We start from the raw sequence: 144179 nt of genomic DNA, 5'->3' as shown, positions 1-144179 counted from the left end.
CAGCATCTGTCATTTCCTGACTTGTTAATTTTAGCCATTCTGACTGGTGTGAGGTGGTATCTCATTGCAGTTTTGATTTGTATTTTCCTGATGCTGAGTGATGTGGAGCACTTTTTCATGTGTCTGTTGGCCGTCTGGATGTCTTCTTTGCAGAAATGTCTGTTCATATTCTCTGTCCATTTCTTGATTGGATTATTTGTTCTTTGGGTGTTGAGTTTGATCAATTCTTTATAGATTTTGGATACTAGCCCTTTATCTGATATGTCATTTGCAAATATCTTCTCCCATTCTGTCAGTTATCTTTTGGTTTTGTTGACTGTTTCCTTTGCTGTGTAAAAACTTTTGATCTTGATGAAGTCCCAATAGTTGATTTTTGCCCCTGCTTCCCTTGTCTTTGGTGATGTTTCTAGGAAGAACTTGCTACGGCTGAGGTTGAAGAGGTTGCTGCCTGTGTTCTCAAGGATTTTGATTGATTCCTGTCTCACATTGAGGTCTTTCATCCATTTTTAGTCTATTTTTGTGTGTGGTGTAAGGAAATGGTTCAGTTTCATTTTTTTGCATGTGGCTGTCCAATTTTCCCAACAGTATTTGTTGAAGAGACTGTCTTTTTTCCACTGGACATTCTTTCCTGCTTTGTTGAAGATTAGTTGACCATAGAGTTGAGGGTCCATTTCTGGGCTCTCTATTCTGTTCCATTGATCTATATGTTTTTGTGCCAGTTGTTATGCTTTTTTTCTAGTTGATTTTTATTGCATGATTTTTATTTCCATTTAGTGACTTGATACTTGGTTGAACATTCTTGTTTCTAAGAGCTTTTCTTGATCTTCACTTCTAAGGATAGAATTATTCCATCTGCAAATTATTAACAAAAAAAACCACCAAAAAACCCAAAACCTGTTCTCCTGATTCCACCCTGAGCACTCCTTTTATCACATGACACTGCATTTTTCCAGAGCCCTGCATTTTCCAGATGACTAAATGGCTCCTTTAAGTGCCAAAATATTTAGAAATATAACTGCCTGAGCTGAAAACTCTTTCTCAAATGAATTACAATGTGTAGCAAACAGCTGTGGTTTTGCCTGCACAACACATCATTTCCCCCATTTTTTAGAAGCTGCTCCTCTCTTTCTTTTGGGGAACAGTCCCTCCTGCAATCCGTGAGGTCCTGCCAAGACTGTCCATCACTCAATTTAATTCACCTGGCCCTAAAGAGGCCCTGCTTCCACCACAGGCTGACCCAACTGACTCGTCTAAGAATTGGTATCTTGAGAGAAGGAACACCTGGCATGAAGGCCATTGGAACAAAGTCATTGAGAAGGCAGGCCCTAAAGAGATGTTCATGAGTTTTTCCCTGGAGTTGTCCAGATTTCTATCCTTCCCAAAGCCTGTTTGTTAAAGTTCTCCTTTGGTTCCAGGAGCTACCCAATATCCTTCCTGTACATTCTCTTTGTTTGCTTAAGTTTGCTTCTATTACAAATGGTACAGGTATGGGTGCCCAAGAATCGGTTACAGACAATCATCCTGTTGTGGGTTGAATTGTGTCTCCCTACCCATGCCCACCAGAAAGAAAGAAAGAAAGAAAAAAAGAAGGAAAGACAGGAGGGACATCTTAACAACAGTGTCTCCAAACATGATCTTATTTGGAAATAGGGTCTCTACAGAGGCAATCAAGCTCAAAATAAGTTCAGAGGGTAGGTCCCAATCCAACATGGCTGGTGTCCCTAATAAGAGAAGATTGGAACACAGAGATAGGCACATGTAAAAGGAAGACAATATGGAGACACACAGGGAGCAGGCCATGTCAAGACAGAGAATTGGAGTGATGTATCTCTAAGGCAAAACAAACAAACAAACAAACAAAAACAACCTTCCTGGCAATGACCAGAAGCTAGGAAAGAGATATAAAGAATAGCTCCTTCCTAGCACCTTTAGAGGGAGTATGGCCCTGCTGACAGGGTTGACTTCAGAGTTCTGGCCTCCAGAATGTGAGACAATGTATTTCTCAAGTTTCTGGTACTTTGTTCTGGCAGACCTAGAAAACTAATACTGATCCTCAAGGAAATATAGACTATTTCAAATGATGTATGGCAGATTGCTAGGTGTTCACCAAAACCCTTCTCCCCTTTTTTGCCTACAAGTAGCCTTCTAGCCAGGCACATCACTGCCTCACTGGATCATCTTTGCCAGTTTTCCTTGTGGTCAGAGTTTCCTTGTATCTAACTTCTCCCCAGTGGGATGTAAGTGACAGTGATATGTGCCATTGCTGGGTCTGAGCTCTAAGATATCTACCAAGACTCCTTCACTCTTTTTTTTTTAAGATCTTATTTATTTATTTGAGAGGGAGAGAGCTTGTGCAAGCAGGAGCAGAGCAGGAGGAAAAGGGAGAGGGAAAGAATCTCAAGCAGACCCTGAACTGAGCCCAGAGCCTGACCTGGGGCTTCATCTCACAACCCTGAGATCATGACCTGAGCCAAAACCAGGAGTTGGATGCTAAACCAATTGAGCCACCCAGGCAGCCCAAGACACCTCCACTCTCGTGTCCTTTCTTGCCAATTAGAACCAAGATGCAAGGGGCGCCTGGGTGGCTCAGTGGGTTAAAGCCTCTGCCTTCAGCTCAGGTCATGATCCCAGGTTCCTGGGATTGAGCCCCACATTGGGCTCTCTGCTCAGTGGGGAGCCTGCTTTCCCCTTTTCTTTCTCTGCCTGCCTCTCTGCCTACCTGTGATCTCTCACTCTCTCTCTTCCAAATAAATAAATAAAATCTAAAAAAAAAAAAAAAAAAAAAAGAACCCAGATGCAAGGGCTTCATCTGTGCAGAAGAAAACCCTGCCAACATGGAAGAGTGCATGCCAAAGAGGGAAGACTCCCAGTTGCTCTGGACCACTCACTTCAAGGGGAAATAGGCCTGCTCTACTTTTTCTTTTTATTGGGAGCTTACCTTTAGCTCTGATGGATCCATGGTTATGGAGCTGAGCTGACATGCAACCCAGTGGGAATCCTGCTCGTATTCCAGAATGGGAACTAGTGGTAGCTCATGGAACAGTGACCAAGCAAATAATCTCTTTTGGTCTCTTGGGGATTTTTTTTTTTTTAAGTGTGTGAGTCCATTTATATAAAATATCCAGACCTTTTTCTCTTGGGACTTTTTACAAGCTGAAGCCAAACTCTCAGCAACCTAAAAGGGAGATGCATGATACTAAAACCGGCAGGGAGTCTGCTTCCAAAGGCATTAGGTATCTTCAACTGAGAGAATGACAAGCTCAAGTCTTAAGATGTATGCCACATGGCACAGACTGACATTCCGAGCATTTCTGCAGCCAAGTGAAAAATCTTTCATCAGAGCCATGGGCTTAAGACAGCTGGAAGCCAAACTCAGATTCTGGGAGTTGCTGAGTGTCAATGTCAGATGATCACGTGATTTTGCCAGGTTTCTTTCACGAAAAGATGCAGTTATCTGGAGGTCTCAGAGGACCCAGAGAATCCGAACCTACTAACTGTCTTCTGTCTCCAGTCTTTCCTATGTAGCCCTCTTCTCCTGGAGAAGGAAGCTAACACTTTCCCTCATGCCCGATGCCTGCCCATTGCTCAGCCAATAACTAAATCCATCTGGAGCAAGTGAATTGTTCTTACAGGAATATTTTACATTTATTTTTTATTTGGATTTGCTTTCCCAGTACTTTTTGGCTCTGCCATCACCATAGCCAATGGGCTTCTGGAAAGCTTTTCACCCAGTCATGGTATGACACTGCCTCTTATTAAGGAATTCACTTCACAGCAAAAGTGGGAATGGCCTAATGCCCACAGGATTCATTGTCTGCCTAATGGATCCTGCCCATGACCCAGGACAGCTGACCTTAAACAACACTAGGATGGCTCACAGGATCCACTGGGAGATAACTGCTTGCCCTCCTGTGGAAGTGATCCATGCTCCAAGTCCTTATCCCATATGTGATGCTGTTTCCCTGTGTCTCTCTCTTTCCAGGACACAGAGGGTGGGCAGGTACTGTTAACAGTTTCCCAGCAGCCTTTATCTAATGTAGTACAGCTGATACCTGGCTGCATGACCACCCAAAGTTAAGACATCTGTCAGCCTTTTTGATCACTTTCCCTCCCCACATCAAGCTCTCAACTGAATTGACTGGAGGTCTAATACACACTGAAGTTATGGGTTTGGGTTTTGGGTTACCTCCTCTTCTTCCCTCTTAGAAATAGTCAAAATAAAAAGCTTCTGCATAGTGAAGGAAACAGTTGACAAAACTCAAAGAATGAGAGAAGATATTTACAAATGACCTATCTGATAAAGGATTAGTAGCCATAATAGATAAAGAATTTATACATCTCAACACCAAAAAGCCTAAATAATCCAGTTAACAGATGGGCAGAAGACTTGAACAGACACTTCTCCAAGGAAGACATACAGATGGACAACAGACACATGAACAGATGCTCAGCAGCACTCAGCATCAGGGAAATGCAAATCAAAACCACAGTGAGATACCCCCTCACACCTGTCTGAATGGCTAAAATCAAAAACACAAGAAACAATGTCAGTAAGGATGTAGAGAAAAAGCGACCCTCTTGCACTGTGGGTGGGAATGAAAACTGGGGCAGCCACTGTGGAGAACAGTACGGAGGGTCCTCAAAAAAATAAAAATAGAACTCCTACAATCCAGTAATTGGACTATGGGTTATTTACCCAAAGAATACAAAATCACTAATTCCAAGGGATATATATGCACCCCTTATGTTTATTGCAGCATTATTTATAATAGCCAAACTATGGAAGCAGCCCAAGTGTCCATCAAGAGATGAATGGATAAAGAAGATTTTGTGTATATATACACACTGGAATATTATTTGGTCAGAAAAAGAATGAAATCTTGCCATTTGCAACAATATAAATGGAGCTAGAGAGTATAGTGCTAAGTGAAATAAGTCAGTCAGAGAAAGACAAATCCCATGATTTCACTCGTGTGTAATTTAAGAAACAAAAGAAAGAAAGGGGAAAGAAGAGAGAGGGAGAGACAACCCAAGAAAAAGACACTTAACTATAGAGAACAAACTGATGGTTGCCAGAGGGAAGGTGGATGGGCGGATCGGTGAACGAGGTGAAGGGGATTAAGAGTACACTGATCATGATGAGCACTAAGCAATGTATAGAATTGTTGAATCACCACATTGGACACCTGAAATTAATATAACACTGTATGTTAACTACATTGGAATTAAAACAAAAAACTTAATAACATTCTGAAAAATAATAAAAAAAATAAATAACCAAAAAAACCAGTGTCTCAGGTAGCCTACAGTTTCAAAGAACTTATCCTATCGGCATTCTCAGTTGAGGTATTTGCTTTTGGGCTGGCTTGGATCTTGGCTACCTTCACCTAGTTATTGTTTCAAGTGTAGTAGTCTATGGTAGATAATGTCAACCTAATACTCACAAATTATCTTGAGGATAGAAAAAAAGGCAAAAAAAAAAACCAAAACCAACAACCCCCCCCAAAAAAACCAAAGCTTCCTGCTCTCCTCCCAATGACTTTTTCCGTTGGAAGGAATGTTATTATGCTGTTGATCATGTTCTTTCCTTTCATAGGGTCCTGCAGCTTTGCAGAATAGTGTCATATTCTCACTTGCTCTTCTAAAAATCTGTGACCTAAAGGAAAGAGGACAGGCCTGAACGTCTGGCAGAGCTGGATGGAATCCCTGCTTTGCTGCTCAGTGGCTCTGAACTGCCAATTAATCATGTGTTAAAGGAGGGGTACAACAACGTTTACCCTTTGCTTTTTTTTTTTTTTAAAGATTTTATTTATTTATTTGACAGAGATCACAGGTAGGCAGAGAGGCAGGCAGAGAGAGAGGAGGAAGCAGACTCCCTGCTGAGCAGAGAGCCTGATGCGGGGCTCGATGCCAGGACCCTGGGATCACGACCTGAGCCAAAGGCAGAGGCTTTAACCCACTCAGCCACCCAGGCGCCCCTACCCTTTGCTTTTAACGCTGGGATTGTGATTACGCATGGTAAATGCTCATGAAATCTGGTGAGTGCTGCTGTGAAGTTTGCAGGGGATGGATTATGAGCCCTGATTTACAAGTGAGGAAAATGAAATTCATCAATGAGGACAAGAGTTGTCCAAGGTCATAGAGCTGGAGTAGGATCTCCAAAATCCAAATCCAGATCCAAATCCATTGCTTTTTCTATCACCTTAACCTACTGAATAATAGAATTTTCTTAGATTTTAATAATAATGACAGCATTGTTGGTGAAGCTAGCTTTCATTTATTTAACATTAAATGTGTCAGACACTAGACTAAGCTGTCCCTATGCATGAACCTATTTTACAGATGGAAGAGTCTGGGATTCAACAAGGTGAAGTAACTTGCCTAAAGACAAACACAAGGGCAGAATCTGCCTGGGTCTTAAAGGAAAACTTTGTTCTTTCTGACTCCAAAATTTATGCTCTTATTCCCCAAATTATAACTTCCTCAATAAATAAAATACCCTTGGAATGTGTTGCTAAGTGTGTAAGTTCAAAGGTATGATGCAAATGTTTTCATCTCATTAGGCAAGGTCTGTGTAAAGTCTGCTAAAGATTTAACTGGCTTTGGGATCAATTTACATGTCTTGATAAAGTCTTTTCTGTGTTATAGGAATGTCTGGCCTATCAGGTAACTACTTTCCCAGAAATTTGGAATTCAAAGTCCTGAGCTTGATTAGGATCTCACAAAAACTGTGAGGTGGCAAGCTACTTCAACTCTCTGGGCCTTCTTTTCTTCCTATTTAAAAAAGGGTAGGGGCACCTAGGTGGCCCAGCGGGTTAGGCCTCTGCCTTCGGCTCGGGTCACCGGGGTCCTGGGATCAAGCCCCACATCAGGCTCCCCGCTCTGTGGAGAGCCTGCCTCTCTGCCTGCTTGTGGTCTCTCTCTGTCAAATAAATTTAAAAAATTAAAAATTAAAAAAAATAAAAAATAAAAAAATAAAAATAAAAAAAGGTAAAGCAAACCGAGAATATTTTCTTGTGCCACAAAGCAAAGAAGTGCTAAAAGCTGTTGGGACCTATCACAGCACACAGGAGCTGCCTCCATGCAGTTCCCACTGGTCAAATCTGGGACAATTTGAACATCAAAATGAATAATGGTGATAAAGGATTGCTACACATTAAATAAAAAAGTAATCCACAAGTGCATAACAACACTCTAATTTAAAAAAAAAAAAGACAAAAGAAGCTCTCTCCATTTGAATGGAGAGAGTTCTACTATATAGAAGATTGTCAGCTAATAAGTGTAAAAGAAATTAGGAAATCATCATTTTGTAACCACCATAGTAATAATCGATCCAGGTAAGATCATGCATGGATGTGAAAAACCACTGGTGAAAAATTGTTGGGGAATGGAGGAGTAGTCACATAGTCTTAAAGTATCTCCCCAGAAATCACTTATTAATTCCAGAAAGAAAATGCACCTTTACAATGAAAACCATCTGGTGGACACCACATTAACCAAGTTGTGTAAGAAAAACTCAGCTGAGTCCCGTGTGTCTCCTTTATGACTCACACTGAACACTTCTCACATTTCTGGCCACCAAATGGCGGGGTGGGGGGTGGGGGAGTGGTTTCACACCAGAAATTCTCTGTAACACTGGTTGGGTATCCTACAATTTAACTAGGATGAACTTTTGTCTGGGATGTGAGAATTGGAATTCTCGAGCTAGGAATGCCTTGCCCAGGCTTCAGTCACACTGGCCTTCCTTTGGTTTCTCTAGGTAACTCTGGTCCACCTTATTAAGGCCACTCCAGAGTTTTCCTCAGCTCCAACCAGTTTACTTTCCTCATCTCTCAGGTCCCTTCCCCAGAGGCCTTTCCTGAACATCCCCAAGGCTCCTGCTGCATTCTAGGGTTCTTTTCTCCAAAGCTCTGCTTCCGCCATAAAGCATTCATTTTTGCAAAATTATCTGTTCCATGTCCAGTGTCACCGTTAGACTATAAACTCCAAGAGGACAGGAACTGCTTCTCTCACATCCACACTGGTTTTCCCGGCACCTGCACGGTGTCCAGCATGCACAGGGATGAAATAAACACTGTTGAATGAATGAATTGATGAGTCCAGGAAATCTCTGTCAGTTCTCAGAGAAGGAAATGGGAAGGGAACACACACATTTTTTTTTAATTGTCTAATAAGTGCCAGGCTCTGTGCCAGGTCATCCACATCCATCATCTTATTGATTCCTCAGACACACTTGGAGATGTGGTTATCACTAGCCCCATTTTACAAAGGAAGAGATAAGGGATGTCACGCATCCTGCCAATGGACTGGCAAATGCCAGCAGAGACAGGATTCAAATCTAGTGTGGTTTTTTGCAAAGATGCCCCCATAGCGCCCTTCATGCCCATACCCTTGTCTGACGCTTTTCCACAGATTTTTTTTTTAAACATTTTATTTATTTATCTGACAGACAGAGATCACAAGTAGGCAGAGAGGCAGGCAGAGAGAGAGGAAGGGAAGCAGGCTCCCTGCTGAGCAGAGAGCCCGATGTGGGACTCGATCCCAGGACCCTGGGATCACGACCCGAGCTGAAGGCAGCGGCTTAACCCACTGAGCCACCCAGGCGCCCTTTTTCACAGATTTTGACTGCATCACTGAAATCAGAAAGATCAAGAAGGCAGTCCTAACAACCATGACTACATTGAGGAAAAATGCCTTCGTGCAAGCCACATTCACAGGCATTATCTTTTTCATTTTTATAACTGGTCTAACAGTTAGTGAATGCCTAAGTGATTTCTGATATGCATTCTTTGTTTGTTTAAAAAAGTGGGATCTTGGGGCACCTGGGTGGCTCAGTGGGTTAAAGCCTCTGCGTGCAGCTCAGGTCATGATCTCAGGGTCCTGGGATCGATTCTCCCACATGGGCTCTCTGCTCAGCAGGAAGCCTGCTTCCCCCTCTCTCTGCCTGCCTCTCTGCCTACTTGTGATCTCTCTCTCTCTGTCAAATAAATAAATAAAATCTTTTTAAAAAAAGCGGGATCTTGTGTACATTCTCCTTTTGTCTTTTAAACTCATTTGTGGTGGTTTGTTGTTGAATTTGCCACATAGATATTTTAAAGCATTTAGTAGTCAAATTTGTTACACCTTTCTTTAGGATTTGTTTTTATAAATCATAGAACTAAAAAAAAATAAGCCATAGAACTAATTTATTCATATTTTTCTTATAGTGTACTTATAGATTTTACCTTTTTCTTAAAAGATTTTATTTACTTATTTGAGAGACAGAGTGCACACACGAGCCAGGGGGAGGGGCAGAGGGAGAAGGAGAAGCAGGGAGCTAGACTTGGGGTTCAGTCCCAGGACTCCGGGATCATGCTTGAGCCAAAGGCAGAGGCTTAACCAACTGAGCTACCCAGGCACCCCAACTTCTTTTTTTTCTACATTTAAGTGTTTGGTCCATTTGTGGTGAGGTAGGAATTCAGGTTTTCTGTTTTTTTTTTTTCCAAATGGCCTACCTAATTATATCATCTCCATTGACAGACTAACCCAAAGGACGTACTTCTGATGGGTCCCTGTAATTCCCGCTGGTATTCAGACGAAAACCAACACTGGTGTCAGGGAGGCTCATAAGAAAGGCTGTATTTATTTCTGAAAGAAATCAGAAATCCTGAGGAGAGTCCCAGGACCACTCCTGACTCACAGGATGGCCTTGGACAGGTCCTTTCCTCACTCTGAGTTCAAAACTGTATGCTGGGGGGTCAAAGAGAGAGAGAGTGCAAAGTGATCTCTGACACTGATCATTATCCATCTAAAAGAGTCCTGAAGAATTCTTGCCTTAAAAAGAAATGTCAATTAAAATAACACTAAGAAACTTTTTCCTCTTTTTTTTTTTTTTAACATCTATCAGACAGGCAAATACTGAAAAGATTGATGTACTTACTCATTGTTGGCAAAGATGTAGGAAAATACACTCTCCCAAGTTGGCTGCTAATGGGAGTGTAAATTGATTCCCCTTTTTGGAGGGCAATTTGGCCATAAAATGCACATATTCTTGAACCCAGCTATTCCACTTGGAGGAATTCTTAAAAGTAGAAAATGAGATAAAGATATTCACTGAAATATTCATCATTGAAAAACAACAACAACAACAACTGGAAACGACCCAAATGTCCATCAATCAGAAGTTGGATAAATGATAATATACTGTCATAGTTAAGGGTGTTAAAAAGAAAACTGCACGCCCAAAATAGTCAGTGATGCTAGGACATGTCACCAATCTGTGGCTTAGTACCTAACCTCATTGCGGTCTTGACCTCCCCCAGAGATAGTCCTAACTGGTCAGTCAAGAATCATGCCTGGGTGGCTCAGTGGTTTAAGCCTCTGCCTTTGGCTCAGGTCATGATCCCAGGGTCCTGGGATTGAGCCCCACATTGGGCTCTCTGCTCAGCAGGGAGCCTGCTTCCTCCTCTCTCTCTGCCTGCCTCTCTGCCTACTTGTAATCTGTCTGTCAAATAAATAAATAAATAAAATCTTAAAAAAAAAAAGAATTGTATGGTCAGCACCAATAAGGTAATCTGTCACATGGCCCCTCTCTATCCCCCAAAACAAGATGAAGTAATCCACTTAATAAGACCCTTTTGTCCTCAAAAGAAGCTGACCTCACCCAAAATAATCCTTTCCTCTGTTTATGACTTCCTTGCACTGCCTTTAACAACCTTTCCCTTTCTGTGGTTCTTTGGAGAGCCCTTCTACTTGCTAGATGTGAAGCTGCCCAATTCATGAATCAATTCATAAAGCTAATTCAATCTTTAAAATTTACTTGGTTGAACTTTTGTTCTTTTTTTTTTTCCCCAAGATTATTTATTTATTTATTTGACAGAGAGATCACAAGTAGGCAGAAAGGCAGGCAGAGAGATGGGGGGAGGCAGGCTCACCACTGGGCAGAGAGCCCGATGCGGGGCTCTATGTGGGACTCAATGCGAGGCTCAAACCTAGGACCCTGAGATTATGACCTGAGCCAAAGGCAGAGACTTTAACCCACTGAGCCACCTAGGCGCCCCTGAACTTTTGTTCTTTAACAGGGGTTTGAATTATGGCTTCCCCACTTCCTAGTTGTGTGACATTGTGACTTAATCTGTCTGTATCTGAGTTTTCTCATTAGTAAAAATAGAGTGACAATAGAGTCTACCTCATAGTCTTGTTGTGAGGGTTAAGTGAGGTAATACTATAAAGCACTTACAACAGTGTCTGGCACATAGTGAGCACCCCCAACATATGAGCTATTATAACCATAATATATGTTTAGGTGAAAATTTTGGAAGTTTTTTGAGTGTTGTTTCCATGACATGTTGGGTGTTATCTACCTGACTTTACAGAGGTCTGAATCTTTCATTGTCTTTAACCAGACTATTTCACAACCCTGTAAGTTACAGAAAAGTGATGGTAACACAAATTATTCTTGCCCGCAAAAACGCAAATTGATCTTGTCCTGTAAATGTACAGTTTAAGAGACAATTCCACATACCACTTTATTGCCCTAAAGACAATAAGTTTATTGTTGTTATTGTTACTATATGTAGATCTAGATTTTGATATATATCATTCTCCTTTGAACTGGTTTTAGTTTACTACTGGTTCTTTTATTAATTATTGAGTTAAATAAAATCTTTGACAAGTGTTCCTTTTATATTTGTATGAGTCAAAATATTGCCTTTTAAAAAATTGTAACAGTATTTTTAGTCTGATCCTCTCCTCATTATAAAGATACATGTCTTTTTATTTTTAGAGAAAGCCTGGAAGGATGAATACAAAAATGTTTATGAAGAATATCTCAGGGAGGGGGACACCTGGCCGGCTCAGTAGGTGGAGTGTACAACTCTTGAACTCAGGGTTGTGAGTTTGAGTCCCACGTTGGTTGTCGAGGTTATTTAAAAATAAAATCTTGGAAAAAAAAAAAAAAGAATGTCTCAGACAGGGGTAGGTAAATAATATTTCAGTTGACTCTGAGTCTCTTCTTTATACATTTCTATAATGTCCAAACATTTCTATATTGTCCAAACATTTTCATGCAGAACATCTGTTTTATAGCATGTTAAAAAAATTCTTCTTTTTAAAAGACAAAACAGAAAATTCTCCTGCTGGAACCAGTCATCTGGGAAGGGAGGAGAGTTATAAGAGGTCAAGTGAGAACAGCTTCCTCACTGTAGGAGTGGTTATTGAGGGGCGCCTGGGTGGCTCAGTGGGTTAAGCCTCTGCCTTCAGCTCAGGTCATGATCCCAGAGTCCTGGGATCGAGTCCCACACCGGGCTCTGCTCTTCCTCCTCTCTCTCTGCCTGCCTTCCTGCCTACTTGTGATCTCTGTCTGTCAAATAAATAAATAAATAAATCTTTTTTTTTTTAAAGATTTTATTTATTTATTTGACAGAGAGAGATCACAAGTAGACAGAGAGGCAGGCAGAGAGAGAGAGAGAGGGAAGCTGGCTCCCTGCTGAGCAGAGAGCCCGATGCGGGACTCGATCCCAAGACCCTGAGATCATGACCTGAGCCGAAGGCAGCGGCTTAACCCACTGAGCCACCCAGGCGTCCTAAATAAATAAATCTTTAAAAAAATAAAATAAAATAGGAGTAGTTGTTGAGGTAAGGAAACCCCTTGGCAAGTGGAGAGGCCAGCTTGGTCCCCAGCAGACCAGTTTTTTCTGAGATAGAATACTCGGGCCCCAAACCATCTGAAGTGGCAAAGTCTCAAAGTCTTCTTCGTGGCTGGCCTGCGGGTGGTCAAGTCTGAGGCTTGGACCTCACTGCTGGCTCTTTCAGGCTCTTTGATCTTGAGCTGGTCAATTAATTCAGTCGCAAGCCACAGCCAACAGAAAATCAGCCCTGGAAGAGACTCTGACCCCTTCTTAACACTGATAGGAAAACAAGCCTGGGGAGGGGAGGGAAACAGCAAAGGTCACAAAGCAAATTAGGGATCATTCTAGTACTAGGACCCCAGAATCCCAAGTCCTGGCCCAATGAGCTTCTACCTCACCAGATTGGACTGATGGTGAAGGGACTCCAATGTTAAGCCAAGAAGACTGGCCCATAAAGAGTGGGCATGTTGAACAGAACAAGCCAGCGCCAAGGTCACTGCAAGAGCTGGGCTTTAGGAGGAGTATTCATTTAGAATTGGGGTTGGGGGTGGGGTGGGGTGTTAGCATACCTCTCCCCATCTGGGGGCTGGGCCAGGCAAGGGAGGCTACTCTTGGGATCTAAGACTTTACAGACCTTTAATAAATTACCATTGCAAAGCTGCCTGCCATTTTAATTGCAGTCAAGGGGAAAATTGGCTGCACTTTTTTGTTTGAGGAAAAACAGTGTTAGGAGACTTTTGTTATGTGAAGAGAGATGGAGATCCCCCTTGAAATGGAGCCCTTTAGGATAATAAGGCAGCATAAAGGAAGGGCTAGGCTCCTGGTGGGTCTGGAGTATTGTGATGTCAAGGGGCTTTTCTTGGGGCTGGAGCTGGATTGGGGTGAGGGGCCTCTCCTCACGGTCCCTGCCAAGAACTGGGGAGAGAGGCGTCACCCCCCTGCCCGCCCCCCCACCTCTGGGACCAAGGAGGCCAGGCCAGGCAGTGGACTCTGGCATCCAATCTTAAGTTCCTCATTATTATGTGCAGTGTTCCCCAGCCTTGAGGCCCAAAATTACACAATTTTGCCATTTCACTGAATACTTACACTACTATTTACTTGGTATTTTTCTGTAAGTCTATTCACTTTTAATAACAAGGACATTTATATGGCAATGTGGATGGGAAATCAACATCATTTCCATAAAAATGAATAGAAGGAAAACAAAACAGTGTGATTAAATTCTAGCTAGATACTGTTGCCTGCTTTCTATTTGTTAAAAAGGGAGATTGGCACATGTTAGAGAAGTTTTACAAGGAAATCAGATACTATGAGACGCTTTCCTGAATTTAATCAGAGGGAATGGAAGATAATGGAAAATAGAGTAACTGCCTTACAATGTGGTTGTTATTTTTTTCAAAGATTTCCTTATTTATTTGAGAGAGAGAGAGAGAGAGAGAGAGAGAGAGTGTGTGTGTGTGTGTGTGTGTGTGTGTGTGTGTGTGTGTGTGGCACGCATGTACGCATGCATGTTGGGGGTGGAGGGGCAGAGAGAGAGGGAGAGAGAATTTCCAGCAGAGTCCTCACTGAGCACAGAGCCCAATGTGGAGATCACGTATGGTTCAGTTACTTAATGCCTTTGTGTAAAACAGCTTCAGTGAGGTGTGGTTCCTCCACTATACTAGCGCTACTTTAGAAAATGCTGTGGACAGGACCCTGCTCTCCCACCAACTAGCTGAGTGACCTTGGGAAATCTCCTCTACCTCTCTGAACCCCCAATTCCTCACCCGCAAAAGGGCTATGTTCGTAGAAATGAATCCAGAGGTTTCTTTAAGAGATAATAGTGATGATAATGATGAGGATGGTAAGGATGCTATCAGGGAGGCATTCATAAAACTCCTTAAGCTAGTGTTTGGTGTGTTTTGGGGAACTGAGTTAGTAGTCTGGGTCTCTGCTTGAGCAAAGAAGAGCAAAGAGAAGAGCTGCAGGCCGCTGGATCCGCAGAACCGAGCTACCCAGCAGGATGGATTTGTGGAAAATGGAAGTGCTCCCTGGGTTCTCAGAAATGTCAAGGAAATGAAACTGAATAAGGATATTGGACTTCTCGTGGTCATGCGGGATGGATGTTCGGACAGCACCAGCGGAGCACTAAGGCGAAGGATAACTGCTTAATGCCAACCAGTGAGGAGCTAAGTATTATGATTACTGTCCTCCATTTGACATACAAGGAAAATGAGACTCTATAACATTAGGCGACTGCCAGAAAATTCACAGCAGACCTATGCTCCAGGCCTTCATTCTTTTCAATATTTCAACAAATGTTCTGAACATGCTTAAGCCCTGGGTCAGGGCAGAGATGGGATAGATACACACATTAAAAAATAAAAGGAAGGGGCGCCTGGGTGGCTCAGTCGTCAAGCGTCTGCCTTCGGCTCAGCTTGGGATCCCGGGGTCCTGGGATCCAGCCCCATATCGGGCTCCCTATTTGGCAGAAAGCCTGCTTCTCCCTCTCCCACACCCCCTGCTTGTGTTTCCTCTTGTGCTCTCTCTCTCTCTCTCTGTCAAATAAATAAATAAATAAAATCTTTTTAAAAAATGAAGATTTGCAAAACAAAGCAGAAAATATGATCTTATTTATGTAAAATAAAAAACAGTGAAGCTATATCTTCATGAATATGCACCCACATATAAAGGCTTAGAAATAGATCTGGTAGGGACACCTGGGTTGCTCAGTCGGTTGAGCATCTGCCTTTGGCTTGGGTCATGATCCAGGGGTCCTGGGATCGAGCCCCACATCAGGCTCCTTGTTCAGTGGGAAGCCTGCTTCTCCCTCGGCCTGTCTCTCTCTCTCTCTCTCTCTCTCTGACAAGTAAATAAAATCTTCAAACAAAACAAAACAAATAGGAAATAGATCTGGTAGCAGTGTTAACCATTGGGTGGAGGCAGGTAGGGAAACAGGGAGTTTAGCTTTACCTGTATTGTTTGAGGTAGTAGTATTAGTAGTAATAATAATAATAATAATAATAAATTTCTATATTATTTGGGTTACTAAAAATTTTTTTTAAACGACAGTCATGGGCTGAATTGCATCCTAGCCCCAATCATATGTTGGAAGTCCTAACTTCAGTACCTCAGAATGTGACTGGTTTTGGAGATAAGGTGTTTAAGAGGTAATTAAGCTAAAATGAGGTTATTGGGAAGGGCTGTAATCCAACATGACTAGTGTTCTTATAGGCAGAGGAAATCTGGGACACAGACACACACAGGGAAGAACACGTGAAGACACAGGGAGAAAATGGGCATCTAGGAACCAAGGAAAGAGGCCTCAGAAGAAACCAACCCCCTCAAACCTTGACCTCGAACTTCCAGTCCCCAGAATTGTGAGAAATAAATCTCTGATGTTTAAGCCACCCAGTCTGTGATGTTTGTTATGGCCTATGCTAATGAAAAAAAATATTCAATGACCCCTGTTCACAATGGTAAGGCAGGTTTTATTCTGGACTATAGCGTTAGGTATAGGGGCTGTGATGGGAGTGGGAAAGAGAGATGGGCTCAACTCCAAGCATAGCATTGGCTATTAGGAATTTGTTGCCAGGGAGTAGCAGGGGCCAGGGGATGGAAAATTACTAAGAGGAAACATCAGGAATGGTGTGGGGGGTAGGTACTGGCTAAACTGACCTAAGAGGATTTTAACTGAAGACAGACCTGGTGTTTGGACATGACTTGATGCCTGGTGGAGAATAAGGAATCTGGCCAGACAGTGAGGGTGATCAGGTCTCAAGAGATGGGGGTTCTTGCTAAAATCATTAAGCAGGGTTCTTGCTAAAACTGGATTTTGTAAGGGAATGCACAGGTGGGTCTAGGAGAAGGTTCAAGAGGCTGACTAAAGTTTGCTCAAGCAAAGAATTTTTGTCACTGCTCCAGCAAACGAATACAACTACCAAGGTAAGTTCCTTGCTTCCAGGAGCTCCTAGCCTCGTGGTAGAAGCAGCTAATAGTACAACCCCACTATGATACCAGAAAACTGGGGAAGGTGCTACAAATGCAGAAGTAAGGTAGCACAGAACCCCAGGGTGGGAGGACACTACTAGGTCTGCTGGTTTCATGGAGGAAGTGGCTTTTAAGCTGGGCCTTGAATGATGAGTAGCAGAGAGAACCCAGGGGTGGGTTGTTGTGGGTGGGGAATGGGAAAGATGGGGACTGTTTCTGGAGGAAACACATAAGCGAAGACCTGGTAGGGAAGGTTTGTTCTGGGTCTGGTTAAGACAGGGGAGCTACACCTGAGCACAGGTTTTCCAAGAAGACCAGGGAGATGTGGCTGGAAGTATTCTCTGGAAGGTGCCATCGTTGGCTGTTGGCCTTCATGGAGGGAGTAATATCATCATATTTGCTTTGTAGGAAGACCACCCTGACAATCCATGAGCCAGGGATTGAAAAGTGATGGTTTGAGCACCTTCTGTGGAGCACTTTCAGTCAGGTCCACAGAAAAGTTTTGTTTGACTCAAACTGTTCTAACAGTCAACAGATTATAAATAGTTAATTTGAACAAGTCAATCAATAATTTATTAATATAATTTGAATGTATATATTTAAAATAATAAATATTACATTAATTGTATATGAATGAATGAAATAAAATCTCTTATAATCACATTAATATATTTATATGTAAATTACAGATGTCAATAAGTTGGAAGAGCTCATAAAATTTCAAATTTTTTGAAAATCTTTTAATAAATCGTGGGTTGAACCATGTTTGCACACAAGGTATGTTGCAGTCCTAACCTTTGGTTACCTGTGAATTTGACCTAATTTGGAAATACAGTCTTTGCAGATGCCATTAAGATGAGGTCATGCTGGAGCAGGAGAGGCCTTTAATCCAAAATGAACTGTGTCTTTATAAAAGAATAAGGGACATGGACACATCAGAGGGAGAATGCCATGTAGATGATGACAGAGGCAGAGATCGGAACGATGCAGCTTCAAGCCAAGGAAGAGGAAGGATTCATGGCCACCACCAGAAGCTGGAAGAGGCGAAGAAGGATTCAGCCCACTATCAGGGGGTGCAAGGCCCTGCCAACATCTTGATTTCAGATTCCTAATGCCCAGAACTGTGGGAGAACACATTTCTGCTGTTTTAAACTCCCCAGTGTGTGGTAGTTTGTGACAGTCACTGTAGGAAACATACAATAAGGAACCTGTGTGCTCTCCTAGCAACAGTTGGCCAGAATCCCCTCCAAGGTGTCATCACCCATTCCTCCTAAGGTGCAGAGTAGCAACGGCTCAGGAGAGAGAAGAGGAGGCCTCAACTGATGTACTAGCAATGGGGGGTGAAAAGGTTTGTTCTTAGAAATGGCCATTCTTAGGCACCTGGGTGGCTCAGTGGGTTAAAGCCTCTGCCTTCGGCTCAGGTCATGGTCTCAGGGTCCTGGGATCGAGCCCCACATTGGGCTTTCTGCTCAGTGGGGAGCCTGCTTCCTCCTCTCTCCCTGCCTGCCTCTCTGACTACTTGTAATCTCTGTCTATCAAATAAATAAATAAAATCTTAAAAAAAAAAAGAAATGGCCATTCTTTACTTTGTGGAAGGGGGTAAAGTAATATTTATTATTATTATATACAATAAATTCTCTTTTATATCATTACCATGAGTCAGGTCCTATGGTGAGGGCTTTTTTTAAAGATTTTATTTATTTGAGTGAGAGGGTGAGCATGAGCAGGTGGGGAGGGGCAGAGGGAGAGGGGGAGGGAGAAGCAGGCTCCCCACCAAGCAGGGAGTCCAGTGCAGGGTTCCATCCTAGGACCTTGGGATCATGACCTGAGCTGAAGGCAGACACTTAACCAGGCAGATACTTAACTGACTGAGCCCCCCAGGTGCCCTGCTGAGGGCTTTTATATGTTGTACCACTTAATCCTCCCCACAATATTATATAAAATCCCCACTCTACAGATGAGAACACAAGACTTGGAAAGGTTACACAGCTAGAACTAATATTGCCTACTAGGTGCCAGACCCTGAACTAAGCCTTTTATGTGGGAGCTCACTGAATCCTCACAACACCCTTGGAGGTAGGTACCATTAGTAACTCCAACTATTCCCCTCTCCCCTGTCGAGATGAGGAAAGTGAGGCACAATAGGTCAAGTAATTTGCCCCAGTTAGTCACCACTGCAGCTGGATGATGGCGACAGCACTCCGTGTTTCTCTCTGATCCACAGCTCTTGCTCTATAAGGGTGCAGACGTCCTGGTTGTCTTTCATTCATTTGCTCATTGATGAATGCTTTTACGTCTTACTCATATTTGAAGGGGGCAGCTGGGCGTAGCCTAGAGAGCACAGGCTCAAGTGCTCAGAGGCCTGGGTCCCGGTCTAGCCTGGGCTTCAGTTTCCCCATCTGTGAGATATGGAGATTCTACTGGTCAATCTTGAAGGTCCTTCTTGCACCAAGAGTCTGTATTTCTGTGATTCCCCAGCTTTGGGAAGAAGTTACCCATCATTAGTACAACGGCTGAGGATGCGAACTCATTTGCCAATGCCAATGTCTCAGCAAAATGGCAGAGCCTGGATATTAATCCAAGTGCACCTGACTCCAAAAGCCTTTCCACTTCCTCCTGGGTTCGGAAAAGAGAGGAACTAAAACAGAGAGAGGACATACTGCTGCCAAACCAGATCCATGTGAGCAACAGAACTGGGACCGATGGCCAAAGCCCAGGAGTTCTGATGGGGGAGCTGGCCTGGCGTGGGCCTGTTACACCCTCTTGTGGAGCTCGTCTGCAATGCTCTGGCCTGCCAGCTTTTTCCTTTTGATACCAGAATAGACGTAGGAATCCAGGAAGCAGGAAGTAGCCGTCCCAAGAGATCTGAGAACCAGTGACCCCAGCTATTCTCCTAAAACAAAGACTGAAGGCATCTGTCATTTAGTGAAGCCCAGCTGCCCTGTGTTCATTTATTGATGAAGCAGATTATTTGCTGTTTCTATTTTTACGTCTTGTACATACTTGTATCAGGTACAAACAGTAATCCAATAGAAATGGTACCTTTTGTCCTTAGCTCGGGGTGATGGGTGATTTAAACAGGGTGATTAAACCTATCAAACCCAGAATACATATGAAGGCAAGAAAGAATTCTTCCTTCATACACCCTTTTCTCTGCTTTCTCTCCAATATCTGGATGGGAAAAGAATGTTGGGCAAGACTGGAGAATGAGATAAAGACTTTTAAGCATAATCATTAAAATTATGTCTGTCTGCCCTCAACAGTTTCACATGCGTCACAGATATTGTGTTCTGGGGATTATTTTTTTTTATATAAAGATTTTATTTATTTATTTGACTGACAAAGATCACAAGTGGGCAGAGAGGCAGGCAGAGAGAGAGAGGGGGAAGCAGGCTCCCCCGATGTGGGGCTTGATCCCAGAGCCCTGGGATCATGACCTGAGCCGAAGGCGGAGGCTTTAACCACTGAGCCACCCAGGTGTCCCTGTTCTGGGGATTCTAAAATAAGTAAATCCTCACCTATGCTGAGGTGCAGTGAGGACGGGAATAGTGCCTCTCCCCCCAGTGAAGCCAGAGGCAGTGTCCAGAATCAGGCTTGAAGGCTGCAGGGATGTCCTCCAGGAGTGATCTGACACCCTGGCCACACAAGAAGGGCGAGAAAGAGGGGGGCACGTTATGGTGGAGAGGAACTTTAGATATATTTCTAACCTTCTCAACAATCCAATAAACTAGGGGCTACCATACCTATCATACAGATGAGGAAACTAAGGCCCAGAGAGATTAAGAAGCTTGCCTAAATCTGAAAGCTAATAGGCTGTGGAGTTGGGATCTGAATCTTGGCAAAGCGATAGATTAGCAATCCAGAGTCTGGTTTCTAGTCCCAGGTCTGAACATGCTTGCTGAGTGACTGTTGTGCAAGTCAGTTAACATCTCAGGTCTCTATTTTCTCCTCTGCGTAATGGAGGCTTGGCTAAAAAGGTGTCAATAGACCCCTCCTGGTCTGCCAATATAAGAGTCCGAGCAGAAAAACAGGAAGGGGGCCCCAAGGGGCTCCAATGGATGGGAGGAGAGAGCAGCTCAAGTCCAAGTGCAAGCTTTCCTCACTGTATTTAGTATTAGTCACTGAAGAGTGAATCACTGGTGAGTGAATGCCTTGTTAATTGTGATGTGGGATCACTCCTGAATGGATCTCACAGCTTCCTCAGTAAGAGGACACAGAACTTCTGGGACCTCAGATTCCCTTATGCAGCAGATTTTAAAGTTTTAAACAGAAGTACCATCCAGAAAAACCTTCCAAAAACTAACCGCTATGTGAGGTTTTTTGGGAGGAGGGGTTACTTAAAGAGGGGATTGTCAGGGGATAGAGCCTACCTCCTTGGACCTCAGAGTATGCCAGGGAGGCTCAAATAGGTGGGTTCCACCCTCCCTCCATCCCCTCCCAAAATATGTGTGTTTGGGGTGGTACAGCAGGTGTAGGAAAGGGAAGGCCCAACCCAGTTTGCCCTGGGCCCTACTCCAGTCAGTCTTTCAGACCAGCTGAGCCAGCAGCTGCCTGTTTCCCATTCTTCCCCTCTTCTTTCGCTCTCCCAATTATTTCTTATTATTCAGCAGAAACCCTTCTGATCTCCGTTGAATGCCATGAGAGCAGATAAAGGTTCTCCCAGTTTACATGGAGAAACTGTTCCAGGAGCTCTTCATTGGCCCTCAGACATCATACTGGCAGCTACAGTTTCCCGTGGGTTTATTCATTACCAAGCACTTGGCAAAGAGCTTTGCATGCTTTACCTCATTTTCTCTTCACAACTATCAGAGGAATTAGACACTCCTGTTTCCTCCTTTTGGAGGCAAGGAAATGAAGAATTAGAGACTTTACGGAACCTGTCCAAAGACACAGAGCTCCTCAGAGGCCAGGCTGGGGCTCGAATCCAATTACAGTGTTGGATAATTTCCGACCTGTCAGTGTGGGTCCTTCTTATGTTTTTTGACTATGTTATGGTTGCTTCCTCTGTTATTTCTAAGCCCTGCTCTGTGTTCACCGTGGATGGTAGAGGGGAACCCCTTCTTCTCCAGTCTGGGTTTCAATGGGGAAGGGTTTTTTCTAAGCACATTTCCTGCTTTCTCTCCCTGTTTCATGCATTCCTGCGTAGATGAGGAATTGTTCCCTTTGGTAAATCTGAGAACACCTGGTTGTGCTCAACTCAGCATTGTCATCCTTCTTATTGGGAGGGAGTTGTTCCTGGGGCTCTGCCCCCTGTCAGCTGTGGGAGCTGTCCTGGTCCTTGTAGCCGGGTTCTGGGATTCACGATTCATGGTTCCCTTCAGCTACCAGCCCTGAAAGCTTCTTCTCCAACCTGGTTTACTGTCATTAGTAAAGGTGATCTTTATTGGCTCCCCTCTGCTTTTTTTTTTTTTTTTTAAGAGTTTACTTATTTATTTGACAGACAGAGATCATAAGTAGGCAGAGAGGCAGGCTGGGTGCGGGGGGGGGGCAGGCTCCCTGCTGAGCAGAGAGCCCGATGTGGGGCTCGATCCTGGGATCGACCCTAGTATCCTGGGATCATGACCTGAGCCGAAGGCAGAGGCTTTAACCCACTGAGCCACTCAGGCACCCTTCCCCTCTGCTTTTGTTTAATGTCCCAACTTGTTCAGAATGCAGGCAAAGCAAATGGGATGCCATTTGCTCAGAGTCCCTCAGAGAGCCCAAAAGGGGCATCCTGGAGGCATTAAACTGATGGGAAAATTTCATGGTCTGCTGCTGGTTCCAATCCTTACCTTGGTTGACTTCAGAGTGTAACTCCAACTTCCCTAGGCTTCGAGCTCTCATGACTACCCCCTCTTAAGCAAAAGGTGGTGTGGCCAAAATGGCTAGTTGTTTCTCTGTATCTGTTTTTTTCGCCCTCTATTAATGATAAATTAATTCTAATTAATTCTCTCCAGCATCCCTTGTATGCTCGGGGTGGCCATGTGACTCATCAATGCAATTTGAGGAGAAGTGATGAGCACAACTTCTGGGTCATATATTAAAGGGAAGGCCCTTACTAATCACTTCTTTTCTTCCCTTCCGCTGGCTGGAATGGGACATGATGGTGGCAGCTGAAGGAAGTATTCTGATCCATGAGATAGAAACTATGATTTTTGGGTAGCAGTGCAACAACTAAGGAAGAGCTTAAAAACTGCTACCTTCAAGCTGCCATATCTGCCTTTCACTACCTCTCCAGACTTCTCTGTGAGAGAGCAGTATACCTCTAACTTGTGAAAGCCTCTGTCATCTGAACCCATATATCCTAACTAACACAAACAGGAACCCAAGAATTTGCTTCCCAATTTTGGGAAGGGGTGGAGGGATCTGGCACCTGATTCCCACATATGAGGGAATCAATGAACATGGGGGAGGATGGAAAGACTGGACATTTGTTGAATGCTTAGTGTATTCCAGATACCGTGCCTGACACTTTTCAGCCACACTTTCTCAGTCAATCTGAACGACAATTCCGTTGGGTTACATTTATCATTCCATTATGTAGTTGAGGCTCAGAGAAGTGAAGTAACTTGACTACGATCACACAGCTAATAAAATGTTTGCTAGAAATGGAGCTAAAGTCACTGCGGTTCTCAAAACCGTATTCTTTCATCTACGGCATGCCACTCACTCACCCACCAGATGTAGCACGACACAATGCAATCTCACCCCTGTTGGAGGACAACCCTCCGTGGGTCTCTTCCGTTTCTGCACATCTTGTGAGCAGGGGCACCGACTGTCCTTTGCCCCACCCACACTGTTTTTTTCGAAGGTGTTTGTTTAGCAAACAGCCTTCGAAGTTAGAGATAGTTTCCCTCCAGAGCAAAGGACAGAAATGCTTACTCTCCACTACAAAAGAGTTGGTTTCCTTAAGCCCAGAGTTCCTTTATTGTTGTGTGTTCAGACAGCAAGAATGGAGGCAAAAGCGTTGATGTTCATGCTGCACACAGTGCTGTGGAGAATACAGCCCCTTGTCTCTGACCCAGAAGTTTCATGTCTTCTGCTTCTATCCACGAAACTGCATTAGGTTAAATTTTTAGCTTGCAACTCAGGTAAAATCCCAGTTCTTTTTTTTTTTTTCTAAAGATTTTATTTATTTATTTGACAGACAGAGATGACTAGCAGGCAGAGAGGCAGGCAGAGAGAGAGGGGGGAAGCAGGCTCCCTGCTGAGCAGAGAGCCCGATGCGGGGCTCGATCCCAGCACCCTGGGATCATGACCTGAGCTGAAGGCAGAGGCTTTAACCCACTGAGCCACCCAGGTGCCCCAAAATCCCAGTTCTTGACAGTACCTGCCAAAATTTGTGGCATGGTGACAGTCACCATCACTTTGATACACTTGTGTCACATCACACATGCTTTTAACTTACGTTATTTCAACTAAATGTGAAGGTCAACAAAGCAACAAAGAAAATTTAAATACTACTCTGTATGTGATAAAAGAGCTGAATCTGTTAATTTCTTAGTAGATCTCAGTTTTCATGTAGACCTCACGGTGTGCTCATTTGGCCACAGTGAGTATGATTCCAAAGTTCAAAGATGCACACTTTTTTCATGTAACGTGGTCTCTAATTCCAAACCACCCACTTCTTCTGGCTGTCAGCCGAAGAGATGGCTATCAGATTGACACTAGAGGAAAACTAAGAGATGATCAGTCTCTAGTGTGGAACTTTCTTGAGAAATTTTAAGTACATTTTTCATCTTATATAATTTTGCTGTTGTTAACTTTAGAAGTCATGCCCTAATAAGCTGTAAAGCCAGAGGATTATATTTTGGGGGGACTGGTATAAGGTGGATGGGTATGTCAGAGGGGAGACAATTTAAACGGTCACAATATTTCTTCTACAACTAAGTAGAACACATACTGTATCCTTATATTTATGCATCATTCTTCTTTTGTATCATGGATTTGCATCTAATCCTTTCTTCTACCCAGAGACTAAAGAGTCTTATGCACTTGATTTTTACTTCTCTGTCAATCTGCTACATCTTGAAGTTCATCAATTGCTATTTTTGGGGGGGGTGATGCAGTAATATTTTTTGATTGCTAGTTTTTACTTAATTGAATTATGTATCACTGGAGAGTAACCAACTAAACTTAAAAATACATTAGGCTTTAAAATTAGGTAGCACATGTACACAGTAATAAAATTCAGAGTATAAATTGTGCTGGTTTTGCTGTATCTCCCATATTACCCAGGAATTGGAATACCAATATTTTAATATCTGGTTCTGAAATGGTGGCAACTCCAAAACCACTAGATAAAAAGGGGGTAAATGTACAGAGAGAGGAGGGAAAAATCTATCATCCAAGATATGACTATGAATGAAAAATCTAAAATAAATGAGCAAAATTAATGAATGAAATTAAGTCTTTAATACCAATAAGGAGATTAACTTTTGGTTTAAATAAACACCACAGATAGGTCTGAAAATAACTTCAAATTTTGAGCCTTTGGAAAAGGCTAAAGATAGGAAAACATCAATTTTTACAAAAGAAATTATAAATATATAAACAGGTAAAAATGTAACAAGAATGAGTAGATACGGCAAAGCATCAGTACCTGGAGTGATCTCTTTCATCTCCCTAGTAATGGATGACCTCTCATACATTTGCTTTATCTTCCAGCTGACTGCCAGTTAGTGTCATTTATGCCGCATCCCGAGGATGAACATCTCTTTGCTGCACTCCAATCTAGGACTGAGAAATCAAGGTATGTGTGGCTTGGTGTGGCAGTTTCAGGCCTTCCCCTTCTAGAGCCCTCCACCATGCCATCCAAAGCCCCCTGCCATGTGGTCTTTCTCGTGTTTTCCTTTGCCAAGGATACAATGGGGCAGAGCATATCAGTTAGTCCAATGCCCAAACAGATATGGGGGGGGTGTTGTCAGTCTCCTCTTTCTATAGGCACACCCAATCTTCATAAGTGATTCTCCTGCAGCCTTCTCCCTTGCCTCTAGGAAGTGATACAATCCCCCATGGAGAGAGAGGAAGGGACGAGTCTTTCTATGACATTGTTCTTTCCTGAAGCCTGACTTCCCTCTCAACTATCCATTCTTTCCACTGATCAGTGGTGATGGTTTGTCTGTGGGGAGAGGGGGTGGGAATGGTGGAGTGGAGGTAGAGGTTGGTGGAAGGGCTGGCTTCTCAAACAACGACTCCTCAAATGTTCTCCTGGAAGATAGCTAGTTCCAGTCACTGGCAGTGCGTTCCTTATGGACTTTTAGGGTTTCAGAGTTGGGCCTCAGCAGCAGTTTCAGGACAGTAGGAAAAATCCCCCTCAATGTCCATTTCCACAAATAGATATATCCTACCCCCCACCACCTTCTTTCATAGTTTAACAGATGTTGGCATACTATTTACTTTCCTTTTTCTTGTTGTTTTCACTTGAAGTATTTCTTAGAGATTGTTCCATACCAAAACACACTCACGTGCCTCGGTCTTTAATTGCTGCACATATCCTACAGTACGGATGTATTAAAATGTATTACAATAGCTCTCTAGTGATAGTTTGTGTCTAGTCTTCTACAAACAGTGCTGCACTCAATATTTTGTGTATCCATCTCTTTTCATGTAAGTAGTCTTAAAAAAAAGTTAACTAGAACCCTGATAGGCATCCAATGGACAGTTCTAATTATGCTGCAATTGGTCACACACAATCTCTCCTTCAAAAATTCTGTGACTTATTATAAGAAGTGACAATTTCTATAGTCTTCAGCTGTATTGCTTAGCATAAATAGACACATCTCATGCACAACAATGTTTCTCTTCAATGCTGCATTCCAGGGTAATGTCTTCCACATAGACTTAAGTAACAATCAGGGTTCTACACCTAAACTGCTACAAGTGGAAATAATTTGCATCTAATCCTTTAGATGAGAATGGTTTTTATGAATGCATACTCTGAAGTCACATGTGCCTGAATTCAAGTCCCAGCACTGCCAATTTTTATGTCTTTTATAAAGTCTTTGACCTATATGACATATTTTTCTTATTCATAAAATGGGGCAAATACAGCATTGACTTCATGGGGAATGATATAGAGATTAAATAAGAAAGTATTCATCATTCTTAGGCCAGTTCTTGTTTCACAGTAGGTGTTCAATAAGCATTAGCTAGGTTTCAATTCAGGTGACAACTGGCTATACAGAAACTTCCTAGCCAGACCTAAACTCACAGCTTTCTTCTTTACTTGGCATAGGCAAATTTCTTGATTTCAGAGATGTTAAATTATGACCATAAACAAACTATACTTATTGGAATTAAAGGATATAGGCATAGAAGTATAGACCTATAGGGCTGGAAGGGATTTCAATTTAACCTTATATTGGATTATTATGTAATAGCCATCCCCATGTATTAAAAACTTAGATGTCAAGCATTTTGTGTATATAATCTCACTTAACTTTCACAAGGACCCATGTGAGTTAGGTATCATTATCCTCATTTTGCAGAAAAGACTGTAGATCTGAGAAATCAAGTGACATGCCCAATGGTGAATCATTAGTAAGTTGAAGATCAAGGATTCACACCCAGTTCTTTCTGAAAATAAGAGATTTGTAAACTACCACACACTTTTCAAAGAAATCTCACTTACTTAAGGCAAAGCTAGCTTATGAAAGCTCTTCAGTGCCGAGGGAGAGAGAGCCTGAACTTCATTTTGGTGGACTGAGGGAGGGCAGTCCTATTCATCAGACACAACAAACACAGTCCCTGGGGCCCTGCAATACTTTTAGGGACCCACAAAAATGTTTTAAGTGCTTTTAAAGTCGGAAAAGAAAGATGAACTTCTGGGTTAAAGAAAATGTTTTGCTGTAGAACATTAATATATTCATCTCTATGCCAATTTAGTTGTAAAATATGAACTATATGTGTATCTATATAAATATTGGATATATATAATCTCCACAAACACAAGGCCAAAGTGTCAAGGTTCCACGAAAGTCAAAGCTGCCTTGTGCTGAGGTGCTCTTAACTTTCTGGGAAAATCCAACAGCAGACTGAGTTGGAAGAGCAGAGGACTGGTGGGAGGTGGTTAAATTGTGAAAAATGCCTTCACGATTTTTTTCCTCCCATCAAAGAGAGGTTATAAAGGACAGAAATGAAACACTGTAAGTGCCACGTTCTAGCTGCATGATCGTGGACCCGCGACTGGATCAACATAAGCCTCAGTTTCGCCATCGATAAAATGGGGATAAGCCCCTCCTGGGATTGTTGGACAGGGACAGCGAGCTTTGTTCACTGCTGTGTACGAATTGCTCAAAACATACCTGTTGAGTGAACGCAGTATATGTGTGCTTAGCATTGTGGCCAGTGTAGCACAAGCGTCCAGTAAGTAGTACTTGCTGGCATTAAAAATAGTAAAAAGTCCACAAAGTAACAAGCCCAACCCTTTGAGACCCAGTCGTACTTCAGCAGGCTCCACGCAAACCTGCGCAGTAACTTCCCTAGGCGACGAGAGCACGCGACTGCGCTTGCGCATAGGCGCTCTCCTCCGCCCCTACAGGCGCCACCGCCAGTGGGGCGGGCCTCGGCGGCCGCGCGACGAGTCCAGAGGGAAGGGCTGAGGAAGGGGCGTGGCCAGCGGGCCGGAGCCCGGCCACCCTCTTCCGGGCTCCGCCAGCTGCGCGCGCATTCTCCTCCCCCCGCTTCTTTTGTGGTCCGGCCCATTGCGAGGGTGACAGGAAACCCTGTGCAGGGAGCGCCGCCATCTTGGACCTGCCCGAGGAAGATCCTGAGGGAGCCGCAGGAGCAGTCGCCGCTGCCACCGCTACTACCGCCAGTGCGTCTGCACCTCCTAGGCCAGCCCGCTACCTGCCGTGGCCTCGGCCGACCGCCCCCGCCCTTCTCCCGCTGCGCCTGCACTCCTCTTCCTCGTCCTGACGCCCCCCTCCCGCCCGGAAAGCTGCCCAGCCACCAGCAACCCCCCAGGTAAGCCGGGCCCTCCGCAGTGTCCCTCCGGCCGAGACCTCCTCGTCCGGCTCTCCAGGGGCCGGCGTGCGGACGACGGCGAGCTGGGCGGCGGGCGGGTGGCGCCGCAGTGCAGGCCCTGCCAGGCCGCGGCGAGCCGCGGGTCGGCGGTGGGCGCCGCGGCGCCGGGCCTGACGGGACTCCCGTGCGGGGGCGGGGGGTGTCCCCGCGCTGCGTTCGCCCAGCGGAGAGCTACGGGGCGTGCGGGGAAGGGTGTGTTCTGCCTCGCTTTCCCCGCCTCCTCGGCCGGGCTGGGCGGACAGACACCTCCCGCAGGCCCCTCTCCTCACTGCCGTTCTGGCGGCTGCAGACCACCCCCGCGGTATTTATCCACGCGAGGCACGGCGCCTCGCAACCCACGAGCCCAGACGTGGCACTCCCCGTCCCGTAGGCCGCGTCTGCCCGGAGTACAAAAGGCAGCCCCTCGCTGCCTCGCCGGCATCTTGGAGGAGCTCCGGTGTCCTTGTCCCTGTGGGTAGACTGGGGACTTGGGCTGGCGAAAGGGTCCGTGCTGGCGTGGTTCTGCTTTGGGTGAGGCCCTGCGAGGCCTGTGACATCCTATAAGGCGTCGAGCTTAGGTAGCATGGAGAAGCAGTGAAGAAGACGGAAAGTTTTTCGGCATTTCTAGAATTTAAGGAAAGAAGGCAAAACAGGCGTTTGTTTTGATGGTTTGCACCTTGCCGTGAGCCAGGCGCAGATTTGGCTGTCCTCACCGCGGTGCTTCCTGCTAAGCCTAGCCCTTGGTGATAAGTCAAGTCACCTGCACTTTACAAGTGAGGAAACTGAGGCTTGAAGTTGCGATGTGACTGGCTAATGATGGTACGGACACGCTGGCCTCTCCCACACTGCCTCGTGTTTCTCTGCTGCACTCAAGTTAGGCTAGTGTCACAGGCGTGACCACTTAAACTGTACTTACAGCTTAATTCCTCTTTCCCTGTGTTTCCATGGGATGACAACTGACGACTCTTGTAACTCGAAGTCTGTAGTGTCAGCTGCTCCACTGCCAGTCCTCATTCTCCCAGCCCCAGAGGAGAGGTGGCAAGATTTTAATTTCCTATTGGAAGAAGAAACTGGGGTTCCCAGAAGGCAAGTGCTTTTCTGGTGGTCCCACAAAAGTGTTAGAGCCCACTTGAACCCTTGCAAAGTTTACTGTCACGATTGTCTTTTCTTACATGTGGTATTTGAACACAGACTTGACCCTGCAGAAATCTAGCTTCCATTCCCTCTTCCCCCAGCACTTTCCTAAATTTGTCTTCAGAGTTCTGCTTGGGTCCTTTTATTTGTTCATGCCTTAAGTCATGTGTGGTTAAGAGTTTTGGAGGGTTCCTACTCCAATACTGCCACTTTCTAGTTGAATGACCTTAAAGCAAGTTACTTAGCCTCTCCGAGTCGGTGTCCTTATCTATACAGGGAATAATTGTACCTACATTTTAGAATTGTTTTGAGGATTAAATGGGATTAAAAAACCCTTAGCACGTGCTTGGCATTTAGTTAGGTACCCCATTGTCTGTAACAGTGCCAGGCATGTAGTGAATGTTTAATTTTTGTTGAATAAAGAGGAGCATGGCTTCAGAGAGTTGGACAGTTAGACCTGGGCCTTAATCTTTTTTCCCTTGGTAGTGTATGACTGTGGATATCTCAAGTCTCTGAGTTGGTTTTCTTACCTGTAAAATGAGTTTTTACTATTAAAGATTGTTATAAAGTAGGTGGCATGTATTAGGCACTCAGTAAATGTTAGTTGTTGTAAAGATGGAAGACCCTTTTAGATTCTAATAACGTAAAAAATTCCTTGAAATTAAAGCTACATTTTAAAAAGTTTTTGCTTTTTATATTTCATGTTAAACTTTATTGTGGCATACTTTAACTGTGCAACAGAGTTTGGAGTGTTCTTAAAGCTAATCTTTATCAGTATTAAATATCTTTGCATAATCTTATTAAGATTTTGTACTGTTGGAGTAAACTTTTGGTTAAGGCAAATATGTTAAAAAAGAACTACTGAGAGATGTTTGTTTCTTTCTTTTAAAGCTTGAAACAGTTTTGTGTGGTTAAAAATAACAGGCATGGTTGGAGACAGCAGGGTACAAATAGAGGTATCAAAGATAGGGTACTTTTAAAACATTTTATGTTCTAGATAGTTTTAAACATATACAAAATAGAGTGGTATAATGAGGCTTCATATACTCATCAGCCAGTATCAACAGTGATTAGTCTTGTTCATCGATATACACCTTAACCCTTTCCACCAAATTATTTTTAAAGCAAATTTCAGACACGATACTTCATCAGGAAAATTTTTGATATTACTAACCTTTCAACTCTAGGAGTAAGTACAGGGTTGTGGTGTTTTGTTTTTTTCCTTTAAGTACTTTCATTCTGTGAACAGAGGTGAAGTATTGGAGTACTACTTTTTCATAGCATAACCATAACAGGGAAATTTTGTGTTTTTCTTAACATAGTAAGGAATCCAGTTCTTTTTCTTATATTAATTTATGTAAAAGTGTGACATTGAATGTCTTGTCAAAAGTGAGTTTTTTAAAGTGGGTGTCAGAAATGGATGGGTTATTTTCAGAGGTTGCATTACTGTTGAGGAAATTGACCATTCATTTAGATTAGATTAGATTATTAGAATAAGTAAAGTTTTGTGTCCACTTGACTGACAAATCAAGTAGCAATCCACATTAGAGAGCTTGTAAGCAAATCAAACTCTGTTCTTAAGTTTCATGAAGACAGGAATAATGTGTTTTTTTTATTATTATTATTTTTGGTCATTACTATATTGTCAAAGCCTAACCCAAGAATTTGTGCTTAGTAAATGCTCAACAAATATTTTTGTATTGGAATCGCGAGAGCAGTCTATCTTGATTCTGGTGTTTATAACAAAATGTCTTACATGTAACAAAAACCAAGCTTACTAATTTTAACAATGAAGATCAGATTTTAAATCACCTGGAATATTTTGTGGGTTGTTTTTGTCTTGTGTTGTCTTGAATAAGTTACGTAAAAATTACATGGAAATGTCATATGTCCTAAGGAGAAGAATAAAATAGCTGTAAAACAGTTGTGAAAGGATTAGTCAGACATAGTGCATAAGTTAACACAGTAAAAAGCCAAGCTCTAAAAGAAAAAGAAAAAATACTGTCAATTATTGGAGTGGTTTCTTTTTGGTTTGTTTTTGGGGCTTTATTTATTTATTTTTTGAGGCTGATCACATGATTAACTTCATATGATGTTCCCTGTTATTGTAAATGTGGAAGTAATGTTGAAAGTATTATAAATGGGAGTTTTTTGGATTATTTTTTATTCTTTTTTTTAAAGATTTATTTATTGTAGAGATCGTGCACAAATGCAAGATGGGGAAGGGCCACAGGGAGAGAATTCTCAAGCAGATTCCCTGTTGAGTGTGGAGCCCCACTCAGGGCTCGATCCCAAGACCCTGAGATAACCTGAGCCAAAATCCAGAGTGGACTGCTTAACTGACTGAGTCCCCCAGGCACTGCTTGTTTTTGTTTTTCTTAAATTTGTTTTGTATTAGAATTATATATAAAAATGCTTTAAAAATATTTAAGTTATTTTTTCTACTTTGACTACTTTAGAAAATTAGCAATGAATATAGTATATGCTTATCCTGTTAGTGCAGTGTTATAAAGAAAGTTAATAATTCCTTCCTATCCTTTTTCTGCTCACAGTCCATGTATTCATTTTTCACAGTTTGGTGTGTCTCCTTCCGTATTATCTGTATACAAGATTGAGAGAGAGACTGTGTATATGTGTGTGTGTGTATTTAAAAATGAGAGAAGCTATTGCATAAAATTCTGTCAACTTTTTTTTCACTTAAAATCATGGATATATTTTCAGGTTAATACATCTATATCTAAATGGTTTTGAACTAAATGCATTATTTCATCATACTAATAATAACCACCCAGATGCCCCTGTTTCTTCAGTTTTTACATGGACTTAGTGATAATAACTGCAGAGTTGTGAGAATTAAGTAAGAATTATATGTAGGGAAAAGTAGTGCTGATCATTTCAATTATTAGTATTGAAACCTCAATTTCTTCAGTCATTTCCCTGTTAGAGTATAGGTTGATTGTTTTCCAGTTTTTGGTTTTTGGTTTTTTGTGGGTTTTTGTTTTGTTTTTGTTTGTAAAAATGCTGTATTAGATCCACTTGGACCTATAACGTTATGGATTGAAGATTTTGTATCTGTGGGCTACTTCCTCATCAGAGGGTGATTTGGATTATCTTTAAGATTTGAAAATACATTGTTTACCTCCTAAAAATGTGGCAGTTCATAAGCAGATTGTATGAAAGTTCCTTAGCCTTCACCTCTGTCTGCACATTGCAAATCCAGTCATTTATATGTCTGTATCTGTTTAACTGTGTGGAGACCATTTAATTTTATTTTTGGGGCAACAGTGATTAGTATTTAATGTGCATTTAGTAACCATGTAGAGCTCTGTGTATGGGTCTGCAAATAGGTCCATCATTTTGTTCAGTGTAAAACACACTGCAGAGTTTTATGTAGTAGCACACCCCATTTTTAAATTTATTCCTAACCTCGATGATGGTGTGTTTCTTGTGCTCAAGAGTTAATGCTAATCTCGAAAAATCCTTTGTTAAGGCAATATTAGGCATAGTTAATATTTAAAAGGGCCACACAACAATCATCAGTGTTCAGTGTGCATTTAGTAATCATTTCTCTTGACAGCCAGGAAGTTTAGAGCTAAGTTTTACACATGCACATGTAAAACTATAACCCTAAATATTTAGTGTAATTATTCCCCATTTTCCTTCGATTTTGATTTTTTGGTCCTCTCGGTCCACATGTGTGTGTCTGTCATTCTACACATATATATATGCCTTTAATAAGCTACCTTAGATAGAGAAAATCATGTTCTTTGGAATTGGACCTGGGTTCAAGTTCCAGCTCTGCCATTTACTATTTTGTAACACAGGCCAAATTAGTTAATTTCTCCAAACCTCAATTTCTTCAGTTTTTTGGGGGGCTTTTTAAAAGATTTATTCATTCATTCATTCATTCATTCATTTATTCATTCAAGAGAGAACGAGTGGGAGAACCTAGCAGAGGGAGAAGCAGGCTCCCCACTGAGCAGGGAGCCCAGTGTGGGGTTTGATCCCAGGACCCTAGGATCATGACCTGAGCTGAAAGCAAATGCTTAACCGACTGAACCACCCAGGTGCCCCTGTTTCTTCAGTTTTTTACATGGACTTAATGATAATAACTCTGCAGAGTTGTGAGAATTAAGTAAGAATTGTATGTAGGGAAAAGTAGTGCTGATCAGCACATGGTTTACTCTCAACAAGTGTTACCTTCAAAAACTTTTTTTAAGTAGATATAATTTGAATTAGTGTAATTATTTATCCATATCTGTAAATCCTGATTACAGTATATCAACTGAATATAACTTTTTAATACTACTTAGAGTATTAAATTAGAACAAGGTGAGTGAACTGAGAAAGATTTGTGTCCCTAAGTACCATGAAAGGATTTCATGGTGCATCTCATAATTATGGGGGAGGCTGGATGGTATAGTGGATAAGAGGGATTCTTTGTAGCTAAAACAGTCTTAGGTCCATTATAGACTTGACCACTTAGCTGTATGACCTGGGCATGGTTACTTACCTGTTGAGTCTTCATCTGTAAAATGAGGATTATACTCACGGTTTTATAAGGCTGTAGTAGTAAGAATTAATTGAAATTGCATGTGAAGTGTTTATTAGTACATTGCCTGGAGTATATTAAGTGCCCAATAAATGGTAATTGTAACAATTGTTTGTTACTAGTTTACAGGTTGTTCATCTTGTATTTAACAAAGCTTACTGTCTGAAAGTGGTACTCATAAGGAAATCAGAGGCATTGAATCTTAGCTGCCTATGAATTTTATTCTCATGCTTTTGTAACACATGGAGAACACATATTAATCACACCAGCAGTTGTGCACAAGTTACAGAATATTATTAAGGTTTTTTAATTAGTGGAGATGGTAGTGTTAGAATGGACTCATGTTTTCAGAGTGTTTGAACTATACCAACGGTTTTTGCCCCTGTTCCCCACTTTTTGACTTTTGAGTAAAGCAGAAGCATCCTTAAGTAATAGTGGGCAAACTTTTTTCCCCTTCCAAAGCTAGTTAAACAGTACATTCTTCGCTTCAACAATGGTGTGTTTCATTCATGTTCAAGAAATGATGTTGAGAAATTCTTTTTTAGAACAATATTAAGCCTAGTTAATATTTAAAAGGGGCAACTTGAGGGGCACCTGTGTGGCTCAGTTGGTTAAGCGACTGCCTTCGGCTCGGGTCATGATCCTGGAATCCCAGGATCGAGTCCCGCATCAGGCTCCCTGCTCAACGAAGTCTGCTTCTCCCTCTAACTCTACCCCCTCTCATGTTCTGTCTCACTCTCTCTCATTCTCTCTCTCAAATAAACAGAATCTTTAAAAAAAAAAAATAAAATGGGCCACTTGAATATAGTTTTACTGCAAATACATAATTTTGAGTGAATGTAACCAATAAAGTCTGGGAGTATATTTAAACCTAGCTTGTATCTAAGCTTATAATAAGAGAGGGAGGACCTGTTGTGTTAGTGGCTACAGTGCTGGACACTTCTGCCTTCATTGTCTACTGAAATTAAGTTTGAGTAGCTTTCCTTTTTTTTTTTTTAAATTTAAAGATTGTATTTATTAGTTCGCAGGCACACGCACGAGAAGGGGGGAGGGGAGAGGGAGAAGCAGGTTCCCTGCTGAGCAAGGAGCCAGACCTGGGGCTCAGGGCTTGATCCCACAGACTCTGGGATCATGACCTGAGTGGAAGGCAGATGCTTAACCAATTGAGCCACCTAGGCATCCCAGTAGCTTTCTTTTTTAACTTTGCTTTTAGGGTTCATTTTTAAGAAACTTGAACCAGAAAATTGTGTGGTGAGGTGAAGACAGGGCACTGTATTTATTCTGTGAAAGTGATCATTCTCTTTTATTTGGGAATAGTTTATGCTAATTAATGCTTGGTAATTTAAAAAAACATTTTAAAATTAGTCATCTTGTAGATATTTAATGAATGCTGTGTGATAATTAGCAAGTACACAAATTAATACAACTGGAATTGGCTTTTAATTTCATGATTAGCCTTTAGAGCATTTCAGTGAGAAATTAGGGTTGTAGAGGCCTTGGTTTTATTATTATTATTATTATTTTTATTATTTTTGAAGATTTTATTTTAGAGAGAAAGAGCAAGATAGAGTGAGCACGGGTAAGGGGGAGGCACAAAGGGAGAGGGAGAAGCAGGCTCCCTACTGAGCAGAGAGCCTGATGTGGGTTTCCATCCTAGGACCCTGGAATCAGGACCTGAGCCAAAGCAGACATTTAACCAACTAAGCCACCAAGGTGCCCCGTGGTTTTGGTTTTAACATAATAAAATGGAAGGAAGCAAAGTGTATATAGCTACAACTTTGAGTAAGAAGAGAGAGAGGAATGGGAAAGTCAGAAGGGGAAGAGCATGACAGCAACAGTAATTTCAAGGTGACTAAACGATTACTTTTCCCCAAGTTTGAGTAGGAAAAGAGGAGCTTAAAAAAGGAGCTAAAAATTAATTACAGGGTTCTGGAAGAATGCAGTTGAAGAATTTAATAACTTTTAAATATTTTTTATTGTGAAAGATTATTCTTTTCCTTGTGTTTAGGATCTGGTTTAGAGATTGGTGAATAATCTACACCAATTTTAGCCTCAGGACCAAGTTTATTCTTAATAAGTTTTGAGTCCCCAGTGTCTGCAAAAAGGGAAACAAGTTATTATGATGTTCAGAATCCGTTAACTAGAAGAACTCCCTTCCTGAACGAACTGGTTAAGGAAGTTTTCAGTGATGTTGAAGACTGATTATCAAAGTGCTGCAACACTTCAAGCTGAAATGGGTAGCAGGGCGTCCACTTCAGTTAAATGTAATCCTTACAGTTAAGTGAGAAGACTGTATTGTGTGAACAACTTTCTTTTCCCTGATAACAATAATTCACTTATTTTAAATACATACTTTTTCTATAGGTTAAATTTTATTATATAGTAATTTTGTTAGTTTTAGAAAACAAATTTCCGCCATCATTATCATATCTGGCTTGTATAATGTGACAATTGCCCATAACAGTAAAAATCATATTTTAAAAATTGGAAACCAATTTTTTAAAAAAATGGGGTCAAATCTTTTGTGTGTGGGCATGTGCACATGCATAATTTTTATCTTTCCTTAAACTGAAAACTGGTTTGACTAGAATAAATGTTACTTGAAGTTACTACCATTAACTACATTTTACCTCTTGTTTCTCCAGCACCTAGCACAGTGTCTGACACATTCACGGCATTCATTTGAATAAATTGGAGAGTTTTTTTTTTTTTTAAGTTGTTAAAAGTAGAGAGAAATAAGAATTATTTAGGTTAAATATACCCGAGGGCAAAGAATAGGCTGGGATCTTTCTAAATATCTTCTAATATATAAACTTGCAGATTTGACAACCATAAGTAGTATTTTATGCCATTATTTCAGCTTTTAGAATAGTATATAGTAGGCATTTGATACATTGTTAATCTTCAGATCCTCTATTAGGTTGAACCTAATTGAAATCTCAAATAATTGACTTTTTAAAAAGTCAGTAAGAACAACAGTTTCATGTGGTTTTTTAATCTAATTCTGACAGTAATTTGGTTTGGAAATAGTTGGACTGGTCTTTTTTTGGATGTTGTGCTAACCATGATTTAAAGTGGAGTAAAAAAGTTACTTTTTATAACTTTTAAGAGTTTTATGTGTTTGTAAGTTAGTGGTTACTTTTTATAACATTCTGTTGTAAAATCAAAGAGTTCTGAACAAGTTGGCCATCAGTAATTTACTGGATCAGTTGACAGGAGTGGGGACTTCAAAGGAGGAAGACTTTATAATGATGTTTAACTCAAATTTATAAAGATTTCATTGTTTGAAATTTTTCATAGTAACTTTTCTTACTGGATATCCCTAAAGAGAAATAATGGAATGGTTTCTTGATATTTCTACGGATAACACATGAGAATGTTAATGTTCATCCAAGAGAATTTGTGCATTTGATCAGTTTGGAAAATGCAATTTTACTCTGGCTTATTGTAATCAACATTTTGTTTATAATCAGTATGCTGCATTTTATATATCTTTAAAAACTAGCAGTGACCAACTGGAGGACTTGTGTATATCCTTCTGAAGTAACACAGTTTTCTTTGTTTTTAGTGCCACCATGGCAACTGCACCATACAACTACTCTTACATCTTTAAATATATTATTATTGGTAAGTTTATTTAATTTATGCTCTTGCTCTACAAAGAAAGTTAATATACAAAATATTTATATACTAATACTTAACATACCATTCCAGAAAAGTGAGTGTTTTTTGTTGTTGTTGTTGTTTTTTAACTGCAAAATTAAAGCTCCTTTATTTTTGTGGTAATGATGTACTTTTTGTATTGTGGCCCTGGATACTTCTGTGGTACACTGGTGGGTACCTTTTGAAGTGATACTGATTGTTCTTGAGGACTGCCTGTAAGCTTGTTAATCCTGGAAGTGGTACTAATTTCCTTGGAGCACTGATAACTTTTCAAAAATATCATGAAAGCCCTTGGAGCCACCTGGATTCCAAAAATTGATAGAGAACATTGAGTCAGAGTAGTTGTGTAATATACATAAAATATAATACTGGTGGTTTTTCTGCTAAGTTTCAAGATGTTGCTCAAATTAAAAGATAAGATTGTTTACCCAGGTGTAGTTGTAAGAGTCCGGTTGGAAGTACACATACTTTTCAGTTAATTCTTCATATTAGAACAGTTTGATGTAATGGTGGGCTCAATACTTCCTTCACGAAGGGTTAAATGCCTATGTAGTACAGTTAGAGATAACATCTATTACGGATTTCATATAATGCACGTGCTTATCTTTTGTGGTTTTTTTTTTTTTTTTAAGATTTTATTTATTTGACAGACAGAGATCACAAGTAGGCAGAGAGGTAGGCAGAGAGAGAGAGAGAGAGAGAGGGAAGCAGGCTCCCTGCTGAGCAGAGAGCCTGATGTGGGGCTGATCCCAGGACCCTGAGATCATGACCTGAGGCAGAGGATTAACCCACTGAGCCACCCAGGCTATAAGAAATACAGGGAATATAAGAATATAAGAAGAGATAGATGGGATCTAGTCAATCAGACTTCCATAACTTACTATTTTTGCTTGTTACATGCTGCCCTGTTTGTTGTGTCCTTATGTCTTTTGCTTTTATGCATGGATTAAGGGGAAAAAACAATATAAAACTTTGAAACAGTTCAAAGTAAAAAATGCTTCTCTCACAACAGTTTCTTTGTTTAAAAAAACACTTCCCAGCTGATAGTTACTTGCTAACATAATTTATAATTTAATTCTGTCACTGCTGAAGATTGGGAATAATCATTTTGTACATCACAGTGAAAAGTGACATGTAGGATTTTTCAAACTCATCTTTTCAAGTGTCCCAGAAATTTGTGATGTGATGTAGTAGGGGGTATAGCAATCATTGCATATAATTATGAGTATAAAATTGAGAAATGTAATTGCCAATTGAAACTTTTCTTTCTTTTTAAACAGGAGATATGGGAGTAGGAAAATCTTGCTTACTTCATCAATTTACAGAAAAAAAATGTAAGTTCAAAATAAGGTTAAGCAATAAATAAATTTATACTCACTTTCCTACCTTTTAAAAAGTGTCATTTTCAGTACGCTCCATGCATTTGAATATGACTTTTCTGCATATATACATTTTTGTCTTTAGGGAGGGAGTTTTTTTTTAAATAGATGCATATAAAATGAAATACGCCTGCATGTATAGAGTGTTAATTTATATACCATATATAATTTGAGTTACTTGTTTAGGTTTTTTGGTGGTAGAAAATTTTTAAAAATTATAATGTCAAATTTAAATAATATTTTCTCTGACTCTCCATTTTGGAAATTTGCTGCATATAGCACTTGTTAGCTAAATAATAATAGATTGGAAATATTTAAATGAAATTCTTTTTATATCAAGACTGGTTGATTAATATTTGAAGTATAACTCTGTCTTAGGGGAGGAGACCATGTTATTTTATGTAACTGATAGGCCAAATAGAGTTGAAATTAATTTTATGGCTTTTTTTTTTTTTCCTTAATGTAAATTTTATGACATCTCCAACAGTCTGTGTATTCTTGTACCAGAGAATAATAGGTTTAGGTTTTCAATGGCCTAATTTTAAGGAAAGGACTAATAAACTTGTCCTGTTGGATTGGAATTATGTAACTTGCCAATATGTAATTATAAGTATATATTAAATGTGTTTTTCTTTGAGATACTGGTAATATTTTTCAGGAGAAAAATTTGACAACTCCTAAAGCCTTAAAGCCATTGATTGTTTTGTTATATGTAGTACTTGTCAGAAGCCTAAATAGCATAATGTTGGTGTTACGAAGAACTTACTAAAAATCTTTATTTTTAATTAGCAGATTCTTTTAGTCCAGGGGTCAGTAAACAATAGCGTGTGGGTAAAATCCGGTTACTGCCTGTTTTTGTAAATAAAGTTTTATTACAATACAACCATGTTCATTTTACTTAGAGTCTTTGGCTTCTTTTGTGCTTCAGCAGCAGAGTTGAGTAGTTGTGGTTTTGGCTACAAAACTTAAATATTTATTACTTGGTCCTTTACAGAAGTGTGCTGACCCCTGTTCTAGTGCAGTCAGATTCGACTTCTGTGTTTTTGCTAGTATTTTTTCAGTGCTAGCTTCGTCCACATACAGCCTACAAGCATTAATATGTTATTTAATAATCCAGTGGCTCTTCTCCCTGCTGGTCTTAATCTGAAGCTTTCTGGAAGTTAGAATATTATATTCCTTTTTTCTCTCTAACAGTTATGGCTGATTGTCCTCACACAATTGGTGTTGAATTTGGTACAAGAATAATTGAAGTTAGTGGCCAAAAAATCAAACTGCAGATTTGGGATACAGCAGGACAGGAGAGGTTTAGGGCTGTTACACGAAGCTACTACAGAGGAGCTGCGGGAGCACTTATGGTGTATGATATCACTAGGTAAGAGATTAATACTTTTCCAAACTTCATACTTGAAAAAAATCTGCTTTAGGCACTGTGGTTTGGTGTGTGTGTGTGTGTGTGTGTGTGTGTGTGTGTGTGTGTGTGTGTTTATTGATTTAGACATTCTTAGTTTGTGATTGTGTGATTATAAATGAGCTTATTTGGATCTTACGGTTATTTCTCTACACTGTTGTGTAAGACTTGATGTAACATGTTGATTTCCTTTTCTGAAAGTGAATATGACTGAAGAAAAGCTTTAGGAGATGCTGGTGGAGCTAATAGAAGAATACTATTCTGAAAAGCAGCATCAGTTCAATTATATGAGGTGAAATAATATTTTATACCAAACTTTGTTCTTTTCACTTCAGTAGAAAGCAAACAAGTCTTGAGGAGTTAACTCTATTTAGTCTCTGGTGTTAAAGTTGACACCTTTTCAAAATAAGGTCAGGGAAGGAATTAAGTAGTTTTGCTAATCCAACATGGTAGATTGTAAAAAGTTCTTATGCTTGCATCTGAAGATGTTTGAGGTATTTGTTCATTTACTTAAATTCTTTTTTGTTCTAAAATGAATTAAAATGGTTTATAGTACTTCATGCAGCAGGATTAAATTTATTTCAGCTTGGCTATTTTTAGAAACTGAAAGCACTTGATAAAAAGTAAAAAATCTGGACCGTAAATATTTGGCTTCAGAAAACAGGGAAAATTGTGCCACTTCATTAAACTATGCTAAGCTGGAAAATGAACTGGATCACCTTTCATATTAATGCAAAGTGCCAGCTGAAAGCAGTGTGCCTCTTGTCTTACTTTTTTGGGTGAGGTAGGGATGGGTGAGTAGGACCAAAGGGACTTTCAAGCATATTTCCTTTTGAGAAATGCTTTATACTGTTTTCTCTTGAAGAGTCATGATACAGTGCACATTAACATATTAGCATCCTGAGAAGTTCTGCAATAATGAAATTCTTTAAGTTAGTGTAGTGTTTCTTAAGCTTATTTTATTAACACACTTTGGGAAATGTGGACTTAGAATGAAACAGTGGCTGATTCTAATTACAGTGCTTGAAGTTCATTGAGTTCCAGAATTGGTTAATCTCACAGCAAAACAGAACAAAATAGCCTTAATGCTCTTCTGTATAGGCGGGCAACTGGTCACATGATAACTTGTAAATAATTTTGTGGGAAAATTATTAAAGACCTGGCCTTCTGTGTAGGACATCCTAATAAGGGATGCATTCCTGAAGACTGCATAATTCAAAAAACTCCATTGCTGATAAATTTAAATGTGGTGATGGTGTCTTTAAGAGTGTATCAGTCTAAAGTGTTGTAGTTTGTTTTGCTTTGTGCAAGTGTGCTTGTGTCCCCCCCCCATGTTTACTGATAACACAATTGACATATAAGATTGTGTAAGTTTAAGGTCCAGGGTGATGATTTGATACATGTGTATGGTTTGCTTTTAAACATAACCTTTTAAGCGTAGTAAATAATTCTGGTAAAAGTTGTGTCTCTTTGAATCTTCAGAAGTACTTCTGGTGGAAACACCGCAAATGTCCATTAACTAAGGAATAGATAAACAAATGGGTATATTCATACAGTGAAGTATAATTCGACCATTAAAAGGAAAGACTCTCTGATACATGCTATACAGTGGATGAATCTTGAAGACATTTTGCTAAGTGAAGGAAGCCACATGTTGTATGATTGCATTTATATGAAATAGCCAGAATAGGCCAATTCAGAGACAGAAAGTGGATTGCCATGGTGTGGAGATTGAGTGCTAATGGGTGCAGTGTTTCTTTTGGGGTTGATAAAAATGTTCTAGAATTAGATACGGGTGATCACTGCACAACTTTGGTATATATACCAAAAACCACTACCTTGTATACTCTAAAAGGATGAGCTTTATGGTAAATTCATTATATCCCAATAAAATTTTATTGAAAAAAAACTACTGCACACTTTAGACAGGTGCTTTATTAATATTTCATAGTGGCACTGATGTATCCATAACACTGATTTTTTTTCCTTTTTTTCTATTCTTCCTTCACATTTTAAAAACTTCAAAGTTCTACTTTAATAATACCTTTATTCCTGGCATTAACTGTAATTGTTACAGGATACTTCCTAAATTGACAACATAGCTTATCATGGCAGTTTGTTTGGCTCTGTCAGTTGTTTGATAAGTCATTTTACATGGCAAAGTTAGGGATATTTTTTACTTTTTATTTTTTAGCACTCTTGCCACTAATTAATGAATATTGGCATGCTGTTATAGTTAAATAGATTTGAAATTATGGTGAATTTTAAGTTAATAACAATTACCTAAGAAATTAGTAGCAGAGGTTATGGGCATATCTAAATAATAACAGTTTATATGGTCTTGATACTTAAAAAGGATGTATAGATTTTTCTGTTTACCAAAGTGGTGGCAGTTTGTAATTCATTCTTGCTGCCAGCTTTGACATTTTAAAATTTATCAAAATAAGTATTAATGTTTTGGGATTTGTACTACGTAAGTTTTTGTGCACAAAGTAGGATAAATCTGTTGTGTTAAAGCAAGGTATGCCAGTAACTACAAATTTGGAACAGTAAAATGATAAGACTTGTGCTTTTTAAAAATATTTGACCATTAGAAGATTTTACTTAGAAAATTTTAAAACATTGGGAAAATGTTGCTTTTATTTGACCCCCTTTTTTTTTTTAACGGTTAGGTGGTGATTTGTGTATAACATAATTTAGCACAGTAAAAAGAAAATCTTACAACTTCTTTTTAGTCTCTACTGGGAAAGGATTAAATGTTTGGAAAATCCAACTTTATATGGGTACTGGCAGCTGGAGTTCATGGAATATATTCACAAGACTAAATTTGAAACACTTTGAGGACACTATGTGCATAAAGAAAGAGTTCAAGGCCTGGCTCTGAAATGCATTTACATCTTTGTGAGCTTCTATTTTCTCACCTGTTAAATGAATAAGATGGATTAATGTTTTGTGAATGTATATAAATCAAACATTTTTAACTTTCAAAGTTTTATTTGACCCCTTTGGTAAAGTCTGATAAATACTAATATTCTGTGTACTGTATATAATATTACAAATTATTTGGATTTGCTCTCCCTCTTTGGGCCTATTTGGCTAGTGCAAATGAGCCTACGAGTTTCTAAACTCTTGCTTGGAGAAATAGGGCAGTCTGAATCTCAGAATGATTTTAGGTACTAGTAAATAAGAATACAAAGTTAGAATAAACTTATTTTGTTATCTGGGGGCTTGGATTTCCAGTCAAATACATTAAGTGCCATTTTAAAGCTGGTTTTTATGTTGTCATAGTTAACTTTCTCTTGAAAGAAAGGTGAGTTTTATATCAGTGTATAGTAGTGTGAACATCTTGGTTTCTAATACCAGACAGATGCAAATATGTTTGTCATTGAACATATTCGCTAGACATTTTGATATTATTTCTCCCATTTTGTGACTGAAAATATGGATGATTTTAAAATAATCCTAGTTTTTACTTCAGATTAGAAATTCTTAGTTCAGAATTGTTTCCATTAATTTTCTGTGTTTTTCCTTGCCCACTGTCTGTTTATGAATGTGCCTTTAAATGTAAACAGTTTACTTCTGTATGTAATTAGCAAAGTTGTTGGATACTGATTTATTTATTTAAAATAATAGGTTGGGCTAGACTTCTGGAAAGTGTGGGTTTACATTCCACAGTCAGTTTTTGTTGAAAGGGAATATTATAAATATTTATTTGAAATTTCTTTTTTAAAAAATTGAAATGGCAATTGTATGTGGAAGTCACAAATGTAAACTTTAATTTTTGCAGAAGAAGTACATATAATCATTTAAGCAGCTGGTTGACAGATGCAAGGAATCTCACCAATCCAAATACTGTAAGTTGAATAACATCTGTTATATAGAAAATGTAAGATCTATGCTAACCCCAGAAGGAGAGTGGTTTGCTAGTAATTTTTGTATATGAGTACCAAGAATGAGAGAGTATTTTTAAATTAATTGAGGAGAAGATAGCATTTTTTTTTTTTTTTCAGTACTAATTACCCCAGGTTTTACATCTTACATGTGGTGTTTGTTCATGTTTCTGGTTAAAAAAAAATGAAAGTTATGAATGGGGTGGTGTTCTCATGTCAGGTGGAAACAATGAAATCTGAAACAATCAGTTTAAAAGGGATCTGCATTTATTTCATTAAATGTTACTGTTGGAAGAAACTGGGCAAAGTATAAGCAATCTCTGTTATTTCTTAACAACTGCTTGTGTATCTACAATTATCTCAGTAAAATTTCAGTTAAAAACAGTTCTGCATGCTTTAAAAAATTAGTTTAAAAATTTTTTCTTTTTACAAAAACATCTCAACTATACTTTAATAAATTTAAAAAAATTAAAAAGTAACCATTATTGTGCTATATTTTCAAATTGAAAATTTAAAAAATTTGTTTTTAAATGAAAATAAAGGTTAGTTTCTTCACCAGACTGAGAAGATATTTATTGAGATTTTATTTATTTATTTTTTAAAGAGTTTATTTATTTGACAGACAGAGATCACAACTAGGCAGAGAGAGAGAGGGAAGCAGGCTCCCTGCTGAGCAGAGAGCCTGATGTGGGGCTCAATCCCAAGACCCTGGGAATTATGACCTGAGCTGAAGGCAGAGGCTTAACCCACTGAGCCACCCAGGTGCCCCAATTTATTGAGATTTTAAAGGCTAACCACCATGCTAGACTTTATAGTATGTAAAGATAAATGTGGTCCTTGGCCCACAAAATGTTACAGTCTAGTAAGGGGATAGCTGTGTGTATACAAATAACTATGCTGAAAAGCAGAGTGAAATATGAGGTAGAAATAGAGCAGCTGGTATGTGCATTGCTGGAAGTACCCAGGATAAGCAGTGCCATCTGGAGAAACCAGCTTTACAGAGAAAGGTATGTTTGCATTGGGACTGTAGAGGTGAGTAAGGTTTTAATAAATGCTTAAGGGGGCATTCCAGGAACAAGCAAGGGAAGGTACTTAGGTGTGACTGACTGACTGAGCTTCTTCAGAGCAAGGACTGTGTCTCACTTAGCTTTGTACTCCACCATCGAGCAGAGGTCTGATTCAATAAGTAGGTAATCAGTGGTAAGATTGGCTTTTATCAGGGAACAGCAATAAATTGTACTGAAAGTTAACATGATTTGCCTTTTGTTGTTTTTTTTAAGATTTATTTATTTTAGAGAGCATGAGCAGGGATGGGGGAGAGGGAGAGAGAATCCTCAAGCAGGCTCCCGGCTAAGTGTGGAGCCTGACTCTTGGGTTCTCTATCCCATGACCCCAAGATCATGACCTGAGCCGAAATCCAGATCCAGCCACTTAGCAGACCGAGCCAACCAGGTGCCCCAAAGTGGTTTGCCATTTATGCTAGGGACTGTGCCTGGAACTTTCATATCCATTATCACCTTAAACCCACTGTAGGTATATGTACAGACCTATAGATGAACATTCATAGTAGCTTTATTTACAATAGTCAAAAATTGGAAACAATCTAGATGGTCATCAGGAGGTGAATTGTTAAAACAATCTGGTACATTTGTACTATAAGATACTCCTCAGCTACAAAAATTGGAAACAACCCAGATGGTCATTAGGAGGTCAGTTGTTAAACAATCTGTGGTACATTCATACTGTAAAATACTCCTCAGCTACACAAAGAAATGAACTATTGATACATACAGCAATTTAGATGGATGTCAGGGGCATTACACTGAAAAAGTTAACCTCAAAAAATTACGTACTGTATGATTCCATTTATGAAACATTCTCAAAAAGACAAAATTGTGGAAGAGAACAGATGTTGCCAGAGGTTAGCAAATGGGGGTGAAGGATATGAGTGCTATGCATAGACTGTAAAGGGCACAAAGTAGTTCCTTTCTAGTGATGGAACAGTTCTGTATACTAATTGTGGTGACATAAATCTATATTTGCAGTAAATTTGCATAGAACTGGACATACACACACACACAAATGTGTACAACTGGTGAAATCTGACCAAGGACATAGATTGCACCAATGTCAGTTTTCTGGTTTTGAGTCTGTAAGATGCTACTATTAAGGAAGCTTAATGAAAGGTATATAGAAAAGCTCTATTCTGTAGTTATTTCAAGAAAAATGTTAAGAAGCAAACAAAACTCATTGTAGAAGGCCCTTAGAGGAGCATCATGACAAATTAGCCATGTCTTTCCTGCCTCATTTATGCTTCTTCAAATTTTACCAGATCTTCAAAAGAAAGTGTTAGGGAGGAAGATCTTTACCCTTCAAGATTCTTGTGGCTTGTCTAAGAAATTAATTGACAGAGTTGTTACAAGTTTCTGGAGATTGAGTCCACCCCTCTTCCTCATACTGAGAGGGAAACACCCTTAAAAATGGAGATTTTTCTTACAGATGTAAAGGTCTCTTAAAGGATAACTTCTGGGTTTTCAGAGCTTTACTTGTGTCTGCTGTTTCTTAAATATTCTTAAGATAAATATTCCAAAGAGGATATTTTGGGATGGCAAAATTTGCTCCCCTACAGAAGAAAATCCCTTAATGTCCAGCTCGAATGTTACGATTTCTGTAACGTTGCCTTCAGTTTCTATGTAGAAATTACATACTTTCCCATTTTGTTGGTGGTGTATTTTGTACCTCTGTCTAGTTAGCATGCCACTTTTATGTCTCCTTTCAGGCTGACGGGAAGCACAGCTTGGAAGTTCTTAAGGAATTGGGAAAGAAGGCAGTGTTTCCATTCAGCAAATGTCTAAAAATTTTTAAAATTATCTTTTAAAAACTGCTTTATTGAGATAATTAACATAATTTACCCATTTAAAGTGTGCAGTTCAGTGTTATTTTTTTGAATTTATTATTGAAGTATAGTTGACATACAAAACATTTGTTTTGAGTACCTGCCATCTAATGGCCCTGGACTAGGCCATTGTGATTTTACCAGCCTCGATTTAAAAAAACAAAACTGATTCCATTTTTCATGTGTTCTTACCTTATCCTTTAAAGGACTAGCAGACTTCATGTGAAAATGCCTTTCCCTCCTCATTGGGCCTTCGTCCTCACTGATTGGAGAATGCTCACGTTTGTTATACTGCTTAAGTGTTCTTGTTCAAGGTTTACATTCAGATTACAATGGTTCTTCAGCTCATTGGACATCATTTTTAAGGAGTAGGAGAGTTAGGGGCTACAGTTCCACATGAGAAAAAGTTAATGTTAGAAATCACTTTTGGTTTAAACCATCCATTCCTACAGTATCAGCATCTGGATTACCACATCTGTTGGGAAGGGAAAGGAGGGGGAATCACCAATTGGTATCAGATAAGCTTATATGTAGACAGAGACAGTTTATCCATAATGCCCCACCTGTAGTCCCCAGAAACCACCATAAAGATCAAAAAGCTCTATTTCCCTAAGGCTGCAAACTTTTTTCTTAGAACTTTGTAGAGCTGCCTTTAACTTTGGCCTAACTTCACTTATATAAATGATTCCAAAGTAGGTGTATGTATGTGTGATATTTTGCCTTGGATTTGAACTCGTTTGCATGTGTGTCCCCCCATCCCCTCCTCCCACCACCACTGTTCCCCATGGAACACAGACCTTTGTTTTCAGTTGCTACAAACTTAGTCCTTCTCTAGGGCTAGTGTAAAGACAGTGTTTGAAGGTCATAGTTTGGGTTTTCTCCCTTAGTTCTAATGTCCTTCTAAACCACTGACTCCCTGAGTGACCTTTGACAAGTCCCTTTGCCTAATTTGATCACTAATTTTCTTACCAGTAGCCTGAAGGAGTTGAACTGGTAGTTTAACTTTTTGAGGGTCCCAGAGACTCTCAAAAATCAGATGAAAACCATGAGCCTTTTCTTCCAGCGAAATGTTCTTGTTTATAGCATTCTGTGCTTAATTTCAGTGTATTCACAGATTTCCTGGAGCTTGTGCATTGACCTTTTAGTAATCTTACTCAGATAAATCATAACCTTTGGCCTAGACCAGGTGTTCCTCATGGGCTGTATTGTTTTTGAATGGCTTGCAAGCTAAGAATGGATTTTACATTTTTAAAAGGTTATTTAAAAGAAAAAGTTAAGAAGTATATGCAAAGAGACCATTTGAGCTCCACAGACGTGAAATAGATACTCTTTGCCCTATACAGAAAGTTTGTCAGCCCATGGCCTAGGTAATTGCTGACCTCCCTCCTAATAGTACTGATTTCGTGATTCTCCTCTCTATGTGCTAGATGATTGCTGGTGCTTGGTTTCCTTTTTAGGCCTATATGTTTTTTCCTATAAAAATTTTTGGATTTCAGAATTTTCATGGTTGATTTTAAATGGTTGCTTTTGTTTTAAGATGTCTTTCTTTTGGTCACAAATTAGGTAATAATTCTCATAGGAAATAAAGCAGATTTGGAGGCACAAAGAGATGTTACATATGAAGAAGCCAAACAGTTTGCTGAAGAAAATGGTGGGTTTAAGACTTTTAATGTCCTTTTGGGGGTCACACATGGGAGGGGTGGCATTTTGATACTGCAGACTATTTGACACTTTTAATGCCAACTGCTTAAATCTCAAGAATGAAGAAGTAAAGTATGATTCTGTTTGATATTCATATTGGGGGTAGTGCAAGTATTTAATGACAAATGTTAAGACTCCCCTCATCTCAAACCTAACATACTGTTTCATAAAATACTATGGTAGGAGTACTTATAGCTGATGGGAAACCCTAATTCAGATGTTATTGGAGAAAATGTCCTTTTGAGTTCATTTGAAATGTCTTAATTATAGTCTGAATTTTAATTTTTAGGCTTATTGTTCCTTGAAGCAAGTGCAAAAACGTAAGTATGACTAAAATTAATCATTTTCAGTTACATTCAAACTTCTCAAAGTAGAACCATACATGTCGAAAATGTATAATATATTTGCTTACATATAATAGTATGTGTATGTGTGATGTTTATTGTGGGAAGACAGTTAAGCAGGCATCCCTTTGCTTCCTGTTTCACATTTCAAAGATAGTTGTTTTTGCTACTTTACCTAAAAGATTGTACTGTGATTATTCCCCTGGTAAACCAGGTTAATAAATGAAATTGTGTTAGCATTCCAAAAGTGCTTGACTTTCACAATGGAGGTTGAATTTGGCATCTTGGACTCAAGCTTGGGTAATCTGTGCATTTAGTACTTTCGATTACAAAGCATGGCTTAAGGAAACAATGTCTAAGAATAATCAGAAACATAATTGATGTTTTCTAATCGTTATTCCATGTCCATTATCGAACCCCAGGACTTCAGAATTCTTCATTTATTAAGTCAGAAATTCCTTGCTGTGGTGAGAAGCTAGCCCCTTTTGGTTTAGCTTCATATTGTTAGCACTAAGAGAACTGAAGTGAGACCATGGTCGAGCACAAATATGTCACCATCACAAAATTAAAAAGTATAGTTGATGCTTAGCTAATCAGACCATACAAATCCTGGAATCTCACTTGTTTGGAATACCTTCTTGCTATTACAAAAATGGCCTATCTTCACTTTTCCTTATATATTAATATATGACATTTTAATGATTAGAACACATTCAGTTATCCAAATAGGGTTTGTAGAAACAGCGGTTAGTATCTTGTTTATATACTTTCCACAGAAACTATTTCCCCATGTTATCCTCTTAGCTCAGTCTTTTGGTAATCTTTTATTAGATGACAGTGGCTAAGTTGAAGACATCATGGCAGTTGACTAAAGGTTAGCAAAAGGTCAGTGTATAATGCCTTATCTTTTGTAGAAAGCTGTGATTCTCCAATAAAATTGCCAATTGCCTCTTAGGGGAGAGAATGTAGAAGATGCCTTCCTTGAGGCTGCCAAGAAAATCTATCAGAACATTCAGGACGGAAGCCTGGATCTGAATGCTGCTGAGTCTGGTGTCCAGCACAAACCTTCAGCCCCACAGGGAGGCCGGCTAACCAGTGAACCCCAACCCCAGAGAGAAGGCTGTGGCTGCTAGTGACCTCTTTGCCGTAGCTCCCATTTGACCTTTCACCTCTGTCTGTTGGAAGCAGTACTTTTTACTGCCTCATTGTCTTCTGTACATCTTACTGGGTTTAATTAAAAAAAAAAAAAAAAAAAAAAAAGGAAAAACAACTCTGTTGTAAAAACAGTTTAACACAATACTAAACTGCTAAACAACTAGATGTAATCAGGTTATCAAAAGGCAAGTAGAGTAATAAATCTCTCCTGCATGGTAAATCTAGACTTTTTTTTCCCCTTGATTGTCCTCGTGATAGATATGTCACCAGTACATGATTTAAACTGAGCACTGATGCTGAACTTAAATGATTTTTATCCTTCCTTTTTTTTTGGGCAAGGCTTTGTCTTACTGTATGGTTTAATTTGAGGATATCTTAAGCCTTTCTCCCCATCTTTAACTGTTCAAGTATGTCTGTTGTAACCAATAAGTTTATTGCTGTGAAATGACTTCTGATAAAGAATGGGTTCTATAACTGCTTTTGTTTTCGTTGGATAAATTTCCTGTTGCGTGGGTGGCATTTTTCTCGTGGAGGTTTGCTTCTGTCTTAGCCTTGCACAGGGAAAATATCCATTTATCTTTTCTCTTGTGCTTAATTAATAGCTTTATCTTTTTTTTTTTACACCATTTTATCCTTTTCTCTTTAGCAGAAAGTAAATATGTATAAAATTTGAAGGAACCGAACTAACAATACATTCTGTGTATATTATTTTAATGAAGAAAATAAATTGATTACTGGCATTGGAACAGTATAAAATACCAGTTTGTACAGTATGACCTATATGTGACCATGTTACTCCCTTCCATTTCACACAAGGAAATACACAACTGCAGTTCACAAGTAATACTGGCTCCACCCTCTGGTGCTGGCAGCATTTGGGGACATTATGCTGGAAAGAGCTCCTGTAGCGTGAGAGGATTAACACTAGCAGATTCTGTTCCATCTTTGCACTGTGGCTTACCTGCTGATTTTCTTAACTGTTCTTGTGCAATCGACAATGTGCTAACCTGCTTTTCTCTTTGTAAACATTTTGCATTACAGGCTGCATTTCTTGCCTTACTGTATAGAAAAAGAAAAAAGGCTGGGTTTATTATTGCACATTTTAAGCTTTTATACCTTTATCTTGGAATGGTGAGATTGTGTACCGGACAGTCAGAACCGCAGGTCTGCTGTTAAGGGATTTTAAATTGTGCATTTTTAACACTACAGTGAAGTAATTTAGGATACCCCTTGTGTTCTTAGTATGAGGGGCTATTTTATGTCATGTTGGCATAAGTTGTTTTGTAAAAGGGAAAGTGTTTCTATTGGTGTTTCAGTGTTTGTGCTGATACAAAGTAAGTTATTACTTTGCACTAGGTGGTTTGGCCACTGAAAGAATACTGTATTGCAAGGGAAACAATCTCTTTAGACAACAGACTTATGTTTTACCAAGTTCTTTACTTCTTTCGATTGATTTCTGATTCAGTTTATGGTCCAGATGGAGAATTGAAGCTATTTGAAGTAGGATAGGTAAACCTTACTATATTCTATAAAATCACTCAGCTCAACTGCTGTGTTTAAAATACACATTTTAAATCCCTCTTTACAGACACTAAAGTGAAAATAAAAAATACGGCTTTCTGGGTTGTAAACATGTAGTAGTACTGGAGTATTGTATAGTCAATGTTAAATAAAAGCCAAAACTGGAATGTGCAGAAAACAGGATTTGGTTAATTTGTGGACTCATCTTTATTTTTGTCTTTAACTTTTTAAAAAACAAGATTCCTTGAGTAGATTGGTACGTTCTGTTAAAGACTTACAGTGGCCCATTTTGCTTACCCTGTTGCTTCACAAGGGACTCGCCCAGGGACCATGACCTGCTGGTGTGTGTATATATTTACAAAAAAAACCACCCACCCATTGGGATATAAGGTAGCAATCACAGACTAAAGACTGCGGCTTGTTTAGGTGCAATACCCTGATTCCCCGAGTTAGTTACAGTGGGTCTTAATTGTTTTTGTGACAGGATTTATTCAGACTGCTGTACTCTTCATTTGATGTAACAAAATGCTATTAATCTAAATATTTGTAAATAAAGTACCTGTATCTAGATTAAATTAAAATGGTTTGCATTATTTTCTGAACTACAATAGGATTTCATATTTTTTTCAGGCAAACAATTATTTGGCAGAAGTTGCCAGTTTTTATTGGGAGAATTGTCCTTACTGTATAAAGAGAAGTCTACATATATAGCATATAACTCCACATCACTCAGTAATTGACTTAGTTTTGTCCTTGTATTTGGATCACCCTTGCAGTGTTTTCAGTCAGCCTTTTTCAGTGTGAGATCAGCACACTTGGTGCCTGATAGTGTTCTCCCTTGACTGTACTTGGGGCCAGATTCTGTTGTTTGCATGTGTAATCCCCTGTAATAAACTTGGGTGCTCAAAAATAGAGCAGCAAATTGTCCTATTGTAACATGCATGTGCCAGACACTGGGAAGTACACTTTGGAGAGAATGTGAAGTTCTTTTAATCTTTCATCAATGAGAGTTTACTACATGTGGGGTCACCTGCTTCTGTGGGTTACTTGTTAATCTTGCACCTGTGTGGAGGCCCTCTTGATTAGTAAATTGGTGCTCAGACATTCCAGTGCAATGTTCAAGTGTTTCATGGATAATAAAATGTTCGATGCAGTAAACTTGATTAAAAAACTTTTTTTTGGTGGTAATGTTTACATAATTCTAGATATAGTAAAGTTTCTTTGGAAAGAGGTCTTTTGGAACCAGGTGTTTGGTTTCACATATTAATTACTTCCCCTAATTCCAGACTATAGTTTTGAGAACTTTTTTGCTCACATATCCGTTTCAGGTGTGATCTTTCTATATAGATGTGTGGTTCAGGTCACTCCCCCTTACACAGAAGATCAAATGATTACCTTCCATTCCTGTCCACAGGGGAATAGGGTTCATGTGGCAGTTTAGAAAGAAGATATTTTACCCTCACTCAGCACATGGACAGAATGGGAAAAAGTGTCCCTGAGGGATTTCAATAATTGTGCAGAGGCCTGACTTTTCAGCATTTTGCTAAGGCCTGTGAAAATGAAATAAGAGAATGTTAAATACAAAAGATACACACCAAATCCAATTTTTATTTGGAAGTAGATACTTCTAGAACTGTGTGTTAAATTTTATGCCACTTCCATTGCCTTTATTGTAATTCTGTTTATCCCATATCTTAATTAATGGTCCAGGTCTGACCAAATTCTTGGGAATATAACCCTCCTTGGGTAGAGAGGGATGATTGCACCACACCATACTGTATGGTTATGGTTCATAAGCTGTCTGCGGGCCTAGAAAACAGGACTTGGGAGTATTTTAAAACCTGTAACATGTAGTTTCATACTTCCCCTTAGCCATGAGAAGAAGTCTACTGCCACATGGTCTTTTGCGACAGTTGCTATTGTTTTTAGAGAAATAATGTATTTGGAGATCTTGAAGCGGAGCCATTAATTACAGTAGTTCAAAGATTTAAAAGTCAAACACAATTTGATTTTACCACTGGGTCAGATTCTGCTAATTTTCCATCAAAGAATATTTTTGGTTGAGGAAAAGCACCTCAGGTATCGTAGTTTTATAAACGATATTTCCATGTGGTGTATGTTCATTGACAGGTACAACAAACTTCTATCTCTGGGCCAAAGATGGAGAGCCATTTGGAAATTGCTGTTCTCTTGGAACGAAGGTAAACGTTGGATGGCTTTACTGTAGATCTATGAAATGTAAAGTCAGATGACAGACTATTTTATCTTTTATTTTCATATGAAAATAGATTTTAAGCAAAATCCAAAAATAAAATTTGACACTATAAATGAAGGGCTTGAGTACATTCTTTTTCTTTGTAGCTATAGATTTTAACCAGTTTGTAGCCTCAAATTTACAATTACAATCACTGGTTTTACGGCAATACATTTCAAAGCTAAAAAAAAAAACCCCCCAGCCATCCAGGTTTAAACTGTATACAACTCTTCGCATATGTACATGTGATTTACAGAAACCCCAGCGTTCACAGCATGTGAGCTAAGCTACAGTGGAAGTGCAGTGTTGGAGTTCCCCGCATCTGGAGCAAAACCAAGCGGCCTTCCAGTTCACCGTGAGGTAGTAGAGAAGGGATTTCCTCTGAGATTTCCTCACCCGGCTGAGCAGTTCTTTTCCTGCAGAAACACAAAGAGGATGCCTTCTTGGAACAGTAAAAACAAGTCTTCAATGAACAGAACTAAGTGACAGCTCATGATGGCTAACAGGTAAAATACGTATTTGAGTATCTCTTTGGAAAAATACTTTGAGATGAACCACTGTACAAAATTATTCAAGAGTAAAATTAAGGGGCGCCTGGGTGGCTCAGTGAGTTAAAGCCTCTGCCTTCTGCTTGGGTCATGATCCCAGGGTCCTGGGATGGAGCCCCGCATCAGGCTGTCTGCTCAGCAGGGAGCCTGCTTCCTCCTCTCTCTTGTGCCTGCCTCTCTGCCTACTTGTGACCTCTGTCAAATAAATCTTAAAAAAAAAAAGTAAAAAATCTACTGGACTGTAAGATAAGCTAGAATTCAGGATGTTCCAACTGAAAGTGGTAGTTAAGAGAACTCTGTAACATGTACCCTGCAAGCAGGAAGCTGGGGATGGCGTCAGTGTCGGTAACTGTCTAGTAATTGTGACGGACCTTGTAGAACTTGGAAGGAGCTCTGAAAAGAAGGGAGATGAAAACACAGCTCAGAGGCCAGCCCCTAACTCCAACCTAGTTTAGGCTTTCATCTCTTAAACCTGGATTATGACCCCAGACTCCAAAAGAATTCTAGCAGTCCTCCCCCTACCTGCTGCGTCTCTAACTCCACCATTATTCTCCTGCATCCGGAGTGCCTGAACTCTTCGGGCTGTCACCCCAAGCTGATAACTAAACCTGGCACCCAAATCCCCAGGTCCTCATCTCCCACGACTCTGGGCTATCTCATCTCTAAACCCACCTTCTTTGCAATACTCAGTGCCTCCTGATACTATTAAGACCCGCCCTGAGGTTCATGATAGTTTTGGCCTTTGCCTGATTTGGTCCCACCATAGAAGGTTTTAAGGTAATCACATTCAAATCTTGGTTCTGCTGCTGCTGAGCTGTGTGCCTACACAAGAGGCAGCTCTTTCTCAATGTTCCTTGTGGCTCAGCTATATGCTATACTGCTCTGTGATAGTGACAGATGAGCCCCGAAGTCCTGGTTTCATCTTCTGCTGTGACATTTTTCATTTTACACAATTTCTTCATCTAGTAAAGGCATACTTCTACCTCCTAGGATACAAAGACTACCATATGTAAAGTGCTTATTAGTACACACAGACACTCAAAAATGGTAACTATTATCTATCTCTGGGTCACTACTGACTGATTCCATGAGTCTATTTCATGCTCCTCCTAAACGTTAACCTTCTCAGGGTCTCACACAGAAAGGCTCTGTGAACTTTAGGGGTTGTAGAGACCCTGTACTAAGAGGTCCGAGTTCAAACTTTTGCTGAGGAGAAATAGAAGGCACAGCCAGGCATCCTTTCCTGAGATGCAGGGAGATGGACAGACTAATCTAGGACTTATGCCAGCCGCACAGCCTAAATGCTCTACGGATGGAGTAGAGAACAAGGAAATCCAGCAATGGAGATCATCAGGAGAATTTCCCTATATCCCTGACGGCTCATCCAGCCTCCAATTTCAGGCCATTCCCTAAGCCATCACCTTGTCCTCCTCCTAGGTCTACCAACCAACCCATTTCAATTTTCCTAGGGACCAGTATTTGAAAGCAAATCTGTCTTAAGACAAGTTTTCCAGAGACCTGAAGGTGGCACCTGTGGCCTTCTGAGTCTCCACTATATAGATTAGGGACCCCAAAGCTTTCAGGGACTTCTCATGTTTACAACAGCACATACTCTTACCTGACTTGGTCCAGGTTGAGAGTCCTCGGCCAGGGAAGATTCCAACTGAGACAGACCAAGTGATGACGTGGAGTCTCTAGAAGTGCTGGTGACCAATTCCCCTAAAGCATCCACTTGTCTTCTCAAGCTGTGTAATGTGCCCTCTGTCTGCCGCTTCCCCTTAATTAACACTTCTGCTTGCTTGGACATACAGTGTCGGAGCTGGGCCTGAAAGCATTATGGTAAAATTTAGGGTTTTACCCAGAAGAAATGTACTCCACAGCTTCCTCATGCTTAACACTTGATGGGCCGATCTGATTATCATAAAGTAGGAATGGCTACTGAAAATGCCTTTGTCCTAAAAAAATATATATATAAATGTAGAAGGTGCTGGTGGCTTCTCTCTGTGCGTAGAACTTGTACCATGCTGTGCTGTCATTAACTGGGCCTTCTGCTCAGTTCTCTCCCTTACAACAATACTTCGGATTTCTGCATCCCTGGCCTCCCCATTAAATTATGATTCCTTCTCTCCCTTTCCTGCCCAGACTTAGCAGAAGACTGGTATCTTCAGTGCCTCTCACAGTGCATTCAGTCTTCAACCCCATGCTACTTTCTGGCTTGCCCCCCTGCTGTTTCTTTCAAAGGATTCTCTCCAAGTCTACAGCAGTTCTGTCCAACAGAACTTTCTATGATGATGAGAATGTTCTGTATCTGTGCTGTCTAATATAGCAGCCACGTGTGGCTATCAAGTCACTAAAACTGTGGCAACTGAAGGATTTTTAACCTAACAATTCATTTACATTTAAGTAGCCACATGTGGCTGGAGGCTTTTGGACGTCAAGGACCTCCACTCCCTGAACACAGTGCATGGCTCCCTCCTGGTTCATGCTGTGTATGGAGCCTTTCTCCAAACACATTCTGCCCTCTCATTCTATCTTCTCATTTTTCCAACTCCCACCTGTACTCTTAACCCCCAAATCTTTAGGTCAATGCTGATCGCTAAATCCTAGACTCTCTGAAAGCTGCCTATGGAGAGATCGGCCCTGGATGTCTCACAGGCCTCCAGACTCCACATGTTCTGAGCCAAACAACTTTCTGTCTGACACCCAAAGCCTATCTTTCCCCCAACCACTGGTCTATGAGCCTCTTATCACTGTATCTCTGTTTTCTGTCCCAGGTCCTTAGGTTCTGTCAGTTTTAGCTGAGGCAAAGAAGCATTACCCAGAACACTGGGCTTAACTCCACAATTCATGGTTTGAATGCTAACCCCTACCACTTACTGTGTGATGCCAACTTCTCTAAGCTTCTGCCACGTAATCTAGAAAGCTGCTCATGCCGTAACAGAGGGAATGGCAGCAGTATGTGGTGATAAGCAATTGCCCACTGTCCTCAACATGCCAACCATCTCATACTGTACTGTTTTAACAGGCAACCTTGAGTCGATCTTCGCGGTGACGCAGTCTCTCTCGGAGTGCTTCTCCACGCCAGTGTTCATCCTTTTTCGGAGGGAGAGGGAAACATCAGAGTCCCCAGACGTTGCTAGCCTTTCCCTCCTCCCGCCTTCCCCAAGTTCCGCATGTATTTTTCAGCTTATCTGGGGGGAGGTGGGAACAAACTATCTTCTAACAAAGCCCAGAGAGCAGCAGGATATATACTTACCATTATGTGAGTCTGGGAAAAATTCAATTTTTCTTCAAAAGGTGATGGTCTCTCACTCACAGTGAACGGGAAGTTCTCTTTCAAGCTTTCTAACCCTCCTTCTAGGTTTTCATTCCTTTCCAAAATAGCCTCCAGATCTGCTGGTAGTTCTGGGAGAAACTGGTTGAGATTCCTCAGGCTTGTTCTGATTTCATCTTTCACCTCAGATTTAAGTGTTCGCATTGCGTCACTGATTTCCATCTGTCTTCTCTCCACATCTTTTTGGGTTGTCATCTGAAGAGTGAGAGTCAGATACGAGTGGGTAACGTCTGGGACCTACTTGGAATTGAGCTGCTTGATGTGTCATGTACTTATGGAACTTTCCACGTAGGATTAGACTCTCCCAGTCTAAGTGTGAACTGCTCTGAGCCTGGTTACACCACAGGGTATCAGAGGCTTCTGCTGGGGTCATTTCTTCCTTCCCAGGCATTTGGGTCTTCTAGACTTGTTTCTGGCATAAAATCTAACATTTCAGCACAGCTCTTTGGAACATGATAAAATTTCATGCTGAAGAACTGCTATTTTTCTTTCAAAAACATAAGATGCTGAACTTAAAGGGGATTTTAAAAGTACATTTTGAACAAATGCTTTTCTCTTATAGAGGTGCATTTCTAAATTATAAGACTAGAAAAACAGATTTGATTTAAAGGACATTCTTATAATCAGCTTTCATAATTTCCAAAAGGAAATACTCCTATTAAAAGAGCTACTTAAGAAACAAAAACTGTGACCAGTGGGGAGTGAGCATGTCTACCAGGCCTTCTCTGCTCCGGGCGGCCAGCAGGGGCTCCTGAGCACACACCTGTTTCTTGAGCTCCATGTACTCATGTTGCATCTGGTTGAGCTCCTTCATCAGGCGTCTGGCCCGCTCGTGGTTGTCCTGGGCCACCTGTTCAATTGTCGCCATCTCCTTCTGCATGCAGCTGTTCTCCTGCTTTTGCTCCTAGTGCAGGAGGAAGGACAAGGCTGGGCTCTGGCACATGGAGCTGTGCGCTGCTGGCTTACACACTCACTAGCTCTGTAACTCCATTTCCCATTGGGGTTCTAGCTGTAACGTGGGGATAACACTACCGGCCTTTAGAGGCTGTGGTAGAGCTATAGTACATAGGTGGTCAGAGTCTGTTAGCCCAAAGTCTGAATCCTAGCTCTGCAACATTACCTTTGATAATATGTTCCTTTCCTTTCCTGAGCCTCCATTACTGCAACAGGAACAACAGCCATCCTCACAGAGTTACCCGGAGGATGAAAACCTAGACACCTCCATGTTATCTTTACAGTCATGCTGCTGATCACTAGTGGTAAGCGTGTCACCCTCTGGGAGACACCCATTTCCCACCCTCTGGGAAACACACACCCATTCACATCCATCAGCTCCTCCAGAGGGTGTTAGAAAATCCATTCCTGTGACAGACTCTACCATGGCCCATCTGCCTCCACCCAAAATAGACCACTGTGGACTTAGAGTACCCCTCCCCCCCCCCCCATTTTTTAAAAAAGACTTTTATTTATTTGACAGAGAAAAACAGTGAGAGAGGGAACACAAGCAGGGGGGAGTGGGAGAGGGAGAAGCAGGCCTCCCGCCAAGTAGGGAGCTCAGTGCCGGGCTCAGTCCCAGAACCCTGGGATCATGACCTGAGCTGAAGGCAGCCCCCTAACGACTGAGCCATTTGGACGCCCCTCACCTCCCCAAATTTTATCCTAAATAGATTTCAGGGATAAAAGCATGGCAGACTGAGCTCCTTGGTTTTAGGAAAATTAAAGCTAATCTGACTAAAAAGGGCAGGACGAGAAAAATCTGTGAGCAGTGACTGCAGATGGGCAAACATGTTAAGCCTTTCCCCCCCCCAGATTGCTGCCGCCCCTGTCAGTGGAGGCGTGAGCAGAGGCTCCTTGCTGAGAGTTGACACTGTCTGTTCGGCTCCTTGAGGGCTACAGCCCACTATCAGCTTCAAGATCACACTGTACATCAATACACAAAAAACAGCTGAGTTAGGAACTGGGCTGCCAGGTAGTTTGTTTTCTCCACACTGAAGCAGCGTTTTAGTCTAAAAATGTAAATGTGGTGCTTCCTCATGAGCTGCCAGGGCAGTGGGTACTCACCAGAAGGTTCTTCTCCAGCTGACTCCGCTGGATCTTCAGAGCTTCCTTCAGGCTGGCAACCTGCTTCTCGGCTTTCTTTCTTTCTGTCAAGAACTGGTTCCGTAAGAGGCTGAAGTCTGCCCTCATAGAGTCTGTCTCTTTCTGGAGAGCTTGCAGCTCACTTGACTTTTCCAGTAACTGCTGTTCCCGTTCTGAAAGCTGCCGTTCTGAAATGAGCATTTTTAGTAGTTTAGCCGGAGGCCCTGGTCTAGCTATGGGCAGGTAGGGACATGCCACCCACTTTAGGCATCACTGGATCTTCCGAATCCCCCCGACCCACATTAGAGGCCCAGGTAAATGCCCTAACGAAGGTGCCTCCTGACAAAACTGGGCCCTAGAGAGTTGGATTCCAAAGTGACAGACAGCTATTGTCTACCCTTTATCAGGGACCAGTGAGAACAAACAGCAATCCTGAGGGGCAGGAGACATGGAAATAGACGGCTGAAGTGCTTCTTATAAACCCGGGTTTTAATAAAGGAAGTGCACACATACTTTCCCTTCATGGGAGGCAGCGTGGTGGAAACAACACGGGACCTGGAGTGGCATGAGCCCTATTTTATACAGGAGGTGCCTACTTCCTGGTGTTCCATGGGAATCTTATATGCAAATGCATAGTGCACATTAAGTACTCAATAAATAATGCTTACAAAGAACAACGACAGTTAAAATAGATTTTTCTACCCACACTTTGGAGTAACACCCTGCCCAGATTTCACTTTCATATGTCAGGTGTGGTCAGACTCAGCACATATGTTAAGTTTCATTTTCACAACGAAATGGCTGGTCTAGGGCACCTGGGTGGCTCATTCGGTTAAGCGTCTGCCTTCAGGTCATGATCCCAGAGTCCTGGGGTCGAGTCCCGTATGGGGCTACCTGCTCAGCAGGGAGCCTGCTTCTCCTTCTGCTTGTGCTGTCTCTCTCTCAAATAAATAAAATCTTTAAAAGAAAAAAGAAAATAAAGAAGTGGCTGGTCTGGATGTAATCGAGAGTTGGGGAGGAAGGAGTAATAACCCTTTCACCAAGTTCACCAGAGAACATTTTCTGACCATTGTTAAACCCTGAAGCCTAAGAAAGAAAAAAATCACTTATTGTTGTGGGAACGATCATTTATCCTGGATTTCCATGTCATTGTCACTGATACATGGCTCAAGAGAGCGCAAACAGACCCAAAAGCAAATACCTGTATTTTGGCACCATTCACTACGACAAATTTGGACACAAGGAGAACTGTTGATAATCGTTTTTTGATTGGTGAGATGAAATGGGTCATCATTTCCAAAGCTCAAAACAGTGTACTTCATAGAAAGCCTTCAGAGTGCCTTCTGGAACTTCTTTGCCTTAACATCTCTCTGCCTTGAGGCACCATTCTTGAAGTAGGCAGTATGGTCAAATAAAAAGACCACACAGTCTCAGGATCAACTCCCATCTCCATAAAGACAAATGCCCTGTGTCTCTGAGCCTGTTGTCACCTCTCCTGGGGCTAGCAGGATCCAACGGGGCATCTCCTTGCCACTATGCACCTCCTGACCCCTTCTGGGCCATGGCCGGGCTCTGGGTCTCCTCTACACACCAGACAGTCAGTGCCGCCCCCCTCCCAAAGCGCCATGTTTGGGAACACATACTGGTCTGGGAGAGCGTTTTCTCCAGGGTCTCGCTGCTCCTCTCCTCTTCCTGCAAGGTCCTCACACGCTCCTCAGCCAAGAGCAGCTTTGAGAGCACCTGGTCCAGCTTGCCTTTCTGCTCGCCCAACTCCCTTTCCAGCTGCTGCTGCTGCTCCTTCAGAGCCACTTTACTGGCTTCTAACCTTTTTTCTTCACATTCTCGCTCTTTCTGGAGTCTCTGAAACATCTTAATAGAGAACAAAAAGTCATAATATAACAAATACACTGATCCCAGATGAGGGAACCTTCACAGACACTAGCCAGGTTCCAGCTCCAGAGAAAGTAGGAAACAGCCAGTGAGAGACAGTGAGTTCCCTTTATAGAGGTGATCGTGCTGGGACTGGAAAACTATTGGCCACCACGCGAGGAAAGGATTCACACAGCCAGTGGCATGGGGCCAGCAAGATTCTTTTTTTTTTTTTTTTTTTAAGATTTTATTTATTTATTTGACAGACAGAAATCACAAGTAGGCACAGAGAGAGGAGGAAGCAGGCTCCCCGCCGAGCAGAGAGCCCGATGCGGGGCTCGATCCCAGGACCCCGGGACCACGAGCCGAGCTGAAGGCAGAGGCCTCAACCCACTGAGCCACCCAGGTGCCCCCAGCAAGATTCTTTACAGGACTCGTATTCTGTGGTCTTAATGGTCCAAATATTAATACAGAGAGAGCAAAACGCTGGTGTAAAATCCTCCTGGTTACACAGGGCGGTTAAAGGGAACTAGTCCTATGGGCGATCCTTCACAGCTTCAGCCGGGAAAAGCTCACCCAAGTGACAAAGTGTTTTTTCTGTAAAATCATAAATGTGTAGTACCATTTCTTGCTGGGCTAGCTTAGCCTTGTTTTCTTCAATCTTGTTCCGAAGCTCTTGAAGCTGTTGCTGCTTTGTCTCCCCTTCTTTCCGGCATTCTTCAGTCTTCTTCATCCATTCACCGATATCCTTCTCGAGCCTGGTCTGTTCACTGAGCAATGAGTCCTTACGCTGGGTGGTGTGAAGCACGTCCTTTATGTGAAAGAACAAATGGAAACTACTAACAAAGCCACCTGCCCTAGGGCTGGCGAGTGCCCCTCCTGAGATCCAGCAAGTCTGACAAAATAAACATGAAAGTCCCACATCATTTATTCTCTCAACAAACTTATTTAAGGCACCCAGGACGCAATTTAATCATCAGCTTTCCTCTTTTTAGTGTCTAAGAAGATGACAGAAGATGTAACAACCTAAGAGACCCAGTTCTTCTGAACTTTAGCTGCTTCATCACTGAGGTCAGAATAAACAACACCCACCTCACAAGATTGCTAAGAAGATTAAGGAGAGCTGTGACTAAGCTTAATTCTCATTGAAAATGAACCTAAAGTCATGGTTTTGTTACTATTTGAAATATTTATGTGGGTTGAAAAGCTCAGAAAATAATTTCTTATTTATGCAACGAATCCAAATTAAATTTTTTTGAGAAATTTATTGTATTTTTTTTTTTTTTTAGAAAATTCTTGTATTTTTAACAACACAGAAAATACTCAGAGGCTACTGTGTAAGAATTTTTTAAAGATGGAATACTTCAAGTTTTATACATCTTAGAAACAGATTACTAAAGACGGAAGAAATCAGATGTCCAATCCAACCCCTAGTTTACATAGTGGAAACTGAGGCCCAGAACTTGCTTGAGGTTCTCTGAAACCGAAACTCTTGCTCTATTCTCATAGGATAACAATTATCTTTAAGACTATCCAACGTAGAAGGGTTAAGAATCAGCTTTACTGAACATCTGACAAGATGGAGGCCCAGGTACTCTGAAATTGGCAGTTACCCTGCTGCTCAGAGTAACCAAATCTGAGCCAGGCTGTGCAGGCCTTATCTGTGCCATGAGTAAGAGATGGTCCATCTGGTGCCTGAAGCCCCCAAAGGGGCTGGCTGAGGGTTTTAGGCTCTGGTCTAGCCACCATCTTCCTTATTATCTTTGAGTAAAACTTTGAAAATAAATGAGAAAATCACTGCTCTGCACCAAAAGTTTTGTGTATATATGTTTGTGTCTTAAAAATGGCCCTATGGGACCTGCTGGTATGAAAAGGAACCAACTTACTTGATTTGTCTTTTATTTTAACCAATTGTCTGCATACCTTCAGAATACTACTAGAAGATTACATTTGTTAAACTTACCTGTTTTGCTAGGTTCAAATGGTCTTGGACATCCGCTAGTTCCTTCTGTAGTGAGTTTACTGCTTCTCGTTTTTCTACAGTAATAACATTTACATAATATAAATATACTTGTATGCATTTCCCCAATTCCCATCAGCCCCCAAAAAAGTAGAGTGGAAGTGAATATAAACTCATTTCTGTTAAGTGTATGGCTATGCATTTACTTATCAAAAGGTCAAAAGAATGAGTTAATACGCACAACCTATATCTGGGCTTGGAGCTCAGGTTTTTTTAGATTTACATGTTCAAAACCTCATAATAAAAAAATGTATAGTTAATACCTAGTGTTGACAACGTGCATGGTTTAAAAATGAATACCTTCTACATTGCTGGGAGAAATGTAAATTTGGTACAATCTTAAAGGGAGATAATTTGGGAATAGATTTTATATGTGTGCTGGCTTTGTCACTTGCTAGCTCTATGACCTTGAGGAAATCACAGAAAACTAAGCTTACATTTTCTCATCTGTAAATGGGTGAAAGAGTTTCTATCATAAAAATGTTACAAGGATTAAATGAAATGCATATAAAACACTTGAATCATGTCTGAAACACAGTAAGTGCTTAACAAGTACAAGTACATTGTTAGCTAGACTTATTTTGTAATTTCTAATCATGGATGTTTAACAAAGTTTTGATAATAAAGGTATTATCTGCATCTTTCTTTTTTGTTTTAATACACACACACACACACACACACACACACACACACACACACACACACACCCCAAGGAAAAATCTGGAAGGATATTCACCACACTGTTAATAGGAATTACCTCTGAGGGGTGAGGTCAATAGTCGTTTTTATTTCATCTTTTTGCTTGTTTTTAAATTGTTCTTTAAGGAATATGAACTATTTTTTTTTTAAACAGCATTACTGAGATATAATTAACATACCAAGCATTTCACCCATTTTAAAGTGTGCAATTCACTGGCTTTAAGTATATTCACAGAGTCATGCAAACATCACTACAATCTAATTTTAGAACATTTCTGTCTCTTCTAAAATAAATCCCATGCCCATTAGCATGAATTATTTCTATAATAAGAAAAGGAAACAAAAGAAGAACCCTTGAGGTGGGACCAAGGGGCAAAGATGGTTTCCATCTCGAATGGACAAGTGTTGGACAGCCAGGGTCAGTCCCCATGGAGATGATCTTTGGTAACAGATTCCTTCTGAGGAATAGCGGAGTTCTGGTTTTGTTTTTCAAGACTGCTTCAGCAAGAGGTAAAAAAGAGAAGAGGCTATGGAAACCCCTCTGATTCCAGATATGCTGATGGAAGAGGGCCAGCAGGAAACCCTCCCAGAAGAATGGGCCTCGTCCTCCCCCAACAGCTGGTGGATGAGGAAGGTAAATGTCTGCTCTAAGAAGCAGACAACTGAACAGACACATTGATGGCAGAGGGCTGACCATGCTGGACTGACTGTGTACGCCTCAACAAGGACAGCTCTGTGTCCTCACAGATGAGCGAGGGTGTGCTGAGAGTTCCCCGCCCAGGGATCCGGCATGGCTGACATGCAGCTCCATAAATGCACATATGTGTGTCCCTATCTTCTCTGCATAGTTTGCAAAAGTATTAATATAGTTCTAGTAAGGAAATATTTTCAGATTACAAAACCTGACTTCTCCTCTTTGTATAATTAAACTCCAAATCTGGAAGAAAATAAAAGGTTGTATATTCGGAGAAAAAAGAAAAGAAAACCTAACCAAAGGAAGGACACCCTCCCCTCCCCACCCACCGCAGAGGGGCAGCTTCATACCTTGTAGCTGCTGCTGCACTGCTCCCAGGTCTTCATTCAGGGAGAGCTTCTCTCTGTTAAGTCGGTCTAGCTCCTGCTGCAGCTTTCTGACATCCAACTCCAACTTTTCTAAGTTTGCCTGCTCCATTCTGCTATCGTCTTCTGCAGCTGCTAAAACCCTACGGCACAAGCAGAGTAAGTGAGACTATCGAACATAAAACGTCCAACCACGCACAAGACACAGCCAAGGAACATTGTTATCCTTTCACTGGATGGTTATAGACTATGAATGATTATAAACCTTAACACTCTTCAACTCATTTCCAAAAGACATCTTATTTTCAGCTTTCTAAACAAGATTTTTTGGAAAAGTGACTCACTAAACTGATGTTTTATAAAAACCAGAATAACAACATGGACAACACTCAGAATTCCCCAAATCTGGCAATTAAAATAGATGGCTGATTTGCATCTATTCTGATGCAGTGAGAAAGCAGGAAACACAACTGTGCAATAGGATTTGTCCAAAAAACAGATGTACACGAGCCTGCTTTCTTACACGACCAGAGTCCTATAGTGTGGGCTGGTGTCTGTCTGGCTTCTGTCACTGAGCAGAGTCACTGTGAGGTTCACCCATGTTGCTGTGTGTGTCAGTACTGCATTCCCTTCTTCTCTCTCTCTCTCTCTCTTTTTTTTTTTTAGATTTTTATTTATTTATTTGAGAGAGAAAGAAAGAATGAGAGGGGAGAAGGTCAGAGGGAGAAGCAAACTCCCCATGGAGCTGGGAGCCCGATGTGGAACTCGATCCCAGGACTCCGGGATCATGACCTGAGCCAAAGGCAGTTGCTTAACCAACTGAGCCACCCAGGCGGCCCCCTGCATTCCCTTCTTATTGCCGAATAGTACCCCAGGATATGGATACACAGTCATCTGTCTAGCCATTCACCAGCTGATGGACATTTAGGTTGTTTCCAGGTTTAGGCTGTTATAAATAAAGCTGCTATGAACATTAAAGTACATCATTCTTTGTATGTACATACACTTTCACTTCTCATGAATAAATATCTAGGAGTAGAATGGTAGCTCTTCTGGCCAATATATGTAAGAGTTTTTCAGTAACTGCCAAATTATTCTCCAAAGTGGTCTAACATTTTTACACTTCCACCAATTGTGTATGAAAGTTCCATGTCATTTGGTATGATCAGTCTTTAATTTTAGCCTTTCTAATAGGTATGTAGTGTTATCTCATCGTGGTTTTAATTTGCATCTTCCTAATGGTTAATAATGAGGAACATCTTTTTATGTACTTATTTGCCATCCATTCATCTTCTTAAGTGAAATGTCTACTCAAATCTTTTGCCCATTTGAAAAACTGGATTGTTTGTTTTCTCATTATTGAGTTATGAGAGTTCTTTGTATATACATGCTCTGGGTACAAGCCCTTTATTGAAAATACATGGTTGCAAAGATTGTTCTCCCAGTCTGTGACATGTCTTTTCATTATCTTGACAGTGTCTTGAGGAGTAGTTTTGATTTTGATGACGTTCAATTTTACCAATTTATTCTTTTATGGACCATGCTTTGGGTGTCCTATCTAGGAAATTCTGCTAACCCAAGGTCACTAAGGTTTTTTTCCTACGTTTTCTCCTAGAAGTTTTATATACTTAGGTTTCACATTTATGTTTATGGTCCATTTTGAGGTAATTTTTATGAATATGCATGTGGGCTGAAGTTCATTTTTGGGGTTTCGAATGTCTCTTCTCTACTGAAAAAGATGCCTTTTCATCTTTGTCAAAACCATTTGTCCACACATCTGTGCACTTACTTTTGGACTTTCTATTCTGTTCCACTGATTGCTTTTTCTGTCTTTACACCAGTACCATAGTGTTTTGATCACCATGGCTGTATACTGAGTTTTGAAATCAGGCAGTGTTAGCCCTAAACTTTTGTTCTTCACAGTTGTTTTGGTGTCATAGCTAAAAAGTTTAGATCCTATTCCACGTCCAGCCTGTGCATTTCCACATGAATTTCAAAACCTGATTGTCAATTTCTATTTTGAAAGCCTGTTGGGATTTTGACTGGGATTGTTCTGAATCTATAGATCGGTTTGAGGAGAACTGAATCTTAACAATATTGCCTTTCCACCCACAAACAGGTATCTCTCCACTCAACTACATCTTCTAGCATTTGTTATTTTACCTAAAAAAATCCACAACAGGTTATTTTAAAATGTGCTTTGGAAAAAGAAAAGCCTAAAAGGAAATCTACCCAGAAATTCTGTTGGTGAGCTGTACTGTGATACTGAGTTCGTGTAGTACTTTTTTTTCTTTTCTCCATTTCCATTCCCTTTTTATAGTGTTTATTATGCTTTAGTCTTCAGGAAGGGATCTGGCAAACTTATTGGGTTTTGCTCTCACCGTTTAGTCTGTGCCAACTTCTTTTCCCAGCTATCCTGTTTTTCTTCGAGATCTTCCTTTTCTTTGCACAGAGACTCAATACACAACTGTAATGCTCGGGTCTCAGCAGTCATCCGCTCTACTTCCTGCCTGTCCCTCTCGAGGAGCTGCTTCTGCCACTCTATCTCCCCTTTCTGTCGCAGGGCTGTCTGTTGCAGATTCTCTAACTCCAGTCTCTCCTAAAACAGATAAAAGCGGACTCACACATGCTCAAAGAGAAAGACTGCAATTGGCTAAGGGTAAAACGGCTTTGTTTATTACCTCTAGCACTTCAACCCGAGTCTTCTCTAACTCAGACACCTTTTGGTCATGCTGTAGCTTCAAACCTTGCAGCTCATTGTTTTCAAGGTGCAACATGTCCAGAATATTCTTTAGTTCTAAGAGAAACAGAGCATGATCTGTGCTATTAAATGTAGTTGAAAACATTTACAAAATGAAACAGAAAATAATGCTGTTGATAAAAGAAACAATAGGTCATCAAAACATATATATTATGCTGAATTAATGGAGCTAATTGTGTTTTTTAGAAGATTTTATTTATCTGAAAGAGAGAAGGCAAAAGAGAGAGAGAGAGAGAGGCGTGTGCACAAATGGGGGTAGGAGCAGAGGGAGAAACAGACTCCTCATTGAGCAGGGAGTCTAGAAGCACAGCTTGATCTCAGGACCCTGAGACTATGACCTGAGCCAAAGTCAGAGGCTTATCCAACTGAGCCACTGAGGCACCCTAGAGCTAACTGTTTGAATGGAAAAAAAAAAAAAATTCTTTTAAATATTGCTAAACATTAACTTGTTAAATTTTGTTAAAAACATTTTAACAAAAACATTAACAAAGTTCTAGTTTCAAGAGCAATGACCTCATCTAAATGAATTTTAGTCAAAATAAATGGGTAAAATGTTAAAATACATAAGCTGAGATTTGAATAATAATTTTTTATCTTTTTTTTTTAAGATTTTATTTATTTATTTGACAGAAAAAGATCACAAGTAGGCAGAGAGGCAGGCAGAGAGAGAGAGGAAGGGAAGCAGGCTCCCTGCTGAGCAGAGAGCCTGATGCGGGCCTCGATCCCAGAATTGGGATCATGACCTGAGCTGAAGGCAGAGGCTTTAACCCACTGAGCCACCCAGGCGCCCCAACAATTTTTTATCTTTTAAAATACAGATTTTCAAAAAAATATATAGATTTTCAAGTATTAACTCTCTTTTCTGATTATATAGATATTTGCTCACTATGGAAAATTTCAAGAAAAAAAAGAAACAAACGAAACCCATTATTATCCCACCATCCAAAGATGATCACTACAGCAATAGCAATTTGATGTATTTCCTTCCCCAGGAGTGTGTGCACACACATGCGCATACCTTCCAAATAAACTGGAATTATGCTCTATATTCAGTTTTCTATCTATTCTTTCAGTCTTCCCATCAGCATTTTTTGCATGCCATTAAATGTTTAAAATGTGGCTTTTAGATTGGCCAAATTTCCAAATTTCAGTATAAATTTTGCTGCAAGTAACCAACTCAGGCAGCTTAATTTATGAAACAAGGAAATACAATATTGTATTGTATTTGTATTCAATATTGTATATTGAAACAAGTACATACAATATTGCTGCAAGGTATATAAATGCTTCCTTTCTCTCAGTAACTAGAAATGGGCTAAACGGTTCAATAGGCATGAATTTTCAAGTTTGAAACACTGGGGGATTGGTCCAGTTTTCTCTATCAAATAGAGATATGTTCTTCCTTCTCCACACCCTGGTCAGTAATTATAATGACTACTATGCTCTTAAATAAACTTTATCAGTAAACTTTTGAATGGCAGAAAATACTGTATTCCTTTTACAATACTGCTTTTCTTTGCTCATCTATAACAAAGCTGAACTTTAAAAGAAGTTTATTCCACCATTTGTATTTTTTCTATGATCTCGAATAGAGATATTTCCAAACTCCAACTTTATATGATTGCTTTCCTTTAAACTTACCAGTTTTATGTTTAGACATTTGTCCTAAAACTACCTGAAGATTTTCTTCCTCTTTTTCAATTTCCTGCTTTATGAATGCAAGTTGAGTTTTTTTTTCACTAATCTGGATATTCAGTTCTCCTTTCTGAAAACTGAGTTCTTCCAGAAGAGATTTTACTTCCTGTGTCAAAAAAAAAAAAAAAAAAGTCAACTCTGCTTTACAAAATTATGAATAGAAATTATACTGAAATCAATTTTTTTATTAACTATCTCATTTCACAAAAATTCTAATCTGGAAACAAGTTCAGTTTCGCCTTTTATGTCAAGAAGAGCACTGTATTCTATTTTACACCAACATATTTCTGTATAATAGTAAGAAAATCACACATTACCTTCATTTAAAATGCATAAGTAGTATTTACTCTGTGTAAGGCAATTTGTCATAGAAAGAAAAGGCTGACTCTGGTATGTCTCCTGCCCTCAGGAGTCTGAACACCTTGAGGAGATTTAGGCAAGGAGTACAAACACGATCCTGAAAGGCTAAGATGCACTAGGAAATGTGCAGAGTGCCCCCAAACTCAGGAGACAGAGAAACTCCTTCCAAGGTAAAGGAAAAGTCAGGGAAGTCTTCTTAGAGGCATATCAAGCTGAACCATGAAAAATGGGTAGGATCTGGACATTCACAAAAAGAAAATTCCTGGAGAAGAAATGGTATGAGAAAAGGCACAGTGGCAGAGGGAGCTACCCACACAGCCAGAGCCCAGATACGTAACACCACATCTAACTGATGCTACAGAAGGGTCAGGATTCAGGAATTTATATTTGCATTTGGAGGGGAAACCAATGAAAATATCTCAGAATAAATCTCCAACATCATCCTAGGACTCTTAAGAAAACCTAGTGAAAAACACACCCGAATGTGATTGCACTTCTCAGTTACTTCGGTTTCTCCCAGTCTCAGAGCTTCCTGGAGGTCAGCTTTGGCCTGGACCAGGCTATCCTGGAGGAGATGCAGCTCTTCCTTTTTATGCCCCACCTGCCTCTCCAAGATGGCCATCTCCTGCTGCTGACCCGACACCTGCATTAAAGAAAAGGGAAGAATGCAAAGCTTGTCAAAGGCCATGCAACCTTCAGTGCTTGCTATGATGGGGGAATATCCAGTCCAGCTAACGGTTGTAGGGGAAATTAGGAACTAGTCTAATTGTAATTATCCCAGCTACATGAGTCAGGAGGGCCAGGCCAGGGGTGCATGCACAAAATGCCTGATAAAGATCCTGAGCTCACCTACATAAAAGCACTCAAAGCACAGCAAAAATAACAATATAATAATAATGATTATCCCTCAGCTTATGGTTTTCAAAACACTTACGTGTCTATACCTTATTCCATTAACAACTACCTTGGCAATGGAAGTCAGGCAGGGATTTTAAAAACTCATTTTGTAAATTAAGAAAAATCATTTACAATTGTAAGGATAGTACACACGTATTTATATAAAAAGCAGAAAATGCAGACATGTGAAAGAAACAGAAGATATTCATAATGCCTCCTTATCAGATGACTGATTTGTACTTTGATATAGACTAAAAATACAAGCACAAGCGTTCATAAGCACATTTAGCATAAGTGATCTCAGGGTGCATCCTGTTTTGGGGCTTGCTTCCTTCACTCAATAATGCATTCTATTGATTTGGGATCCAAATGTGGACTGGACTCTACTCTTTTTTTTTTAAAGATTTTATTTATTTATTTGAAAGACAGAGATCACAAGCAGGCAGAGAGGCGGGCACAGAGAGAGGGGGAAGCAGGCTCCCCGCTGAGCAGAGAGCCCAATGCGGGGCTCCATCCCAGGACCCTGAGATCATGACCTGAACCGAAGGCAGAGGCTTAACCCACTGAGCCACCCAGGCGCCCCTGGACTCTACTCTTAATCACTAGGAGATACAGCCTCATTTGTGCTTTAAGTCTTCTTTTGTATTTTCCAGTCTTTTCTACAATCGAACATGCATTACTTTTTATAATCATACATTATGATGTAGGTTTCAAAGCAGCGTGAGCTGGTTTTTCAAGGCATCTGTTTCCCTACCTGCCTCCTCAGCTTTTCCAGCTCAGCCTTCTTGGCCTGCAGGAGGCTCTCGGACTCTTGAAGGACCTGCAGGTGGTGATCCTCACTGTGCTGCGCGGTCTCGATGTCCTTCTGCAGCTTCTGCAGCCTGCAAACACCGGCAGCAGCACTAGAGCGGCGCCGAAGGGAGGCTGGACCCCCAGCACCGTCTTCCGGCTCAAGCCCCGTGTGCCCAACAGGGGCTGTACTTACTCTCCCGTCAGGACCTCCTTCTTCTTGTTGAGACACTGGAAGTCTGAATCTTTTGCTGCTACAACTTCATTTATTTCTTTCAAGATTTCCTCCTGCTCCATTTTGTGCTGCTCCAAATCCTTTGTGTCAGCCTGGAGCAACCTAAAACACACTGCCTTATTCTCCAAGGCCCCTTAGACTTAACCAGCCGCAGTTACCATAAGGCGATTATTAGCCTGTCAGAACCAAACTTCTCATCTCGCTGAACAGCTGAGGGACCCCACCTACCTGAGCTGCTGGTCGGCTTTGACAAGGTTAACAGCGGTTTCCTGGGCTCTCTTTTCTAACTCCTCAGCATCTTTCTCAGTTTGCAATAAATTTTTCTTGGCATCGGCGAATTTCTCAACGGCATTTTTTGTCTAAAAAAGACGGTCATTGAAAGCAATTCAGTCACCATAATCTCTCACAGCTATTGTGGTATAAACTGGTACGACTCTTTCAGAAAACAAGGCAAGACAAAAAGACTGGTAAAGATGTTCATTCACGCTTCTCCAATTCTAAGAATTCAGGAGTCAAAACTACTGCACAAAAATACTCACTGTAGATTGGTATATGACCTGACAAATAATAGATTTAGTAAATGACAACACATCAACACAACAGAGTACTGTGTAGCCTTTAAAATGACAACATAGCAACAAATGTTGATATTATTATGTTGGCTGAAAAAAATTTTTTTAAAAGGTACACTACTCTAAGAGCAGCTATGTAAAATTATATCTGTGCCCACAAAGACAAAAGGGCTACCCAAAAGAGAAACAGTCCCTTGAGGGTAGGGAGGCTATGAATCCTTTTACTTAAAAATAATCTGTATAGGGATGCCTGGGTGGCTCAATTGGTTGAGTGTCTGCCATTGGCTCAGGTCATGATCCCAGGGTCCTGGGATTGAGCCCTGCTCGGTGGGGAGTCTGCTTCTCTCTCTGTCTGCCGTTCTCCCCCTGCTTGTGCTCACTCTCTCTCTTTGACAAATAAATAAAAATCTTAAAAAAAATAATAACCTGATTATTATTAGGCTATTTTTTTACTTAAAAATATTTCCCAATTAAGTGACAACAAACTGATTTTATCAATATTCCCTCCTCTTAGAGATTATTGCTGTACTGTATTATGCTAAATAAAACCTCACTGACTTAAAGATAATATAATTATGGCTGAGAAACACAAATACTAAATATTTTTATTGAAGTATTTAAAGATCTTCCTATACAAGATTTGGCAAAAACAGATTTTTTTTTTAAAAAATCAACTTGGTTTCCTTTTTCTGTCTAAAATAAGAGGCTTAAAACAATGTCACCAAAGGTCCAAAAATAGTATTTGGTTTGCACTTGGTTGAGCAGTGACTCACCTTCAGGCAGAAAGCTCCAGTTCTGCAGTTGCATTAAACTCATAGGCGTATGTTAAACTAGTCTACTAAATATCCCGTGTGGATGAAAAGGGTTGGCAAGCTCCTAAATAAACAGCTAGATATATATATTTTTTTCATTTAAAACCAATTAACATATAGTGCACTATTAGTCTCATCAGTTGCACACAGCCCCCTGCTCATCACATCACTGCCCTCCTTAATGCCCATCACCCAGTTTCCCCATCCCTGTCCCCCTCTCCCTTCCAGCAACCCTCAGTTTGTTTCCTAGAGCTAAGAGTCTCTTGTAGTTTGTCTCCCTCTTTGATTTCATCTTACTTGATTTTTACCCCCTTTGCCTTTGTTCACCTGTTTTGTTTCTTAAATTCCACATGAGTAAAATCATCTGATACTTGTCTTTTTCTGACTGACTTATTTCACTTAGGGTAATACCCTCTAGTTCTAACCACGTCATTGCAAATGGTTAAAAGACCTCATTTTTGATGGCTGAGTAATAGTCCATTGTATCAGACAGCACATCTTTCCCCATTCATAACAGCTAGATATTTCACTGTCCTTCCTTCCACGTCAGAGCTGTTCCTATCAGTTTCATCAGCAAAGCACTGGACAAAATGCACTACATGCTCCAGAAAGTCACATTTCTAAGTAGTTTTTGGTCTGTTTCTAGGTTAAGTTTTAACACACTTGGCATCTTTACAAAACACATCACCTTCTCCCACCCTCCTCCCCCTTAAGAAGCTGCCTCCCTGAGTCATTTTGGGAGGCTGAAGGGGAAAGAGCTCACCAGCCTCGGTTCACTTACTACCTGCCAGCTACCAATACTTTAACATTCTTTTATATACCAGTGGTAAATTCTTCTCTAGTCCTGCTCACAACCATGTTCTCTCACGATCATGTAACATGTGACAGAAGAAGGAACTGATCATCTGAAAAGACACCAGGATGTTTTTCCATTCTTATTAAAGCCATCACTCACAGAATTTCTTTAATAAATCCTTCATTACAGTTCCCAGGTATTAGATTTCTATTCATTTAAATCTGTCCATGTTGAAATAACAACATACAAATGGTAGTTCCTGAAATGTTCCATGTGGGTCTGGGACTTCTACACTCTGGAATTCTCCTCAGACTAAGAAAGGTCTCTTGGTGAAGCAGAACTTCAGCTGTGTGCCCCTGGGCTGGCTACCAGCCTCCCTGTGCCGCCTCGCTGAACTGAGCTAACCACCACCTTGCAGGATGCCAGGAAAGTTAAAGGAAGCGGTATTCATTAAACAGCCAGTGTGTGGCCGGGACAGAGCCCCAGTGACAGGGAGCTCCTTTCCCTCCTTGATTTCCCTCTGTGTTGTAGTCTCAAGAACACTACCTCAGACCAAAAAATACTTGACTCTGTAACGTCCACTTGGAGAACAAAGTAATAGTAGGAAGAAGTCTTCTGAGGTAACACTGCTATTTTAGAATATAAGACTGACCTATTTAATACACAGAGCTAGCAGAGCCCAAACAATTTTAAAAGACACACACAGGATAAGGAAGTAGGGTGTGTTAGGAACTCAATGACTTTAGCAGCTTTCAATATGCTACTTCATTTAGGGGTGCCTGGGTGGCTCAGTCAGTTAAGCTGCCTTTGGCTGAAGTCACAACCCCAGGATCCTGGGATCAAGCCCCACATCTGGCTCCCTGCTCAGTGGGGAATCTGCTTCTTTCTCCCGCTCGCTATTGCCCCCCCAACACTCTTGCTTCCTCTCTCCCCCTCGCTCTAAAATAAATAAAATCTTTTAAAAAACATGCTACTTCATTTAACCCTTACTGAACAGCTTTGGTATTCTTGGCCTGGCAGATGAGGAGAGCGAAGCCGGGGACTCAGGGGGCTGACGCAAACTCTCACAGCTTTAACTAGCAGAGCGCGGCCTGAAACCCAGCCGTCTGCCTCGGAGGAACTGTGTTCTGGTCTGTTTTCTTCCTAGTCCTTCATGTGGCCAACAGTAAGCTGCCTCGCCCCAAACCACAACAGAACATACTTTCTCTCTCGTGCACGAAAGTTCCATTTCAGCCTCCGCCAGCAGCCGGTCGGCTTCCCTGAGCTCTGCGCGGCGCTTCAGAAGGGTCCTCTCGAGGCACTCAATTTCATCGACAATATCTTCATGGTGTTTGAGTGACTTCTCTGTTTCCAGTTCATTCACAAGACTTTCAACATTTCCATCAATGAAGTCTCTAAAAAATCATATGCCCACACATTAAGACACTTTAAATGCAGACGACAGAGACCCTTGTAGCCTGATAAGAAGACGTATGATGATTTTCTAATTTCATATGAGAAGCAGTGGGAGAGACAGCTGCATTTGATTATGTTCAAGGCCTATGTTCACACTTTCATTCAACATGGTATGCTGTTGGGGGGTGCCTGGGCGGCCCAGTCGGGTAAGTGTCAGACACTTGATTTGGCTCTGGTTGTGATCTCAGGGTGGTGAGATCAAGCCCCGTGTCGGGCTTCGTACTCAACGTGGAGTCTCCTTGAGAGTCTCTCTCTCCCTCATCCTCCCTCATCCTCTGCCCCTCCCCCTGCCCTTGCATGCATTCACAATCTTTCTAAAATAAGTATCTTAAAAAAAAAACCCCATGGTATACTGTTGACAGTAAGTACACAATATGTATAAAGTATGATGTAGTTGTCTCATCTTTTTTGATTTGTCTTTATTTTGGTCAGCACTTGTCAAGACAATGTCGATATTTCTATTCTTCTGTGGTATAAAAATAAAACTATTATCATAATAGTCATCCATTCCCTTCAAACTGTCTGTCAAGTCACAGCTCATCAGCTGCCTCAAAGACGACCTAATTTTGTGATTTACTCTGTTCTGCTAGAGTAAAATTATAGTGACGGTATTTGACAAATCAGAAAGCAAGACACAGGACTCACTAACTCAAGGCTAACGTGTCAAAATTATTTGCAAATGGGAACCATGACAGAAAAACATGCAAATGAATTCATCAACATTAACAAATTCTTTCTCTTTAAATGAAGGCATACAGATGATCTTTACTGTCTTCTTTGGACATTTTTGTGTTATCCAAATTCTGTAAAATGATCATTTATTATACTTTTAAAACTAGGAAAAAGGGTAGTTATCCCACTGTCTTATTTCCTTCCTCAAAAAACCTCACAATAAAAACCCTCTCCCTATCACATCCTACACAAGTGACAGCATAATCACCTTTGAAACCTTCAAACATCTAGTCCCCATCTTCTCTTGGTGTGACCCTTGCTTTTCCCTGCCAGGTCTATTAGTCAGTCACGTGTGAGCTCCTAGAAGGCAGAGATCACAGCTCACTCACCTCTGTGACCTCCACAGATCTCTCCCCAACCTTGGTGCCTGGGCCATTCTGGCTTACACGACAGAAAACTGGGGAACAATCATAACTCCTGGACTACCGCAGAAGATGGGCTTCCACCGATCTGATGCACTCAGCAGATACCGCATCTGTTAACGGGCCCTGTGCCAGATGCCAGGGCACAAGAAGGGAAGCCCAGCCATTGCCCTCCTGGGCTCCTTACAACATGGCGTCAACAGTACTATACTCAACGTCGCCAGCCCCAAACTGCGGGAGTCAGAGATGAGAAAAGCTTTGTGTGAGAGATGGAATCCCTGACCTTCACCTGGAAAGACAGGGTGGGGTTAGGCGCAGGTAGAGAAAGCATTTTAGGCAAGGACATATGGGAGGCAGGAGAAGATGTGGTGTCTGGGGAACCCACAGAAAAGCAGACAGGGTGTGTGCGAGAGAAGGGTAAGAGAGACAGGCAGGGTTCAAATCTGGAGGGTGGGGTGCATTGTGCTGGGACTGCATCACATGGGAGAGTGGCATGCTCAGATCTTAGCTACGTCGAGGGTAGAATGGAGAGGCTTGACACAGAAGGCCAAGGTGGAAGCTATTACAACAACCAAGGATGACATGATTAAAGGCCAAGGCAGCAGTGATTAAAGAAGGGGACCAGCTTGACAGCTCTTTGTGTATATTTGTAGGACCTGGACACCATCTGGAGCTTTGGGAAAGTGCAGAAAGAGGAGCTGAGGACACCGGGCATGTTTTTAGCCAGAGTAAAACTCTGGGTGGGTGGATGGCCGTGCCATTCCCCAAGAGGGCCTACAGGAAGAGCTGATTGGGATTACTGGCCAAGAGAACTCAGACTTGCACTGCACCCCCTGGGAGTTGCCTCGAGGCTACTACTTTAATTGAAATTCCACTCTATTCCTCTCTTTCATTAGCCACATTTCAAGAGCTCAATAGACACATGTGGCTAGTGACCACTGTTCCAGACAGCATAGATCTGCAGCATTTCCACGATCACAGAAAGTTCTACCGGACAACACTGATTTAGGCTATCTTACTGAGCCAATATCACAGTCATCAGAATCATAAAAATAAAATGGCTAATAATTACTTTCGCTGTTGTTGTTGCTGGATGGTACTATGTAATTCTTCTACTTCATACTCTAAGTCTTTCTTCTCTTGCAAAAGACCATCAATATTACGGTGCAGTTCTTCCAGTTCTTTCTCCGAGTGCCGCTTAGATGCTCTCATGCACGGTTCCCGTTTCTCAGATTTTAAATGCTGCATTATGTCTTCTAATCTAGAAACTTCATTCTCCTGAACAAAGAAAAAAACGCAGTACTGAGAACATCACTTGATGTTTCTCTTCTTTCCTGACAAAAGCTGCAATTGACTGTGCTCAAGATGCTACCTATAACATGAAAATGGTGGTAGCTTCTAGGACTTCAGTGTGAGAAGAAACATTAAGTCAGGCCAATTTTCCACATATCACAGATGAAACTGATGAAGAGAGCTTTTCACTTCTCCATCGGCCCAACTATGGTTGATACACATTACCCAAGCACCTCTTATGCATAATCTCTATCTCCGAGGACAGCAAGTAGCAGAAGAGAGAGACACAGGTCTCTCCCTCCTCTGGACCCGGGGAGGGGAGCTGCCTGGAAGGCTGCCCAGAGGGAGAGGTGTTTTGCCTGGGTTTTGAAGAATAAAGGACATGGGGAAGACCTAAGCTGAAGAAAGAACACGCAAATGCACAGAGGTCCAGGAGGGCATGTGAGAAACTACAGGACAGCTGGGTACTGCTAGCGGGTAACAGGACCAGCTTAAGAGGGGATCGATCACATGCCAAGCCGACTGCACCGCTGTAAACACATAAACACATGTGCGCTGAGACTCTGTGGGGCTATGTGGGTGACTAATGTTTTAACCATGTGAGCACATGCAGGCCCCGGGCAACCAGCCTGACCCATTGTTTGTTCTGGTCCTTGTCTTCCTCTCAATCTCCTGGGAGGACAAGGAAAATCTAAAGAGCTCTAGGTTTCTTGAGTTTGAAGGAGGAGTTTGTAGTGCATTTTACTTCTTTAGAACCACAGAGTTAACAAAGTAAGCTAGTGATTAGCAAGTAATCTAGCCTTAGAATTACTAGTAATCTAGCCTAACAAAATGAAATACACTAAAAATTTATGCAGTTAGGTCAACTAGACTGACTACAAATGTTAAGAAATGTTATGCAGTCATTAAAATACTGCTTAAAAACATTTGTAAAACCATGGGGAGGGGTGCCTGGGTGGCTCGGTCCTTAAGCATCTGCCTTCGGCTCAGGTCATGATCCCAGGGTCCTGGGATGGAGCCCCACATTGGGCTCCCTACTCAGCGGGAAGCCTGCTTTTCCCTCTTCCACTCCTCCTGCTGTGTTCCCTCTCTTGCTAGGTCACTCTGTCAAATAAAATCTTTTAAAAACCATGGGGAAATGCCTGTAATGTTAAGTGGGAAAAACTGTACAAAAAGCTAAGAATTATGAAAAGAAAAAAATAATCATGAATCTCACCACCCAGAGATAATCCCCACCACAACCTTGCTGCTCATACGTGTGAATACACAAGCACATACATGTGGATGCGTGTCCATGCGCAGGGACATGTGTGTACAAGCACAGGCACTACTATGTGAATATACTTCCATGTACACATCAGTACTTGTCCTAGAAAATATAAAATAAGCTCTCCCAAAATGGTTAATTTCTGGACTGAAAGCATTTTTTGTTATAAGATGATTAAACAAAGCATTTGCAGACTGGCCTGGTATCCTAACTCTTGTCCAGAAGAGTATGTTAATAAGAGAATGCTTACTCCATTCTAAACACAAATCTTATGAACACACTTGGGACATAATCTGTTCATAAATAGGTCAAATCATTACATAAATACCCTTATTCAGTCTCCCGTGGAAGCACTGTGGACAGGGGGTCCTGTGTCTTTCCACTTACCAAGTTATGGTGTTCTGGGACATTGCAGTGCAGCACCCCCATGGGGATGAGAGGTACGGAGAAGTGGGGAGGTGGAGGCCCATACACGATGGGAGCCCCAGCAGGAGGTGGGCCATAAACAACAGTGCCGGGGTTGAGAGGCTGGCTACTGCTGGGCAAGGGAGGAGGGGGCGCATATAGGGCCGTGCCCTGCGGTACAGGCGAACCATCGGGAAACACAGTGTACATAATGTATCCGTGAGGAGGTACAAATGGGTGGTCCTCTCGGTCCTCTGGCTCGCTCTCTTCCTGGCTATCTCCTCCGCTGTCTGCATCTTGAAAGAAATAAATGGAAGAGTGTTTTACCCCCATGGCTTCTTAGGTAAATAAATTTAGCAGAGAACGGCAGCATTTAGGTCCAAATCCCCAAGATGTGAGAATGAAATTTTGCAAAAAAGGTCAAAGCGGTTTTGAAAAGTTGATCAAAACAGGGATTCATATATTTTCAGTGGCTGATAATTGCGTTTTTCTTATGTCTATCTGTTAATTTCCTTTTTTTGGGGGGGTCTTCATTCATTCATCAATTCAGCAACCATTCGGGTGCCTGCTTCAGGCTACAGAAGAGACCAACAGAGATGCAGAAAGGAGCAGTGAGACCCACAGCTCTCAGCACTTACCACGATCACGACGCACGGCCCTTTCTAAGCTGCTGACTCTCCTGGTTATCTCCCTGACAGGCAAGATCTACATTTATCACTGCTGACACACAGCCTAGCACACAGCAGGCACTCGATAAATAGCTCCTGAATAAACACATTCTCCGAAGGTGACATTCCCCTTTTACACTCAACAGTCTCAGAGGAGCGAAATACTCTGCCTAGGATCACGCAGCTAGCCCTGCAAGAGCGAGGACTGACTCCCAAGTCCGACTCTTCCTCTCGGAGCTTTAGAAGATGGACCTGTAACACTTCATTTTAGCCGAGCTAACCACCACCATGACACAAGGATGGCGGCACCTGCCATGGCCCAGGAGTGCAGGCGAGGCAGCGTGGAGGAAGGCTCCATAGAGGAGTGTTGTCTGCGGGCCTGAATCTTATAGAAGGTTGAGCAGGAATAGATTTAGGAGAGGAAGGAAGGACATTCTTTATTTTTTTTTTAAGATTTTATTTATTGGGGCGCCTGGGTGGCTCAGTGGGTTAAAGCCTCTGCCTTCAGCTCAGGTCATGATCCCAGGGTCCTGGGATCGAGCCCCACATCGGGCTTTCTGCTCGGCGGGGAGCCTGCTTCCCCCTCTCTCTCTGCCTGTCTCTCTGCCTACTTGTGATCTCTGTCAAATAAATAAATAAAATCTTTAAAAAAAAAAAAGATTTTATTTATTTATTTGACAGAGATCACAAGCACGCAGAGAGGCAGGCAGAGAGAGGGGAGGAAGCAGGCTCCCTGCTTAACAGAGAGCCCAATGCGGGGCTCAATCCCAGGACTCAGACATAATGACCCGAGCCTAAGGCAGAGGCTTACCCTACTGAGCCACCCAGGCGCCCCAAGGAAGGACCTTCTACTAAACAAGTTTAAAACAGGGAGGTGAGTGGCACACGGCATGCTGTGGGGATCTTAGGCAGCTGGGATGGCTGACTTTGGGACAGTAATGGGAAGTGAGACAAGAGGTCACTGGCCAAGGCCCAGCACAGAAGGCCATGCAGACTAAGCTAAGGAGTCTGGCTTGTGTCTTATGGATTTCAGGGAACAAATACAAGAGACATGCAACTTCCCTTCTGTGATTTAACTTACCCTTATTTGAAAACGATTTATGTAACCCACTCCTGATGGGAGAATACACCCAGTATCCCGAAACAGGTGGAGGCCCACTGTCCTCTTTTCCATCCTGCTGTCCATGACGTGCTTTTCCAACAGGAGTTGAGGCTGTACACTTTAGGCCGACACCAGAGTCCTTGGTGGCCTGGGAACTGTGGCTGGAAACCTAAAATAGATGATAGAAGAGCCCACTATTTATCAGAAATGAAAAGGCTGAGTTGGAGAAATGCCTAAGTCTAGAACAAAGTTGAGATGTGGCAAAGTTGAGAAAGAACTGGTTTCTTTTCATAGATTCTGATTCTCATTTTTCAGACAGAAGACAGACATGATTACCCAGTCAAGTCAGGTAAATGGCCTGAGTGTGGCCTCTCTTCGCCAGTACTCATCTTTCCTGGAGGCTTCTCCCCTTTTGCCTTGTTCTTGATGGCCCACCAACAAAGGCCAAGGAAACCAGTGAATTTTCAAGGCCATCTGGGATATCAGTCTCCTGCTGTCTTGACGTCCCACCAACAAAGGTCAAGGAAACCAGTGAATTTTAAAGGCCATCTGGGATATTAGTCTCCTGCTGTCCTGGGAGCCTGGCGTGGGCCAAGAGGCTCTACTCCGCCACCCTCCCTCCTTTCCAGTCATAAACAGGTCTGCTTCCCAAACCCTCGGCCAGCTCAGCCTTCCCACGTTACATCTAACCTACACAGCTTCCGCCTCCAACCATGGTTGTCAAGGCTGTCTGGATTCTGGTTAAGTCGACACAGCCCTGGGACCCTAGTATATCAGCCCCTCCCCCTGACTGTTGCCTGTCAGCTGATCCTAGCAGGGTGTCACCCAGCCCCTCTGCTCTGGATGTGGGCCACTTACCGTCCTCTCCTTACTTCTCACTTTCAAGCCCCAAACCTTGGCTTTTTGTCTCCTGAACATCCCTCGGTGCCATCTCTTCTCCTCCAGCTCCACTGCTCTAGCTCCGGCTTCTGTCCCTCATGGAATGAGTTCACATAGCACCCCTGCACCACCCTGCCCTGCCCCAAGTTCACCCACCGCAATTCGGGCTCCCACACTCAGCCCAATTACTCCTCCTAAACTACGTCTCTGATCACAGTACACACAGCCTCGGTCCCCAAGGTCTCCACAAGTCAGTGCAAGAGATTTTGAGGCCCTTTTCAAAAAGCATGAGCCCAATCTACTTTTCCAGACTCACCTTTCACTGTTCCCATCCAACCGTCCAGCCCCACAAGGCTACTCACCACAGCTAAACCAACTCTCCCCTCCACACCTTCCTCCCTCCTAAAAGCCCACCCCTTGAGGGCTAAGTGCTGATTTCATGACTGTGTGTGAAGCCTTCTTTCCTGAACTTCCCCACTGAGGGATCCCTAACACTTCTCTATACCAGAGCACACAGGTAAAGTCTGTTGTCACATGCATGCCCCTGTGGTAATCACACAGGTGTACCTGTCTCCCCACCAGTGCATGAACTCTTGGAGAGCAAGGGCTAGACCATTCCTCATAGCACACCCTCCCCACCCCACATAGCACCTGACCTAGATTTCAGTGAACACAGAATGAAACGTGGGCTAAAATCAAATGAAATCCAGGCACCCAGTTTTCTATCAGCCTCTGCACAATTTTATACCCATTTCCAACAGGGCGTCTGGGCTCGTCACCTTATCCCCTTGCAGTATCTTCTATCAGGCACCCACAACATGCTACCTGAGCAGGAATGGGCAATGGCAATACTCTTGAGAAGGCCCTATTTTCACCTCAAATATTAAGGATCCTTAAGAACCTCAATGCATTAGCTTAGACATATTATTCTTGACACCTTCTTCACAAATTGGGAGAAGAGAACATTGTCACATTTCCTACAAGAAAATTCAGTATACACTCCCAGCATCACAGACTTCCTACTTTTGATGATGATGGTGGTGGCATAAAGTACCAGTAGCCTCGTCTTTTGAAAGGATCTGTCATGCTGCTGATGTAATCATTCTGATGAGAAACCTCACGTCGAAGTTCGGCAATTTCTTCTAAAACATTTTCAAAGCTTCCTTTGTTATCTGCGAAGGAATGCCAGTCTGTGAAATTGGGCGTGAAATCATCTATTTCCCTCCTCTCTCAATGTACACGAGTGATGCCATGGTGGCCAATAACTTTGATCAGCAACTCAAAGCTGACTTTTCAGCCTGTCCCATGGTAGTTTAAGTTTTTGCTAACACGTAAAGAGGACAAATAAACCCCTCTGTTGTTCATTTATAAACTGAACCAGAGAAAGAAAACAGATCTGTAAACATTGTTTCTTTTGAAAATTCAAAAATCTCTTGTCTCACTGTAATCAAGTTTCTTAAAACTCCACTTACATAAAGTGTTTTTTAAATTCTTTGCTTTTATTCATTAAGCTAATTATTACAGCTCTGTAAAGCAAGCATGGAATTGATCTATCACAGTTAAAATAAATTTGCTATGGTGAAAAACAAACGGGATGATCTTTTTTTTAACGTGATTTGACTTGATTTTAGAACAACTACCGAAATCAAAGCCCAATACTTTACCAGCCCCGGTGAGGTCCAGTAAATTCCGCAGCCTTGCTATCTCTGTCCTTTGTCTCTCCATTGTCTCATTTAGTTTCTCCATCTCCACCACCTGTGAGTGCGCTCCTCCAGTGCCGACATCTACTTTCTCCATCTGATTTCGATACTATTAAAAATATCACATACACAAAGTTGTCCATGAATACTCTTTCCCAGATGCACTTATCCTTGCAACTCGAATTAATACTTCTAGAACTTTTACCCATGCTTTCCTCATGAGGATGCCATGTCACTCCTTGTATTGAAATCGCACTCTGCCTGGCACACTTCCAAATTCTCTGAGCAGTCACCTCTACTACTTTTGTCTTTTAGGAACCGACACAGGCCCATACGGAGATCTCAGAGTCCCAGCACTGACCTGCTCCTCTTTATCTGTGAGAAGGTTCTGCAGGAGTTCGATCTCTGCTTCCGCTTGGGTCAGATCCCTGGCTGCTTGCGCTGCCTTTCTGCTGAACCTCTCCGTCTCCTGCAGCTCCTACTGGGACAGAGGTAGGAGAAAGGCAGCACTGCTGTCATTCGCTGTCTTTTTCAAGTCTCCCCTCCTCTCAGATCAACTTCTTTGTTTTCGCCCAATTGCCAGCCTGGCTACCCCATGAGTGTGTGGCGCTGGGTCCCACCCTGTCCTGCACTGTTCCCATCACTTGGCAGCCTGCTCCACCCCTCCACGGGGCCAGGTGGGCGGGGGGCTGCATCAGAAAGAACCAGAGCTAACCTCTTCTTCACTAATCTCCAGTCTTCCATGACTGGGGTCTCTCTGGACTCCCATCATTAACTTGTCTCTCCTATGATCTATCATCTTCATCTCAGGAGCATCTGTACCCTTCAAACTGCTGGAGACAGCATTTCAGTCAGAAGGCAGAACAGCCCGAGAGGTCACTATTATCTGACTGCACAAGATGAAAAGTCTGGGGTTCAGAAGGATGACATGGCCAGCCTTTGAAACCTTGGTTCAGGTGTGTACGCACACCCATCTCCCTAGGCAGAGCTCTACACTCTGAGGTGGGGAGAGTATGTTTCATTTGATGGTTCCTGTCAGGGCTCAGGAAAGGGCAGGACCCAAGGCAGGGCTATGAGGAGAGAAATACAATCCTTAAGTCTGAAGGGAGACAGACAACTTTCCAGTGGTTTCTAAGATAACCAAAGTCTATAACAAAAGAGCAATAATACAAGTGGCTAGGTTTTGGGGCAGCAGTGCCTGTGGAAGCTTGTTCTGGACACGTGGACTCACCTCTGCTCGTTCCTGGTTAATTTTCATCACAGTTCCATGAAGGGACTTGAGCTGGTCTTTGGCGACGGTGAGCTCAGTCGTGGCTAACTTATCCGAGGTGGCCACGGCTTTCTTTAGTTTCTTCAATTCTCTGTCTAAACCAAGAAACCGTTCCTGAGACTTGGCATCTTCAAGTTTCTTCTAAAATAAAAGAAACATTAAACTCATGAACTCATTAGACTCATGAACAGTGAGTCATATGGCAGCAGTGAATGAAGACACAAGCTCCATGAGGGCAGGGACTCCGGTCACTACTACCCAGCCCACGCCTAGAATGATAATATCTGGCACAAAGGAGGTACTCCACAAATAGTCATTGATTGAATGAATAAATAAAATCAACTAAAAACTGTATGGTAAACTTAGAATTAAATCAGTCTTCTTAGTCAAGAACCATAAGCGATCACAGATTCATTTACTCATTGGAAAACCATTTCCCAGTACCATCACCAAGTGATGGACCAGACCCTTGTGATTGCTGAGTCAGACCCTGGGAGATGATGGTAAGTAAAGCAGACTGGGCTATTGCCCTGAAGGAGCTTATGAGAGACAGATAATAAACAAATGCTCAGACAAATATATAACAAAATGGTGGCTAGTAACTATTAAGGGACAGAACAGGGTACTTTTTGAGAGAACAGCAAGAGAGACGGAGATTGGTGGGGAGGGGGCAGTCAGAGAGAAGGGTGGAGGAACGTGGTCCAGGAGAGGTAATGGTATGTGGGAAGGCTAGGAGAACTTGGCATTTTTGAGGAACTGAAAGAAGGAGCCTGGTGAGAACAGGAGGGAGCAGATAGAGGTAAATCATGTCAGGCCTCATAGGCTTAAGAATTTAGGTATTTTTCATAAAAATAACAGAAGTTCCTGAGAGGAGGGAAATGGCCAGGTAGGAGACAGGGACTAACAAGAGTCAATGCCTGTTTCTGAAAGAGCACGGTGGTGGCTCTGTGGAGCAGGCTCATGGGTGGCAGCGGGAGATCAGTCAGGTAGCCGTACCAGTTGTTCAGAAGAGAGATGATGGCTAGACTGGGGTGGTGGTGGCATCAGAGAAGGAAAAAAGGAACCATATTCCAGATATATTTTGGGGGCAGATACAATAGGACTCGGGAACTGAAAGGTTCTTGGTCAAGTATGAAGCAAGTCACTCGCTGAGGCTGAGAGAAGGGAGAGTGACCAGATATGAAACGGTGGGGCACAGGAGAGTGAACTGACCAGAGAGAAGGGTAATGCCACCCATTTGAGGTTGATGACCAAGAGATTATAATGATACCGTATGCCTGGGTGGGTGACATTTTTCTGCAGAAATGCTCAGCATGGGTAGCAGCGCAAAGAAAGCATATCACTGCAGTTCTGTCGGGCAAGTGAGACAGGAAAAAAGGACAAGGGATTTGAGGATATTTGCAAAATTGGCTATAGTGGGGGGCCACGGAATTTAGGTCAGGCGATGATGAGGAAGGTGGACAGGAAAGCCTAACTTTCTGTTAGGTTCATGCCCTGGAGTTGTCTATGACGTTGAAAAATTGTCAGTGTGGGGTCAGTGGATAGAGTTACGAGCAGCATGGGATTTCAGAGGTGGTGGGCACAGTTTCTGAACTGGCCAAGGGGGAGGATGTGACGATGGGAGGAGATGGTTGAGGTGGGATGGAGAAGCAAAGAGAGGCCAGCGTGTCAGAAAGGAAGATGAAGAGTTAAAAAGTAATTTCCCATGGATGTGTCCAGTTAGGCAAGGGGTTTTAGAGGAGGCAAACTCAAGCCATCAGCACTCACGCTCCAAGGTCGCTCCTCACATGCCAGTTCGCTCGTTTTCATCAACCACGTCACCTGTTTCAGGCCCTTGACTTGACCACATGTATCCCGGCCTCCCCTGGGGTCCAGTCCGCCTCTGGGCCAGCAACCTGTGGACCAGGCCCTGCACAGAAGGCCTGCTCCTGGGGGGCAGGACCCAGGCGTGGGGACAGAGGTGTAACGCTTTCCTAGTCTTCCTACCTTTTTCTCTAACGCCCGGAGTTGGGCCAGAATTCTCTCCTTCTCTTCATCAGCTTCCTGAAGTTGGAGATCTGTAAGGCCTTGGATTTCCTCCATACTTTTTAGATTTTCTTGCAAATAGTGAATTTCATTCTCCAACTGCTGGATTCTTGCTTCGTGCTGCCTCTTATCAAAACTAATCTGTGAGGAAATTAAGTTTCAAAGAGGATTTTTAAGCAAAATAAAATCTTTTTAGAGAATCACATTTCATTTTACTAAAAGAGGGTAATGAAATGTTGTACTAATGAGTTACAGGGCATGGTTTTATCTTGAATGTTCTCTAGGATCCACTTTAATGGTTGCATCATTGTTAAAAGAATGACAGCCCCAAAATCAGATTCTGGCACGATACCACACCCCAGCAATGTAGTATTGTTTGCCTGCATGCTCAGCAACATTTCTTTCTCACCTGCTTCCAAAACAAGGAAAACACAGCCACAAAGAAGCCTGACTGATATCAGTAACCACATTCACAGCTGACTTTCAGTCACAGGCAGTTTGACTGGTTAAGAGTGAAAATATCAGTAAGTATACTGTATTTACTTGAGAAGGAAGCATTGCAATTTGTTGAAAAACAGGAGTACTGGCCAAACACTTCCCTCCAGCTGCCTCTCGCCTGCTCCTTACCCGTGCTTCCAGGGCCCTCTCGCAGGCGTGCCTGAACTCTTCTTGCCCGCTTGCCAGTTTCTCTTGCTGTAGGGCCATTTCTTCCTGGAGTTTTCTCTCTCTTACTTGTGCTTCCTGTCTTTCCCACTGGGAGTGTGCAAGGATTTCACTGAATTGTTTCTGCAAATCAGCAAGACTTTTCCCTAAGACATCTGAGGAAGTATGGATTCTGGTAAGGGGAAAGGAAAGATGGTGTGAATTTTATGACTCGTGTCAGATGCTGGGTGCAAACATGCTGGTAACAGTGCAGGAGGAGAGAGAGCTGTCTGGAAGCCTGGAACAGGATCGTCAGTCACAGCAACTCAGTGCCTCCTAAGTGTAAATCATTGTTTTAGCCAATGACCGCTGTCACTCTGAAATCACAGGCTCCTAGGGGGCCACCAATGCTTGCTCAAAGAATAAATGTCTGTTTCATGTATTTAAATGAGCCTTGCTTTTGATATTTATTTTCTACTTAAAATGCATAATGTGGCTCTACTTCCTGACCATATGCAATGAACTTTCAAGAAAGAGTTACTCTTAAAACTTCCTACTTTTTAAATTAAATAATACCAAAAAGTATGAAAGATTTAAAATGTAGAAAAAAAATCAGTGACAGGCAGTTTGAACGAAGCAATCTTGTGTCTCGATCACGGAAACAGGACACAGGAACACTTACAAAAGAATTCGGCCATTAACAGAACTTGGGAAGGTGAGTCTCTATGCACCTCTTGCTCCTCACTCAGCAACCTCAACACCTGGAGGTCCTGATTTTTCATTACCTCATTTCCCCAGCTCCTGACTTCAGTTTTTTCCTTAGCTCATCTACACGAGCGGCCACTTCTTCTGGACGAATCAAACCATCAACCACATGGTTCAGGTGACTCTGGAAATCTTTAAGTTGCTGTTTTAATAGGTCATTGTCATCCTAGGGTCAGTGGTGAAACGGGGAGGTAAAAGTTACCAAAACAAAATTTAAAATACACACATATATCCATACACAGACTATAGTACTTGTCATATGATAGTTCTATTCAGTTCTTTAAAAAATGCTTTCTATTTGGGCTGACAATATCTGAATCTACCGACCAATGTAGTCACAAAAGACAGAACCAGGCATTACAATGTTTCCTGATGTGATACAAAAATAACTACCTATGAACACTACCTATGAATGTCTTCTTGCTGAGAAGTAATTAACTTGAATGTAAATAAACCTCCATATGCAACATAAGGACATATGAATCAATACCAGAAAAGATGCAACCGGTAAGATCTAGTATATAGGAAACTATAAGGACAAAGACCTGGTTTTCTTTAAAATATTACAAAGGGGGAAAGAAGGAAGAAACCTAGAGACTAGAACAGACTGAAGAATCAAGTCAACCAAATGCAACGTGTGCACTTCATTTGGCTCCTGATGCTAAACAACACTTGTAAAAACTGAGAGAGAGGGACGCCTGGGTGGCTCAGTTGGTTAAGCAGCTGCCTTCGGCTCAGGTCGTGATCCCAGCGTCCTGGGATCGAGTCCCGCATCGGGCTCCTTGCTCGGCAGGGAGCCTGCTTCTCCCTCTGCCTCTACCTGCCATTCTGTCTGCCTGTGCTCGCTCTCTCTCCCTCTCTCTCAGAAAAAAAAAAAAACTTCAAAAAAAAAAAAAAAAAAAAAAGAAGTTTAAAAACTGAGAGAGAGAAGGGTCATGGGACTGGGTCCCGCGCTGGGCTCCACACTGAGTGTGGAACCTGCTTAAGATTCTCTCTCTCCCCCATCATCACACTCAGGCTCTCTCTCTCTCCCTGGAATGAAACAAGACCAAAGTGTATGGGACACCTGAGTGGCTCAGTTGGTTGGGCAACTGCCTTCAGCTCAGGTCATGATCCCAGTGTCCTGGGATCGAGTCCCACATTGGGTTCCTTGCTCGGCAGGGAGCCTGCTTCTCCCTCTGCCTCTGCCTGCCATTCTGTCTGCCTGTGCTCGCTTGCTCTCTCTCTCTCTGACAAATAAATAAATAAAATCTTAAAAAACCAAACTGTGTGAGATAATCTGAAAATCTGCATAGGATAAGGCATTTGATATTAGGGAATTACTATAATTTCAAGATATAATGTGGTATCAGTTCATGCTTTCTTAAAAAGCCTCTGTATAGTATTTACAGATAAAATAAGATTTTCAAATTTTATTTATTAGAGAGAGAGAGAGAGAGAGAGAGAGCGCATGAGTTGGGGTAGGGGCAGAGGAAGAGGGAGAAGCAGACTCCCCACTGTGCAGGGAGCCCAATGCAATGCAGAGCTCAATCCCAGGACCCCAGGATTATGACCTGAGCCACTCAGGCTCCCCAAGATTTTCAGATTTATTTCACAATAATTCAGTGTGTGAACAGGTGTAAGGCATGTGTTATGGCCAGCATTACAGAGGAGATAGGGCTGGCCGTGCGCTGATAACTGGTGAAGACAGGTAATACGTGTGTGAGGATACATTTTCGTATTCTACTTTTGTATGTCTTTGAAATGCTCATAATTCAAAGTTAAAAAAACAATACCAAAAAACACTTTGCCATGAGACTCTGTCTGCCAAGCAACTAAAAATGAAACGTCTAGTACTAAAACTTCTCTAATAGTTTATAATTCTCTGTGGGAATATTTGTTACATGCCAGCATATTTTTATTATTAACAAACACAAACATCCCCAGAATTAAATTCACACAACACCCCTTTCAAGTAAAAAGAAACTGTTAAAATCACCTAAAATTGTAAAGAAAAATAGTTCTGCACCCTAAGGTGCTGACTGTATTCTCCGGAATACCTACACTCCACCTGAGTGATTAATTTACTTCAAACTAGTGAAATACTCTTAACTATGGTGGAGAATTCAGAATTGCAATGAACAGGTTAACTGCCTCTCCCATTTGGAGCCTGTTATCTGTAAACTGTCCTGCCCACTGTCCTGAGGTGCCCAGATTTGTACTGCTGTCTAATCTTGGCCACAGGTGATCTGACCCAAGGCCAGACAATCCGCTGACTAGTCAGAAAACAAGTTCTCACGCTCTCCAAAAATTGGACCTAGATCCAGAACATCAAGTCCATAAGAGCAGGCCTTGTCAAGATATGTCAGCTCAGGGCTGGAGTCCACGGGGCACATTCAATGCCCGCAGAGATAAAGCAGGAGAAATGAGAGAGCCATGTAGCTCCTGAAAGACAGACTGACAGAGCAGCTCTGTCTTCTTTCTGGAGCTTGTGTCAGTAGGTTTTGGCTCATTGCAGCTGAATGATTTTCTGACAAAGATAAATGCAGAGTGAGTTTAACCTGAACTCTGTATCAGGAGGTTAGCAGGCTAAGGACCTAGTTCCAAATAAGGTAGTCTCACAGCATGGGCTAAGTGTTCTGGAAAGCTGACTTCAGTTCCTAACTTGGAGGAGAAGGCTCCAGAAATTTTAGTCCCTTCCTTAAGAGATGTATACTAAAGTATTTATGGGTGGAATAAAGATGTATGAGATTTTCTTTTGAGGTATTCCAGCAGAAAAAAAACATGTGGACTGACTGAACCAAGAATGGCAGCATGATGACTGGTCAAGCAGAGTAAACCAAAGGACATAAGACTATTCTGTTTTTGTGATGACTTGAAAATTTCCATAGTGTTCTACTGAACACCTGACACACAAGTCAAACAAGATACACCCTTTATGATATTCGCTTCAAATATTCAGCTGATAGCATTAAAAATTAAATTCTGGGTTATTACATTTCCTTAAACTTTGAGGAAAAAAATATTCAAGGCATTGAAAGGAGAGAATTTGGATGAGCTTATTAGTCTTTAGTTATCACAAACCAGCCCTGCATGGAAGCCTTCCCTAAAACCATAGCTGCTCTGCCCTTTTATTTCTGATGAAGTATGACACATGCCACCTCAGTCAGCCAAGTGGCCCTTGGCCTCACAGACTGAGACCTGAGTGTTGATCCAGGTACTTGTTTGCTCAGACATCTGTGCTCTCTGGGAGTTTAATTATCTGGAAAATCCTGTCCACCTGCTTCTCTGGCAGTTTGTTAGGCAGATTATGACACCGGCAGTAAAAATACTCCGCCAAAGCAAACCCCCATAGATGTAAAGTGACTGCATTTTATTTTAGAAAGACTTATTTCATTTTAGAGAGAAAGAGAGAGACACAGCATGCACGTGCCTGCGCACACACAAGCAGGGGAGAGGGGAAGCAGACTTCCCACTAAGCAGGGAGCCTGACGTGACCCGGGGCTTGATCCCATACCCCCAGGGCTCAATCCCATGACCCTGGGATCATGACCTGAGCCGAAACCAAGAGCTGGACACTCAACCAACTAAGCCCCTCAGGTGCCCCATGACTGCCTTTTTAATAGCATCCTTTCTGAGGAGAGGATTATGAAAACTGTTTACAGTTAAGAAGTTCTGCAACCCACTTTAGTTAAATTCCTGGATAATTACAAAGCTATTTCAGCGGAAGAAGAATGCATCAATCTGATCCTTTGAGCTCAGCCTGGTGACAAATCTGCTTCTCAGAGAAATGTCAGGTAATGCCTTCTCCTGTGAGTTTGCACAGTCCTCACTGTGTACTCCCGACTGGCTCCAACTCTTCACACCCCCAAAACAAGCCGAAGGACATGTGTGTCAATAATCTTACAGCGATGGGCTCACAAGGGACACAGTACCGTCCCACCCAGATCTTTCTTTTCTAATAATTCAAGTTGCTCACTACAGGTTGGAGCAGGTTAAGCGCCTGAGGGTGTCCTACGTAAGAATATATCCTGAACAGACATGTCTCTACCTGCAGCTGTTTGAGTTGTGTGCGGAGCTCACTATTTTCTTGGTCCTTTCCTTCTGAGAGCTGGGCTTTTCTGACTGCATTCTTGAGGGCTTGCTTTTCCTTCTCAAGTTCCTCTTGAAGGGCTGATTGTTCTAACTATCGCCATGGGAAGCAACAATATGAAAACATAAACATAAACACAAAACATAACACTTAAATCTCTAAAGGCATAAATATATTTATATACACACACAATCCCTTGATAGCTATGGTTTTATAATAATGCGGTTTTATGTTTATATGTTCAAATTTCAAAGCCCAAGTTAAATCTTTTCCATATGCCTTCTTCAGCCATTAATAAGAAAGAGTAGACAACAGAATCGGCTCAGCTCAGATATACCAAATAGAATCTCAGGGGTGGGCCCAAGTACCTACTGTATTTAGAAGTTCTGTGAGTGATTCAACAGTTACTGCTCTTCCTTCCCTTAGACCAATATTTCTCAAACTGTGGTCCTCACATATCTGTATCAAAATCACCTGGTGTGCTTGTTAGTCATGCAGACGCCCAGATTACATCTCAGTCTCAATGGACCAGAAGCTTGAGGGGAGGGGGCAGGGATCTGCATTTAATAAGCTTCCCCCTCCAAAAAACAATAATAAGTTTCCCAAGTGATTTCATACAGCTAAAGTAAACCAATTAGAGATCTGCAGATCAGAGAGACATCTATTATACTCCACACTCTCAATATATGACTTGAAGACCAGGTCTGGTAGTGTTCCTACCAAGAAGGGGAATATCCCTCTTAATACCAAGTAAATCTGTAAAAAGCCTAGGCTATTATAATATTTTTGTCAAGACTTATGAGGAAAAAAAAGGACGATGGAAATACAAAGGACAACAGATGTCAAGCTAGTAAAGGCTGGCTTGAAAATTTAAGAGAATTTAAAAAAAAAGAAAACTTAAGAGAATTTATTTGACATGAGATGCCATCTAGAAAATTTATTATTATTTAGAAATCTGTATTTCCTGTTACTTCGTTCCCCCCAACTTCCCATTTTTTTTTGTACTCTGATCTTGTCAACTCTAGTTTTGTAAAACTTGATATTCTTGAGAAATATAATCCTGACAATTGTCAGATGGTCATTTGATATCTCATAAGGGATACAAATTAACATAATTACTATAATAAGCATGACCTATTTTTATTTCCTTTTCTAATCACATGAATGCTATTTTACATACATTCCTGGGATTCAAACTATCTTATTTTATTTCACTTTCATCCAATAAGTGCACGTTGACCCCTTTTTGTGCCAGGCCCTCAGAGAACAGAAACAGGCGTACAGAGTCTGGGTAGTCACTGTGCCCTGAGTCTAGCGGGAGAGACGGGCAATCTAAGCTTATCTAAAATTTTTAGATTTAAAAATCTAAAATGCTTTGAGCCCAGGCTACAGGAATACTAAAGTCGGATCCTGAACCCAGATTTCCAGCAGACACTAGAGGTGGGTCACAGTGGGCTTCCTGGAGAAAGATGCAGCCTGTGTGAACAAGAGCTAAACAAAATTAACATTATTAATTTGATAAAGAATATGTCATAACTGGCTTCCGTCTCTCTCTCTCTCTCTCTCTCTCTCTCCCTCTTCCCTACCCTTCTTGCTCCTGGCATCCAAGAGGCATACTTTCCACACTTCAGATGCACTATGCCCCTTCTCCTTGCGTCAGCCTAGAACACTCATTCCTTACCCCTACCCTTTTCACGCCCCCTCCCTCTGCACAGCAAAGTCCAACTCATCCTTTGAGTCTCGGCTGTGAGACCTTTCGCTACGGCAGTCCTCCCTAACCACACCATCCCTGCGACAGAATGAGATCCCATTCTTTCTCCCACAGCTGTTTCACTACTGGACTATCAGCTCCCCAAGGACAGTGACCACGTCTGTGCTGTTCACTGCAGCATCCATAGCACCTGCCGTCACTGGCCAGTCAGTAAGTGGTTATTGGATGAATAATTATTCCTCTGATTTGCCGGTACAATTTAAACAAGTGGATACTTCATCCAACCAAAACAGAAAGTAGCAAAATGAAATAGAACACTAACTTAAAAGAGGTCTCTTAACCTTATTCTGAGAAAGAAAAACTAGAATTTATTGAATACCAACTGCTAGGTGCTTTCGAGCCCAATATTTCCCTTATCCTCACAATGACCCATTTTATAGATAAGGAGGCATTTTTCAGAGGCTCAAGAGCTATGAAGTGATTTGCATGCTCACACAGGGGCTTACAGGGATACTATCTGAACTCAGAACATCTGACTCCAAAAATGTACTCTTCCCATCATTCCGCATACATTATGTTAAAAAATGTTTCATCTTACATTAAAGAAAGGCTGATACGTTAACTGGATTCTAGATGGCTTTATGCCCCTACTTACCTGGCTGAACCTTCTAAGTTCTTCCAACTCCTCCTTGAGCCGGCTGGCTTCAGCATCCCGTATTTTCAGCTGAGCCTCTAGCTCAGCCTCATAGGCACTGAGATCTCCCTGGGTCTGCTGCAGGGTCACATTCACCTCATGCTGCTCCTGGAGGGCACTTTCTAGTTCTGCGAGCTCCTGTAAGGATTCAGTACATTTATGGAACCCTCCCTGTTCTGCATAAGCACCTGCAAGTCATTATAAGTAACTGGAATACCATGAACCAAATTGGCCAGCCAAGGCTGGCCTGGCCCACAAAGTTTTCGTTAGCAATACAATGAAACTGCAGGCTGTGCGTATATAACCAGGTTGGAAAACAAAATCCTGACTAAATCAGAAAAATCAGTAAGCCACCAACATTTTTTCCAAAGTAATCAGATGTGTGACACTTTCAATGTGTCTGAATACATAAGAAGAAAAGAGAGGGGCTATAAAATTTAAGGCCTATTTTCTATCAGACACTGGAACAAACGTTTTCACATTTACTCTTTCATCATATCTTCACAGCAACTGTGTAAGGCACAGTCGTATCTCCATTTTACAGAAGAGGAAATGGAGAATGCATATCTAAGTAAATTGCACAGGGCTGTGTAGCTTAAAGAAGATAGGCTATGAATCCAGATGTCTGACTGCAAAAACCACACCCTTTCAATTAAAAACCACAGCATGTTCATTTATTAGAAGAACAAAATGGGATCAGCACTCTCTAATCTAATTAAGGATGACAGAGTAATTTGAATGAGTGCTGACAAGAATATAAGTACATATTGATTAGTGTACTGTAGTTCTAATTCATTTTAGTCCAGCTGTTTTTTTTTTTTAATTATCTCAGCTTTTATCTATTTATTTGGGATCTTGAAGAACTAGATCAAACTATCCTAACTTAAAGAGGAGGATCTTGTGATGGGAACTTCTATAGGATTTCTCAGGAGTGGTCCAAAAACCATTTGGCATCTTAATTATCTGGGTTGCTTGTACAAAATGCAAATTCTACTTATAACCAACAAAGGTCCAGAGTATATAAAGAATTCCTGCAAGTCATTAAGAAAAAGACAGACAATCCAATAGAAAAATGGGCACAAAGTATGAATAGGGAATTCACTGAAGAGGAAGTCTGAATAGCAAATAAACAAAGGGAAGGTGCCCAATCTTTCAGAAATCAAAGGAAAATGCAGTTATAACAAGATATGAGTTTACATGGAGCACAGAGGAACAAGTTAAACCATAGAAAACAACAGACCAATTCAGCATGTGGGACACTCTACAGGACCACTAGCCTGGCTTCTACACACACATCTGCATGCACAGCTACCAAAGACATTCTTGGCACAACTGGGAAAACTTAAATACAGTTCAGATATTAGATGACATTAGGGAATTATTATTAACTTTTCTAGGTATAAAAATGGCACTTTAGTGATGTAGGAAAATGTCCTAATTTTTAAGAGATGTGTACTTAAGAGATGATGTCTTGATGTTTGCAACTTTCAAATAACTCAAGGGCAAAAAAAAAAAATACAGCAAAATATTTTTTGAATCTAGAAGAACACACAGATATTCACTGAACTATTCTTTTAAATTCTTATAAATTTAAATTCTTATAAATTCTTTTAAATTCCTGTAATATTCTTATAAATGTAAAATTTTCATCAAAAAAAATACCATTTCAAACTCAGCAGACTGGCAAACACTAAGACTGACAAAAAGTTAAATCTCCTGAATGTGATAATTATTCTGTGTTAGATACTTTATGTTAGAAAATGTCCCTGTTCCTAGGAAACACATGATGAAATATTTTGGAGCTAAGGAGGGTGATGTCCACAACTAATTCTCAAATGGTGAGAAAAATTTTTATATAAAAACATGTAAAACTTATATATAAAAGAGAAAACAAGTGTAGCAAAAATATTAATTGATGACTCTGAATGTATAGTACAGTGTTATCTGTATTATTCTTCTAACTCTCCTAAAATTTAAAATTATTTCAAAATAAAAGCTTAACAAATAAAAGTCGGATAACACTAAGGCGTTGGCAAGGATGTGATACAGTGGCAGCGCTGGCATTGCTGGAGTAGAAACTGACTAAATCCCTATGGATGGTAATTTGACAATGTCTAGTGAAATTGAGGAGGGCACATACCCTCTGACTTGTGCTCCAATCTTGAACATAGTCCCCCATGCTCAAGATGTGTGCAAAGATGTTACATTCAACATTATAATAGCAAAGACCAGAAATCACCTAAATATTCTCCAAGAGGAGAATGAATAAGCAATAAATGTGTGGTAATACCTATAATGGAATGCTATATACACTAATAAAAATAAACAAACTAGAGCTACATGCATCAATGTGTATAATTCCCCAAAACATAAACAGGAAGGAAGAAAAAAAAGTGGCCAAAGAATATACACACATCTTTTATATAAATCTTAAAATTATGCAAAACAATGCCACATATTGCTTATGGATGGCTACATACCTAATAAAAGAGATGCAGGGAAATAACTATATTCAAGATTTTGTTACCTCTGTATGGAGGTACGCAGAGGGTTTCATATCTGCAATGTTTTATTTCTTAAGCTGAGTTTAGAGTACATGGTGTTAGATATAATTTTTGACATTTTTATCTGCCTGAGAATTTTTGTAGTATTAAATATATGAATTCAAACTTCCAGAGCAAGTCCGACTAGGGACGAAACCTGGGAATCTGGGTTCTCATGCATGATAACAGTGTGTCACACAACTGAAACAGATCACGTGAGATCTCTAAATGAGTGGCAGTAAACCAGGTATGGAAGGGTAGAGTTTAGAACACTGTGTCTTGTTTTGTAAAATAAAGTTAAAATTATGAATAACAATAATAATCAGAAAATTATGTTGTGCTTAATTCTGGTGTACAAGTAACAAAATATGAACACTTAATGCAGCAACTGTAATAGCTATAATTTCCTATTTGTTATAGTTCTTTGATAACAACACGTTTCAGGGGGAGCGACTCAGCTGGAATAATCTTCCTTTTCTTAGCAAAGGAAAATAATGATTCCAAGTGTGTCACCAAAGGGAAAAACCCCATTAAATAGCATTAATACCTTTTGTCACTTCCAATTACACGGTTGCTAACTTCTAATCACCTACTTCTAAGGCTGAGGAAACAGTCAAGAAGAAACAAATCATACCTTCCTCATATTTTCGGCATCTATGGCCACTATTTCCAGTTGGTCCCTCTCCTGCTCGACCTCACTCAGTCTCTGCAGCAAAGTCTCCTTCTCATCCTGTAGCTTTCTGCACTCGTTCTGGGCCTGAGCGGCCTGGCCTTTGACAGTCTCCAGGTATTCTTGCAACCCACTGATGACACTTTCTAAATCCTTCTTCAGGGCTTCGTTTGCTGCTATTTGTCCTACACAAAATGGAAAAAGGCAAGGTGATAATGTATATAAGAAAGTCCTTTCAAGATACAGAATTACTGCACTTTTGTCTCCTTAGTTGTTACTGGCTAAGAAAGAAATTCTAAGCGTTCAATGATTTTGTACCATCTTGTTTTTCTTTTTCTTTCTTTTTTTTTTTTTTTTTAAAGATTGAGCCCGATGCGGGGCTCGATCCCAGGACCCTGAGATCATGACCTGGGCCGAAGGCAGAGGCTTTAACTCACTGAGCCACCCAGGCACCTCACTTGTTTTTCTTTTTCAAGATAAAATGATCATTTTCCCTCTATTATCCACAGTGCAGGAGTATTAATTAGTTATAGAATAAAAGCAATATAGTCAATGGGCATTGCTTACAAAATGCTCAATTCAGGCTGTAAGAAGTTTAAAATAAAATAATGAAGGGGTGCCTTACTGGCTCAGTGGGTTAAGCCTCTGCCTTTGGGTCAGGTCATGATCTCAGGGTCCTGGGATCAAGCCCCACATCGGGCTCTCTGCTCAGTGGGGAGCCTGCTTCCCCGTCTCTCTCTGCCTACTTGTGATCTCTCTCTCTCTCTCTGTTAAATAAATAAATAAAGTCTTTAAAAAAAAAAAAAAAGGTTCCCAATATTTCAATTAAAAAAAAAGAAAAATAACAAAAATAAACTTTTCCTGGGGCGCCCGGATGGTTCTGTCATTAAGCGTCTGCCTTCAGCTCAGGTCATGATCCCAGGGTCCTGATCAAGCCCTGCATCAGGCTTCCTGCTCAGCGAGAAGCCTGCTTCTCCCTCTCCCACTCTTTCTGCTTGTGTTCCCTCTCTCCCTGTCTCTCTCGGTCAAAAAAGTTAAAAAGTTAAAAATATTAAATAAAATTTCCCAAGTAAACAATGAAAAACATTAAACAAAACTGTGAGTTCTTGCTGCTAGATACACAAAACAAAACCACTCAACATACAAGACTAATCCAAGATGGGCAGCATAAACATGTAACTTGGAGACTTACAAAAAACCCCAAACCACATATTGGGAACCATGTATTGGGAACCTACTGTGTGCCAGGCACTTTATGAACACGACCTCATTTAATCTTCCCAACAGTGATCGAGACAGAAATAACTTGTCCCAGGTCCCATGGCTGATAATGGCAAAATGGGAACTGGGCTCTTTTTACCCCATCTTGGGCCCTCACCACTACAACCTGTATTATCTTCCTCTTCCGTGGGTATGGCAATGTCACAATCTAAATCTGCATTGCAAACGTAGATCCTAAAATTCCTTCCACACTGTCCTTAGAACAGGGCACTGAATGCCCTGGTGTCAACAGGCTCTTTGTTCCTGAAAGGATTATATGCTTTGGAGGAAGACAATGACATGCCAGAGATTATCGTGATCATGTACTGACTTCTTGCCTACTGAATGCAATGTCCTGACTCACTAGGAAATCGATGCAACAGAACTAAAACCAAAAAGATGTTTTACTTAGAGTAAACATTTTTGGGTACTCTGCAAATATTTGCCTATCAAACACTGGTATGAACAGCTGAAGCATATTCAGCTAATATCTGGATTAATGCCTGCCACAGTGTCATCTGTCTTCTGCTAATACTGAAGCATCTTAAAGTTTTAAATTAAATACTGATCTACTGTAAATCATACTGCAATTCTCACCTTCAGTAAGCTGTTGTTCAAGGTCCTTAATCTCTTCAGTTTCTTTGGCAATTCTAGAAAGTATCTCATCCAAACGGCTTTCAAGTTGTTTGTACTGCTTATTCATAATGTCAAGTTGTTGTTCTTTACCTCTTTTCTGAGCCTTCATATGGCACTGAATTGAAAAAAAAATCAGCAAAATCCTGAGTCCCTTAAACTCTTTTAAAAATAATAATGCTTAACATTTCTAAAGGAAGAATGGAAAATAAACTGTAACAGTTTGAGTCTGTGCCAGGCCCTCTGTTGTTTTCACACAGTTTTCATTTAAACCTCAGGATAACTTGATCTGGAAATCATCTCCATTACACAGATATGACAACTGAAAATCAAGGAGGTTAAATTTAAATGATTTTTCCAAGGGCATACCTACTAGATAATTGTAGCCAAGTTCAATATTCCTGGAACTACACGTGTCTTTTAATGAGGTTTCAAAAAAGTTAATTATATATACACATATATCCATAGAAAATTACTATATTCCAAAATGTTAACAAGAATATATATGGGGAGCGCCTGGGTGGCTCAGTCAGTTAAGCGTCTGCCTTTGGCTCAGGTCATGATTCCAGGGTCCTGGGCTGGAGACCACTTCTCCCTCTCTGCCTAATGCTTCCCCGCTTGTGTTTTCTGTCAAATAAATAAATAAAATCTTTAAAAAAAATTTTTTTTAAAGAATGATATCTGGGTGGAGGAATAACAGAGGAGGTTTTTTTTTTCTTTTTTAGGAGTATGTTTAATATTTTAAAAATTTTTTAATAGTCATATCTTTTTAATCAAAAAAGCACATTAAACGTACTTTAAAAAAATGTTTCTTAAGGAAAAATAGAGACATGGAAGAAATACTTACTTGGAATTGAGGTTTATTCTCAATTCCTTATACAAAGAAATGCTTTATTTTTCAGTTCGATAAACAAGGGGCTGAGAGAAACCTCCAAGACCATTCAGCCCAGTGAGTCTCAAAATGAAGGGCCCTCCAGAGCACACTCCTCTATTTCAACATATACCCCCGGTAGAAAACAGAGCTTTCCTGTTTTCACACAACTACTCACACTGTGACAGCCATGCATTCGGGAGCTACAGTAAACTGAAAAGACTAGATTATATTTTCAGGTGTGCTCAGGGGAAAAAACCTGAGAAGTTTAACCCTTCCTTTTACATGTGAAAAACCTGATTCTCAGATCTACCAGTGACCTGCCCAGGTCTGCTCAGAGGCAACCGTTCCTGTGGAGACAAAATAATTCCCTCACACTCACACCCTCATGCTTCAGGCTTGCCCCCACAGGATCAGAGGAACAGAACAATAAAACAAGAGAAAGTTATCAGGAGAAACAACTCCATCACAGTCAGAACCAACTCCAAGCTCTCAAGTCTAGTACTCATTTGATTATAGAAGAATTTTTTAGATGTTCTGCTGCCTCCAAAGACAAGGAAGAAAAAAGTCCCTTCATTTTTAAGGAACAATGAATGGCAGGCTGCTCAGAACGTTTCTGTTACACTATTGTAAAATTTGATGGGATTTTCAAAACTCTTCTTTGCCTCCCTTCCCCAATACCCATCTGAAATCTTTCTGAGAAGGTAACTGCAGATACCTCCTCAAATTCTAAGTAAATTTAGGATTTTTATGGCTCACGAAAGAATTTTTAAAAAACAAAAAACAACCCTGCCTTCATGTCTCCATCATTAAATCTTTAAAATTCACCATTAAAAATTCCACTGAAATCTCTTTACACGCAGGACCAAAAAAAGGCTCATTATGCCAATGATCTGCATTAAGCACAGGGGATCAAAAGTACATTCTGCGATTTTTCATGACCATGGAGCTCACAAACGATATAAAAACAGGAACTTACATCTCTGACTCCTCCTCCTTTCAAGTCTTTTGCACAAAGAGAGAGAAAATCGTCATACCTTAACTTAAAATTTGTCCTGTTAAAACTGAGCCGTTGAGAACAGGGAAACTGTGGGCGGAGAGCTTTCTAAAGCTGTTTTCAAATTCACGTGCACTTCCCTCTCTGACAGCCACATTTTTGTAAGCGCCTTCGAGCTTCACTTCCCAGAGCTTCAAACCACATTCCTGGCGGAGAGTGAGCGGCAGCCCAGCCCGTCCAATCACGAGCAGCCTCTGCAGGCAGGCCCCACCCTCTGTGCTTTAAATCACAACACAGGAAGCTCCCAAGGGCCAATCACACACAACCTTTGCAACAGATTACTACAGGCTGATTGCACACAGAGAACAGTTAACTACCTTTCGCTTCCACACAGCATTGCCAGGTAGGGAAGAACAACATAAATCTTCCTTTATTGTTTGCTGCTGTGGTGTTTGTGCCTCTAGCTATGTACATTTTTTATAGCTAAAATGGGATTTGATTTTTAAATAGTACTTTTTCCTTTTGAAACCTAGTTAGATGCTTCTGTTGAAAACTTGACTGGTTTGTCTCTGAGCTAATTTTAAAAATAATTAATCTCTGTAGTCCTGTAATTCCCTTGTGGGGAAAGGGCCACTGCAGTATCACAGCATGGGCTCAGCCTTTTCCTAAAAGATGAATTTAGGAAATCACTTAATCTTTTAAAAATCACATTTTCACCTTCTGCAAATTAAAAAAAAAAAAAAAAAGGCACCAATCCTGCATATGCTGTGACGAAGTTCCTCACCAGTGTATGCAAAACCCCCAACATCATGGAACACTTCATTGGCACCTAATGTGTTTGTTCTCCATCCTATCTCAGAGTCACATAATGTTTTCTCATCTCTCAAGCCTTTACTTTTAAATTCTATTTGCTATTCAGAGAAGCACTTTATCTGATTAGATAATAAAAGTTAACTGAATAAAAGTCTGTCTCCATCCATAGAAAAATATGAAGGGACCCCACACTTGATTCTTTCCCTTTTGCTAAAATGTTCACATTCTGTCGAATGTGATGCCTAACAGGAGCCTAACACCAGCCAAGAAGGTGACTTTGTGCAACCTAGAAAAAGATGCTCCCTCTGGGTGAACAAATTAAAGAGACACCCTCTGGTGCTTTGACTAAAGCTGTAACCTTAAAAACAAACCGTTAGTCATTTTAACAATACCAAAAAGGAACCTCAAATCAGGTTTGTATGTTTCATCCCCACTAACAGAGATTGACTACCTTCAAAATGTGGATGCCATTCCTGTTTCTCATTTAACTCCTTTCCGTATGTAATTCTTTATAGAAATCCAGGAGGATTAGATGCCCTGTCTGCCAATAATGTCAAAGTCACTTGTTAAATGCAAACAAACAATCTAGGTTCTAAGTAGACTCATAGATCACAGAACTGGAGGAAGCAGCAAAGGAGCTTCAGGTAGTGCCTATAGGCTAGGTTCCTTCCTACCTTCCCAGATGCAAACACTCACTAAACGCAGGGCTGGCCCCTGGGAATTCAGATAAATAGTAGGATATAGTTCCTGTCCTTAGGAGCCTTACATAGTGTGGCAGACTTCCAAAACAAATTAATGCAAGAAGGCAAGATATTACTGACCATATTACACATTACTTAATATCTAATTGTTCATATAACAAAATTCTTTAAAATAATCAAGTCCTCTTTTAGTTTCAATTTTAATACTCTGTCTTAAGCTTTTGTTAGAAAAGAACATATTTCTGTGAATGATAAGGTTACCTTTTGTCAGAATTAGCTAACCTGCAAAAAAATTTACCTATGATATTTTATTGAAATATTTAAAGGGATAATCAAATAACTTGACAACTATTTAAAAGTAATGATAGTGCATTGTCCTTACCATGTTAAATTCTCTTAAATCAGGGATTTTAAAGTTCTTTGTAAAATAACCTTATTATTCAAAGTATAGCAGTGAAATATGCAGGAAGTATTTTTACTAATATTTTTACAAATACTAGGTAAAATGTAAGCCATTAGTAAGACTTCTTAGAGACAGAGACAAGAACCTATTCCATCAGGCAGCCACTGGACCACCTCTGCCCACATATTAGGAAGACACACTCTAGAGAAGTGTTTCCTTATTAAGGACAAAACAAAACAATATGAAACAACAAATAGGTTTAATGTAATATTTGTATAAAGGATTAAAAAAGAGGCAGATAAAGGACTCTAAATCCCTTTCAGCTCTCCCATATCACCACCTTGCTCTTAAGAAAACAAAGCAATAAAAGAGAAAGGGTAAGAGGTTTGGACAGCACCATGGAGCAGGCTTCTCTTGCTTTGAAATATAATAATACTCAGCCACTTAAAAAAATAAGTGTACCATGCATCTACCATTCTACTGAAAGCTATCTCTTTCAAGTCTTATGTTTTGTTTTCAACACAGAGATATATATACTTCTATATATAAGTATAAATGCACATATGTATATATAGACATATGGATATATAACACACATACAGATATATATGACATACACACATACATAAACATATCACTCAAATTTGTGCATTAAACTCAAAGACTTTCAGAAAGAATTCTGAGGCTAAAAATGAGGAGACATAATTTCTAGATGGAATGATATTCTAGTCCCTGTAGAATAAGCCAAAATCTCTTAATTTACTTACATGTTTTGGGTCTCTGGAATCCAGGCTATCTATGGCTATTTGCAGGTCCTTGATCTCATTCTGCTTTTCAGCAATTTCTTGCCTTTGCTTTTCCATCTGCGTTTCTAGATCCACAGTTTCTTGGCGTAATTTATTGAGAAGCTGTATTCTACCACTCAGCTGCTTGAGAAGAAGGTCTTTCTCTGATTCTGAAACCTAATCCCCCAATACCCCAACATACAATTAACAGAGGATAGCAACAGTGATTAACAACCTTAAAGAAAACTTCTGAAATTTAAAAAGGTATTCTGTGCTCTGCCAGTTTTTTTAATAAAAGTAAAATGTAGAAGTCATCTAGGCATTCCATTCATATCTTATACTTTTATCCTTATTACGTGCAGAAAATCTTATAGACTTTATGTATTTCATAAGAACAGGTAAAAATGAAGTTGTCATTCTAGTATAAGCAACTTGTAAATTATTAATAGTAATAGTAACCATAATATTAATGGTAGCTGACTTTATATAGCACTTACCCTTGTTATAAGCATGTCAAGCAAATCAATAGTGTAATGAAAAATCGAGGCTTATATGTACACATTTAAAATAACTTTTTTCGGCCCTATAGCTCAGAGGTTAGAGCACTGGTCTGTAAAATAACTTTTTTCAAGCATATTTTGTAAGCATCCATTTATTTAAAAATTATGTACATTATTTACAAAAACATTTTTTAAATTATTAAAATCATTCTTGATGGCTCCCTGTACCTCACCTCCCACTTTCAATCCATTTTCTTTTAAGCTTTTATTTACTGAAGTAACCTCTATACCCCATGTGGGGCTTGAACTCATGACCCCAAGATTGAGAGTCCAATGCTCCTCCAACTGAACCAGGCAGGCACCCCTTAATCCATTTGTAAGTCTGATCAGTTCACCTGTCAAATTTTGCTGACAGTTTATTTCCATCCACATCCATTGCCCCCCTAGCCTAGGCCACTACCATCTCTTGCCTGTACTGAAGAACAACTCCACAGAAGATTCACCCGTCTCCCTCACCCTACTTCACTCTCAGGCAGTAGCTAGAGTGACCTTATACAAATACAAACAAGATCAGCCATTCTACTACCTCGTGTCCTTCAAAAGCTTCCCATTACCTTCAGACTAAAATTCAAATGCCTTACTCTCTACCATAGGACAGCCTATGAAGCCTGGCATAATCTTGGACCTCATCTTCCACACACTCTCCCCGCCTCAGCAGAGAAATCTTTTGTGTCAAGGTCTTTGCACCCACTGTCACCTCTACCTGGAATACTCGATCCCTTAATGCTGCCTCGCTGGCTCCTTCACCTCCTTTGGGTTTCAGCCCAAATGTCACCTCCTCAGAGAGGCCTTTGTGGCTCCACAATCTAAATTATATCCCTTTTATTGTGTCTCCTTTCTTTTCCTACAACACACATGTTGTTTAACTATATTTCCTATTTCCTTTTTTTTTTTTTTAAATACTTGTTCATTGCCTATTTCCTATCCATGTGGGAGGGAAATAGATCTGTTTTATTCATCGCTCAGGGCCCAGCCCAGTCAGGGACTAGCATATAGTAAAATTCCAATAAACTCGAATCAATTTCTAGTTACTATATAATTTAAAAATCATAATATAGTGTATCTTTTGAAAAAATCTACAATTTGGACTTCACATTCTTGTTTTACCTACTATGGTGTGAATGCAGTTATGAACATAATTTTGAAATACTGATTTTAAAAGCTGCAAATAACTAAAACCTTTTACACACTTAAAAACTGTCAAGATACTTCCTTTTTAAATACTCCCCGTGTATTACATCATGGGTTTGAGCCGCTAATTTCTTCATGACATACTTTGATAATTTCTGAGAGTAACATCTCCATCTTTTTGTTCACCATATTTTATATCACTTACACTTTTGCTGCTTGTGTTTGATAATGTTCGTGTATCGTAAAGATGTCTTCTGACTCTTAATCTAGGTCCCAGGATCTTTAATGGTGGGTAGTGCTTAATTAAATTAGAACAGATATAACAGGAAGCATCAACCTCCCTGGGTAAAATAGACACTTTCATAATAGAGTAGACTGAATACCTCTTTTTATATAAGTTAAAAGTAATTTATTTCTGTATGCTTTATAAAATGTTAATAGAATGTCATCAAGAATGGAAGGAAAATGTAACTGGAAAATACTAGAACCATAACTGAAGCTGAAAATTGTTACTCTGTAGTTAATTAGGCAGCACTGATTTAAAATTTGCATAACATGGTTATGAAGGGAGAAAACACATTCCATTTTTTTCATTTCCTCCTGCATTGCTACTTAGTATTTACGTACTTTTTTAAGTTGTATAGCTTCTTCCAGCTGTTTAAATTCTTCAGTAGCTTTTAAAATTTGTTGTTCCGCCTTTTCTATTTCATCATGTAGTTCTGATAGTCGAGTTTGTGCTGCAAATTTAAAAATCATGAACACAGACACACACGAGAAAAATCCTGCATTCTCAAATTTCTACCAGACTTTTTTCCTTCACAATAACATCTTCCTCCCAATTAAATTGTCATTATAGATTACAGAAATTCTTTAAAAATTAATTTATGATAGTTTTCCACTCAGTTAATCTCTAGAATAGTTTTATGATATGCTAGAGAACTATAACTGATCATTTTATTCATAAAAGTCTTAACATAAAAAGAGTTTTACTTGATACATCCAACACTAAAGAGCTCTTCTGAGAGAATAAGGATTTATTCGTAAATACGCATTTACATGTCACTAAGTTATAGTCAGATTCAAGCTGTTACAAAAACTGTGATTAGAGTTTATTGCTTTATATGGGGCTTCATATCAAGAAATTCACCACTGAACGTGTCTTCCAGCTGGAGGTGATCTCAAATCAATTACTCTCTATCTCAAATTTCCAATTTCTCTCCTTCCCTCCCTCCCTGCCTCCTATAAAACTAGGAGCTAGTCTACACATATATCTGATTTATTTCTGCTTTCCTCTTCCAGAACTTTGTATAGGGTGTATGAGATGGACAACTCAGTCTCTTTTCTCAACCCCTCTCCAAGTCAACCTCTCTCCTGGCCTTCCATGTTTTCCATTTAGCTACCAACCAAGGGAAGATGAACTGCTTCACTGGATTGGTGAGAGCCCCACAATGTGCCACGATTACTAGGGGGATACATAAACTCAGATCTCCTTTCTCCTTCCATATCCATGCAGCTCACTGGGTAAATGGATTTAGAGTATGCCACTGGCAGGGTATCTAAGTTCCCTCTTGGATTGACTTCTTTATGACTTGCCAGGAAGTGGTAAGATCCTTTCAATTAGATGTTTTGGGACAGGTTGGAAAGAGTCAGAAGCTGGTCTTGGGCCGAAGTCTAAGGAGGGTGCCCTGATCCAGCTTATCCAAAGTGCTGTTTTAGGTTTTGGCTACATGCACAGTAATCAGTAAAGTGGTACTTGCTACAATTATGACCAATTATATCTTTGAATGTGCAGCTCTGACAGTGGGTAGGACTTGCTGGCAGGTCAAGATTTAAGCATTCTTGGATCCCCTGCACCTGCTGCCACCAAATTACTGTCAAGACCCATTCTCGACCATAACAGAGATCATTAAAAAATCATTTGCTCAGGATGTCTGGGTGGCTCAGTGGGTTAAGGCCTCTGCCTTCAGCTCGGGTCATGATCCCAGGGTCCTGGGATTGAACCCCGCATTGGGCTCTCTGCTCCGTGGGGAGTCTGCTTCCTCCTCTCTGCCTGCCTCTCCGCCTACTTATGATCTCTGTCTGTCAAATAAATAAATAAAATCTTAAAAAAAAAACCATTTGCTCAATGAATCACTACTTTTTCAAGGCTTTTTATGTAAATAACATAATAAATACCTTTAGCATGTTTAATGAAAATTATTATAAAACAAAATTTGCCTATATATTCAATCTTTTTGTATTTTTAAAAGAATTTAAAATAACTTTTGTTAACCTGCACTTATTTTTTTTTCTTTGTCTTCCAGTTGTATGTCCAGTGATGTATGGGCTCTCAAGTTCACATGCTCATTTTTGAGTTGTGCCCCTTCATCTGGCTCCATCTTCTCGATCTTTACTGTCTGGGCATTTGCAATAATATAACTCTCTGTAGCAAACATATTTCTCTTGTATCTGGATTTGCCAATGTAAGGGCTTTCATCTGGGGTTTTATCAACTTCGACATACTAAAAACAAAATAAGTAAATATTTATGGTTCAATAAGTAATTTCTAAGCAGCCAAGTGACATTATTCATTTTATTAGTGAAGAACATATCACAGAATTGCCTAAACATTAATCCTACATGCCTAGAAGTTGAAAAATATATACCATTTATCTTACTCTTAATATGCCAAAAAAGAACTGAAACAAAAAATGGCCTCTAAGAATTCCTCCTCCTAGCCCCCAAAGTGGGTTTAGGTTGGTTGATTAAAGAACTGCCTATAGTTATGTGATTAATAGCATTGCTTAATCTCTCAAATCAGAAATTTAGGTGTTTTATTTTGGTTTCTTAGCTGAAATGTAAGTAAAATCTCAGTTTAATAAATTTTAGTAATTGAATTTTTTATGAGATAATATGGTATCAGTTGGAATCACAGATTCTCTTGCAGCTTTTTACCTCTTCTGGACACTGCTTTAACTTACTGAACCAAAAATTCACCGATTCAACCAAAATTTGTTTAAGAAAGTGGAATGGTTATTGATGAAAGTCTCAAACTTTTTCACCATCCACCTTCCCCCACTCTACTCTCTGTTGGCTTTAACTTTGGATTTCTAAAACATTAAACTCTAAATAAATAAAATAATAAAAGTTAAACTTACCTCTGATGGGTAATAATTTAGTGGTTCAAATTTGGCATCAATTTTATAAAAGGCCAATTCCTGTTCCATCTCATACTGTTTCTGACATGCCCGCATTAGTTCCACAGTCTTCTGTTTTAGCTATAGGCCCAATTTGATATGAAACAACATACAGTGTCAGTAAGTTAGTATAATGGTACAATGGCATGGCAAGTTCTAATCATAACAATTAGATTGTTTTAAACCCCACAGCAAATAGCAGAACGTTGACAGTATTTTATCTTCATTCTAAAGTATTATAAAGAACACAATATAAAATTATCACTTCATAAAAGATCACGTAAAAGACCTTTGAAGTTTATATGCTGTTTCAGGATACAATAAATAAATATTTTAAAAAATCATTTAAATTTGCTTTACCCAAATATGAAAATAATTCTGCACCAATTTTTTTTAAGTACTGTATTAAGTATTTGCTTCCTGATTTTTCAATAATTAACACTAATTCAACTTACTCTGCAATGTTAATGATAGCTTCAAATTATGGATAAAGATGATATTTGAGATTAATTACAAAGGAATCACAAGAAGGAGTAAGAAGGGTGGAAAAAAGAAATTGGCTTTAATTGTACTGTTGTTCCTGCAGTATCTCAGTGTTCTGAACATTATTCTTTGTATTAGAGGATAAAGGATGTGAATAAGGTCAATCAGATCCCAATATATAGCCTTAAATTTTTAATAAAGTAATTCTACAACAATTACAACTTTTTATTTATTCTTAAAATTTTTGGAGCTAGAAGAAAATAGATCATCTGATTTAATTATTTGAATTACAAATAAAGAAACTGAGTCCTATTGGTAATTGTCTTGTCAAAAGCTACATATTAGACTAGTAGCAGAAGCTAAATATTTTATTAACTACCACTATCAGCCCCCTTCCTACTAAACTAATCCTGTGAGTTCATTTCAAAGGTCCACTAAGTGATTTTTGCCTTTTTTTAAACTACAGCATCAGATAGTAGATACCAGACAAAAAACATGCAGAAATATTTCATCAATATGAAAATGCAAGCTGAAGAGAATAAAAAAATAAATAAACATGAACATTTTACAAGGCCCGGGAACTCAAAGTCGTGCACGATTTAGCTTACAGTCATCTCCTGATTATCCACCGAAGTAGAAGTAATGCTAAGCTGAATGATAGGCAGTCTTGATCTCTTATCTCACTGAATCTTTACAACTACCCTATGAAATTATAAGAGCTGCACCAGGAGGTTAAATTACTTGGCCAATTTCACAGCTCATAGTGAAGAGGCAGAGTTCAATTACAAGTCTCCTGATTTCAAAATTAATACTCCATCTATTATACGATGCTGCCTTTGATGTCTTGCTGCAGGGTGTCTAGCACATTACCCATTTTGATGCTTTTACTGACTGCTTTTAAGTCCCTGAATCTCAAGAAAGCAACTCCTAACCAACAGCATAAACTCATCTCAGGTTTTTCTTCCCAAAGATCATTTGCAGTAGGGCCAAACAAAGGCAAATGTGACTAGAACCATGGACGATGTATGGACTGGCCTCTGAGGGCGAATAATATATACTCTGTGCATTTTAAAATTACCTTTGTGTCTTATATAGTGCTAGGCTTAGCATTTAGTAAGCATTTAATAAATGTCTGCTGAAGAAATGCATAAATGAGAGCACATTAGGAGTCAAAGGACCTAGAAAGTAGGCTAGTTGCAGTATTAGCTGTGGATGATCAAGAGTTGACTGCAGTTAACACATTTACCAATAAGAAAAATGATACAAATTCTTTCCCTCACATTCAAATCCAGTCCTATGTACACATCCATTAAAAAAAATTACACATACACACACAAGCACATCTCTTAAGAAGACAAGCCAGTTTCCAAACTTAAGATGTACATAAACATATTACTACAAGTTATCATGCAAACTATGAAAACATAGTGTGCAATTCAGCCCTGAAGGGACTACCTTTAAGGAAGAATAAAGAATCGGCAGAAAATGCTCTGTAAGAAACCAAGACAAGAGCTAAAAGGAGAAAAAAAGCAGAGACCATCACCTGGAGAACTTTGGAGAGTTAAGCTATAGTAATAGAGGCTGTTCTTGATTCACAACTTACCTTAGAAAGATAATGTTATTAGAACCTGTATCATTTTTATATGGACACACATTTTATCATCATTCTATGTTACAGATTTACCACCTTCCATTACTTAGCTTAATTCAATTCAAATTATTTTCATATTCATTACTTTATTTAGTCCTCACAACTCTGTGAGGCTGGCAAGACAGGTAAATCATCCTCATATTAAAAATAAGGAAACTGAAGAATAGGAGATAAATAATTTGCAAAAGGACAAAGTAATATTAACATTTAAATTAATTAATATTTGTTGGGGCAGGAAAAGGGGACTATAATAGTTTAAATGGCACCAGAAGTTTTACTTTAAGGTTACTACATTTCTCTCATAGGTAAATGACCTATGATGTGAAGAGTTACTTTATGAAACTGGAAAGCATTATATAACTGGGCATGATATCACCAAATATTCTGCAGAAGATAATGGAAAATATTTTTCAAATGCAGGCTCTTAGAATAAGATCCAGAATTCTTTTTGAAACATAGAATAGTCTTCTGGAATACTGAAAAAACTGGTAAAACAACATGAATTTTAAAAATGAGGGGAGGGGGTTGGGGTGATGGGGTAACTGGGTGATGGACATTAAGGATGAGCATTGGGTGTTATACAAGACTGATGAATCCTTGAACTCTACCCCTGAAACTAATAATATACTATATGTTAATAGTATTTAAATTAAAAAATAGCCTGTTGATTAAAAAAAGAAAAAAGAAATTTAAAGAAGAAATACAAAATAGCTAGTAAACACATATGCAATACTCAAATAGCTAGTAAATACATATGGAATATTCAACTCTCCAACAAATAAAAAAAAGTGAAATTAAAGCAATGAGATTCCACTTTTTTCCCATCTATTTATAAGTTCAAAATAATAATTTTCAGTGAGGAATTGGGCTCTTTCACTCACTGCTGTAGAAGTATAAAGCAGGTAAATGCTTTTAATATTTGCCAAAATTTAAAATGCAAATTACCCAGTAATTCCACTTGTAGTGATTTTTTAAAATTGTTATTTTTTTTTAGTAATCTCTACCCCCAACGTGGGGCCTGAACTCATGAACCTGAGACAGAGTCACATGCTCTACTAACTGAGCCAGTGAGGCACCCCAAATTGTAGTGATTTAAACCAGGGAATTACTGTTATGAATGCATAAATACTTATTTACAAAGATTTTCTCTGTAGTATTGTTTCTAATTAAAAAAAGTGGAGGCAACCTAAATATTCATCAATAAGAGTGGGTTAAATAAATTATTGCATATCCATATAATGGAACACAATATAGACTTTGAAAAACATAAAAAAGATGTATATGTGTGTGTGTGTGTGTGTGTGTGTGTGTGTGTACATGTGTGGGCATGTTTTTTAACTTGGAGAGCTATGGTACATATACCATTTTGTAAAAAAATAAGATGCAGCATTAAAAAATATAGTAAGGTTCTTTTTTATCACAAAATATTTAAAGGTACATATATTTAATTACATATACATTATATAACTATAAGCATATATTTAAGCATAGAAAACAAAAAGGATATATATCAACATCCAGGGAAGAGGGAAAGGGAAGAGTGAAACCTTCATTTTCTACTGTATACATTTGTGTTGTCTAAATTTGTTATGATAAATATATATTAACTTTGTATGTCAATATATTTTTAAATGGTTAATGATAAAAACAACAATGACATAAAGAAGAGCAGTGTCTTCTAACCAAAAATAGTTACTGAAAATAAACCCAGCAAAAACAGTTGACAACTTATAAAACATTTATTCACAACAAAAACATAACAACATTATAAGTAGAAAAAAGAAAATTAGCAGCTATAATAATTTATAATTTGGGGATAGCGCAAAGTCAAAAGATGTGACATTTTGCCCAGGTTTTCTTTTCTTCTTTTTCTTTCTTTTTTTAAGATTTTATTTATTTGACAGAGAGAGAAAGAGCACAAGCAGGGGGAGCAGGAGAGAGAGAAGCAGGCTCCCCGCTGAGCAGAGAGCCCCATGTAGGGCTCAATCTTAGGACCCTGTGATCACGACCTGAGCCGAAGGCAGACACTCAATGGACTGAGCCACCCAGGCATCCCTTGCGCAGGTTTTCAAGGAGTTAACTGACATGTACCAGGGAGTCCGCACATAGAAAATATACTATTCTCTTATCTTAGTAATAAAAGATGGATTTTATATTATAAAAAAAGATCAGTAACTCAGGAAAATTTATTAAATGTTCACAATATAAAATAATAAAATAAAATAAAATAAAACATTAATTTATTAAATGTTCACAAGTATCAAGTAATACCATAGTAAGTATGTTTTTTATATTTGTATTTTATTCTTTCATTTTTTCAAAGTTTTACTTATTATTTATTTTTAAGTAGGCACCACACCCAACACAGGTCTTGAACTCAAGAACAAGAGTTGTACACTCTACCAACTGAGCCAGCCAGGTGCCCCTATACTTGTATTTTACATACAAATGTTAAGTGGTGGCCCAGAGTTCACTGCTAAGATAAAACTGATTGTCACATAAGTTTCCAGTGATTTAAGTAATCATCAATCCACTCTATTATGGAATAGAGAACAATAGATGTATAATATAAAACTATTGATAATTATCAGATTATTAATATCATATATAATATGCCTTCAGCATATGGCTGACATATTTGAAAACTACCTTCAAATAAGAGACATATGAAGAAAGCCACAAATGCTCTGAACAGTTAAATGACAGAGCTGCGAAAGCTGCCCTTTCATCATGTCCCCCTGATATAAGTCACCTTTTTTCTCAGGCAAAGAAGAGCTCAAGAAAGAGGCAGTCAAGTACTCAGATTTCAAGTAACAATTTCCATCTCTACAAAGAGAAGGAAACACTTTTCTCTTGCTAGGAAACATAAATGCTTAAGCAGAATTCTTGTCAACAAAGCGAGTCATTCAAACCAGAATGCCCATCTTGAAAGGGGGTTGCAAAAAAAAAAGAGAACTATCTAGGATTTCATTAGTCATATGAGAAATCAAATTCTCTAAGTTATGCACAGATAAGAAAAAGAATTATTATAAGAAAAAAAAGAGGAGAGTAGCAACAGCTATTTTTTCCTCCAAGGAAAGTAACCTAATTATTTTACAGAATCAGATTCTCTGGGTTGAAAAGGCCTTTTATTCATTTAATCCATCTGCCTAGCAAATGCCTTTTATCTTTTCTCTAAGCCCTGGTCATATATGCCTGTTTCAGTGACAGCAATCCCATTCCAGAGTTATTACATTTTGTCTCAGGATAGTTATTAGAAATCTCTCTCTCTTTTTTTTTTTTTTAAGAGAGAGAAAGAGTGCCCGTGTGCAAGCTAGTGGAGAGGTGGGTTGCTAAGGGAGGAGGGGTCAGAGAGAGAATCCTAAGCAGGCCCCATGCTCAGCCTAGAGCTCCATCTCATGACCTTGAAATCGTGACCTGAGCCAAAATCAAGAGTCAGATGCTCAACTAACAGAGCCACCCAGGTGTCCCTAGAAATTCCTCATTACTAAATGAAAAATTGCTTTGTTATAATTCTATTTGCCATTTCTTAATTTTATCTCAGGAACTTTGGTCCCTCCTCCACGAAATAGACCTTTGACTCTCTGAAGGTAACTGTCAGAGCTCGCTAGATCCTCTCTTCCCCAGCTTGAACACCCTGTTGCTTTGGCCACTCCTCACAGGCCATGGTCTCCAGGCCTCTGAAGTCTCTCGGGCTGGCTGAGATATATATATATACACACACATACACATGTACACATATATGTATGTGTATATATGTACATATACTTATGTATGTATGTGTATTATATGTATATTATATACACGTACATACATATATATGTGTGTATATTATATATACTACTATTATATATACTACCTATATAGCATCATACTTGATATACAGTTCTACAGCTTGCTTTTCTCACATAGCAATATGGAGCAGACATACCTCCATATTAGGACATACAGCTCTATCTCATTTTAATAGCAACACAAGTATTCTATCAGATGGATATCCACTGAGGGACATTTCAGCTATTTTTCGTTATTTTACTAATATAAAAAATACTGTAGTGAATGTCCATGTATGTATGTGTATATATATAGATATATGCGTATATATGTAGATATATACAGTCGCTACAATTTCTATAAAATGCATTAGAAATGTGTATCATATATAACTATTGTATATTAAATAAGTACATATATCTAATATATAGAACATAGGGTATATCCCTATAATAAAATTTAATAAAATAAAATTTGGACAATTTTGCCAATTTGCCTTCTAAAAGTTTTTGCCAATGTACAGTCTCACCAACAATGTTGTTAAAAATAAAATACAAACATCTAGGGGCACTCTGACCAACTCTTCAGTGTAGGGGCTCCACTGTCCTCCTTTATTTTGGATACCGTATTTCACAATTTACTGCAGGCCAGGATAGTATTCATCCTTTGGGGACCCATGTCACACAGTGAATGGTCAACTACAATTTGTAGAAACTTCTGCACAAATTTCTGTTAAACCACATCTTCCCTATTCTACGATCAAGAAGTTTTGTTTTTAGACCCAAGAAGAAAGAATTCTCTATTTCAAGAGAATATAGTCAAAGCAGTGTAAAACACAGGCTTACCAATTCATTTTTTGTGTTTAGGTTACTTTCCATCTCCTCATAGCTCTGTTTTTGTAGCCTGGCCTCCTCTTTCAGTGATTTGTTCAATTTATCTTGACTTTTAATTTCCTCAAGGAACCTTGTCTGTTCGCTCCTAAGCTCTTCAGTTTCCATTATCTTCTTCTCCAGATCTCTTTCCAGTCTTTCTATCTCATCTGCCAACACAAATTTAAAAGTTTATTAATCGTTATATTTTTTACTTGAAGAAAGGTAAGAATACTTCTCAAATAATAGTCTTAGAATAATAAAAGCACAATTCTACCTTGAAAATTATTCAGTATGGTTTTGGGGAAAAAAAGACAATCTTGAGCTAGCAAGTGATTTATATCAAAAAGTAAGAAGGCATTATCATCTGGATAACAATTTTAAAAGATAACACATTAGAGGGCACCTGGGTGGCTCAGTTGATTAAGCATCTTGGTTTCAGCCTGGGTCGTGATCTCAGGGTTGTGAGATCTGGCCCAGTATCTGGCTCCACATTCAGTGAGGAGTCTTCTTGAAGATTCTCTCCCTCTACATCCACCCCCCAACCTCCGCTCTCTAGCTCTCTCAAATAAATAAACAAATAAATATTTTTTTTAAAAGACAACACTTTACTTCCGGTATTTCATTCAATTAGGATGTTAGTAAATGAGGTTTTTCCCCAGGTCTCCTATTAAAAAACTTGCAATATTTTATCTTATCTGATAGTAATAATTACACTTTAAAGGATGCTGCAAGTAGGTTTGCAAAATACTATGTGATTTTAAAAATCCTTCAGAGGCTTCTTACTATGGACAGGATAGCTTCTAAAACTTACATGAAGAACTTAACAAAGATATTCATGATTTGGTCCCAAACTCCCTTTCGAGCCTTATTTTTAAGTACACCCAAATGTAGCCTTTCTGAAGTGACTCCACTTCTTGAGATTTGTGATGTCTCTCTTCTTACCTGAAAGCTTTTTTTTTTAATGTTTTATTTATTTTAGAGAGAGAGGGGGAAGGGCAGAGGGGAAGGGAAAAGGATTGGCAGACTCCCTGCTGAGCACAGAGCCAGTCACGGGGCTCGATCTCACAACCCTAGATCACTACCCGAGCCAAAGCCAAGAGTCGGATGCAGGCTTTTTTTACAAATCTCTGTCTGGAACTTTCTTCCTCTATCTCCTACTGGCCTATTTCGTACTCTTCTGGTCTTAGTTTTGAAAAATATTTCGAGAGGCCTGCCCTGACTTCATGCTCTCCGCAGGTGAGATGCTTCCCAGAAATGCTCTCAGGTCACCCTGTACTTCTTCTTTTTAATTTTTTTTTAAAAGATTTTATTTATTTATTTGACAGACAGAGATCACAAGTAGGCAGAGAGGCAGGCAGAGAGAGAGGAGGAAGCAGGCTCCCTGCCAAGCAGAGAGCCCAATGCAGGGCTCGATCCCAGGACCCTGGGATCATGACCTGAGCTGAAGGCAGAGGCTTTAAACCCACTGAGCCACCCAGGCATCCCTCACCCTGTACTTCTGCTGTGCCCTTCGTCACACAATGAGTTATAAAATGTGATCAAATGGCTAGGCATCTGCCTTTCCCACTAAAGCTTTGTAAAAGCAGAAACTGCATCTGTCTGGCTCACTGCTAGATCCCAAGAGCCTTAAAGGCTCCTAATAAATATTCGGAGTCATAAATAATCCTAAGTAAATGAAACATTTCCCCCAAAAGTGTATTTATGAGGACTTTCCTTTGCATTATTTATATTTTTAAAGATTCCAAACATAAACTTTAGGGTAACAAATACTGAGTTGGGGGGATCCAAACTAATAAAAATTTACCATATTTTTCAAGGATTGTATCAAACTGTTTTTGTAAACCAAAGTGGACTAACATCAATTTCAAATGGTTGGACCTACAGACACATTTCCCAAAGCTCTAAAATAGCTATTTCATACTTTTTTCTTTCTCTTCAAATCTCCCATAGTCCTTCCATTTTCCTTCTCAGCTGATGACCTCATTTTTCACTAAGAGACCCCACCCATAGGAACTTTCTCATTTTCGCACCACCAAAGCAACAGAACTTTGCATCTTTGCAGAGATGCACACATCTTTGCTCCCTCCTGAATTAGTGTCCCTCTTATCAAGAGACAATCTTTCCTCTTTTTCTCTGATGTCATCTTGTCTTTTCAAGGACCATAAGAATTGAGCCATAATGGTCTCTCCACTCCACCCTCAAATATGCTCTTCCTTTCTCTGGTTACTAGCTTTGAGGTTTAGTACATTTGCTTCTGTCCATTTCCTGGTTTGGAAGCTACTGGTGAATTTTTTTTTTTTTTAACTTAAACTCTTTTTAAAAATCCATTTATTAGGTACTAGGAGAGAGAAATTGTGGGAAGAAATTTCAAACCTTCACCCAAATGTGTCCCTTCCATTCATTCTTGGATCATTTGTTCGAACCACTCCTTAACTGCGTTGGTTAAGACAATCGTGTATTGCCTATCTAAAGCACTTCTCCGTCCTCATCTTACGTTTTCTTTATTCTCTGCAACATTCAACCTAGCTGACCACTTCCTCTCATGAAATCTTCTTGGGGCTTTTACAACCCACTGTTTCCTGGGTTTCCACTTACTCAGCCTCTCTTTCTCAGTTTCCTTAGATGGCTCACCTTGCTCTTCTCAACCCGACTGAGTAAACCAATCAATTCCAGTGGGATTAAAAATCCCTATTAGGCTGACAACCACCACATTTATAACTCTTTTAAATCCAGGCTCACATTTCTAACCCTCTTCTAGGTTGTCTCACAGACATTCAAACTCACCACTCTAAAGTTTCCCTTTTGTATACATAATATCACCAATCCAACCACTTACTCAAGCCAGAAGCCTGGGAATTACCCAATTCATTAAAGTATTGCTGATTCTACATCTAAAACTGATCTATTCCACATCTACCACCTAAATACAGGCCACCAACACTTCTAGCCTAGATTACCGCAATAGCCTCTGGACAGGTCCCTTTATCTCCATTTGTCCTGCTCCAAATCATTCTCCATCCTGCACTAAAAATAATCTTTAAAAAAATATTTTAATTCCAGTATACTTAACATGCAGTGTTATATTAGTTTCAGATGTACAATATAGTGGTTGAATTCTATGCATTACTCAGTGCTCATCAGGCTAAGTTATGTACTCAAAATAATCTTCTTAATAAGTGATCGTGTCCCACTGCTGCCTAAAAATTCTTAATAGTTTCCTACCGCACCTGAAATAAAACCCAAGCTGCAAGCCCCTGTGTCATCTCTCCCCTCCCCCCAGCTCTCTCGACTTTTTCTTGAGCTATCATCCTGTCATACTGAACCTTTACTTCCTTAATTTACCAGTGGCTTTCCAACCTGAAAGTGCAAGCTGGTCGTCTCTCTGAATGTCTTTCTTTACATGGCTAATCTTCTCCTACCCATGCTGTCAGCTTATATGTCACTTCTCAGAGAGTCATTTCTTCACACCACCTTTGCCCAAAGGGGGTTCTCTTCTCTGCTACTTTATCTGGGTTTGTGCGCTTCTTGTCTTTCTTTTCCATTAAAATACAATCTACATTGAGGCCCATACCATATGTCTTGTTCACCCTTGTGTCCTTAGTGCCAGATATAGTGCCTGGTTCACAGTACGTGCTCAATAAATATTTAATTCTTAATGATATTAATGTATAATTGTTGTATAATGATGCTTATGTTAATTCATTTATGGGGGTATTTTCCAAAAAAATTTTAATAGCATTATAAAGCTCATACTTCAATATATTTTTCTGGATAACTTCTGAACACAAATTTCTCCCCTGCCCAAATTTAGTTTTTTTTAAATGTCACTTTACCTAAACTGAATCTCTCAAAAGCTTCTTGTCTGTCCTGGGTAGTCACCGGCTGACCTTCCAAACTTTCTAATGAGCGAAGGTGAAAAATAGTAAACTGCATGTAATGAGGAAGGGTCACAATTGGATTTTCAAGAAGGATCAGAGATGTCAAATCTTGAAGTGGTTTCAGTTTGCTTACATCTTGGAGCTGAAATGATATATAACATTAGTATTAGTGTAATTTAATTTTAAAATAATAAAACATACCTAAAGAAAATAATAATCAAGAAAATTGCTACCAACATGGCAAGGAACCTATTCGTAGAACCTATTATCCAAAATTAGGGTGTGAGGGGAGGAATGGAAAGTATTTGAGTATCTATAGTGTATCAGGGCAGTATTAGGTATTTTCCATATGCCATTTCATTTATGACTCCTCATAACAATCTATGATAGAAACAACATCTTAATTTTGTAGACAAAGATACTAAGGTTAGAAGAAGTTAAATAACTTCCCCAAAGCTCAGTGCTTACAAATGAACAAAACAGGATTTGAATTCATCTGTGTAACTTTAAACCCATTATTTATGCATTATACTGACTGAACACATCAAAAATATAAATGGCTATAAGAAAGATTTTGGTGAATTTTCAGATAACAGTTATAATTGATAGTTAAAAGAAATTAGTAAGGATACAGGATACTCACATTTTTTAAAAAAGATTTTATTTATTTATTTGACAGACAGAGATCACAAGCAGGCAGAGAGGCAGGCAGAGAGAGAGGGACGGGGAAGCAGGCTCCCCGCTGAGCAGAGAGCCCGATGCGGGGCTCGATCCCAGGACCCTGAGATCATGAGCTGAGCTGAAGGCAGAGGTTTAACCCACTGAGCCACCCAGGTGTCCCCAGGATACTCACATTTCTAAAAGATTTTTATGTTTATCTGAAGAGGAACTTTAAAAGGTTAAGAAATAGGGATGCCTGGGTGGCTCAGTCATTAAGCATCTGACATCAGCTCAGGTTATGATCCTAGGGTCCTGGGACGCAGCTCCATCTCAGGATCCCTGCTCAGCGGGGAGTCTGCTTCTCCCTCTCCCACTCCCCCTATTTGCGTTCCCCTCTCTTGCTATCTCTCTATCAAATAAATAAATAAAATCTTTTAAGAAATAAATAAGTAAAAATAAAAGGTTGAGAAATACTACTCCTAATACCCAGTATAAATAAATCTCTCACAAGTGAATGCGTATCACTCTTACTGATGCCAATGTCAAATATAAACTGGGATGAGAAAGTCATGAAAAATTAGAAATGATTAATAAATATTTTTGAATGATTTTCCTGTTAACATCAGTTGACACTGAGTACTATCTAACAATCAACTCCTTGGAGGAATATTTACAGCAAATTTTAGATTCACAGCTACCTCTTTGCATCACAGCATATACCTCAAGAGCTCCAAGGTCATGCTATGCCACATAGTATAGGGTTTGGGCTCTGAGGCTCTTGGACTGTTGCAGTGAAATGGTACAGAGTCACCTTACCAGAACTTTATAAAGATGAAATAAGAAAGCATAGACATTGCAACCTGCACAGTAATTAAACAAATGTTGTTCATCATTATTGGCTTCCACTGGTGAAGGTTTAAGGAGATATTTAGTGTTTTAAAGTTTTTAAAACATTTTCACATCTATCATTCTATCTGAGCCCCATAACACCCTCGCAAAGAAGGCAGGGTAGGGTTTGTTTTCTCCAATTTAAACAATGTGTTTTGGAGAGATAAAGGGCTTCTCCAAGGTCACAGAAGGCAGGTCTAGACCCATATTAGAAAGCACATCTTTTACTGTCTTCTCTATGACTGATGTTCTTTAAGTATGTTTTTTCCAATTTTAATATAGATTTAAGTAAATTAATGTTTTTATTTAACAAATACTTATTAAACACCTAATATATAAATGTTAGAAGAAAATAATAAATTATACTCCAAAGGAAAGCATACACGATTACTAGATTATGTGAGCCATGATAACAAAGTTGCTCCATGATAAAAGAGCTAGGGATTAAACCTGACACTGACAATAACTCTTAAAACACCTGACACTATAATTAAGCTTAATTCATACGTTTGAAAAAAATAAAATAAAATAAAATAAAAACTTGGTTCCTGGCATTCAGTGACCTGGACTCTGGCACAAGTTGTGTGACTTGGGTAAGAGACTTAACCTGAAAATGGGCAAAATACTATCTAACTGATAGTATTAAAAAAATAATCCCTTTACTGCCTCCCTAAGAAAAGTTTTCTGAGGCTCAAATGAAATGATAGATGCAAAAATCCTAAGAGATCAACTCTCAGTTACCATGGAACCAGGTAAAACCAGAAATCCCTACATTTAATTACCCTAGAGTCCTAGGTTATGCCTAAATTTGATGTCTGGTCAAAGGACCAAGAAACTTCAAAGAAGAAATCTCTCTTGGAAAAAAAAAAAAAGATTTTATTTATTTATTTGACACACACACACAGAGCATAAGCAGGGTGAGCGGCAGAGGGAAAGGAAGATGGCGGCTCCCCACTGAGCAGAGAACCCAATGTGGGGCTTGATCCTGGGATCAAGACCTGGGCCGAAGACAGACACTTAACCAACTGAGCCAACCAGGTGTCCCAAGAAATCTCATTTTTTAAAAACTTAGATTTTAATATTTTTTTCAACAAGTCTAAAAATTTGGAAAAAAAAATTCTTGCTACTTTGAATAACTTACCGATGATATCTTGTTGCCTTTCAGATTGAGGACTCGCAAAGATTTTAACTTCTTCCCTAACCATACTGGGATATGTTCAATTTCATTTCCTGCAAGGTTTAGCTTTTGCAGATTATACATATTTTCTATGCCTTCAATTTTGCTGGAAACCAAAGGATAAAATCAAATTTAGTAAATACAATGATAGAGTTCCTCAACTGTATGCTTAAGAATAAATAGCCTTGGTTTTTATGTGGGGTTACTTTCATAATTATAATTTGTTAACCTTTTTTATAAATGAGAACCAAACAAAAGTGGCTAAAAAGAAATTGACCAGAACAGCTAAGCTGCCCACTTTTCATTACTGAGTCTAGGAATCCTACCTATCTTACTATCAGACTTTAGGATCCCACAACACAGAAAAGGAGAGTCTATCCATGGCATTGCCACTACCCACAAGGAGCGGTACTAGTGGACAGCCAGGGGAGAACTGAACCACTCAACAGCACACTTTCCTATGTTGTACACAGCCCTGTACAAGAGATATCCTTAATTATTACCCTAAGTCATCACCAAAAGATTAGCTATGACACAGCAGGACATGTCTGCCATTTTGAACTGATGGATTCTCTAGAACACTGTATTTATGAACATAAATATTTTAGTTGGAATATTTAAATCAATAAAACATTTATCATTCATATTGATGAATTTTCACTGATGAGATATTTTCCCAATTTAATTGATTACAATTTAATTGTCATTTTAAGTCCCTGGTAAATTTTCTATGGACAAATATTTCCAAACTTCTTTATTTTCATTTTTATTTTACTGAAATTATTTTTATCAGGATTAATTTTTTATACAAATTTCACATTAAGGATTTGATTCCGTTTTTTCCCCCTCTTTCATTTTTTGCCATATTAGAGCTTCTGCCACTGTTAGCGGTTTTGTTATGTTGGCCACGATATCTTCCAAGTCTAAGGTGGGGGAAGTATACAGGTATAAAGATTTTTAATATTTGATAATTGCATCATTTTGTTTATAATAAGTGTTCTATGTGTGGTTTTTACCACTGTCAGTTTTAACACGTTTATTTCTCAAGTAATATATATTATGAAATGGAAGCATAACTGAGTGTATTATAGCAATAAACAAAGAACATAAGGATAAACACATAGGATCAAAATACATTGAAATATCTTTAAGACCAAATGACAGGGTTTAAACACTGCTTCATGTCAACTTTCTTAATGGAATAAGGCAGTGAGTGGATCAAAGACTCTATCTGTGAAAACTTTCTATCAAAATGGAATTAAAATAAAATTTGGTGTTCGTGCATCTCCTTAGAGAATGCTAGAAAGATATTATACTGTACTTCAGCAATGCCAAAACATGAAAGCAGTTATCATATGTGAAGCACTAGACTAGCACTGAATTGGGATCCAAGTGCCTGCTGTTTCAAAGAACTCTTGCAATTCAGTAATGTGGGCAACATCGACCTACCTCTTCAACAAAGACACCACTGCAATGCTACCTAAAGAAGCACTTACTTACTTACCAGATTTTGTTATATGATAAGTTGAGTTCACGTAATTTTGACAGCTTGTCCAATTTCTCAATCTTCCCTATTAGATTATAGCTGAGATTCAGTACTTCAAGTTTAACGCATTTTTCCAAATTTTCGATATACTAATTGGAAACAAATGAATAAATATTTTATATGACAGGCGCCTTAACATAAAGTACATGTATGTATGTGCATCAGGGGCTGTTTTGATCAGTCACCAGAGAATAATAAATGCTTCCTGCTCTCCTGGACAATCCCTTGGTACAGCTTCCTTCACCCAGGAATAGCAGCTCTCCGTGCCCCTCAGTGGACAATAATTCCTATGTATCAAGAAAATCAAGATGATCCCACAAGTCCACTTCAACTTTTCTAAGCCTCTCCCTCCTCTCCTTGAAGTTGAGCTAGGTACTCATCCTCTTGTGCAACCTCATCTACCTTCTCCCTCCACGGTCTTGCATCTTTAATCTCTTTCACTCCTGGATCTTCCCCCTCAAGTATAAAACGTCACTATTTCATGGATACCCGTCATACATACTACATACCACATGCACCACTGGGGAATGGATACCAGTGAGCTAGACCACGTTCTCACAAGAGTTGTGTACACTTGCTCATTCTGCCTTCCATTTATTCTACTGGGAAGGCAAAATATCTTATGCTTTTACCATGTATTCAAATAGCTCTCCCCAAGATTGTCATCCACCCACCCATTCCACAAATATTTATCAAACATGGATTATGCGCCGGGGCTGTTCTAGGTACTAGAAATACACTGGTGAGTAAGGAAACCAAGGTTCTTGCTTTCATTCACAGAGAAAGCCCCTACATAAACAACATTTTCAGACACTGAAGTGTACTAACAAGAAAATAAAGATAACATGATGGGACAGCATGCAAGGCACCAAGGTGGCAGATTTGTCTACTGTGTTCACTGCATAGGCATAAATGCCTGGCATGCAGTGGGCACTGAATAAATATTTGTTGTCGAAAAGAATGAAAGAGTCATGGAGAAGGTAGCTAATGGCAACTGGGTGGTAAAAGAAGGCCTCACAGAGGAAGTACACTGAACTGAGACCTTAATAACAAGAAACCAGCTGTGTGAATACCTTGGGGCAGAGAGTAACAGGCAGAGTAGAAAAATACAAAGGCCCTAAAAGACTGAATTTGGTTGGTTTGAGAAATAGAAGGACTTTTTAACTGCCAAATCCAAATGGCTTTTTTTTTTTCTGAATCATGTCTTTTAAAAAAAAATGTTTTTTAAATTATCATGTTCATTTAACCAGCATAGAGTACATCATTAGTTTTTGATGTAGTATTCAAGTGACTTCTAAGTTTTCATCCTATTTAATGATTCTGTGACATTTTATATCATCCATTCCCGCTTGAAGTTCTCCCTCCTTTGGCCTCCATTCATCATACTCTTAGATCTTCTGTTCTAATATCCCCTTCAGACTTCTTCACTGGGTATGCCTCTCCTGTGGGTGCTTTCTCTCTCTCTCTGACTCCCCTTCACTATTTCTCCTCTTAATCCCAGGCATTCCTCTAGGAAGCTCTAAGTTCCCAGAGATCAGAAACTAAGCTTATTTACCTGTATACCTATTCCCACAGCCTAACATAATGCCTGGCATATAATAACCATTCAGTAAATATTTACTACTTTGATTTCATTTTTGCAACTTGTAAACTCCAGAATGTCTCCTTTTTCCTTTTTAATTACACAAGACATAAATATACTCTAATAAAAATTTCAACGAAACATAAGAAGCCCTCTTCATGAAGAACCCAGGCCCCTGAAAAACAATATCCCACTGATCAAAGGTAACTGTTGTTAAGAGGCTGACATATAAACATCTGTATCTTTCTATTCATTTACATCGATATATACACATATAGAAAAACAGAATTTTTAGACCTTACTATACAAAATGTTTTAGAATTTTTTTTCATTAAGTGCACTGCAGACATTGTCCCACATTAATACATAGAGCTCTAACTTATTTTTTAAAGAAACTTGAGAGTACCTCATGGTCTACAGAACCATAATTTATTTAACCAATTCCCTATTGATAGAAATTTGGTTATTTCCAATTTTTTCTATTTTAAAAATGCTTAATAAACATGACTATATAGGGGCGCCTGGGTGGCTCAGTGGGTTAAACCTCTGCCTTTGGCTCAGGTCATGATCTCAGGGTCCTGGGATCGAGCCCTGCATCAGGCTCTCTGCTCAGTGGGGAGCCTGCTTACCCCTCTCTCTCTGCCTGCCTCTCTGCCTACTTTGTGATCGCTCTTTCTCCCTGTCAAGTAAATTAATAAAAATCTTTAAAAAATGACTATATAGATACTTCTGGATACCTGTGCATGTAATATTGGTAGAATAGACATCAAGGAGTAGAACTGCTGGGTTGGTAAGTATAAACTCAATTGCTGAATCAAATAAGCAGACTTGAAATTTGGATGAATACTATCAAATTGTCTTTCTAAAATGCAGGAGCTTTGTGTATGTCCCACTAAGACAGTATGATAATACTCACTTCCCACACCTTTCTGAACACTGAAATAATCCTTTTAATTCTTGTCCATTGACATACAAGAATGAAAATCGTATCAAACAATTGTTTTCCTATTTTTTGATATTAATAAAGTTGAACATATTTTCATATTATTATTAGCCATTTATAATACTTTTGTGAATGCCTTGTTCATATCCTTTGCACATTTTCCACTGAGTTGTCTCTCTTACTGAATTCTATAACTCTTTATATTATATGGGTATTGTTATATATGTTGAAAACACTCCCTGAGAGTTTAACTTTTTAAAAGATATCTTTCATTAAACACTTTAATCTTTATGTACACTAAATCTGCCAATATTTTTCTTTGTGGCCTTAAGGTTGGTGCTTGCTTAAAGGGCTTTCCCAACTCTAAGATTCTAAAATATACCCTCCTATATTCTTTCCTAATACTTCTATAAGCGTTTTTGTGGGTTTTGTTCTGGTTTCATTAAATCTTCAACCTTCTGGAATTAATTTTTGAGACTAATGTAGTAGACGTCTAAGTTTATATGTTTCCCAATTAAAAAGTTTAAGTTGTCTTTTACAATGTGTTCATGTTATACACAGTTTACAAATAAAGTAATAAACACTCCAGAGCAGGGATCAGCAAATTTTTTATCGAAAAAGCCACATAGTAAATATTTTTGGTTTTATGGGCCATAAGGTCTTTTTGACAACTATTTACCCCTGCTATTGTACTGCAAAAACAGCCACAGACAATGTGTATACAAATGAGTGTGACTGTGTTCCAATAAAATTTTATTTACAAAAATAGGTGGCAGGCCTGATTTGGCCTACAAGTTATAGTTTGCCAACCCATCTCTAGAAAGAATCCAGTAATGTATAGAATAATAAGAGCTTATGAATGTGAAGATGTCATACTTATGATACAGAACTTTCACTGGAAACAATACAAGGTCTGCTACAAATTAGGTGACATTAGGATGAGATGATACCATAAACCTAATACAATCTTTTAATTGTCAGTTTTAAAACAGATAAAACTTTTTTTTAAATGCTGGTAACCTACCCTAAATTTCTTGCCACCATCTTTAGCAAGTGAAAGGTTCAGAGACTTCACCAAAGCCAAACTGTCCTGTTTAGTAAGTTTTTTAACAAGGGCCTCTGTAATATATCGGACTCCTGCATGTGAATCAGCTTCTGAAATGACAGAAACAGATCATCATCAGTAGAACAGGATATCTCTGAAAAACAAATTATTTTGATGTTATACAACCAAAAAAAATTTTTTAAGCCATGCAAATATAAAAAGAGCTGGTTAGTTCTAATAACTGCAATGTTTTAATAATATTTTACTTTATATAGCATTATAATAATTGCATACATATACAGTAATGTCAGTAAGTTATGCTTCACAAATATTAGTTCTGTGCCAAGCTTGTACTATATACTTTACACTTACAATTTAATTTGTACATTTAAAATAAAAATTACTCAAACAACTACTGGACCACGAGGGGAGAATTTGAGAGATAACTGATACCATAAGATGAAATAATATTAGAATAATTGGGATTCCAGAAGAAGAAGAAAGAGAGAAGGGGGAAGAAGGTATATTGGAGCAAATTATAGTAGAGAATTTCCCTAATATAGCAAAGAGAACAAGCGTCAAAATCTAGGAGGCACAGAGAACCCACCTAAAAATCAATAAAAATAGGTCCACACCCCATCATCTAATAGCAAAGCTTACAAGTCTTAGTGACAAAGAGAAAATCCTAAAAGCAGCTTGGGACAAGAAGTGTGTAACATACAATGGTAAAAATATTATTTTGGCAGCAGACTGATCCACAGAGACCTGGCAGGCCAGAAGGAACTGGCATGATATATTCAGAGCACTAAATGAGAAAACATGCAGCCAAGAATACTATATCCAGCTAGGCTATTATTGAAAATAGAAGGAGAGATAAAAACCTTCCAGGACAAACAAAAACTAAAAGAATTTGTAAACACCAAACCAGCCTACAGGAAATACTGAAAATACCTTCAGGAACTCTCTCTCTCTCTCTAAGCAAAGAGAGAGCCTAAAAGTAGTAGACCAGAAAGGAACAGAGACAATATACAGTTTAACAGTCACCTTACAGGCAATACAGTGGCACTAAATTCATATCTTTCAATAGTTACTCTGAATGTAAATGGGCTAAATGCCCCAACCGAAAGACAAAGGATATCAGAATGGATAAAAAAACAAAATCCATCAATATGCTGTCTATAAGAAACTCATTTTAGACCCAAAGATACCTCCTGATTTAAAGTGAGGGGGTGGAAAACAATTTACCATGCTAATGGACATCAAAAGAAAGCTGGGCTGGCAATCCTTATATCAGATAAATTAGATTTTAAGCTAAAGAGTATAATAAGAGATGAGGAGGGACACTGTATCATATGCAAAGGGTCTGTCCAACAAGAAGATCTAACAATTTTAAATATCTATGCCCCTAACATGGGAGCACCCAACTATATAAACCAATTAATAACAAAATCAAAGAAACACATCGACAATAATACAATAATAGTAGGGGACTTTAACACCCCCCTCACTGAAATGGACAGATCATCCAAGCAAAAGATCAACAAAGAAATAAAGGCCTTCAATGACACACTGGACCAGATGGACATCACAGATATATTCGAACATCCCATCTCAAAGCAACAGAATACACATTCTTCTCTAGTGCAAATGGAACATTCTCCAGAATAGATCACATCCTGGGTCACAAATCAGGTCTCAACCAGTACCAATGATTGGGATCATTCCCTGCATATTTTCAGACCACAACACTCTGAAGCTAGAACTCAATCACAAGAGGAAAGTTGGAAAGAAGTCAAATACATAGAGGCTAAAGAGCATCCTACTAAAGAATGAATGGGTCAGCCAGGAAATTAAAGAAGAATTGAAAAAATTCATGGAAACAAATGATAATGAAAACACAACTGTTCAAAATCTGTGGGACACAGCAAAGACAGTCCTGAGAGAAAAGTATATAGCGATACAAGCCGTTCATAAGAAATAAGAAAGGTCTCAAATACACAAACCTAACTCTACACCTAAAGGAGCTGGAGAAAGAACAGCAAAGAAAGCCTTAACCCAGCAGCAGAGAGAAATAATAAAGATCAGAGCAGAAATCAATGAAATAGAACCAAAAGAACAGAAGAACAGATCAACGAAACCAGGAGCTGGTGCTTTAAAGAATTAATAAGGTTGATAAACCCCTGGCCAGACTTATCAAAAGGAAAAGAGAAAGGACCCAAATAAATAAAATCACGAATGAAAGAGGAGAGATCACAACCAACACCAAAGAAATACAAACAATTTTAAGAACATATTATGAGCAACTCTATGCCAGCAAATTTGACAATCTGGAAGAAATGGATGCATTCCTAGAGACGTATAAACTACCACAACTGAACCAGGAAGAAACAGAAAACCTGAATAGACCCGTAACTAGTAAGGAGATTGAAGCAGTCATCAAAAATCTCCCAACAAACAAGAGCCCAGGGCCAGACGGTTTCCCAGGGGAATTCTACCAAACAGTTAAAGAACAATTAATATCTTATATCCTGAAACTGTTCCAAAAAATAGAAATGGAAGGAAAACTTCCAAACTCATTTTATGAGGCCAGCATTACCTTGATCCCAAAAACAGACAAAAACCCCATCAAAAGAGAATTACAGACCAATAACCTTGATGAACACAGATGCAAAAATTCTCACCAAAATACTAGCCAATAGGATCCAACAGTACATTAAAAGGATTATTCACCAAGACCAAGTGTGATTTATTCCAGGGCTGCAAGGTTGGTTCAGAAACATCCACAAATCAATCAATGTGATACAATACATTAATAAAAGAAAGAACAAGAACCATATGATACTCTCAATAGATGCTGAAAAAGCATTTGACAAAGTACAGAATCCTTTCTTGATCAAAACTCTTCAAAGTGTAGGGATAGAGGGCACATACCTCAATATCATCAAAGCCATCAATGAAAAACCCACAGCGAATATCATTCTCAATGTAGAGAAACTGAGAGCTTTTCCGCTAAGGTCAGGAACACAGCAGGGATGTCCATTATCACCACTGCTATTCAACATAGTACTAGAAGTCCCAGCCTCAGCAATCAGACAACAAAAAGAAATTAAAGGCATCCAAATTGGCAAAGAAGAAGTCAAACTATCACTCTTTGCAGATGATACGATACTTTATGTGGAAAACCCAAAAGACTCCCACTCCAAATCTGCTAGAACTTGTACAGGAATTCACTAAAGTGTCAGGATATAAAATCAATGCACAGAAATCAGTTGCGTTTCTATACACCAACAACAAGACAGAAGAAAGAAATTAAGGAGTCAATCCCATTTACAACTGCACCCAGAATCTTAAGATAACTAGGAATAAACCTAACCAAAGAGGCAAAGAATCTGCACTCAGAAAACTATAAAGTACTCATGAAAGAAATTGAGGAAGACAAAAAGAAATGGAAAACATTCCATGCTCATGGATTGAAGGACAAATATTGTGAAAATGTCTAAGCTACCTAAAGCAATCTACATGTTTAATGCAATCCCTATCAAAATGCCATTGCTTTTTTTTTTTTCAAAGAAATGGAACAAATAATCCTAAAATTTATATGGAACCAGAAAAGACCTTGAAAATCCAGAGGAATGTTGAAAAAGAAAGCCAAGGTTGGTGGCATCACAATTCCAGACTTCAAGCTCTTTTACAAAGCTGTCATCATTAAGACAGTATGGTACTGGCACAAAAACAGACACATAGATCAACAGAACAGAATACAGAGCCCAGAAATAGACCCTCAACTCTATGGTCAACTAATCTTTGACAAAATAGGAAATAATGTCCAGTGGAAAAAAGACAGTCTCTTCCCCAAATGGTGTTGGGAAAATTGGGCAGCCACATGCGGAAAAATGAAACTGGACCATTTTCTTACACCACACACAAAAATAGACTCAAAATGGAAAAGACCTCAATGTGAGACAGGAATCCATCAAAATCTTTGAGGAGAACACAGGTAGCAATCTCTTCAACCTCAGCCAGAGCAACTTCTTCCTAGAAACATCGCCAAAGGCAAGGGAAGCAAGGGCAAAAATGAAATATTGGGACTTCATCAGGATCAAAAGCTTTTGCACAGCAAAGGAAATAGTCAACAAAACCAAAAGACAACTTACAGAATGGGAGAAGATATTTGCAAACGACATATCAGATAAAGGGCTAGTATCCAAAATCTATAAAAAACTTATCAAACTCAACACCCAAAGAACAAATAATCCAATCAAGAAATGGGCAGAGGACATGAACAGACATTTTGGCAAAGAAGACATCCAGATGGCCAACAGACACATGAAAAAGTGCTCCACATCACTCAGCATCAGGAAAATACAAATCAAAACCACAATGAGATACCGCCTCACACTAGTCAGAATGGTTAAAATTAACAAGTCAGGAAATGACAGATGCTGGTGAGGATGTGGAGAAAGGGGAACCCTCCTACACTGTTGGTGGGAATGCAAGCTGATGCAACCACTCTGGAAAACAGCATGGAGGTTCCTCAAAAAGTTGAAGTTAGAGCTACCCTACAACCCAGCAATCGAACTAACTGGGTATTTACCCTAAACATACAAATGTAGTGATCCGAAGGGGCGCATGCACCCGAATGTTTATAGCAGCAATTTCCACAATAGCCAAACTATGGAAAAAGCCTAGTTGTCCACCGACAGATGAATGGATAACGAAGATGTAGTATATTTCTATAATAAAATATTATGCAGCCATCAAAAGAAATGAAATCTTGCCATTTACAATGACGTGGATAGAACTAGAGGGTATTATGCTGAGCGAAATAAGTCAATCAGAGAAAGACAATTATCATAGGATCTCCCTGATATGAGGAATTTGAGAGGCAAAGTAGGGGGCTTGGGGGTAAGGAAGGAAAAAAAAAACAAGATGGGATTGGGAGGGAGATAAACCAATAGAGACTCTTAATCTCACAAAACAAACTGAGGGTTGCTGGGGGGAGGGGAGTATGGAGAGGGTGGTTGGGTTATGGATATTGGGGAGGGTATGTGCTATGGTGAGTGCTGTGAAGTGTATAAACCTGACGATTCACATACGTGTACTCCTGGGGCAAATAATACATTATATGTTAATAAAAAAAATTAAAATAAATAAATAACCATGTATTGAGCACATTTTTTTAAAAAATTAAAAAATACAAATTATTATTTCAATTTTTTTAAAGATTTTATTTATTCATTTGACAGAGATCACAAGTAGGCAGAGAGAGAGAGAGGTAGAAGCAGGTTCCCCACCGAGCAGAGAGCCCGATGTGGGGCTCGATCCCAGGACCCCGGGATCATGACCTGAGCCGAAGGCAGAGGCTTTAACCCACTGAGCCACCCAGGCGCCCCTATTTCCATTTATTTTTAAAAATTATAATAGTTTGCTCAAGATCTTGTGCCTAATGATGTGGAAATCCAGGACCTGAACCCAGGCAGAAGAATCTCCAAAATTTATACTTTTAATCATATGCAGCATTAAAGTTTTCGCGATATATATATATATATTTTTTTCTTAGAGAAGGAGAGAGAGAGAGAGAGAGGTAGAGAGAGAGAAGGGGTGCAGAAGAAAAGGGAGAGAGAGAATCTTAAGCAAACTCCACACCCAGAGCAGAGCCCAAAACAGGGCTGGATCTCAGAGCCCTGAGATCATGACCTAAGCCAAAATCAAGAGTGGGATGCTTAACCAACTAGTCACCCAGGTGCCCCTAATTTTTTGTTTTTGCTTTTTTTAAAATAGTTATCCATTTTTTACAGTGCTAAATTACCTAGTTTTTTATTTTAGTAAACTGTCACTAATCTGTTTCTTTCGTTTTTTTTTTTTAATTCCAATCTAAACTTCAGAAACACCAGAATTCTTAAAAATCCCTTTTTTTTTTTTTAATGGTGAGCATCTCAGATTTGTTGCTCTTTTAAACAGAGAATAACCCAAAGTAGTAACTTCATGGACAGCACACCCTATCCTAATTAAGAGTCAGAAAAAATTAATGTTGGGTTCAGATCCAGGCTGTATGACAAAGTTTCCCTATGATTATTTATAAGTTAACATTACATTTATTTTGGTTCAAAATTATATGCTTTTTTCCCTTAATTTGGGCTGTTCTAGGAAAGAATATGACTAATATTCTAAAATATTAATCAAATTAGAGTCAACAGTATACCAACTGACAGCAAGTGTATAGTTTAAACTCAATCGCTGATCAAGTTTAGTACTCAAAACTGAGCAGAGAGATAGCTGTGATTCCATTAGCAAAGAAATCACATAGTTTTCATTCACATTCAGTTACTTTAAATCATCTTTTAGAAAAAAAGAATGTATTTCTGAAAACAGATTCCCACAAGAATAGACTGCTTTCGTGAAAAAAATAAAAACAAAACCTTGGAGAAACATATACATGTCCCTTATGGGGACATGATAAACAGTTTGCCAATAAGCAGACTGGAACAACCCAAGGGTAGATCACATTTTTGTACTGAATTAAGGCACTTCACTCTGAAGTCAACAGATATGCTTTTCTTCTAACCAAGGATGATGGCTAATTTGGCATACGAGCTTTAAGATACTCTCCCACCACAGGAAATAAAGCTTCCTCTTTCTGGAAATTCCCCTCTCCTAACTCTGTTAGACAGCTTCACCCTCACCCAGAGGCCTTCATCCTCCACTGTCCCCATACGCTTTCTGTCGGTATCAACAATAGGTCATGTTAGTACAAAGATATATATTTCACTTGGACCAAAAATATAAGTTCGGTAATTTTCCATCTCTACTCTAGAATATGTGTTCAAATTCTTAGATTAAAAAACATTACCTTTGGGGCACCTGGGTGGCTCAGTTTGTTAAGCAACTGCCTTCGGCTCAGGTCATGATCCTGGAGTCCCAAGATCGAGTCCCACATCGGGCTCCCTGCTCAGTGGGGAGTCTGTTTCTCCCTCTGACCTGTCTCCTCTCATGCTCTCTCTCTCTCATTCTCTCTCTCTCTCTCTCTCTCTCAAATAAATAAATAAATAAATAAATCTATCTTTAAAAAATTAAAAAAGAAAAACATTACCTTTATGGTCTTGGTAGTCTGAAAGCACCGTGTTTTCATCTGTAATCTCAACTTGCTCATTCCATTGTCCTCCAAAATGAAGAGTCTCAGATCCACTTAAAGGTGAAAGTGACCTAGATCTCATACTGGACATAAGGGATGGTGGACTAGGAGAGTGAGGTGATGGTGGCATCTTTGCATTGGAAAACTTTTGCTGAGAACCTTTCTTCATGGCAAGAATAAAGCCAGGTGTCCATCAAAACCTGTAAGAGTTTTCAGCATATTTAACAAGGTCAATTTTTTAGAGCTCTCAAAACTATTATCAACTTCTAGAATTTTTTTTACATTCTGCACCCAAAGTGGGACTTGAACTCATGACCCCGAGATGAAGAGTCACACATTCTACCAACTAAGCCAGTCAAGTACCCTTATTTCTTGAGTTCTGAAGATGACAAACTTATAAACTCAGAGGCTACAGATGCTAGGACCCATACTACTCCCAAGCTGATGGAAGCAGACACTGCTTCAAACACTACTGATCACATTGCCAGAGGGAAAAGAGACCTCCAGAGGCTCTTGTACTGACACATGCTCCAGCCAGAAGTCTTCCCTGTCTTTCTCTTCTCTATTGGACCAAACTAATCACAGTATCCCTCATATCCAAAATGGATCCTAGAATGAAGGCAGATGGAAATGTTTGACAACCAGCAGTATTTAATACTGACAACTACTCTCTCCTTCCTGATAAAGTTTCTTCTTTCATTTCTGGGACACCACATTCTCCTGGTATCCCCTTACCTTTGTGGCCACTCCTCAGCTTCCTTTGCTCACTCACAGTCCTGTATCCAATCTTCAAATGTCAGAACTCCTTAAGTCTCTTTGACTCTCTCTGCAATCTCACTTTAGATGATCTAATACACACCCATGGCTCCCAATGTCACCTGTATATTGATGTTTATATCTGCAATCCAACCTCTCTCTGAGTTCCAGACTCCTGTTCCCAACTGTCTACTTGAAATTTCATTGCCATCCTACACTTAACATGTCCAAACTGAATTTATCACTTCACCCATTCCTCCCGTATAGAACAACACATGAATCATAAGTGCACAGCTCCATGAACTGTTATACAGTGAACAACCAGTATCCAGATCAAGAAACAGAATATTACCAGAACCCCAGAAGCCACTTTGTACCCCCTTCCAATCATTAGTCAACATACATGGGTAATCACTAACCTGATTTCCAATACCAGAGATTTTTTTTTAACTATTTAAGATTTTTATTTTTAAGTATTTCTACATCCAACATGGGACTCGAACTCACAACTCTGAGATCAAGAGTTGCATGCTCTTCTGACTGAGCCAGCCAGGTACTCTGTAATCTATTTTTGAACTATATGTAAATGAAATCATAGAATAGTTTTTATATCTGCCTCCTCTAGTAAACATTTGGTTTCCGATATTCATTCATATTTGTCTCATGCTATTAGAAGAACATCTGATTGCTTCAAGCCCATGTGCCTACTATTGCTTGTCCACAAGATCAATTTTGTTGAAGTTCAGGTCTTCCAGAAGGAATGAAAGCACTTATTAGGAAAGGGATCTTAGTCAAATCCTTTACTTTTCAAAAGAAAATTAAAGTCCGGAATGGTAAATGACTAGGAGAGACATTATAGTAATGGTGAGAATCAGTTCTCCTCTCAAACTAATTTGTAAGTCAAATTACGTAACTAATCTAGTAGAATGTAAGTTCCACGAAAGTAGGCATATTGTTCACTGATTTCTTCCAGGCCTAGGGCAGAACTTAGCAAAACGTAGATAATTAATTTTATCTAATGGAGTACTCTGAAGAACTGATAAAGGGCACTTATTTAATACCTCAACAAAAGGATATCTTCTTGTGCTGTATTAGTCCTCAACACCAAGAGTCCTAATGTACAAGGTCAGGTTTATGCAAAAAAGATTTTCATGATATACAATTACTTTTGTAAGTATAACCATTGCAAAAATCATAAGTTTGACAAAATTTAGACAAAAAAAATCTTATAAAATGGGATAGGTCTTCAGCAAGGCTGTATTAACAATGATCTTAGTTTTGCTCAATATCTATAATCTCCCCAACTCTCCCGTCTTAAAATGTGAAGACAAAACACAAATTAAGTTTTAGAAAAGTTGGGGCACAGTCAGTTGACTGTCTGCCTTCAGCTCAGGTCATGATCCCAGGGTCCTAGGATTGAGTACCGCGCTGGGCTCCCTGCTCAGCAGGAGTCTGCTTCTCCCCTTCCCTCTGCCTCTTACCCCCCACTCATGCTCTCTCTCGTGCTTACTCTCTCTCTCTCAAATGAATAAAATCTTTAACTTTTTAAAAATATTTTTATTTATTTATTTGACAGAAATCATGAGTAGGCAGAGAGGCAGGCGGCGGGAGGAGAGGGGGAGGGAAGCAGATTCCCCACCGAGCAGAGACCCCAATGTGGGGCTCGATCCCAGGACTCCGAGATCACGATCCAAGCCAAAGGCAAAGGCCCAACCCACTGAGCCACCCAGGTGCTCCCCAAAATCTTTAACTTTTAGAGAAGTTTTCAGTTCAAAGATTTTGGGCCACTCCAATGTTAATGCTATATAAATTGGTATTAGAATGAGATATTATAATGGTTTGATGTGTGAACACCTTCACAAGTACATAGGTATTGTTATACAGGCTGGGACTATGAAGAAACTTATTTGTTAAACGGTTGGAACATATATAATATACGGAAAAGAGAGGTGCCATTAATATAGTCAGTCAATTAACCAATAATTAAGAGATACACTATCTTTCCTTGATGATACAGTCATTCTAGGAATGCTGATCTTACCCAAAACATGTCTGGAATTCCTCTCTGGGTCTTGCTTTGAGAATTATTAATACATCTCACCAGAAAATCAGACCCATTTCTTCAGCTACACCTTGTTTTAATTTTCCCAGGTTGAATATTAACTTTACCATCTGTCAAATATTGTGATAAGCTCTTACACGAATCATCACATTAGGAGGATTAAGTATAACAATTGTACAGAATACGTATTATCATCTCTAAAAAGCTTAAGTAATTTGTTCAAAGTCCCATAACTAATTGGCTAATCCACGGCTTGAATTCTGATCTGATTTCCAAACCCACGTCTTCATTACCGTGCCATATTGCTGAGTTTTCAGGAGTCCAGATCATGTTCAATTTGCTCTCTAAAGCTTAGCATGGTGCCTCACACAAACTAGACCAGAATAAATAACACTAAATGACCTTGATCAACAGATAGCACATAAGGCAATTCCTGAAGGAAAAACAAAAAATTTAATATAATAGCATCACTGAACTCATGATCCAGCTTCTTACGGTGATGAGTTTGAAGAGAAAAAAATCTGATACATTTGTTTTTAAAAAGTGATTATTATTTCACTTATACATTATTTCACTTATACATTACAGTATGGCCAACTGCCCTGTGCCAAAAGTCCAGTTTACTTTAAACTGCAAACTTCTATGTGTCCTTACTTTCTCTCTCATTTTTTCATGATAAACTAGCCATATAGTTCAGAAAAGCCACCTCCAATTCACGTAACTGCTCTTTATGCCAGTGACAAAGCTTTTGGTCCTAATTTCCCAAGTGTGGCAAAAACTTCTATCGCTACTATCACACCACTCTGCCATGGAAACAAATCTCTTAGTAATACTGATTCTGTATTGACTTGTAAGGGTGTCTCTTTCTAAATAAGAATAATATACTCGGGGTGCCTAGGTAGCTCAGTGGGTTAAAGCTTCTGCCTTTGGCTCAGGTCATGATCCCAGGGTCCTGGGACTGACCTCCGCATCGGGCTCTCTGCTCAGCAGGGACCCTGCGTCCCCCTCTCTCTCTGCCTGCCTCTCTGCTTACTTGTGATCTCTTCCTGTCAAATAAATAAATAAATAAATAAATAAATAAAATCTTAAAAAAAAAAAAAAAAAGAATCGTATACTCAAACCTGAGGATAGCTAAGAGGCATGTGTTTTAAAAATAAAATTGTGTAAATAAATAAATAAAATTAAATATATTTATTCCTGAGTTATATGTAGGTTTCATGAAGGCAGGAGATTATAAAAATAAAAGAGGGGGGTGACAGGGACCAACTCTCACTTCTGTGTATATATCTTTCCCTACCCTGTAACAGGATAGAAAATTATATAACTAGAATAGGATGTTGCCACATACTACAAAGACATGCTTTATATATATATTTCTTTAGTTTTTTGACTAAAAAAAAAAGCACATCTTATATTTTTAGGCAATGCAATTATTCTGTATCCCACATCTTAGTCCTCTCTCTAAATTCTTACAATACTGAACCATCCTGAATTCTCTTCATAACATTGTAATGACTAAGACCTTTCAGGCTTCACTAGACTATTATGAGGAACTCTGTTACCTCTCTTGATCAGAAAATATCTGCTTTAGATTTATAGATTTAAAAAAAAATATTAGAATGGATTTCTGAAATCTAGGTCAGTTCCTTTCTTTTATGAATTTTAACATGAAAGATTAAGTGATAGTTTCAAAGTCACAATGCATTCCCAGATCCCGTCCCTGGGTTGCCATAGCTCCTGTAAGGCCTGGACAGTGAAACAACAGATACATATCACAATCTCATAAAAAAGCGAACTCAGTAATAGCGAACTGGACTGTGTTTGAGAATGGCTAGCATTATTTCAGAGACTAGCACCTAGATGTAGTAAATGGTCAACTACAATTTTAAGGGAGAGATGGGGAGATTGTCTGACGCTAGATGTCATTTGTAATCACATTAAGACCAAACAATAAAAAAAGATGATGATGATGACAGTTGAGAGGTAGGGCTAGAGTATATGAAGGGGTAGAATAAAGAGAAAACAAAACAAGCAAAAAAGTCCGGAGCTGGAGACATATTCTGAAGGCCCAGAAGGGGGTCTGCAGTATAAGAGAAAGTTACTGGAATAATGGGATTATCAGAGTCATATGACTGATGGGTCAGAAAACACCATCCATCCTGTCACTCCCTTGCCCTGACACATAGCTTCTTAGAGACTATACCTCCCCCTCTATTAGGCCTTTCCTCTCACTTCTAATTGTCCATCTCCTTTGATCTTTTCCAAATAAGACAGACCACCATTATCCCCAAACCCTCCCTCTCTCTTCCCAGTCCACTCCAACATGCAAAAATCCATTCCGATTTCTTGACCTCCATATCCTCCTTTCCATCCTGTAGCCTTTTAATCACATCTCGGTATTTTCCCTGCAATTCTACTTCATCCCATACCCTCTGACCCATTTAAATACCTTACTCTTTAACTTTCTCTAGTCCTTTCAAATATGATGATTCCCATTCCTCACCAAAGGCAATCCTCCCATCCCGCGCTTGTCAACCTCTGCCTCCTATCCTTCATCTCATTCTCATTGCCAAGTTTCCCCACAAATTCTGTCCCACTTTCCCAACATTGTATTAGCCTCCATTTATCTGTAGTTCTTTCCAATATCCTACCTCAACACTTCTATATCTGTCCTGATTCCCCAAACTACTCATCTTAGCAAATATCTTGACATCCTAATCCATTCCAATACTCTTACTTCAAATTATTCTCCTCCTCCAACAAAATAGCCAAACCTTGACATATTCCTCTTTATCCCAATATGATTGCTTAACTACTAACCTTTCCCTTCTAATACCCTGACCTCCCTCTTCATTCTATTAACATCCTGGGTTCTCCTCTCATGTCTCTCTCCATTCTACTCAGGTATTCTAAAAGCCCATGTTGCTCATCTCTTCCCATTAATTTATTTATTCAGTAATTCAATTTTATTCAGTAACTTTTATGCACTGAGAACTGTGTGAGGCTTTAAAAACAGATTAAAAGCCTTTTCTTTTAGAAAAGAAAAGTAGTGTTTTCTACACTCAAGATGCACAAAAGGATTATATCTCCCGCTTATACATGGTCTTTGCACCAAGTAATCTCCTTTATAACATCTTACAATTAGAATTATATAATCATTTGTGCAACAACTTGGCTATTGCTTGTTTCTAAGCTACAAGAAAGCAGAGATTCTATTGTTTGATGTACAATAAATATTTGTTGAATGAATGAAAAGAGGACTGTACTAAGCACTCTAAGGACATTAGCAAATTTAAATTCTCACAGATAATGTATAAGGTCAGAATTAGTAACCTCTTTTACAAGCGGCAGTGTTTCACTGAGAATTAAGAGCTTGGATTCTAGGACTAAACAGCCGGAGTTCAGATCCTGCTTCTCCATTTACTGTGTGACATTAGGCAAATTACTTAACCTCTCTGATCCTCAGTTTCACCACTTTTAAACTGAAGATTGCTACTTCATGCAAGTTATTTTAAATTCTGAATTAGTTAGTACGTGAAGGGCTTAGAATTGGATTTGACACATAGTGTAGACTCAAAGGTAACCAGAAGTTATTTTTACAAGTGAGAAAACGTGCTCAGGAAGATTAAGGAACATGCCCAAAGTCAAGAGCAGGTTGAGTAACACACAAGGTGGCACAATCAAGACTTGGACCCAAGTTTTGACATGAAAATTCACCCATCCTTTAATCATTATACAACAAAATATTTGCTTTTCCATTTAACATTTTTCCCCAACACCCTAACTCATCATTGTCCATGTACTGTACTCCGTACGATACCACGACACGACACTCAAACCGTCCTTTATCCCTGTCATTCCCCACAGACACCTGGCACACCCCAGTCCCTCCCCCCTCCTCTGGGTGGCGGGACCCCACCCTTCTCGGCGCCGCACCCCGACGTCCACACTTCCCCTCACTCCGGTTCTCTAAGCCCACGCGCCCCCGCCATCCCCACCCGTGACCTCCTCAGTATTCATCCGAACCTCCCTTTTTCATCCTCCTCTCCACGCCCGTTCCGGGCCCTCCCCTCCTTCTCATCCAATCCCAATTCCCAGGAACACGCCCCCGCGCCCGAATCCATCCCCAGCCGGCCCACCCCACGCTTGGTCCAGGCCTTCCCGCCTTCGCCACCGGCCCCCACGGCTCCGCCCGGTGCCGGACAACGGCCTCGACCGGGCCTGGCACTCACCGCCAGGGAGCCGAGCGGAGCAGGCCCGCGGGACGCGGCGGAGCTGGAGACGCGCAGCTTCTTCCCTCTAGGCGTCCAGCGACGCAGCGGCCATTTTATTGTGTTATGCCGGTTGCCCAGGGGCCGGCGCGCGGCGTAGGCGGGGCCTGCTGCGGCCACGCCCCTCCCTGATCCGTTGGGAAGGCGGGGCCCAGCTTCCCGCCGCCTTTGCCGCCTTTGCCTCGGGTACTCAGGGTCGCGAGGCTTCCTAAAGGTGTGCAGCCTGTGTGGGGTGAGGGGGCGAGGTCTCCTGCTGCAGCCGCCGACTAGCCCATCTCCCTTTCTTGAGGCGAAGCCGCCGCTGCCTTACGCCGAGGCTCGGACACGCTCCTGCGGGGCGGCTGGGCCAGAGGCGGACCTGAGGGACAGACTTCGTGCTGCCGCCAAGCTCCCGCCCTTCCGATGCTGGCAGCAGCTTCTCCTTGCGCGGCCTCCTTCTGAGGCGAATCCTCGCCTTCAGGGACCAGTGACGCCAGACGTGGATGAAACGCCGGGCTTGGACTCGGTTGCCACCTGAGGTTAAGGGAGCGAGACCAGCTTGGGAATCTGGACAGCGAATGTTCCCGTGGGCTGTGGAGAATGTTCCTCTGCTTGGGGACAGAAGCAAAAGCGAGAAGCCTCTGAGGAGACTTCAGTTAGGGCTTGCCTGATAATGCTGCATTTCACCGTATCCATCCAGCAGTTATTTAAAGAGAATTTAGCAGAAACTGTGCATTTAAGAAAAAAAAAATTATCGTCAGGGCGCCCAGATGGCTCTGTCGGTTGAGCTCAGACTCTTGATTTCGGTTGAGGTCATGATCTTGGGGTGGTGAGATCGAGCCCCAAGTGGGGCTGCTTGCTCAGCGGGGAGTCTGCTTGGGATTCTCTCGCTTCCTGTCCCTCTGCCTCCC

At 40.0% G+C, this 144179-nt stretch overlaps 2 protein-coding genes and 1 long non-coding RNA gene across 4 annotated transcripts; 2 read left to right on the top strand and 1 right to left on the bottom strand.

Annotated features, from left to right (window-relative positions):
- Window positions 1–28261: 28261 nt before the first annotated feature.
- On the top strand, window positions 28262–50789 carry LOC111145662 (RAB14, member RAS oncogene family). The gene is made up of 8 exons (XM_022500741.1): window positions 28262–28523; window positions 37817–37875; window positions 39192–39245; window positions 40485–40662; window positions 44486–44552; window positions 49048–49135; window positions 49475–49505; window positions 50485–50789. The coding sequence occupies exons 2-8, from the start codon at window positions 37824–37826 to the stop codon at window positions 50660–50662; spliced, it is 648 nt and encodes a 215-aa protein (XP_022356449.1). The 5' UTR covers window positions 28262–28523; window positions 37817–37823; the 3' UTR covers window positions 50663–50789.
- A 1064-nt stretch (window positions 50790–51853) lies between these two features.
- On the bottom strand, window positions 51854–143359 carry LOC111145661 (centriolin). Of its 2 annotated transcripts, none has more exons than XM_022500740.1 (43): window positions 143251–143359; window positions 136159–136400; window positions 129048–129178; window positions 125457–125587; window positions 123917–124058; window positions 121183–121369; window positions 117323–117516; window positions 110531–110650; window positions 109666–109894; window positions 108021–108130; window positions 105685–105879; window positions 101097–101250; window positions 99204–99424; window positions 95988–96164; window positions 93580–93714; window positions 89570–89715; window positions 88770–88977; window positions 88104–88283; window positions 86079–86258; window positions 85209–85325; window positions 84812–84956; window positions 84171–84319; window positions 82248–82437; window positions 80481–80794; window positions 78606–78811; window positions 76186–76378; window positions 73033–73163; window positions 72766–72906; window positions 72535–72661; window positions 71362–71526; window positions 70470–70629; window positions 68749–68864; window positions 68449–68666; window positions 66053–66210; window positions 64253–64326; window positions 62912–63100; window positions 62064–62289; window positions 60403–60608; window positions 59105–59245; window positions 58264–58536; window positions 58038–58100; window positions 56626–56832; window positions 51854–54875 (listed from the first exon to the last, which is right to left on the bottom strand). In XM_022500740.1, exons 2-43 carry the CDS (start codon window positions 136367–136369, stop codon window positions 54852–54854), a joined length of 6984 nt encoding a protein of 2327 aa, XP_022356448.1. In that variant the 5' UTR covers window positions 136370–136400; window positions 143251–143359; the 3' UTR covers window positions 51854–54851. The 2 variants fall into 2 exon arrangements, with proteins under 2 accessions (XP_022356448.1, XP_022356447.1); XM_022500739.1 differs by lacking the exons at window positions 51854–54875; window positions 143251–143359 and adding exons at window positions 55329–55400; window positions 112508–112564 and having other exon boundaries at window positions 136159–136395.
- Window positions 103336–109711, top strand: LOC111145663. The gene is made up of 3 exons (XR_002640488.1): window positions 103336–103403; window positions 108693–108827; window positions 109697–109711. It is a non-coding gene; the product is annotated as an uncharacterized LOC111145663 (long non-coding RNA).
- Window positions 143360–144179: the final 820 nt, after the last annotated feature.

This window comes from Enhydra lutris, unplaced genomic scaffold (genome assembly GCF_002288905.1).
Source record: "Enhydra lutris kenyoni isolate GAN:26980312 unplaced genomic scaffold, ASM228890v2 scaffoldscaffold13, whole genome shotgun sequence".
Taxonomy (NCBI): domain Eukaryota; kingdom Metazoa; phylum Chordata; class Mammalia; order Carnivora; family Mustelidae; genus Enhydra; species Enhydra lutris.
Note: the sequence above shows the minus strand (reverse complement) of the source record. Positions and strands in the feature narration are given on the sequence as shown.

What these genes read in the sequence shown, in the direction of transcription:
- LOC111145662 (XM_022500741.1), top strand. Translation starts at nt 37,824, where the DNA reads ATGGCAACTGCACCATACAACTACTCTTACATCTTTAAATATATTATT. An exon ending in CTTTAAATATATTATTATTG is followed by an intron (nt 37,876 to 39,191) that starts GTAAGTTTATTT and finishes CTTTTTAAACAG; the next exon opens with GAGATATGGGAGTAGGAAAA. An exon ending in ACAGTTTGCTGAAGAAAATG is followed by an intron (nt 49,136 to 49,474) that starts GTGGGTTTAAGA and finishes TTTAATTTTTAG; the next exon opens with GCTTATTGTTCCTTGAAGCA.
- LOC111145661 (XM_022500739.1), bottom strand. Translation starts at nt 136,369, where the DNA reads ATGAAGAAAGGTTCTCAGCAAAAGTTTTCCAATGCAAAGATGCCACCA. An exon ending in TAAATTATTACCCATCAGAG is followed by an intron (nt 109,895 to 110,530) that starts GTAAGTTTAACT and finishes TTTTGTTTTTAG; the next exon opens with TATGTCGAAGTTGATAAAAC. An exon ending in TCAGGAGCTGGGGAAATGAG is followed by an intron (nt 88,978 to 89,569) that starts GTAATGAAAAAT and finishes TCCCCTTACCAG; the next exon opens with AATCCATACTTCCTCAGATG.